The sequence below is a fragment of the Manis pentadactyla genome, chromosome 19 (assembly GCF_030020395.1).
Source record: "Manis pentadactyla isolate mManPen7 chromosome 19, mManPen7.hap1, whole genome shotgun sequence".
Classification (NCBI taxonomy): Eukaryota; Metazoa; Chordata; class Mammalia; order Pholidota; family Manidae; genus Manis; species Manis pentadactyla.
This window is the reverse complement of record NC_080037.1, coordinates 6934442-7076603: the sequence shown is the minus strand read 5'-3', so window position 1 is coordinate 7076603 and position 142162 is coordinate 6934442. Positions and strand designations below refer to the sequence as shown.

Genomic DNA, 142162 nt, shown 5'->3' with positions numbered 1-142162 from the left:
AGAGAAGGCCATTTTATTCTAATTGTATGCGTGAAGAAACTATGAATCATAGGAATGAGATGACTTATAGTGGCAGACCCTGCACTGGAACTGCTCTGTGCTCTAATAGCCCCTTAGACTTTACCCACCACTCATTCCTGCCCTCCACATTGTAATTGTTTGCCTTATCTGCCTATTTCCCCCAAGTGAGTATGGTTTATCTGAAGATAGACAAATGTCTTTCAACTGTATTTTCAACTCATAATGCAGTGGGTGATACAAGCTGTGTTAATGATAAATGAGGACTTTGGTCCAAGGCACTCCACCACAGAACTTGAGAGGATCACTGGGCATTTGGTGTCAGTGGGGGTGGGGGTGGGAGGGTCTGGTCACACCAGGCATAGTCCTAGGCATAACAAAGAGGTGATTTTCCTTCCCAGGGCCCTCTTCCCCAAAGGACATGCTGTGTGATTTGCTGGGCCCAGAGAGAGAATGTGAACTAAGAAAGCATAAAATTTGAAATGCAAAATAGTGATGTGAGATCTCATCATGATTCTCTCATCTCTGCCTACTAGAAGTGATTCAATGAAACCAAGGGCAGTTTCAGGAAAGCACAGCCATACACTCAAAGGCAGCTGATCTGAACAGGTCGTGACAATCAGCGGAGTCCAACCTCATTAACGGTCAGGAGGGGAACCAGGGCCCACAGAGAAAGGGGATGCACGGCCAGCTTCGGGCACCAGGCTGTAGGGTTTCATCATGAAGCTCTGCCTACAGGAGTGCAGACCAGAGCTGTGTCGCACGGACGTCACCAGCTAATGAGATGATACTCTCACTGAGTTGGCGGTTGGTTTCTACAAAGTCTCAAAGTATTCAAATATTCAAGTATGTGCACCTCAGGAACATTTTAACACGAAGTAAAAATTTCAGAGTGAGTTTGAAGGAGCAATCTATTGAATATGTCCAAGTATTTGGTCCAATTGTGATTGAAATACATTAGTGAGAAAGGTATCAAACTGTTCCTGTACTTTTTTAGCTTGAAATTTAAAGTCCTACTACATATTTTAATATATTTTAATGTCATGTTTACTTATTTTACAAGGAAAAAAATTAAATGATAATAGACTACAAAGTTGCATCATAAGAGAAGTGACTGCTACTCCTGCTGTACGGCCACTTTGACATAACGTAGTCTAATTATAGGTCTTGAAAAAGAAAGAGCTATTGAAAAAGCTAATTTACTTCTGATTTGATGAATTGTAACAATACTGCCATGGTTAAACAATCGTTTCTCACTTTGAGATGACTCAGATTTCCTCCTGGAAATATACAAACATTCTGTTCTTTATAAATTTTTTGTCACCCTCCTCTAGTTTTCTGAAACTTCTCTCACATTCTGTGCCATCACTGTACCATCCTAACAGAAGGTGGGGTCCTGAGGTCCTGAGAAATCGCACCCCTTTTCTGCTCTCAATTTTCTTCTTCTAAAAGAAAGAAGAAAATGATGGGTATCACTCATCATTGTTCAAATTTTACTGGTTCAGGACACTTATTCATTCATTCAACACATGTATTGAGGATCTGCTATGTACCAAGCACTATTTTAGTTGTTGGAAATAGAGGGTTAACAAAACAGATAAAGTTCCTTTTCTTATAGTCCTTATATGTCAGTGTGGTAGATCCTATGTCTATAATAATAATAATACATGGCGAGAGAATAGAAAAGATCCGAGTGAGGTTGTATCAAGAGTACAGGAAGCCCTCTCTAATAGGTAACCTCAGGTAAATCTTAAGGAAAAGTGCCAGGCAGATGGATATCTGCGGGAAGAACCTTCCTTGAGTGCAAAGGTCTTGAGTGTGCTTGGGGTACTGAGGAACAGTGAGATATTTAGTGTGACAGATGGGGAAAAGGCTACAGGGAAAGAGTTAGGAGATGACATCAGGAAAGTAGGAAAAAGTTCTCAGGTAGGGTCTTGGAGGCCCTGGAGAGGACTTTCTGTTTTATCCTACATGATATGGGCAACAATGGGCAAACAGAGGAATAACATGATCTCACATATGTGTTAAAACTATCACCCTATTGCCTGTGAAGAACAGATTATAGGAGACCAAGGTAGAAGCAAGAAAAGTAGATAGGTAGCCATGACAACAATGCAAGCAAGAGATGGTAGTGGTGAAGGCTGGTAAGGGTTATAAGAAGCAACCACTTTCTGGGCATTTTCCAGTAAAACCAATAGAATTTGCTGGCAAGTGGATACAAGATACAAAAAAGTGGAGCAAGGATAATTTTAACTATCTGACATGAAAAATTTAAAGGCTAGAGCTACAACTTACTGGGATGAAGAAGAGAGGTGAAGGAGGAGGTCGAGGATAGGGAAGCAGGAGTTTGCTTTGGCACATGTGAAGTTTTAGATGCCTTCAAACGGAGATGCCATGTAGGTGGCTGGATATACAGGAATTCTGGGATTCAGAAATGAGGTCAGAATTGGAAATAAAATTGGGTATTTCAAACCAAGAAACTGAGATCATCTAAGGAATTGGTATAGGTAAATGTTGCTGGTAAGTTCCATATTTCCAAGTCAATTTCTTTGTTTTAACATAGGCTTTCTTTTTCAGTTTCTCTCTCTAGATGTGTCCTGATGGGGTGTCCCCAGGATTTTTCACTGATCTCATTCTGCCCATTCCAGGTCTCTTCCCATCTCAAGAAAGTTTCTCTCCCTATCTTCCCAGAAACCTTAAGCTGGTCATTTCTAGGACAAGGAAAGCCACGACATGGAACTGCTTCAATGAAAATGAAACATTTGCTCCAAAAACACTGCTGGGTCAGTTCCTACAAAACACCTCCTCTCATTTTGTTTGCCAAGAATATCAGGAATCAAAACTACAACATTTCAAAACTGCTGTTTCTATCTTTGCCACCTTTGTACTAGTATGGTCTACAAATGGGAATGACTCATAATGGAATTATCACTGGATTTAGAATCACAACATTTGGGTACCTACTGGCTCTGTTAATAAAATGTTGTTTAACCTTGGGGAAAATATCTCTCTAGTTCTCGATTGAATTAGGTCAAGATTAGTAAATAAGTGTCAACCTATGAAGCAAGTCAGAAAAATATCTTGTGTACACTCTTATTAGTTCTATAACTTGTGTGCAGATTCCTTTGGATTTCCTATGTCAGCAGTGATATAATCTGAAATAATGATAATTTGTCTCTCTTTTGCTAATTCACATACATTTTACTTATTTTTCTAGTCTTATTGCTTTGGCCAAGACACCAGTTAATTAATCAATAGTAGCGGTGACTGAAGAAATTCTTATCTTATTCATGACTTTGATAGTATTGCTCTTAAAGATTCATCATTTAAGTATGTTTGCTGATGTTTCAAGTATTTGCTTACAAATTTTTGAAATTATGAATATTGAATTTTATCTAAGATTTTATTATTCCTTCTGAGATGATCATGTTATTTTGCCTTTTGCTATTTTGTCAATGTGATAGATTATACTGTACATTTTTATAATGTTGGCCCATTCTCATATTCCTGGAATAAGTGATATTTTGTAATGATTTATTTTTAATTTTAGCATGATGGAATTAATTTGTTAATGTTTCATTGGGGATCTTTGCCCACATTAGGATCTTGTTCATAAATGATACTGGTCTATAATTTTCTTTCCTTACATTCACACGATTTGGGTATCAAGGTCCTTTTAGGTGTATATTCATTCCCTCTCCTCATGTATTGTGAGTTTCTGCACCATTTGACATTCAAAGAAATTGTTCTTAATTTTGAGTAAGGCTACATGCTTTAATACATTTGAAAATGTTTTATATAACATTACTCTGCTTTTTATCAAGTCAGATAAAGGAAGTATCCATGTTGGATTTATTTAATCAGTTAACAAGAAGCCCAAGATTTCATGATTATTTCAATGGGGACAGAAAAGAGAAAAGAAGTAAAAACACAAGATCAGACCTCTCATTCCAGAGAAGATGAAATGGCTACATTTCTCTTTATTTTTACTACTGAATACAGGTAAAAACCCTGGATGTTATATATAAAACACAAACACAATAAGATTCTAAAAGGCGGAGGGAAGAAGGCCAGGTAGGGACCTCTGGATCTGAGGAATGGCATGGCAGTTAGTTCTCTGGGTTCCCCTTCTGTCACGTATGTATCTTGGGTTGTGTGTTAGATAAGACTATAACCCAGAAATGCCAATCCCAAGAAAAGCCTGCTGTCTCCTGGCAAAAGACTAGAAAAGAGTCAGCCTACCAAGACAGAAGCCTTTAGACAATAACCACCCTATTCCAGCCAAACAATATTGGAAAATGTGGCACCCACCCCATCATCAAAAGCCAAGTGGAAAGCCTAGAATTCCATTCTATCTTGGCAGTAAGCAAGAACCCCTCCCTGTCCCCACTGGGGTAACATCAGAAGAGGCTGAATGGGAAAACTGATCTTCCCCACCTACTCTGAGGTCATAAGGTCATAAGGTTCTACACTATTTCCTCTTCTTGACTGGGATGGTGTTGAGGAAGGTCAAGTGGAGATTCCAGATTTTCACAACAACCCAGTAGTAATAAGGCCACATCCCCACCACCACAGTGTCAAAAATCACTTATCATACCAAGAACCAGAAAAATATGAACTTGAATGAAAATAAGGCAATCAATAGACACCAAAACCAAGATGGCAGATGCTGGAATTATCTGACAAGGGTTTTAAAGTAGCTATGATGAAAATACTTCAACAAATAATTATGAACACAGTGGAAACAAACAGAAGTTTTAGTTTGTACTTTGAACAAGATTGCCTTGTATTAAGTGCTGAGTTCTAAAGTTTACTTTATCTGACATTAACAGAGCTAATCCAACCTTTTTATGCCTAGTGGCTAAATGATATATATATATTTATCCATCCACTTACTTTCAGCCCAGCTGTATCTTTATAGTTAAAGTACACCTCTTATAGATACCATATAATTTGGTTTTATTTTTTTATCCATTTAAAAAGTCTTTGTTGCTTAAGTGGAGTGTTTAGTTGGTTTATACTCAGTGTAATTATTGACATAGTTGGATTTAAGTCTTCCATTTTATTATGTCTTCTCCTTGCTCATTTTAGTTTCACCATTTCTCCTGTCCTTTCTTTTTAATAATTATTATTATTAGAATATTTTTTAGAATTCCATTTTAGTGTCTCTATTGACCTTTTAACATCACTGTTTGCATTATTTTCTTAGTGGTTTTTTCTTTATTTGCCATTTGGATACCTTTTTTATGAAATATCTATTTGAATCTCTTGTTCATAGGGTTGTCTGCCTAATTCATTTTGATATATCAGACTTATTTATACATTATGGATATAAGACTGTTGTGGAATAAATGATTAAAAGAACCTCTTAATTTTGCTGTAATATACTCTAAGCCTTCATTTCCTCGTCTGTAAGATAGGGTTCCGGTAGTATCTGACTCATAAGGCTGTTATGAGGAATAGGCAAAAGGACGCATATACTCCTGGCACGTAGCAGAGCTCAGTAAATATTATTATCCCCAGTGCCACATTTTTGTCCCGCATCTAATCTATTTCCTCTTTTTCAGATCGCTGAGGTCGTATGGTATTGCAGATAAAGCTGGCCTATGGCCTTGACCAATTTCTAGCCTGTCTGAGCCTGTGATTCCTTATCTGCAAAATGGGGGTTCCATCACCTTTGGGATGCAATTCATTTTTTCCATCCTTTATTGAACACATGTAAAAAGGATGTTTTTCACTGAGAGAGCACATACAAAAAAAATAAGGATGACTCATTTTCACTTGTCAATCACATCACATGGCTCCTCCTACGGCATCCCCAGCTGAGAAAGAAATGTGAGTGTTACCAGAGGGAAGTGAGTCCGTTTAGTGACTGACGTCCACAGAACAACATGCTTGGCCCCTCAGCACACTCCATCCTCATCTTTCTGCTCTACCAGCTCGCAGGTGAGTCCAGCCAGATCCTCGGTTCTCTTGGCTGTCTTGCCCATCTTGAGGTACAGCTCTGGCTCCTGGGTCCACTCTGGGCGTCTGGGTCAACTCAGGAGGCACTGCTACCCCACCTAATATTGCTTTGGGCGTGCTGTTGTCTTGCATCAGAGGGAGAGAAGAACGAATGACTCTGGGGAACGACTCCCCTTCTGACGGTCCCAGGGCAGAAAGCGCTGAGAGAAGTGGTGTGAGGTATCAGAAAAACCTGTTCTAATCTAGATTCTTCCATGAATTAGATTAAGAATGGCATCTTCTCCGGACCTCAGCCCTCCCTCCCTTTGAGGGCAATATTAAAAGTAAAAAGAGATTGTACAAGTGTATATTTACTTATTTACAAACATATACTTTAAATGTTTTATTTAAATGTATTTGTAACATTTGCAAAAATGTATTGTTATATATCTTATATTTATATAAATAGATATGTAGAAGTATATTTAGGAAAATATTTTTAAATGATTATGCATAAAATGATATGATGGGAGGAAACATTTGAATTTTCTCTCTTAACCCGGGCAATCCAGTCACTCTTTACTTAGAAAACCAACTCACATTGTAGGCATTTTATGTTTAAGGCCATGAAGGATTGAGGACTTTTCTGACCCTGTCATAGGGATTCTAATCTTTGAAGACTTTACTTTGGTCAGAGCTCTCAGGAAGGACCACAAGCCCTGTAAGTTACTAATATCTCTCCAGTCGTCAGACTCACAGGGTGTCACCATGAGGTCCCCCTCGGAGGATGTGGCAGAGCTGGATCACTTCTGAGGGCCTCAGCTCTCCCTGAAGGGAACGAAGTGGCTCCCAAGACCAGAGCCAGTCAGCCCTCCCAGGGCTCTCCTCCAGCTACCTGGGTTCTCCAGGTACTCTGCATCAGTGGACTCTCACTTCCTGGAGTTCTTTAGAAATTTGCATTTGAGGGGAGCACCTGGTTCTAAGCAAGTAGTCCTAGAATAGGCTATTACTTTAAAAACCACTCCTTGAACGGAAATGGTGATCAGAAGTAGACCCTGGAGATGGTGAGGTGGGGGAAGACATGACAGGGCTCTTCAGAAGGCCAGGTGTCCACCTGAAACCTGAACTATGGGCCACAGGGCACAAGTGTGTGCCCAGCCCCAGGGAGGCGCGGACAGCCTGTGTGGTACACCTCCCACGGCTGCAAGGAGTCTGAGATTGTCCTAAAGCCTCCAGTGGGCAGGACTGTTGCAGTAGTGCTGGCCCTGGACAAGAACCTGGTTTAACTTAGTAGCTATATTATTGTGGCTAAGTTACTTGGTCTCTGAACCTTCATCTATACAAGTATATAATAGAAAATGAAACCTCACTTGCAGAATTACTGTGGCATTTTAAATTAGGAATCAAATGCAAAGCAGTTATAATAGTGACCACCATTTATTATTCTCCTACTATGTCTAAGGCATATGACGTACAATCTCCTCACAGGTCTCTAAGACAGTTATTATTATTTTCATTTTACTCACAGGAGACAGACTCAGAGGAGGTCAGTGTCTCAGGCAAGATCAGGCAGCCATGAAGAAGTAGAGTAGATACTGAGTTTCGAAAGTTTGGAAAACAGTGCTGTTTTCATCGCACCAAACCTCCGACAACTGTACCTGCCCCTGGGGGAGCCCTCAGGAAATGCGTCTTTAAACTGAATCGTCCCCAGGAGAGCCCCTTGTAGTTCCTTTCATCTCCAGCTATGAAGCCAAGGTGGGGACTGAAAATGCCAGGAAGAGCAGGTCACTCTATTTCCAGGGTGCAGGTGCACCAACGGGGAACTATCCTGGCCCGGTTCAGAGGGGCCAAGGGGCAGCCCTGTAGCCTCAATGTTCCCACCTGGGAAATGGGCACAACAGTCCGTACACCCCCCCAGAGTTTACGATGAAATGATACTGCAGTGTTGACAATTAATAAAGGGAAAACAGAAAAAGTGCGGGAGGATGTGCTGGGGAGGTGCTGAAAAGGACCAGAAGAGATCAGAAGGAGGGAGCCGAGGCGACGGAGCAGAGCCCGGGAGCCCACACAGGGTGGCGCCTTGGCTAAGGTGTCTGGTGAGCTGGGAGGGGTGTGAGCCTCTGCTCCGTGCACATCTTACATGGCACTGATTTTAAATTCTATTTCCAGGGTACATCAGTTAGGGGGAGGTTGGGTAAAGAGCAGTAGTTTCCAAAGTCGGTTTTTTTATTTTTTAAGCTTTTTGTTGTTTCCTTTTATGAAATGAAATCTTACACCGAAACAAACTACACTCTAATGTATAGAGTCGAAGCCTCCCCAGCGGAAGGGGAGTTCCAAAGCCTCTGCTCCATTCCCTCCTTAGACCTTCCTCCAAGCTCCCCAGAAATACACGGAGCCGTGCCACCGACCTCAGGGGTGGAGGGGGCGCAGCCTGGGAAGCCCACCTTAGGAGCCTGCGTCCGAGTCCCGGCCTTCCCCTGACTTGGCGCACGTCACCACAGCCCTCAGCGCGTCCAGTCTCCTCATCCGTGAAACGGGAGTGGACTGAGTCGTTCCTAAGGTTCCTCCCAGCTCTGAGACACTCTGGTCCTTGGTCTCCATGAGGAGCTGGCAGGCCTGTGCATTCTGATGGAGGCGCCCAGAACTGGGGGAGCTGCTCAGGGACCGGGCCGAGGGTGGGCCTTCCACCTCCCCGACCCCGAAGTCTTCGTCCTGGGTCACCATCCCTTGATTCTGGCTGTCCTGATGATGTCCCTTCCTCTTACTTCAGCTCTCTCCCCCACTCAACTCCTGAGCTTGGGGAAACAGGCTATGGAGCGGAGGTGCTCACCCAAAGGAAAAGGGGGTGACAAAGGGGAGAAGTTGTTGTACCTTTCTGTTGGGGAAGGCATCTTACGACTGACTCTCCTGATGCCAAAACGTCTGAGTGTTGGTGGGGGCAGAAGGCAAAGGGTCACCCCCTCCAGAGGCAGGCTGATGAGCTGCTCGCTGCAGTAGGTACCCCCCTGAGCAGTCATTACACATACTACTTTGTTATGAATTAACCAGTGACTGGTCTGTAGGCGTGAGTTCCAGGCCACCTTCTGAGGAACTCACCTTACTGAGAAGCCACCCAAAGAAGTTTTGTGAAATCTCCACTTCTCACTTTCAGCTATCCTTAGAGAAATGAGACCAAAAAAATGAGAAGCTTTTTAAGGTCCGTGTCTTATAACACCAGCGCTCGCCCTTCCCTCCCACCTCCTACCGTCCTGCAGACGCTCTGTACTTCTCAAATCGCTTTCAAATCCATATTTACCCTTCATACCCCACCCCAAAAATCCTGGCAAATAAAGGTTATTATTTTTCTCCAGTGAGAGTTGAAAAGACTGAAACTCAAAGAGGCGAGTGGGGAGGCAGTAGGGGAAAGAACACAGGCCTCTGAGACAAAGGAACTAACTGGTTTCTCATCCCCCTTCTGCCACTTCCCAGTTTGGGCCTGAGAAAGTCACTCGGCATCTTGGAGCCCCAGTGGCTTATCGATAAAGTGGAGCTTCCCTCTATCTCCTGGAGTTGCTTTGAGGATCAAGAAAGATAATGGCCCTTAAACTAGTTTATGAACTAGAGAGTGATACCAAGTGTTCATTGCTGGAGTTGTTATTACAGAAGCACCCCAGACCCTACCACCAGGTGATCTGGAACCTAATGCCTGTAGATCAGTCATTGGCTAATTCAGCAAAATAGTATATCCAGTCACCACCCAGGGGAACATCTCCTTCTGGGGAATTTAAAGTGGAAAATGAAGTGATATTAGTGGTGGAAGTTCAGGGGGTGGGTGTGAGAAAGGGTTGGAGATTTCCTCAAGGAAGGACTCTGAGATAGGATTATGGGTCTTGAATAAGATTCAGATGGGCAGAGAAAAGAATAAAGCACAGACAAAAGCAGAAGTAAATCCTGGGGAGGGGGAGGCCTTGCTGCTTGGCTGCTGGCAGTAAGTGGGTGGCATTCCCAGGCTTCCCATCTTCCCACAGCATCCAACGGTCATCCAGGCCTTGGAACCAAAGTCCTGGGCTTCTCTCAGATGTGATCAACCCCAGTCATGTGACACCCTGGAACTAATTACTATGCCAGAGGAAGACCACCACTTGAACTGGGTGCCTGTCGGCCTTACCCAAGCCACCTGGCTGGCCCACAATGAGGAAGGGATGCAGTGAATACAGAGGAGACAAGTTACAGCATTCACCTAGGGGGAAGGTGGATGAGCCACGGGGCCCCGTCCTTCCATGCCTTGTAGACAGGTGTTAGTAGCCCCTCATTCTCGAAAGTCTGATGATCCCGCAGATCCCGGTAAGCCCTCCCATTGTACTCTCCCCAAATGCCCATCACTTGCCCTTTCATAATACATATAGCTACTTATTTAATGACTATCAATGCCATGAGTGCAAGATCATAACTGTCTTGCTCCCCAGTTATATCCTCAACTCCTAAACAGTGCCTGGCAGGAATATGGAACTATGTAAATTCTTGCCAAAGAAAGGAATGACTGAATGGGAAAAGCGTTACCTACCCAGACATGGCAAGGTAAACCCTATAGGGTCACACGCTGCAGGTGGAGAAGCCTTCACAGGAAAGGGAACTTCAGTTCAGCCTTGGGCAGCGGAGAAGAGAAGTCTGTTTCTGGATCCCTTTTCACAATCACCTGGGAAGAGCAAATGAAACCGGTTAGGATTCACCCTTTGTCCTTTGAAGGCACCTTGAGGAAGTAGCAAGGATCTGCTTTCATCTTTCATGACCCCTCTTCCACCCTAAAGATACAATTAAGACAGGACAATATAGTCCGTCTGGCTTAGGCAATTTGCACTGTGTCATCACCCAATTTCATTCTACCAAGGAACAATGAATTTGGAAACATTTTCTTATAGCTTTACACATTCATACCTCTTGACATTAAGCCTGAGAATATAGCACTACATGTGTGAAGGCGTGAAAAGAGTAACTGATCATGGCCTCAGTGTGCTCATACCTGTTATAGCACCATGGCCACATCTTGATAGTTTGAGCACTTCGTTGAACACCTCCCACAAACCTCAAGTGAAAATGAATCACTCAAAGATGCCCTAAATCTAGAGACTGCACCCGCTTGGGGGCAAGTGATGCCCAATCTTTATTTGACTGCAAAATATTGTTCTCTTCTATCTCTGTTGTTGAAGTAAAAGAATGCATTAATGGATCGATCAGAAATTCAAAATCCAAAAAATTGACTTTGTGACATTTACTGGGACTATTTTGATACCCCTTGAAAGGATCAAAGAGGGAACAACTGAAAAACCATCCTGCCTTAGTATTAAGGAAGCAGGAGAGAAGCTTTTTGAAAAATCAGGTTGCTTAACAGAATGAGTTGATAAAGGCTTGAGGGACCCAAACTATCAGCAACTGATAAAGGGGGAAAATGTTTGAAAACAAGAATCATCTCTTAAAAGGCATTTACCCAGGGAAAGCCAGAAATAGATTCAGCAAAAAAGTTAGTCAAGATCCCATACCTGCAATCAGGGACCTGGTCAACATTTGGTAGCAGCAGATTCCCTGACCCTGGGGCACTGGTAGGGCAGCTCGTGCTTGAGTTAAGGTCACCAGAGACCATGAAGGGGGAATTGGGAATGTGTGAGGCCCAAGGGCTTCAGAGTTGACACCTGAGCCTTTGAGGGGGCTGTGGAAGGGGAGTGAAGGGTAAGGCTGGAGCTGTTGGAGCTGGTACAAATGCCAGGGGGCCTTCAAATCGAGCCATAGTGGAAAGAATCCTGGCCGCAGACTCAAGTAACATTGGGTTAAATCATCAAATCATCACCTGTTAGCTTTGGGCCTTTGCACAAGTTAGATGTTTTTGAATCTCAGTTTTCTCATCAAATCAATAGCTAACAAACTTCTGTTGTGAATATCCAGATAGGAAATATTTGAGGCTTTTCAGGCCGTGTGATCTCTGTCACAACTACTCCACTGAGCAGCAATAGACAATATGTAAAGGAAAGAACATGGCTGTGTCCTACTGAAACTATTTACAAAAACCAGTGGCAGGCCAGATTTGGGCCATGAGCTATAGGTTGTTGATCTCTGTGTAAAAAGATCAAAATTTCTAATTTTCAGGATTGCTTTAAGTATTAGACATGATCTTTACAACAAACGTTTTGGCACAGAATAAGCCCTTGATGCATAGTAACTATAATTACTTGGGACCTCTTGCCAGGACAGCTGAATTTTAATAGGAACTAAAGAAATAAATTTCCAATGAAACAACTTTCAATATCTGGATGCGCCAGTACAGGAACTTGTGTTTTACTGGAAGAGACATGAGTTATATCAGTGCTAGAGTGGTAGAAAATATTATGGTAAGTGATCAAGGTGTGAAACGACAGGCTCTTCTGAAAGTTTGGTCAGTCACATAGGCTCCGAAGGGTTACCCAGGGGTTGGTTGGGTTTCTCTGGGCCTTCCCAGGACCCAAAGGGGGTGAGCAATTGGTAGCAAGGGCAGAGACTCAAGTTGATTTTATGGTTTTCTGTGTCTGCAGGACCAGCAGCATCTGGAGCCCTGAAGGAACTGGTTGGTGCCCTGGGTGGGTCTGTGACCTTCCCCCTGAAGCTCTCAGCAAATCAGATCGATAGCATTGTTTGGATCTTCAACACAACCACGCTTGTCACCATACAGCCAAAAATGCCAGACAAAGAAGACATTATCATTATAACCCAAAATCACAACAAGAAGAGGGTGGAATTTCACAGAGATTACTCCCTGAAGCTCAAAACACTGAAGAAGAGTGACACAGGTCCCTACCGTGTGGAGATATACAGCTCATCTCAGGGTCCTTTCAGCCAGGAGTATAGGCTGCAAGTCTATGGTGAGCAGAATCAGTTCCAAAAGGAACTGATGGATTCCCTGATGATGGAGATGCTCAAATAAAGGCCAGATAGACAATCAGCCAGATGTGGAAGAGGGAACTCCTTCAGGAATGAAGTGAATGGAGCTGAGCTCTGAGGTCCCTCCCTGCTCAGCGATTCTGTTGGAGGCAGTGTGGGGAAGCAGATGGGCTCTACGGCAAGCGCTGATCACACAAGTCAAACACAGTCTTCTCTGCTTCCTAGTTGCATGGCCTTAGGAGTTTCCAGGTCTGTAATGGGGAGGAAAGTGATAGCTACCTTTGAAAGATTATTGGGTATACACGTCAATCATACTCCTTCCCCTACAGTTACCAATCAGTTAAGAAATCTACAGGAAAATCAGAAAGTTCAAATACCTGCCTAATTTTTTTATGGTAGAGTGAGATAGAAGTATTTTCCCCCAAGTCTAAACATTGGAGCCGATTATTGGAAAGATGAACTTAGGAAGCTACTATTCAACCAGCTGCAAGAAGCTGACTCGCTCACTGAGCTGCAAGATCAGGGACCTCCAGGTGGTGCACCTTGACCCAGGTGTGTCCTCCATGTAGACATAGTTGAAGAGAACAGAAGACATGCACTCGGTGGGCAAAGTAGCTGGTGGAGGAGGAAAGGGCAAACCACATGGAACAGCAATCTAGCAGCTCAAAACCATGAATAGATAAATGACGGATGTCAGACTCTTAGCATCTCAGCAACGAGCTAATTGTTTGTCTCTGAAGGAGAAGAGTGGGCACAAGGTAGAGGGGAGGACCAGAATTTTTATCCAATGCTCTTCTCTCCTGGTGGGTAAAGTCAAAGTCTCTTCAAGGGGAATAGGGAGCCTCTAAAAACAATGATGTTAGCCAAACCCAAAATGCATTCAGCATAGTGCTTGCCATATGGCCGTGCTTGGGAAATGGCAACTACACCTTTGTTGCATTATCATTTCTATGACTATTGCTGTTGTTACATAGCTGCGGCGAGCAGACCTACGTAGTTCTCCCAGGTAAGAATGAGAATTCTGCTTCCAATTGCTGCTGCTTCTCTTCTTTGTAGCACCCCAGAGAAATTCAGGTCCAAGGTTTACAAGAGTAACTCAGGAAAAGGAGGGTTACAGCGTAGTTCCCACACTTCCATTTCTCTTTTTACAGAGCACGTGTCAAAGCCCCAAGTCACCATGGGTCTGCAGAACAATGAGAATGGCACCTGTGTGACCAATCTGACATGCTTCATGGAACAGGCAGGAGAGGATGTCACCTACAGCTGGAAGTCCCTGGGGCAGGAATCCAATGAGTCCTATGATGGCTCTACCCTGCCCATATCCTGGAAGCTGGGGAAAAGGGACATGACCTTCATCTGCACGGCCAGGAACCCCATCAGCAGCAATTATTCAAATCCTGTCTCTGTTTGGAAGCTCTGTGAAGGTGACTGTCTCTCTTTTTTCTCCAGGAGCCTCCAGTCACAGGATTTACACCTTCTTCAGCTCCTGGTTCCCATGGGAACAGGCACTGTGTTGAGAACTGGAGGCCACTGGGAAGTCACCAGACTGGGAGGAAGGTGACAGTTGGGTCATTTCCCTTGGTTAACTCTTCTCCCTTCCCTGTGCTTCCATCCATTCTCTCTATATAGGTCCTGCTGGTGTTCCAAATGTCATGGTCTGGAGCCTCCTGGGGGTGTTCTTCCTGCTCGGTGCCCTTGTACTGCTGCCAGCTATTTTGATTATGAGGAGAGGAAAAAGAAAAGGTAGGGAATGTACAAGTTCTGTCTTCACCCTCATTCATGCACTTTCTCCCTCACTTATTCAACAAGCACCTGCTGAACCCTGTGCCAGGTTTGGTGCTAGGCACTAAAGATATAGAAATGAAGACAGCCCACTCTCTGTGCTCAAGGTGAGCACCATCGGCCTGCGCTCCTTGGCTTTGGAGTAAAGAGGGTGCTTGAATCCTTAAGTTCTCCCCTAAGGCTGAGGCCTGTCCCAGTTCCCTCTCCAGTGCCTACCCCACTCCTTCCTACAGAGGGACTTAGTGATGTAGCCCTCCCACTGACCCAGGCCACACTGCTGAGTCCATTCCTCTGACCTGGGAGATGATGACCTCCTAGTGTGAGACCCCACTCACCTGCGCCCTCCAATCAGCCTTCCCAGTCCCCATCCCTGTCAGAACCCCCAATCCAGCCCCCGTCCTCTCCACTGGATGGTCCCAGAGACTTCTCGTTTCTCCTATCTCAGTCTAGGCACATTCCTCCTGGAGAAGCCTGTCTCTGTCTCTCTCCATGCCACACCTCATGCTCTGTGTCCCTTGACCCTGTTGATTTGCCTTCTCAGGTTCCCACTAACACTGTCCCCGTGGGGTGCTGGGGAGGGACCTAATCATCAACTGGGTGTGAACAGTAGATTTTAAGATCTTCCCTCCCACTTAGAAGCACTCTGAAAGCATTTATGACCCTCTCTTCTTACCTCTTTGGCTATCTTGGTCCAGAGACTGGGAAGTGAAGGTACAAGGGTAACTACTTCATTGTGGCATTTCCCTGAGTTTAACACTGGAAGTTCCATGTCCTGGAAAACCCTTTGGTTACAGGAAAACCAGGATTGTTGGTCACCCTTTGTGGGTCATCCAGATGGGGTAGTAGGCCAAGGGGGGTGGTGAGTGGAGAAGGGGCCATCCCTGATTCTCTCTCAACTTGGTTTCAGGGTCCATTGAAGAGAAGAGAATGGGCACTCAACAGGAAATTCCTAACTACTGGCCCCCTTCCAGAGAGATCTCCGAATACTACACAATCAGTCATGCTAACGTGAGTCTTTCCCATCTGTCCTGGGGCCTGATCCTCCTCTCTGAGGGCCTCCCTCTTTTATTTGAGATTTTTCCAGGGATTTGGGCAATATGGGAGATAAGGATGGATAGCCCTGGAACTGAGTGCACCTGTGTCCCCCCAAGTCTCTCTAGATGCTCTCTTGCATAGGAACTGGTGGCCTCTGGAGCACCTGGTTTTGACCCCACCAGGTGCACTCACAGTGTGAGTCACCCCTCCCACCACTGTCACAGCAGCGACTCCACAGGCCCAATTCCTTGTGCACAGGACAACGGGTAGAGAAGTGTGACTTTGACATGATGGTTGAGTTGTGGTGTCAGAAGACTGGCTCCACAGATGCCTCTTCCTCTGAGGTGACCCACAAAGCCATCAGGAGGGAATCAGAGGCCCACACGCAAACCCTCCCAGTGCAGGGGGCCACCAAACAGACCTGAATCAACACAAAGTTAACTCAAAAGAAACTCTTGGAAAAGAAAATCATCAGAATACAGTTTAAAGAAATCCAAGTAACAAGAGACGATTTGGAGACCTAGGTAGACAGCTTCTAAAGGGCCCCTGGGAACAATCACCACAGCCCAGGCTAGACTAGCTCCTTACAGGTCATAGGGCAATTTCCACATTAGCCCTTTTAACAAAGAAATAAAAACACTTTAGAGCTTTAAAATCCCAGTTTTTTCCGCCCAGCTTTGGTGCCTTCCAATCAGGCTGCATCTTCCTGCACTGACCTACAACTTTCCCAAGAGAAGACGTTGCATTTCCTCTTTGGAGTTGGTCTTGTCCTTCCTTCCACACAGGCCAGGTTGCTCTGTGCTTCCCTCAGCCAGGCTTATGTCAAAATTGATCGCTTTATACCATCTGCCTTCTTCTCCTGCTCAAGACACATTTCCAGGAGACCACAGCACTGTCCTGAATGTTCGGGAATAAACTTCATGGACCCAGAATATTTTTCTCCAGCCTGAAAGGAGCTTGGGTAGTTGCTGTCATTGTTGTTTTGTTTTGACCCATCAGTCATTCTCACTGATTTGCTCCAAGGGCCCTTTAGACTGACAGAAATGTTTATTTGCAACATTAGCAATGTACTTTAAATGACCCTGTAATCACCTTAGGAAGTTCATAGCTCATGGGACTGATATATCTTATGTATTTTTTTAGTTCGTTGAAACACAGCACAGTTTACAAGTAATGCAAATGCTTCTTTTTAAAAAAGTTCTTAATAGTTGTAACAGCTGCCACCAAGAGCCCTTCCCACTATCCACCCCTGTGCCAGGACTCTCTCTCCCTCCTTGCCCTCCCCTCCCACAGCTGCTTTCCTTTTCCAGATTCTGGAGGTCTCTTTGGCCTTGTCTATGTGTCCCAGAAGACAGGTGATGATTTCTTTTGTTTGTTTTTTGTTTTTGAACAGAAAGCTATTCCAGAGGAAAATCCAGCAAACACACTTTATTCCACTGTGCAAATACCCAAAAAGGTAAGATGCTTTAGATCTGAGCTTCATCTAAGTTGTCCCATAATTTGTTCTGGTTCAAGCTTAGTTGAAATTTTCCTGGACCCCAGGGATCTCATATTCTGTGATATTCAAGGGTATCCTGGTATGGCCCCATTCCCTTTGCTTAGGGTTACACCAGAATATGGAGCAGAGAGGAGAATTCTGTGTTAGGAGTTGAATGGGAGTACTGTGGAACAAACGGAGCAGGAGAGAGGGTCCCGGAAGCAATCTTCGGGAAAATCAGCAGGATCCTGATTGAGGGCATGGATGGGGAAAGGGTCCCCTGGCTTAGGCTATGTCTGGAGGGGAGGGATGGGGGGAGCAAATCCATCTTGCTTCTGAGCCACCAGTAAACTGGAGGTGGGAGAGATTTCGCCTCTTTTCAATGGTCCGGCTGAAGTACATCTGATTTGCACCCTCCTTCCAGTCAGACTCCTAGTGTAGTTAGCTTTAAAGCTTATCCCCCCACAGCCCCACCTTGGCAGAGCCGTGATCCCTTCCCATCTCCTCTCCGAGCCAGATCAGAAAGGAGGAGGCTGCGTAAAGCAGTGTGCTTAGTAATAGGAAAGGTTGTTCTGATGGATTATTGGAAGGAATTTTTGGAAGGATTATTATTAGGTTCATTCATCATTTAATAAGATAAATGTGGGATAAATGTAACTAACCCTTTAGGAATTATTCTAAGGAATAACTAAACTAAGGAATAATTTCTATAAAGCTGGAATGCTTAAGCAGTGGGTGCAGGCACAGTGGGAAATGTGGGTTGGGTAACCTTATCAGTGACAGGGCTCGGGGATGGTGAGGGTGTCCTGAGGAAGACCTACCTCCAGCGCTCTGCATCTTCTTGTCTGCCTAACAGGTGGAGAAACCCCACTGTCTGCCCTGATCGCCAGACACCCCAAGTCCATTTGCCCATGATCATTACATCTCTCCACCCCTGAAGAGGGCTTATGTGAACCTGAGATGTTAGCTTCTGCTGGCTCAGGAAAGAAAGACAGCCCCAGACCACAGTTTGTAAGCAATAAACAGGTTTTTAACTTTATTTCTCCCCTTGACTGATTTCGGTTTTAGAGATATTTTGCCCCGGGATTTCTTCTCCCCGGACTTACATCTGGCACAGTCGGCAGGATATCTGAACCCAAAATCTGTCATAATGGGTGTGGCCTTTGGGAGGGCTGCCCCTAGAGATGATGGGGAGAAGTGGTGCTCACTCTGAGGGACGTGTGTCTGCACCCTTGTGGCCATGGGGGAGCCACCCCCACTGCTGGCTGTGCCAACGCCAGCCCGTGGCCCAAACCAGAGGCTGCTGCTGCTCCTGCTGCCAGCTGGGGCGCCGCAGGCCAGGGAGGCCAAGGAGAGGCCCTGAGCCTGTGGAAAGGAGTGCCTTGTGTGCTCTCATGGGGACTTACACCGAGTCCAGCAGGAGCATGGGACAATAGCAAGGTGGCCGATAGCCCTCCTCAGGCAGCAGATAGACTATACTGGGCCTCTGCCCATATCAGAAGGGTATCGGTATGCCATGACATGTGTGGACACGGCTACTGGACTATTGGTTGCCTTTCCTGCACATTGTGCAGATCAGCCACCAAGAGGGGCCTAGAGCATCTCTTTGCAGCCTATGGCTGGCCGCAGGTGATTGAGAGCGATCAAGGTACCCACTTTACTGGACATGCATTGCAAGGATGGGTGCAGCAATTAGGAATAAAGTGGAAATTTCATGTACCAAATAATCCCACCAGGGCAGACATGATAAAGAGGTACAACAGTTTGTTGAAATCTGGCCCAAAGTTGGACACCAGTAGTCTAAGGGGCTGGTCAGTTCGCCTATGGACAGGAGCTTTGATCCCTGTGGATATAAGACTGTATATGCAAACCAAAGAAGAGATTGAAGTCAGGATATGGCCAGCAGAGCAACATCCTGCTGCCAGCCCCAACTACATTAAACCCTGCCGACACTGTTGAATGGATGTGGCTCTGGACATTTCGACACATGGAGCAGTGATGGCTGGCACCCTGGGGAAAAGGCCTGGAAGCTGGCCTCTTGTGTAGTCAAGGAATAACAGTAGAGTGGCCCCCAAAGATCACAGTTATTTTCCTCTATACTCCTTGTGGCCTGGATGCACCCCCCTGGCTGTAGCTACCTCATAATGGGTGGAAGGGATGAACTTTGGACTTAATCTGCATAGGACTTTGAACCTAAATGAATCCTCCAGATTGAGGATTATCATGATTTTATTGTTGTTGCTAGTGTATGTCATCAGTCTGATCACAATGCTCCAGTTTTCTTGACCAGGGACCACTGCAGAAGAGGGGAAATGAGTAAATTGTAAGGTGATATTTCTGGAGGAGTAGCCCATAGGTAAAATTGTAATATTTCCAGAATATCTTGCCTGGCTTTAGTGCATCTGCATATCAACTGGCATTCCTCAGGGGTGGAAAGCATAGTTCATCTCCATATCAGTGGGTAATTACCTGGGTGACGGAGGGCTTATCTGAACCTGAGAGGTTAGGGGGAGGGCTGGTTTGCTTCTGCCAGAGCAGAAAAGAGAGATGGCCCTGGACCGCAGTTTGTAAGCAATAAATGGGTTTTAAACTATTTCTCCCTTTGACTGATTTTGGTCTTAGAGGTATTTTGCCCCTGAATTTCCTCTTCTCAGACTTACACATGCTCTCTGCTCTCATGAAATTGGCCCATTGTGAACTATTTCTGTGGGCATTTGCTGCAAGCCTGATCATTCAGATTCCTTCCCCAGAGGGTCAGGGGTGGAGCAAGAGGACTTGGAGGTCAAAGTGCACAAGGAAAGAGGAGCCTAGAAGATTAGGTTTACCTGAATGGAGACTCAGAAGTGTGTTTGGCCCAAAGACAGGGATTATTGCCCCAGCGTCATTTACCCTCATGCCGCAAGTGAGCCCAGGCCTTAAGGCCTGTACGGGAGGCATCTCAATGGAGAAACTGAGCCTGAAGACTCATTTTGAATCTTTCACAGGAGACCTGGAGTCAGGCAGTGGTCACTTGCAACCCTTTAAAGTAGCATGATTCTTTCAACCAATATTTATTGAGAATATCTGCCAGGTCAGCCTGGCAGATCAGACAGACAGGATCCCTGCCCCCATAGAATTCCTCTTCTTTTTTAGGAAGTGAAAACATAGGGAAGAAGAGTGTTGCTTTTAATGTGCTCCTGGACACTACCTTGAATGGAAATGTCTGGAAGGGATCTGATGTCCCAGGTCTGGGGATGTGAAGTGTCAAATGACAAGAGGATGACAGTTTCGTGTGATGTCCTTTATTCAAGGGAAACAGTCCATGGACTGGGGGAGCACAGCGCCTTGCAAACGAGGGAGCACTCTTCCCAAGGGATCTTCGGCAAGAGCCAGTTTTATAGCTGTAACTCTGGGAGTTTCAGTTTGCTGGGCCAAAGCAGGTCCCTCTTGGGCCTAGAAATGCATTTACCACTGGCTTATAGCAGAGAGGGTCAGGAAGAGGGGGGAAGAATGAATTCTGCTTTTTCCCTCTCTTCCAGAAAATGAGAATACAGAAACTGTCATTCAGAAAATGAGAATTCATCCCTCCCACCCCAACCCCAATGTTGAAAGAATTTAAAAACAATGCTTCCTGGGCAAGAACAGGATTGAAAATCATCTTGTCTCAAAAAGGCACTTTGTAATGTACATACGAAAGCATATGCATTATTTTGCCGCACATGGTAGTGAAATTCTGGAAACTACCTAAGAATCTGACCACACAGAAAGATTAAGTGAACACAGACATTGCGAATTACAGATTATAAAGCTAAAAACTGTTATGACATTATTTTTTTTTAATTGATCACACACCTCACTCCCATCCAGAAATTAGGTATAATATCTTTTTTTTTGGTTTCATTAATCTACAATTACATGAGCAACATTATTTTTACTAGACTCTCTCCATCACCAAGTCCCCCCCACATACCCCATTACAGTCACTGTCCATCAGCGTAGTAAGATGCTATAGAGTCACTACTTGTCTTCTCTGTGTTGTACTGCCTTCCCCGTGCCCCCCACGACATTATGTCTGCTAATCGTAATGCCCCTTTTTCCCCCTTATCCCTCCCTTCCCACCCATCCTCCCCAGTCCCTTTCCCTTTGGTAACTGTTAGTCCATTCTTGGGTTCTGTGAGTCTGCGGCTGTTTTGTTGCTTCACTTTTTTCTTTGTTCTTTTACTCCACAGATGAGTGAAGTCGTTTGGTATTTGTCTTTTTCCTCCTGGTTTATTTCACTGAGCATAATACCCTCTAGCTCCATCCATGTTGTTGCAAATGGTAGGATCTGTTTTCTTCTTATGGCTGAATAGTATTCCATTGTGCATATGCACCACATCTTCTTTATCCATTCATCTACTGATGGACACATAGGTTGCTTCCATTTCTTGGCTATTGTCAATAGTGCTGCGATAAACATAGGGGTGCATCTGTCTTTTCCAAACTGGGCTCCTGCATTCTTAGAGTAAATTCCTAGGAGTGGAATTCCTGGGTCAACTGGTATTTCTATTTTTAGTTTTTTGAGGAACATCCATACTGCTTTCCACAATGGTTGAACAAATTTACATTCCCACCAGCAGTGCAGGAGGGTTCCCCTTTCTCCACAACCTCGCCAACATTTGTTGTTGTTTGTCTTTTGGATGGTGGTGATCCTTACTGATGTGAGGTGATATCTCATTGTGGTTTTAATTTGCATTTCTCTGATGACTTGCGATGTGGAGCATCTTTTCATGTGTCTGTTGGCCATCTGAATTTCTTCTTTGGAGAAGTGTCTGTTTAGCTCCTCTGCCCATTTTTTAATTTGATTATTTGCTTTTTGTTTGTTGAGGTGCATCAGCTCTTTATATATTTTAGATGTCAACCCTTTATTGGATCTGTCATTTACAAATAAATTCTCCCATACTGTAGGATGCCTTTTTGTTCTGTTGATGGTGTCCTTTGCTGTACAGAAGCTTTTCAGCTTGATATAGTCCCACTTGTTCATTTTTGCTTTTGTTTCCCTTGCTGGGGGAGATATGTTAATGAAGAAGTTGCCCATGTTTATGGTTATGACATTATTTTAAGCTGACTGTTTTCGAGGAATAGCAGACACAGGAGAAGCTCAAAAAAGCTAGCAGAAGTTATCCTTTTGTAAGGGGCATCTCCTTTTATAAAGGATATCTCCATATATAGGAGCATCCCCATCTCTGTACCAGAAAGAAGCTAACTAAATCACAAGAAACTCTTATCAATGGAGAAGACCCTGGCGTAAATCTAAATAAGAAGCACCCCCTTTACTGTGCTTTTCAAATAGCCTCCCTTAACTGGCTTCCCTATCAAAATTACTTCTTTTGTCTAGCTGAAGATGCTATTTCAGGTGGTATAGGGGGCCACTTTGGGAGTTTTGCTCTGTGTTCCTGGGTCTCTCCCATGTATACAAGAGTTATAGATGTTATTACACTTCCATTTTTTTTTTCTCTTACTAATCTTTTGTTATGGGGAGTGGGTTCTCAGCCACATAACCCAGAAAGTTGGAGGAAAGATGATTTTTCTTCCCCTATAACCTCACAAGTGAAAAAAGTAGAATATAAAATTTAATGTGCTGTATGATTACAACCATGTTCTAAAAACATCCATGCATGAAAAAAATCTAGAAGAAAAAAACATCAAAATATTAACACTGGTTTTCCAGGGGCAGGCAGTATCTTTTGTGACTTAGTTCCCTTCTACCTGTCTTCATTTTCCAGACGTTCTTTAATGAGAAAGTGTGTGTGACATAATGGAAGGGAAGAAGTTCTAAGTGTTCAGCAAGGAAAACAAAGAGGCAGTGCCCACTGTGAGAGGCTGAGGGGAAAGTCTGAGACCCATATGTGGGGTACAGTGGGGGAGGATGGAAAGTGCCTGAGGTGGAAAGAAGCCCCTGGGTGTGATGATCAGAGGAAACGATTGCTCCCCTCTGAGAGGTGATTTGGGGGAGCCTCAGAGTAGGTGGAGATCGGGAGTGGGGAGAGTTGCAACTGCGGGGCTTCAGAATGTATCCGCTCCTCCACCCCCTCTCTTCTCTGAGCCAGCTCAGATGGTGCAATAATTACAATTAGTCCCTCCCTGTCTTTTTAACCAGCAACAAAATTGGGCTCAGGGATACCAGAAGATCTGGAGTCCAGACACTCAATAAGATCCTTCCCACAGGCAGCTGCAGAAAGAGGCTTTATCTCCTTGAGCACAACCAGCAGGTAAAGGAAGCCACCAGTTTGTTAAGGCAGGAAGCCATGTGCAGCCCCCGAGCTGTGTGGTTTGGGGTTTGTGAGCTAATAAATACCAAGTTCTCAAATATAAAAGCCTTGGCGGGAATCGCCACAAATGAAAGAAAAAACGCTTGGCATCACAAATCAAGAGAAATCCAAATCTAAACCACAGTGAGATATCACCTCACACCAGTCAGAGTGGCTAAGATCTCTCTCTATATAATATATATATATATATGCACACAGAAATAATTTGTCTCTTCTTTTCTGTTGAACTGCTTAAGATTGCAAACAGTGGAAATATATGTCAGTGTTTGAAATCCAACAGTTCTAAAGTGAGTAAAGGGTTCCAAACTTGTCAACAAGACAATAACAATTGTTGGTGAGGATGTAGAGAAAAGGGAACCCTTGTGCACTATTGGTGGGAATAGAAATTGGTGCAGCCACCATGGAAAATAGTGTGGAGGTTCCTCAAAAAATTAAAAATAGAAATCCCATACAATCCAGTAATTCCACTTCTGGGCATTTACCTGAGGGAAACAAAGTTACTAATTCTAAAAGATTTATGCACCCCTATGTTTATTGCAGCATTACTTAACAATAGCCGAGATATAGAAGCAACCTAAGTGTCCATCCACAGATGAATGGAACATATATGCAATGGAATAGTACTCAGCCATAAAAAAACACAGTTCTTGCAATTTGCAAAAATATGGATGTACCTAGAAGGTATTTTGCTAAGATAAATAAGTCATACAGAACAAGACAAAACACTAAATGATTTCACTTATATATGGCGTCTAAGAAACAAAACAACAAAAAATAGAAAAAGACTCATCAATACAAAGAACAAACTGGCAGTTGCTGGGGGAGAGGGGGAAAGGGCAAAATAGGAAAAAAAGAAAAAACATATTTACATCAGCCTTTTTAGCTTTATACCACCTCTATGTAGCCAAGAAAATGTGAAACCCCAAGACTGTGTTAAGGTGCTTAATACATTGGAACTGGATTAAGCATCAAGACTGCTAGTGCCCACAGCCCCTGGCAGAAGCAAAGAAAGACCGTTTCTACAAGAAAAGGACATTTTTTTGGCTTCAAGTTTTTCCTACAAATTATTTTTCATAAAAACATTCATCACACAATCAGAGATAACTAGGCACCTGAGGAGGCAAGACACTCGGACCCAGAACCTCCTGCTGGGGACAGCCTGTCATGGACTCTAGTCCAGAGTCGAAATGGCCCCTTTCTCTTTTTTTCGTCCCTAGAAGAGGCAGAGAACTGCAAACCTTCTTCATTCATGTGTCTGTAGAATAATTTTAATTTGGTGCTTTTGATTTTAATTTGATGCTTTGGGTTCTGTCTGGCTACAATCCTAAGGGTACCCTTTACTACAATCTGTCAAGAAGTTAGCCATCAAAAGAGAAGAGTTCTTCAACCATATAATGGTTATCTATGATATTCAATACATATAGAGTATTGAGTGTATCCCAATAATCATTCTAAACACTTTATGTGTGTGTATGTGTGTGGGGGGTGTGGGGGGGCTCCAGTTTCCTGTGTCACTTGTTCTCTGGACCAGACTGAGCCCTAGCCTGACTTCCTACCCAGCCCCACATCCTCTTCTGCTCACACCTTCCCATCACTGTCACATGGCACCAGAGGGCTCAGGAAGGCCCCACTGGAATGGAAGCCTCATAAGGGGAGGGAACTCTAGTCTGTTTGTTCACTCTCTGTCCCCAGAGCCTAGATCAGTGCCAAACTTCTCCTACTTGAACCTTACACACAGAATTTTGGAGGTGGAAGCAACTCTAAGGATCCATTAGTCCAGCGCATCATTTCACACATAAGAGACAGAAACAGAGGGAGAGAAAGCAGTGAAATCAAGGTCACGGTGCAAAGTAGTGACTACAACCAAGTCGCACAGCAGGCGCTGCTGGGTCAGCTCACTACTTCCCCTCCCGCAGCCAGTGGTAAACCATGCACAGATGGTTTTATTTTGTTTCTCAAGAAAATAATAAACCTTATGAAAATATTTGCACATTAAACATCATGAGCACCGGGCAAAACACACAGTATGTCCACTGAGTAAAACTGCCAACTTGTATGTATATCGTGAAGTCATCTGAGGGAAGAATATTGAACTGATATAATCTGGATAAGAGTCTAAAAAGAACAGAAGGAAAAAGGCAAACAGGACTTCTATAGGAGACATATAGTCACCCTAAAATACCCATAAGAATAACGGGAGAGAGTATATAAGTATCCCTAAGTTTTGTGTCCATTTCTGGGCTTCCTTTCCGCTTCAAACTTTTTTTAAGAAGCATCAGCAGAGGTGTAAATGCTCCCCAACTAGACCCTCCTCAGTGTGATGTAGGCAAACAGAAATGGAAGGGTTCCTTTCCCCACAGAGAGTTTAATTCACTCATTCATTCTTTTTTTTCATTGATTCAATCACTCAACAAACATTTAGTGAGCACCTACTATGGACTGTGCCCAAGGGTAAAAGGAGAAGCATGTGTGACTGCTGGGAAAATGGAACTTTCTGACCAGGATTCCTGCCTGGCCTAGTGCCCATTTTGTATATAATAAGAGCCTGTTTGCACATTTATGGAATGTTTACCTGGGATAGAACCACTGGTCAGTCATGGGAGTACCTGCCAGAGGAAGGGTAGAGAGGAAACACCCATTCTTTCCTCTCCCTGTGTTCCTGGTATGTAATTGGTCAGGTGTCCTCCAGTCACCAGGGACCTGCCCACAAAGTGGCTCCCAGAGCGTGGGAGCAGGGAGGTGAAGCATGAAGCTAGGTAGCTGAGGAGGAGAGAGGAAGCCGTGGCGCCCTGGTGGTCCTGGAGAAGTAAGCTCATGATGGGGAGCAAACCTGCAGCTGGCCTGGGAGCACATTCGAGCCAGCCGTGGGTACGGAGTTGTCTGTGACTGCTGTGGGAATAAACGTGTTAAAAACAAAACCAACTTCTTGCCCTTGCCTTAACGCAGTCTCTTCAAATTCAGAGTGAACTTGCCCCAGGCAGGGAACCCCCTCCTCCCAGAGCTACAGTGGCACAGAGACTTGTGTAGCAACTAGGGGGCTTCATGGCTGCACTTCCAGGGGCAGAGAGGAGGCAGGTGGAGAAGCCAGATGGTGGAAATCTGTTTACTTTTCAACTGAGGAAAGCTAAGGGAGCTTCCCCAACAATTTCTGTCTAGTCTGAACTTCCAGTTTGCTCTTTCAAAGGATCGTAGTTAATTTACTTCCAAGGGTCAGCCATTCCCTCCTCTTTCTCCCTATCCTCACCTCTTCCTGCTACACAGGAAGTCCTCTGGAGGCACTGACACCCGATGAACACCCTCTCCCCCAACTTTCTTCAGATAAAGGCCAGAGTTTGAGCCTCTTCTCCTCCAGGGATCTCAGGGCTTTCAGTAACTCAAGACCGTTTCCATCAGGAATTAGCCTCCCATTTGCTCCCCAGCTAAGGTTGGAGGCTGAATGGTGAAGCATTCCATGCCCGCAGAACCCTGGGGACTTCTCCAAGATCTCTAAAACAGCCACTGAACTAATTCAAATGCCACTGCTGAGGAGGAAGAAATCTCCTCTCCCCTTCAAGGTTCTTTGAGCTGGTTCAAGAATCAAACTGACATATGACAGGTTAACAGGAGGAAAAAAAACGAAGTTTAAAGACAGTCAAGGAAAGTGAAGTATATGTGCCATCCTGAGCCAAGGAGAAGGGGGTAGGGGTCTGAGACTTCAAAGGAAAAGGGAAGCAATTCATAGGAATATGAAAAGAGTAAATGTTGGTAAACAAAATACTTGATCACGCAAAACAAAAAACAATGAGGCAGAGAGGAATTTTAACAGTCTTTGTCACATTCTTTCCTTTCATCTAGTTTACATTGTAATATAAGTCTCTACAGTGATAGCTCTCCCCCTGCTGCAGTCCTCCATTAAATTCTCTTTATTCAGTTGTGGGGGCAGGTGGGGCGGGGTGCAGTGTCCAAGTATCTTCCTGAGTCTTTTGCACCTTGATGGTTTTCAGCTCAAAATAATCTGCATGTCACAATGGCACATCTTGGGGCGGCCTGCCCCTGGTCCTTACGCCACATTTCCTCTAATACCCCTCAACAACACACAGGCCTTTCCACCCACTCTAGCAGAATAGCTATGGCACAACTTTCTGTTAAAGTGTTTGATATTTATCATAATATGTATTCACACTTGAGCACCATGGAGTGTTATGATTCTATTTCCTTTTAACAACTCTTTGTTTTTCCTGTAATTGATCATGTCTTTTTTCACTGTAAAACTTATCTCAATAGGGTCAAACATATCAGGCAACCAAGTAATCTAGAAATTCCATTTTTTCTATGCCTCCAGAACTCTGAACTCTGCCTGTAGGCATTCATAATATGTTACCCCCTAAATATGCCACTTTGACATACTGATTATTTGGATTCAAAAGTACTTGAGGAAAAACTGTGCAAAAAGGACACTCTGACCCTCCTTTTTCCCCCTAAAAACAGGAGATAGGTCTTCCATATGCAAGGTACCAGGATGGTGAAAGGCATCTTCATTCACTGTGAGGGAATTTAGGGCTAAGAAGGCTGTATAAACAAACCTTGTTACTTCTTCACCCACTTTCTACCCTAAACCCAAACCCCTTTGTCATGTCAATTCTTCACAAATTGATTGTTTCTCTGTCTAAAAGGTATAAAGGCTGTCTGCTTTGGACACGTCTGTAAGTCACATATTTTGATAAGGCAACCCATGCATATGAAATTAAAACCTTTTTTCTCCTGTCTATATGTCTTATGTCAGTTTACTTATTAGACCGGCCAAAGAACTAGAAGAGAAGAAGGGAAATTTCTCTGCCCTTTTGGGCCCCTTCTGAGCTGGACGCTCTCTGGGTCAGCTGCACAGCTTTCATACTGAGACCTCCAACCCACTAATCTGGAAATCTCTTTCCCTCTCTCTCATTCCTGCAGTCCTTGTCCCACTCTCTCTTAGTTTACTACCTTTACTGTGGTGAAGCCCATCTTCCAGCAGAGACAGTGTGTGGGGGACAACTTTCTGATTCTGGAATAACCAACAGTGCTGATCTTTCCATCTAAGCCTCGATTGTTAGTCTGAATGCTAATTGGTATGATTTACATAGACTTCTGGGCTAAAAGTCATTCTTCAGGATTTGAAGGCATTGCCTCATTGTCTTCTAGAAGAGCTGAAGTTTCACACCACTCTGATACCCAGCTTTCTGTTCATGTTTCTCGTGGGTGTTTTCCAACAACAATGAGCGATTAATTCAGTTCTGAAACTGTTTACCTGGAGATAACGTCAGATCCCACAGGTAAAGGACCAACAAAACGGTTCCCACTTCAGATACCTATTGCAAATCTAGGTTAACTGTGCTTCTAACTGGCTATAAATTGGAGGTTCCCACCACAACACCTTCCTCAGTTTTGATTCATTGCTAGAGTGGCTCACAGAACTCAGAGAAATATTAACTTATGTTTACCAGTTTACTTTAAAGGAGACACTTGAACAACCACATGAAATTACATAGAGTGAGGTTCCTTCCTTTGTCCTAGGAACCAGGAACTGCTGTCCCCATGGAACTGGGGTGCATTGCTCTCCAGGCAAGTGGATGTGTTCACCAGCCTGAAAGCTCATCAAATGTTGTTAAAGAGTTTTTATGAAGCATACTCTGTAGCATGCTCTTCCCCTTTCCAGAGGTCCTTGGGTGGGACTTAAATTTCCAGCCCTGTCATCACTTGGTCTTTCCAGTGACCAGCCCCATCCTGAGACTATCTAAGGACCCCATCTTAAATCACTCATTAGCATAAATTCAGCTGTGCTGAAAAGGAGGCTCTTTGTGAATAACAAAGGCACTCTTAAAACTCCAGAAACTCAGGTTTTAGGAGCTTTGTGCTAGGAACCAGGAACAAAGACCTAATATATTTATTATACCACAGAGACCTATTTTTAGCTCTCTGAGACTTTTGAAAACTTCCTTCTATTCCTAGTCATTTTTCTATTTATGATCTTGACTGGACATGGGTATTTTTTTCACTCATTGTTTTGGAAATTGAAAGGAAGGAGCAACACACAGCAGCAATTCACCGGAGAATTCCGCTTTATTAGGGAAAGGTGCTGGGTTATATAGGAAGGGGCATGAGCTGATTGAGGTGTCACTTCTACGGGGCTGGTGGCTATTGGCTAAGTGCTGGGATTGGGAGGGGGGCGAGGGGTGATTGGGCTTCAGGTGGCGCCGGCGGGAACCGAGGACCCGGAAGAGAAGCAGGAAGTTCGCCATCTTATGGGTGGGGGCCCTTCAGAAATCAGATGGGCTCTTTGAATTTGCATACATGCGTTGTTTAGCTCTTAGAAAAAAATATATTACTTCTTTCTTAAATTTCTCTGCTCTATTTTTTCTATTCTCTCTTTCTAGAATTCATATTTCTAGATGCTGGTCTTCCTAATTTGATCCTTTAACTGTCTTATTTTTTCTCTTTTGTGTTCATCTTTTTGTTTTGTTTAAAGAAAAAAGCCATAAGCCTGTTAGGGAAGTGTTGTGTATTTTCCTCGGTTCTTGTCCCTGCCTCAACAAAGAATTGAAGCAGAATAAAAGTTTCATTTAAAATGCCTTAAAGAGAGAAAAAGTGCAGGCAACCTCAGGGAGGAGAGGTACCCTGAAAGATTGGGAAAAGGTCTTAAGGTAAAGAGGTTAAGCATTAGAAAGTCCAGGTGACCTTGGAGAGAAGTCTGAGGCTGAAAGGTTGAGGGTTCTTCCTTGTAAGGATTTTTCAGGAATGTGACAAAGGGCTAGGGGTGTGGACTTGTTAAGTGGTCCCTGAATATTTAAAATTAACTTAACACAAGAAATTTACTGCTCTGATTTCTCCTGAGATATCAGCTTCTTGGTCTGGGAGCATATCAAACAAGACCACCTGCCTGGCCCCCAAGTCGGCTGAGTTATTGTCTGTTTGCTAAAGAGTAAGTTAAGAATCTTACTTCTTACTTCCTGGGTTTTAAAATGCAGTCTTATCTTTAAGATGGAATCCTTCCTGCTTTTATGATATTATTTATAGCTGGGCCTGCTGGCTAAATTAGTTGCACAGGTTTCATATTACATGATTAAGGCTGAAGGAGAAAAAAGCAGCATATAGGTAAAGTTAAAAAATAAGCTGGGAGGGTGGAGCCAAGATGGCGGCGTGAGTAGAGCAGCGGAAATCTCCTCCCAAAACAACATATATCTATGAACATATAACAAAGACAACCCTTCCTAGAATAAAGACCAGAGGACACAGGACAATATCCAGACCACATCCACACCTGAGAGAACCCAGCGCCTCGCGAAGGGGGTGAGATACAAGCCCCGGCCCCGCGGGAGCCGAGCGCCCCTCCCCCCAGCTCCCGGCGGGAGAAGAGCAGGCAGAGCGGGAGGGAGACGGAGCCCAGGACTGCCGAGCACCCAGCCCCCGCCATCCGGGCCAGAGCGCAGACACAGTGCGTGCGCGGGGCCCTGGATACTAGGGAAACAGGGCAGCAAGAACGGTGAGCGGGTGCCTGAGGCTGGTGCCGGAGAATAAAGAAAAACGAGAGGCCATTTTTTATTTATTTATTTTTATTTATTTTTTTTTTTAATTTTTATTTTATTTATTCATTTTTTTTGGTGGTTGTTGTTTTGTTTCGGCAGGTGCTTTTTGGAAGTCTTAAAGGGGCAGAGCAGGTCACTTAATCCAGAGGTAGGGAATCTGGGATCTCCGGGCACCCTAACCCCTGGGCTGCAGGGAGCAGGGAGGCCCCTTACGGAGATAAATAGCCTCCCAGCAGCTCCTGCTCCAACGCGACTCCACCACTTTGGAGCAGCTGCCCGAGCCAGGCCACGCCCACAGCAACAGCGGAGATTAACTCCATAGCAGCCGGGCAGGAAGCAGAAGCCCTGTCTGCGCGCAGCTGCCCAGCACAAGCCACTAGAGGCCGCTGTTCTCCCAGGAGAGGAGGGCCACAAACCAACAAGAAGGGAAGTTCTTCCAGCCGTCACTCGTCCCAGCTCTGCAAACTATTCCTATCACCATGAAAAGGCAAAGCTACAGGCAGACAAAGATCACAGAGACAACAACAGAGAAGGAGACAGACCTAACCAGTCTTCCTGACAAAGAATTCGAAATAAAAATCACAAACATGCTGACAGAGATGCAGAGAAATATGCAAGAGATAAGGGATGAAGTCCACAGGGAGATCCCAGATCCCAGAAAGGAGATTGCAGAAATGAAACAAACTCTGGAAGGGTTTATAAGTAAAATGGATAGGATGCAAGAGGCCATTGATGGAATTGAAACCAGAGAACAGGAATGCATAGAAGCTGACATAGAGAGAGACAAAAGGATCTCCAGGAATGAAACAATATTAAGAGAACTGTGTGACCAATCCAAAAGGGACAATATCCATATTATAGGGGTACCAGAAGAAGAAGAGAGAGGAAAAGGGATGGAAAGCATCTTGGAAGAAATAATTGCTGAAAACTTCCCCACACTGGGGGAGGAAATAATCGAACAGACCACGGAAATACAGAGAACCCCCAACAGAAAGGATCCAAGGAGGACAACACCAAGACACATAATAATTAAAATGGCAAAGATCAAGGACAAGGAAAGAGTGTTAAAGGCAGCTAGAGAGAAAATGGTCACCTATAAAGGAAAACCCATCAGGCTAACATCAGACTTCTCGACAGAAACCCTACAGGCCAGAAGAGAATGGCATGATATATTTAATGCAATGAAACAGAAGGGCCTTGAACCAAGGATACTGTATCCAGCACGACTATCATTTAAATATGATGGTGGGATTAAACAATTCCCAGACAAACAAAAACTGAGGGAATTTGCTTCCCACAAACCACCTCTACAGGACATCTTACAGGGACTGCTCTAGAAGGAAGCACTCCTAGAAAGAACAGAGAACAAAACACTCAACATATGAAGAATGGAGGAGGAGGAATAAGAAGGGAGAAAAGAAAAGAATCTCCAGACAGTGTATATAACAGCTCAATAAGCGAGCTAAGTGAGGCAGTAAGATACTAAAGAGGCTAACCTTGAACCGTTGGGAACCACGAATTTAAAGCCTGCAATGGCAATAAGTACATATCTTTCAATAGTCACCCTAAATGTTAATGGACTGAATGCACCAAAAGACACAGAGTAATAGAATGGATAAAAAAGCAAGACCCATCTATATTCTGCTTACAAGAAACTCACCTCAAACCCAAAGACATGTACAGACTAAAAGTCAAGGGATGGAAAATATTTCAGGCAAACAACAGCGAGAAGAAAGCAGGGGTTGCAGTACTAATATCAGACAAAATAGACTTCAAAACAAAGAAAGTAACAAGAGATAAAGAAGGGCACTACATAATGATAAAGGGCTCAGTCCAACAAGAGGATATAACCACTCTAAATATATATGCACCCAACACAGGAGCACCAGCATATGTGAAACAAATACTAACAGAACTAAAGGGGGAAATAGACTGCAATGCATTCATTCTAGGAGACTTCAACACACCACTCACCCCAAAGGATAGATCCACCGGGCAGAAAATAAGTAAGGACATGGAAGCACTGAACAACATAGTAGAGCAGATGGACCTAATAGACATCTATAGAACTCTACATCCAAAAGAACCAGGGTATACATTCTTCTCAAGTGCACATGGAACATTCTCCAGAATAGACCACATACTAGCCCACAAAAAGAGCCTCAGCAAAATCCAAAATATTGAAATTCCACCAACCAACTTTTCAGACCACAAAGGTATAAAACTAGAAATAAATTCTACAAAGAAAACAAAAAGGCTCACAAACACATGGAGGCTTAACAACATGCTCCTAAATAATCAATGGATCAACGAACAATTAAAATAGAGATCAAGGAATATATAGAAACAAATGACAATTACACAAAGCCCCAACTTCTGTGGGACGCAGCGAAAGCAGTCTTAAGAGGGAAGTATATAGCAATCCAGGCACACTTGAAGAAACAAGAACAATCCCAAATGAATAGTCTAACATCACAATTATCGAAATTGGAAGAAGAAGAACAAATGAGGCCTAAAGTCAGCAGAAGGAGGGACATAATAAAAGATCAGAGAAGAAATAAACAAAATTGAGAAGAATAAAACAATAGCAAAAATCAATGAAACCAAGAGCTGGTTCTTTGAGAAAATAAACAAAATAGATAAGCCTCTAGCCAAACTTATTAAGAGAAAAAGAGAATCAACACAAATCAACAGAATCACAAATGAGAACGGAAAAATCACGACAGACTCCACAGAAATACAAAGAATTATTAAAGACTGCTGTGAAAACCTATATGCCAACAAGCTAGAAAACCTAGAAGAAATGGACAACTTCCTAGAAAAATACAACCTTCCAAGACTGACCAAGGAAGAAACACAAAAGTTAAACAAACCAATTATGAGCAAAGAAATTGAAATGGTAATCAAAAAACTACCCAAGAACAAAACACCCGGGCCAGACGGATTTACCTCGGAATGTTATCAGACACACAGAGAAGACATAATACCCATTCTCCTTAAAGTTTTCCAAAAAATACAAGAGGAGGGAATACTCCCAAACTCATTCTATGAAGCCAACATGACCCTAATACCAAAACCAGGCAAAGATCCCGCCAAAAAAGAAAATTACAGACCAATATCCCTGATGAATGTAGATGCAAAAATACTTAATAAAATATTAGCAAACCGAATACAAAAGTATATCAAAAGGATCATACACCATGACCAAGTGGGATTCATCCCAGGGATGCAAGGATGGTACAACATTCGAAAGTCCATCAACATCATCCACCACATCAACAAAAAGAAAGACAAAAACCACATGATCATCTCCATAGATGCTGAAAAAGCATTTGACAAAGTTCAACATCCATTCATGATAAAAACTCTCAGCAAAATGGGAATAGAGGGCAAGTACCTCAACATAATAAAGGCCATCTATGATAAACCCACAGCCAACATCATACTGAACAGTGAGAAGCTGGAAGCTTTTCCTCTGAGATAGGGAACTAGACAGTGATGCCCACTCTCCCCACTGCTATTTAATATAGTACTGGAGGTCCTAGCCACGGCAATCAGACAAAACAAAGAAATACATGGAATCCAGATTGGTAAAGAAGAAGTTAAAGTGTCACTATTTGCAAATGACATGATATTGTACATAAAAAACCCTAAAGACTCCACCCCAAAACTACTAGAACTGATATTGGAATACAGCAAAGTTGCAGGATACAAAATTAACACACAGAAATCTGTGGCTTTCCTATACACTAACAATGAACCAATAGAAAGAGAAATCAGGAAAACAATTCCATTCACAATTGCATCAAAAAGAATAAAATACCTAGGAATAAATCTAACCAAAGAAGTGAATGACCTATACTCTGAAAACTACAAGTCACTCTTAGGAGAAATTAAAGGGGACACTAACAGATGGAAACTCATCCCATGCTCGTGGCTAGGAAGAATTAATATCGTCAAAATGGCCATCCTGCCCAAAGCAATATACAGATTTGATGCAATCCCTATCAAATTACCAGCAACATTCTTCAATGAACTGGAACAAATAATTCAAAAATTCATATGGAAACACCAAAGACCCCGAATAGCCAAAGCAATCCTGAGAAAGAAGAATAAAGTAGGGGGGATCTCACTCCCCAACTTCAAGCTCTACTATAAAGCCATAGTAATTAAGACAATTTGGTACTGGCACAAGAACAGAGCCACAGACCAATGGAACAGACTAGAGAATCCAGACATTAACCCAGACATATATGTTCAATTAATATTTGATAAAGGAGCCATGGACATACAATGGCGAAATGACAGTCTCTTCAACAGATGGTGCTGGCAAAACTGGAGAGCTACATGTAGGAGAATGAAACTGGACCATTGTCTAACCCCATATACAAAAGTAAACTCAAAATGTATCAGAGACCTGAATGTAAGTCATGAAACCATTAAACTCTTGGAAAAAAACATAGGCAAAAGCCTCTTGGACATAAACATGAGTGACCTCTTCTTGAACATATCTCCCTGGGCAAGGAAAACAACAGCAAAAATGAACAAGTGGGACTATATTAAGCTGAAAAGCCTCTGTACAGCAAAAGACACCATCAATAGAACAAAAAGGAACCCTACAGTATGGGAGAATATATTTGAAAATGACACATCCGATAAAGGCTTGACATCCAGAATATATAATAAAAGAGCTCACATGCCTCAACAAACAAAAAACAAATAACCCAATTAAAAAATGGGCAGAGGAACTGAACAGACGGTTTTCCAAGAAAGAAATACAGATGGCCAACAGACACATGAAAAGATGCTCCACATCGCTAATCATCAGAGAAATGCAAATTAAAACTACAATGAGGTATCACCTCACACCAGTAAGGATGGCTGCCATCCAAAAGACAAACAACAAAAAATGTTGGCGAGGCTGTGGAGAAAGGGGAACCCTCTACACTGCTGGTGGGAATGTAAGTTAGTTCAACTACTGTGGAAAGCAGTATGGAGGTACATCTGAATGCTCAAAACAGACTTACCATTTGACCCAGGAATTGCACTCCTAGGAATTTACCCTAAAAATGCAGCAATCAAGTTTGAGACCAATGCACCCCTATGTTTATCGCAGCACTATTTACAAAAGCCAAGAATTGGAAGCAACCTAAATGTCCATCGATAGATGAATGGATAAAGAAGATGTGGTACATATACACAATGGAATACTACTCAGCCAAAAGAAAAGGGCAAATCCTACCATTTGCAGCAACGTGAATGGAGCTGGAGGGTATTATGCTCAGTGAAATAAGCCAAGTGGAGAAAGAGAAATACCAAATGATTTCACTCATCTGTGGAGTATAAGAACAAAGGAAAAACTGAAGGAACAAAACAGCAGCAGAACCACAGAACTCAAGAATGGACTAACAGGTACCAAAGGGAAAGGGACTGGGGAGGATGGGTGGGTAGGGAGGGATAAGGGGGGGAGAAAAAAGGGGGTATTAAGATTAGCATGCATGTTGGGGTGGGAGAAAGGGGAGGACTGTACAACACAGAGAAGACAAGTAGTGATTCTACAACATTTTGCTACGCTGATGGACAGTGACTGTAAAGGGGTTTATAGGGGGGACCTGGTATAAGGGAGAGCCTAGTAAACATAATATTCGTCATGTAAGTGTAGATTAATGATACAAAAAAAAAAGGCAGTTCCTGTGTGGAGACCTCCAATGAGTCCTACACAAGGGTATAAAGGGCATATAAAAGTGTAGGCAAAGGGTCTGTTTGTGTTTATACAGAGGATCAAAGCCTAATTGAGCTACCCCGAAAATGAACTAAGATACGATATGAAAAAGAACTTCCAACATCAGCACTCTCTGGAAGACTCATGCCAGAAGATGATCATCAAAAAACCCCAACAAAGATCCACACACTGCTACAGCTGTAGATGCACTCATCCCACCAGCTCCTGGACTTGCCATGGGAATGAAGAAGGAGATAGCTAAGCTGGCCTGTGCATACAGTAAAACAACAAATTTGACTGGATCTATACTGTTGGAACTCAAACAAGAATTAGGAGAACTGCAAATTATAGCTCTCCAAAATCTTACAACTACAGACTATTTACTGTTAAAAGAACATATGGGATGTGAACAGTCCCCAGGAATGGACTGTTTTAATTTGTCTGATTTCTCTCAGACTGTTCAAGTTCAGTTGGACAATATCCACCATATCATAGATAAGTTTTAACAAATGCCTAAGGTGCCTAACTGGTTTTCTTGGTTTCACTGGAGATGGCTCGTAATTACAGGTATGCTTTGGTTACGTAACTGTACTCCTATTATGTTAATGTGTGTGTGCAATTTAATTAGTAGTTTAAAACCTATACATGCTGAAGTTACTCTACAATAAGATAGGTCAAAGAAATAATCAATCTTCCCATGTTTTCTTCTGCCTGCTACTTCTATAGCTTTTCTTTTTCCTTCCTAACTACAACCCTTAAATAGAATTCGTGCCTCATATCGAATTTACTGAGTATCATAATTCTTCCAAGTGGTAAAGATACCTCAAGACAAATGCTGGGCATAGAAGCCTCAGGGCATAAATATGCAAAGAAGTAAAAAGCTAACCTTTTCAAACAATAAGGCTTCTCTCTCACTTACCAACTTAACATCTCCCTGTATGGCCCCGGAAGATGACTGGTTAGCCAGAGACGGGTAAGATTCCTCAAGGGAGGAACAACCTAAGACAGGCACAGTCGCAGGGGGGCCATCAGGTGAGAAAAAGGGGGATCAACAGAGGTGAGGCTTAGAACCTCACCCCCCCCTGTTCTGAGAGAAATCTTCTGCATACATAGATGTTTTATTGCCCTGGTCTAGCTTGGATTAACACATAGTCTACAGGCACACACCTGATCATCTACATTTGCTCTCTTACAACACTAAACTATGTTTTCTACCTTTATCTTGTACCTACCTATCACTTCAGCATTTTATTAAAAATAATAATAATAAAGAGAGAAATGTGGTATCCACATATAAATCAAGTATAAAAATCAAATGAATGAATATTCATATTTGAACTGACTGTTTATAGTTCATAATGCATGAACAAAACCGAAAGCTTCTGTGATGACTGCCCTTGTAATGTTCACCATGTAACTTATTCACTATGTAAGAATTTGTACTCCACGTAAGAACTTTTTCGTTATGCACCAGAAGATTGGAGACTGATGAAAATTAGGCTTGGGGTGGATTAATGATTGTGCATTGAGTATTGACCCCCCTATACAGAATTTTATTGTTGTTAAGAACCATTTGATCAATAAATATGAGAGATGCCCTCACAAAAAAAAAAAAAATATATATATATATATATATATATATATATATATATATAAACACTTCCAATTGTAAAATAAATAAGTAACCGGGATGTAATGTATAGCATAAGGAATATAGTCAAAATATTGTAACAACTTGGTATGGAGATAGCTGGTACCTAGAATTATCATGTATATAAATGTTGAATCACTGTGTTGTACACCTGAAACTAATGTAATACTGTGTGTCAGCTACCCTTCAATAAAAAAAAAAAAAAGAAAAAGAAAAAAGCTGGGCCTGCATGATTAACATCATAAAGACATGGGCTATGCTGAGATACTTTCCTTTATCTGGAGAATATTCAAACATTCCCAGGCCAAGTTGCTCCTGGCCTTTTGAGCTTTAACTGATTAATTCATTAACTCAGGGTCTTTCCTGGCTTTCTAGTTTTAACTGGTTAACATTTTGAGTCTCTTCTAGTGGAGTCTCTTCTAGTGGGCTTTATGGCCTTATTCTCTTTCCGTCCCACTCATATCTGTTTTCCTGCCTAACAAGCCCAAGGAGAAGTCAGGTTCCAAACCAGGGCTTAATGCTTAACCTAACTGCAGTTTCAACTTCCCCCAGAAATGCAGTCTTAGTGTTGGAGGAGGTTGAGTTTATTTTACTTGGTTCTTGTCCCCACAGCAGCAAAGAACTGAAGAGCAGAGACACAGTAGTGAAGCAGAGTAAAAGTTTTATTTGAATGCACTCCAAGGGAGGAGGAGGCAAGAGTCAAGGTAGACAAAAGCAGGTTTACTTGAATAAAGCAGAGAGGAAGGAAAAATAGAGGGAAGAAAGGGAAGCTCACTGAACTGCCACTCAGCCTAAGGGTATAATCCCTGCCAACTCCTGAAGCCAGTGCCACTGGCATCCAGTGTCCACTTGGATCTGCATAGCATGGGAACTAAGTCCCCACCACCCCAGGATTTGGAGAATCTGCAGAGCACTGGATGGAGTGAGATGATGTTCTGAGAACTTCCCAAAGGCAAAAAAAGGAGACTTGCAGGCAAGCTACTAAGGAGCATGATCATACAGCTTCAATTCTGTCCCAGTCACCCAGGCGACAGGAACTTCAAGCCCAAATCAGAGCTCTCAGCAACCCCTCCCTACTTATCTGAAGTAGGACAGGCAGAGTGACACGCTCAAAGAAAGGCGAGTGTGGGCAACCTCAGAGAGGGGGCACACTTAAAGGTCTGGGTCTGGGGTTTTATAGGTTTTTGGGGAATAAGGGTCAGCATAAGGCATGATCTGTGCAGGTGATTCATAATTCCTTTGGAGTTTTGTATTATGAACAGGGTTTTTTAGGTGACTGTTGTTTTGGGACTTTGGTGTTCTTTGTCCACATAGGTTTATTTACATTTCCGAGGCCTGTTTCCTGCCCTGGTTACAAAGTTACTTGATTAGGGGCTGGAGGAAGAGGAAAGAACAGCATATAGATTAAATTAAAGAATAAACTGGGCCCTTTAGCAGGCTAAAGTAAATTTTACAATGGCCTGATCTAATTGATACAATGAAGACAGGGGCTGTGCTCAGATACTTTTCTTTATCTGGGGAATATCTGGACATTCCAAGTTACTCCTGGCCTTTGGAGCTTCAACTGATTAACTCATTAACCCTGTGAGTCCTTTCTGGCCCTCTAGTTTTACCTGGTTAACTCTTTGAGTTCCTTTTAGTGGGCTTTACTGGCCTTATTCTCCCTCTACCTGCTCTTATCTATTTTTCTGCCTAACATTAACAGTCAACCAAGAATTTTCTGGTTAGCACCAATGAAGTAATCTGTCACATGAGCCCTCTCCATTCCCCCACAAAAGACGAGATTGTCTGCATGATAAAAACCCCTACTTTTCCCCTAAGGGAAAGTGACCTTGCCTGAAACAATCCCTTTTTATCTTTTGCTAATAACTTCTTGTGCCAGCCACCCTCCTGTCTATAAAAACCTTCATTTTCTGGACTCCAAGAGCATCTCCCTACTTACTAAATGGAACAGTTCATTAATTGCTTAACAAAACCAATTAGCTCTTCAGATTTACTCAACTGAACTTTTTTAAAATAACCTTTTGCTCTTCTTTCTGAGTTACTCAATTTAAATTTTGAAAATTTTCACTGATTTTTAAAATATTTCTGCTATCACATTTTTAATTTTCTAGATCTCTTATTCTCTATTTTCTCACTTCTCTTACTTGCCATTCTGTCCTGTTTTCAAATGCAGTATCTCCTCAATGTCTCTAAGAATATTAAGTATAAGTTTGGGGGTTTTATTTAACATTTTCTTGTTCCCTGCACTCTCGCTTTTTCCAAGTTCCTTTATTTATGTATTTTTAATGATTTAGTTTTTTTGGAGATTATCTTTCATATTTGAGGCTTTCCTCAAATATCTAGTGATGTCAGTTGTCCATTTATATTTAAGAAAAAAAATCACTAACTGCTTGAGTGAAATTTTTGTGTATAAGGGATAGAGTTTGTCAATCTTGGTTATAAGTGAAATAGGAAACAAAGTAATCAGCTTAAGGTGAATAAGCAGTGGTTGCAAGGTTTCTCTCTTACCTAAACTTTGCTTTGGGTTCAGTTGTTTATATATGTGTAGGGAAAATGAAAGCTCCTATGGCCAGGATCCTCACCTGACCCTAAACTACTTGGTGATGTAATTGCCCTACTGTGTAGGCTAATGCTGACACACCCATTGGCAGTGAGCCCTTACGAGTTACTATATAAAGAGCTCCGCCCATTGCTCTGTGCAGAGGCAGGAAAAGACGGATTATGAATGGCCTAGAGGCAGACTTGACGCCACCACTTGATCTGCCACCCTGAGAATAAAGCTTGGTATAAATCCTTTTACCTCTAACATTCAGTTGTTATTCAGTCTCACTGAAAGTAGAGTGAAAATGCCCAGGGGCAATACCCCTCAGGCAAGACAATATGGCTCAAACTCTTTATCAGCCTACTTGGCATTTCCAAGCAGTTTGATGACAAAACCTCCTATAAGAGGCTTTTTTCTGATTTTAGTCTTCCTTTTGCCAACTGTTGAGCATTCGAAGAAACTTCAGGATAAAGATTCCATTTCCTTCTTCCTTCTATCAAAAGCAGAAAGAAAACACTCACAATGGTATAGGTCCCAGATTTTTAGGAAAGCTCCTGCATATTCTTCAAATCTCAAGAACAAAGGTTCTCCACTCTCATCCCGTTAGTTATGCATTCACTCAAAAAACACTGAAATTTCTACTGTAAAAGCCAAATACTCTATTACCCCCTGGGCTTCCCACTGTGAACACAACAGAAACAGTTCTTAAACTCATGCAGCTGCCTGTATTGTGGGAGAGACAGAAAATAAATAAGTAAAGCAACAAATAAATTTATATTTACAAATAATGCGAATCTGACAAAATTGGACTGGGTGAGATGATTGTGAAAAAGAGGGAAGATCTACTTAAATAAGGTGGTCAAAAGGCTGCTCCAAAGAGATGAAATGTGAGTCGAATCTAGGCCCTCCGAGCCCATTTACTTAAGCGTGTTAACAAAACATTAATAACATGCACAACCCTTAATAACTTTCTTGTGTTTAAATCATTCCATTTTTCCGAAATGAATAAGCCCTCTTTTCTTTCTGAGAAGTTTAAAACGGAATTAAACAAAATATAAACAAATTAAGCAGAAAATACATAGCAGTCTCTTGGTAATTATGAACTCAGTTGGAAAATGAAAGAGGCTTTACGCCTGCATCGGTATCAGGCCCTGTCACTCACACCGGGAGATGCTGGCACCAGTCGCGCTCCATGTACAGCCTTTGTCTCTTGTCTCTTGGGTGCCCACACCCACACCAATCTCCCATTCCTCTTCTTGGTTTCTCCACATATCAAGGTCAAATCTATTCAGTCTACAAAAGGATCCAGAAGAGAAGAAATTCTTTCCTTAGGGAGCAGGGTAGGAAGGAAGCTGGATGAACAGTGATTAGGAATTGGGGTAAAAGAAAGAGAAGAAATGGGAAGATGGGAAAACAGGGGAAGGGACTTTAAAGCAGTTAAGTCAGAGGTGAGGGTCAGTCCAGGGGTCCCTTCAGAAGCGGAAGCTGGGATGGAGCTGGAACGTCCTTCAGGCCCTGTAAGAATAGAAATATGTTAGCATAAGAGTAGCCATTTTAAGGGTCTAGAAGCCGTTTTAAAAACGAGCTGGGTAAGGCCTAGAAAAACAAGTTAATCAATCATAAACACCGGAATAAGGCGGAACCACCCTGACAATTAAAGAATGGTCTTATCCTGCCTAACCCCAGGATGTATATCCGCCCTAACAATTGAAGAATGGTCTTATCCTGCCTAACCCCAGGATGTATATCCGCCCTGACAATTGAAGAATGGTCTTATCCTGCCTAACTCCAGGATGTATGTCTTGCAAGAATAATGTATAGCTATGAGTTAAGTGCTTTGAAAATGCTATATAAACCCTTAGTTCTAAGTGCTCGGGGTCCTTGTTGAAATCCGCTGTGTCGGGCTGACACGTGGACCCCAGCTAGCTGGAATAACAATAAACCTCTTGCTTGTTGCATCGATCTGCCGTGGCCTTCGTCTCCTCACTGGGGGGAAAGCGCAGACCGGAATAAGGCCGTTGGGTCTTACAGCCCGACTGAGAGGGAGGGAGGATATGCTAGTGTCTGAAGTCAGTCACCATGTTGCCTTGCGTCCGGCATAGCCTGCTCCTTAAATACTTGCCGGATCCATATTGGTAACACCTAGTATGTGTATCAGAGAAAGGTAAGAAAGGCCTTTGCTCACGATTCAATGGAGAAGACAGACATATCCCCAAAGGCCATAATAATACAATCCGCTCAGTACTCTTCTCCTAATGTCATTTACAGGGTTAGCTGTAGACCGCGATGACTGTAAGTGATGGGTGAGAGTTTATCCGGACCTCTTCCTCACTGCGTCTTCAATGACTAGAACAGCACAGGGAACCTAAAAAATGCTCTGTAAGCGTGCATTGCTTAAATTAGTGAAGAGGTGCTAAAACAGATGTCCCTTGGACAGTGGGCAGACTTCGTAGTGTTTTAAGCAGAAAGTTGCAAGAGCATTTCCTTCTTTTAGAATAACCCCCTAGCGGCACAGTCAGGAGGGTGGCGGAGGGGCAGGAGTAGTTAGGAGAAGAGGCGAGGAATAAAGGGAAGGTGCAAACGCTGCAGGCAGTGGTGGGGAAGACAAGGGCTCCAAATGACACCAGCTTTCCGCCCTGGGTCACAGAGAGAGGCCTGGGCATTGAGCAGCATGGATCCTGAGAAGGACTGTGGTCCTGGAGAAGAGGTTCCAGGGAAGGGCCGCCCAGGGGTGCGGGAACGGAGGAGTCCCTGAACTTAGCAGTCAGGATGTCACTGGGGACAACCAGCCCAAGGAGGGCGGAACTGGAGACTGGGTCAGTGGAGGAGAGGAGAGACAGGATGTGCTTGGATTAAGGTGGTTTCCTACCAAGGCCTGTGGTGTTTCTACCCTTGCTGCCAGAGGAACACGGCTTCAGCTTCCCTTCAGAGCACCTCTAGGTGGGGGCGGGGCTGGGGGCTCTCTGAGGACACAGCCAAGGAGATAGGGGACCCCTCACCCATGGGCTCTGCAGGACCAAGTGGGGAGGGCGGCAGCACCTTCCCTCAGGGAGTCCCAAGAATGAGCCGAATGCCCTGCCGAGTCTGCAGCAAGCCCAGGCACAGGGGGTCCGGCACTGACAGCAAGAAGGTGGACAGAGGAGGGCGGGTGTGCTGACTCCGGAGCCCCCATCTGCTGCCACCCAGAGACACTCCCTGCTGCAGATAATCCTGTCCTCCTTTTCTTCAGCCACTCCTGGAACCCCGAGGAAGGCCGGCGGGGTGCTGAGCACCTGACAGAGGGTGCCCAGGAGGGAGAGGTCCACGAAGGAAGAGGGTACCTGAGCAGAGGCGCCTGGTGGGATGGGGCCGAGCTCTGGCGAATGGGGTTCCTAACAGGGCAACGGCAGCTGCCGCTCACCCCGGGCCTCCAGGACACACTGAGAGTGGTTCTGAGGTAGTGCAGGGAGGTAGGTCAAGGGTCATGCCACTGTGAAATCTACTTAGCCTGCAAAGAAGGCCTAGGTTGTTCTTTAACTTATGCGCTGTTCTTCCTCTTCTTCCCGCCCCTTCATCGATGAAGCGACTTTGTAACCAGGACAACAGACAGACCTCCAACGTGTAAACAGACCTACATGGGTAAAGAATGCCGAGATCCCGAACAACACAGCCACCTGAATAACCCTAATTCTTATGACAAAACTTCAAAGGAATTATTAACCACCTGTATGCATCTTGCCTTATACCAACCCCTACCCAAAGGCCCTATAAAACCCCAAACCCTAAACCCTTAAGCGCACCTTCCCTCTGAGGTTGCCGAACTGCTGTCTGAATGCTTTCTGATCGTAAAGTCAATCTTTTTCTGTCTCCTTTCTGTTTCCAGCAAGTACGGAAGCAGCTGCGGGAAGCTGAGTGGGCGGGGGCTCGCGCCCTCCCACCGTCAGGGTGACCCCGCAGAACGGCGCTGGTTGATCACGTGGTTTAGCAGCCTGCGCTGAGAAGGTCCCCCGCTCTTACTCTGGGACGTTCTCAGAACATAATCTCATCCCATCCAGTGCCCCAAGGCTCCCCCAAATTCTGCAGTGGTCGGGATTTAATTCCACACAGTGCCGATCAAGTGGACCCTGGACACCAGGGGACCCTGGCTGTAGGAGTCGGCAGGGGCTTCCCCCTACGCTGAGGAGGCGTTCGACGCACCTTCCTTCTCCGCCTCCGTTCTGCTTTGCTCTCTGCTGCCTGCCTGGCTGCGCAAATACACGGTCACTTTTCCTGGCACTACGCAGCTCTGACCCTTGCTGCTCCTCCCGTGTTAATGAATTCCTTTCTTACCCGCACTCCTTTGGCTGTTCTTAAATTCCTTCTCCGTCCGGGTCAAGAGCTCTCCCTCCCTGGTCTGGGTTGAAGTTTCACCCAGCTGGCAGGAGAGACCTCCCCAGGCCAGGCTGCCCAAGCCCGCCAGCAGCCTTGCAAACGTTCCCCGTAGGACACGACCACCCCGGCCGAGGGAGTCCTGGCCACACTGAATAGCCTCGCCAGCCTGTCCCAAGAAGCAGGCCAGGGTGACAAAGCAGGTCCCATCCTTCATGATCTGGGAGCTGGCAGTGGTATTGGGCTCCTGCAGCCTCTCTGTGCCAAGAAGGGCAAGTTCAAGCTCTGAGAAAGCTCTGGTCTGGCCAAGCAGGGGAGAAGAAAGGTCAAAGTTCAGATGTGGGCTCTCTCCCTACTCACCATAGGCACACAGGGTGAAATCCTTGGTGATGCTGATCGGGGGTGTATGCAGAGTTGTCCAGGCTCTGCAGGGGCCTGAGTCCTTCAGCCTCAAGGAGGTGATCTGAAGACAGCAGCCATAGTGGGGGATGCTCAGCCTCTGCTGTAGGGTCCCTGAGTCCCAGAAACCAAGACTGGTTTACTTGCTGGTCCTGGTTGCAAAACAACAATAAGCCCTTGAGAGTGCCAACTTTTCTACCAGGACCTTCAGGGGCAGAGAGGCCAACTCCCCATGGGTGCCAATCACTATCTCCCCCACTGTGTATCCTCCCAGGATTCTTGGCCCTGCAGACAGAGAGGGAAAAACCACAGCTTCGGGGGATCCCTACCCACCCAGGACAGCCCAGGTCCCCCCAAGTACCCCCTGCCCCAAGCCCTCCAGCCTCCCCACTACCTCCAGGGGCCTTCAACCTCTCCCCTGATCACGTGATGCAACCCACCCACCCTGGCTCACCCCCAACTCTCAAGGGTGTTAGCCCCTCTCCCCAAGGCCTGCCGGGGAGCAGGGATCCTTCCTGCACCTTCTACCCCACCCCCAGGGCTGCTGTGCAGGTGTGCCCACTGCCAGGTACCTGCACACAGGAGCAGCACTAAGGCGGGGATGGGGGCTGCTGCTGACTGGGTCCTTCACCACACAGGTCAGGGGCAGAGCACTTTCCCCAGGCCTCAAGCAGACACTGAGATCAAACCCTCCACAGGACACACAGTCCACTCCATGAACACAACACAATACCCAGGGCATCCAGCTGTAGGTCACAATGGCTCCTCTGCTTTCTGGTACTCATGTTAGGATGACGATACAGTGTCCATTTGCAGCAGTCCTGGAGCTCAGTGTGACGTGGGCCGGGCCAGCTGCACTGTATGTGCAAAAGAACAGAGGACTGGACAACTGCTCGGGGCCTCCCCCTCACCAGGCATTGAGGCCAAGACCCCGAAGTACCCTGAATGCACATAACGACCAACAGAGGCAGAATCTGCCCGCATCTATTCTAGTGGTTTAAGGCCATGTCACTTGATACCTCATTTGATTCCCAGAACAGCCCTGTGAAGTAGACAGGGGACGTGTTAAACCTACTCTATTTAACAGGCTCAGAGAGCATAAAGTAACTTTCCCAGAGTCTCATCTATTAAGACCCAAATTCAGTAGATCTGACCCCAAAGTCAGGGTGCTGCCCTTGAGCTGAGCGGATGGAGGCTCTGTACTCACCAGCGTGGAACCGTGTTGTAATCATCTCTTTCCCCAGCAGGGGGCTCTGCAATGCACACTGAGCTCCCAGATGCTGCCCCGGGGGGGCACCGAGGATGATGCTCCTGGGAATACAGGGCCTGAGCCTTTGTGGCTTCTACGGCTCCTCTGCAGCCCCTTCGACCTCCACCCCATTCCCTCTCGGGCCGGGCGCAGGCACCCAGATGCTCTCTCCTTAAGGTATCCCCAGGCCGGAGCCAGGAGAATTTAGGCGTGTTGGCAAGAGCAGCCGCAGACAATAGACAATCAGGACCGGCTCCCCAGATTCAGCCAGCCTCAGTCCTGGGGCCTCTCCAACAGTGGCCTCAGGGGCAGCTCAGCGGTGCAAAGCGGGACCCCCAGCCCTGCATGTCCCCTGGGAGACAGCGAGGGGGCCGTTTCCTCTGCCGGGCAACTCTCTGCAGCCTCCTCCCAGTGCGCCTTCTACAGACCGGGCCCTGGGACCCAAACCCTCCCCCTGACTTCTGTAGACCCTTCCCTCTTCAGCATCCTCTCTAGTTCAAGCACGTAAATACCAGACACCCAGACACCCAGGGAGAAGGGGTGGCTTCAGGGTCCCTGAGTTCCACTCCTGGCTCTTACGCTTTCTAGCTCTGTGTCATTTTCCTCTCTGAGACTTGGTTTCCCAAGTTCCCCAAGCCTATAAATAAAAACCCCTTTCCTACCTGCTGGCAGGGCTGTCACAAGGCTCCTGTGACTTGGGAAGCACCCACTGAAGGATAAAAATCCGGCGCGTTGTCATTGCTGTTGCGGCAGGAGCATCCGCCTGGAGAGGACTCTGGGAGACGCCAGCCCTCCTGGTTAAGCGCAGCCTTCCGTCCTGCCCCAGATCCCCAGCGCCTCTCCACGCTGAGCTTGTCCTGCCAGGTGACCGTCAGCATAGCCAGAGCGACTCTCCCACAACCTCTGGGCCCACACCAGTGAACAACCTGCCCCCAGGCCAAAGGCCCCACCCCGGCGTCCCCACCTCTGTCTGAGAAGCAGGCCTGATTTACGGCAGGAAAGCTTCCTCCGCAGCCACACAAACCTGAACAGGGAGCAGTCCCAGCATCCCCACTAGAAAGTGCCTTCGTCTAATAGGGGTGCTTCCCACCCAAAGCCCCAGGTTCTCCCCCTTCCTTCCATCAGTCAGCTTCCCCGTGTTCATCCTCACTCATCTATACCCTCGGTGTTTCCCACCGTAAGGGAACAGCTCTGTCATGGCCCCCTGGTGACCCTGCCCACAGCTGGGGTCACAGTTAATCTGGGTCTTGGCCACATCCTGAGGGTCCCCCTGCACATGAGAGGGTGGCGGCTGGGAGGCACTAGCCTGAAACCATCTCCCACTCACCTCTGTGGCTCCCCTTGCAGGGGGCATGAGGCAGCTTCTCATGACATGTGGGGCTTCCTGCTCCATCCTCTCAGAACAGAGCTGCAATCTAGAATCTGTTCCTCAGCCACAGGGGTCCCACCACTCACCCTGCAGTCATACTGTGGTCGTACTTTCTGGGGTGTGTAACAAGGGCCCAGGGGCCTGCAACGTCTGGTTACTCCCCTTTTCACTACCTATATGAATAATAAGCTTTCTGAATCTAAGAGTGGTTCCCTGTGTCTTCACCGGCCAAATCGCTCGGGCATTGGCTTTCTTGCTGCTGTGTGTCTGATAGGCACCCCTGTTGTCTTGTTTGTAGTTTCCCCTGCTAAAACAACTTTTTAATTTGTCTAAGGAATCCAATGAAAGCATGCCCGTACATTTGTACAGATGTTATGAAGCTCTTTCCCATGGATTTTATTATCACAAGAAGGTAGTGTCCCTGTTTGTGCAAGGAGAAGCCACACATGTAGGCTGGGGCAAAACTCAGTTCTCAGAGCCTGAAACGGGGGTTCTCTTCCCACTCCAGACCCAGGGCTTCTGCTGCCATAGGTCTGGGCAGGTCCTGGGCCTCAGCCTAGTTCAGGAGATCCTCTGAGCAGCTCTACTTTACCCATGTTTTTACGATGAGCATCTATTAGCCTTGTAGTCAGAAAGAAAATTGTCAACATCACAAAAGGGGAAGCAGGAAAGGCTATAAGAATGCCGGGAGCCCAGGCCCCCAGGTCACCGCCCCCAGGTCCCTCGCCATGAGCTTGCAGTCTGTACTCCCCGGTGTGCGTGATGACGGTGGGCTCCACAGGGCCCTGCTCCCCCCCCGCCGCTCAGGTTGCTGATCTGTAGGGAGCAGCTGGGGCCCACCACACTCACATGACCTCGGTACTGGGTTTCTACCTGGTAACAGGTGTCTGGCCCTCCAGCTTGTACCAAGATTACTGTGGCTATTGTCATGGGGACTGAACAGGGCATCAGAAGATGTTCTCCACCCGCTTGCCAGCCTGTAGCTGCAGGGACAGAGTGAAAGAGCCCCTAGGGTCCCAGCTACCACCACAGGGTCTGGGTCCCCTCTGGAAGCCTCCAGGCCTGCAGACAGAACAGAAGCTGCAGGGGAAGCCTGACCAGGCCAGAGGCTCACAGCCATACCAGTCAGGTATGTGCCTGCTATTCCCATTTTATAAATGAGAAAATAGAGACCCAAAGAGCACAGATCAGAGCCCTTCCCTGCACACCACAGCGGGTCCCTTCAGCATCTACTTAATTAAGTGACACATAAGGAAATAACGAATGACGGCTGTCCTAAGGGTTGTACCTGCCAAGTGGAATGAAGAGGAAGGAGAATTCTTGGGAAGCATCCGTGGGGAGGACCTCTGCTGTTACTCTGAGTCACCCTCCTGCCAATCTGGGCAATAGGACTGGAACTCACTTAGCTCAGCCCCATCCGCAGCAGAAACTCCCTCGTAGCATCACCCTAATTCCTTGTTCAGCCACTTCTGAAACACAGGCCAGCTCCTCAGAGGCCAGCAGGAATGCTGGGAACATATCGTTCTAGAGCAGGTGGGCTAACACTGTGCTGGCCACTCGGCGTCTATGGGTGGTCGGCGGGACCACAGTTGGGATACCAGCCTATAATGCATTTGACCGGAGAGCAAGTGCAAACACCAGAGCACTAGTCAGGCTGCCTGAGTTCAAACCCTTCCTCTACCAGGTACTAGCTGTGCGATCTTAGGCAGGTTACTTAACCTCTCTGAGTCCTGGTTTTCTCACCTGAGAAACAGGAAGGGCCATTTTCTGGAATTTCATGAGGGTTAAATGAGCTAATGCAAGCAAATACCTCACTAGCAGTATTGTCAAAGCTACTTCAAGTCGCTGGAATAAGTTAGTGACTGAAACTCATCTGCATCCTCCCCAAAACCAGGCAGCCCTTGTGTAGACAAGTGCATAAATGCACCCCTTGCAGCAGCACCCACCCCAGGGGGGGTACTTCTGCAGCACCGACCCACAGTCCCCGGAGGTAGAGGATTTGAAACTGACCCAGGTGGGCTGCACAGTTGTTTAGAAAGGACAGGCTGCACACTCAGGGAGGGAGCTGGGTCCTGATTCAAACTGGGACCTAGAAGCACTGGCTACATCGCTGTTTCCTAGGCCAAGTGGTGATGCTCTTTGCCAAAAGTTGAACCAAGAAATCCTGTGACAATAGCTTCAGTGACAGGGGTGGGAGAGCCGTTGCTGTCTGTGGGAATGTGCCTGCCAAATGGGGGGTGGCGCCTCTTCCTGGGCCCACCACGGAATCCACACGATGGCTGACTTCATTTCCCAGAGCCGTTTCTGACTGCGCCCGGGGAATCATGCAAGCTGGCGGGAAGCACGCCCATGCCGGGGGCTGCTGGGACCAGCTGCACCTTCCCCGAGCCAAGCGGGGCCTGGGCCTGACGTCTGTTCTGGAGGAGCTCTTCCTTGACCGAGCAGCCTGGCTGGCCCTGCACCCTCAAGGGTACTAACTCAGCAGGTCTGCTTCCAGCGCCCCTTCCTTCCTGAGCCTTGGCTGCCCTCTGCTCTCCTGGTCCGGCCAGGCCCGCCCCCTGGCTTCCTTCAGCCTGTACTTCTGTGGCCCCTCTAGGTTTAAGCATTTACTTCATTCTGCCTCACAAATACCTGTGCTGTGTGTCTCCCCCCATGGCTCATGAGCACCCCAGGAGAGAAGAAGACGGAAGGAAATTAAGCTCGGAGTAGTGAGTGAAGGAGGGCCAACGGCCTAGTTCTGGGCTAGGTGCAGTGCAGGGGGCAGAGCCTATCGGTCCAGATCCTGTATCTGGATTCAAGGTTGGGGAAAGAGACACAAAAAAGATCAGATCAGGCCATGAACCGCGAATGCCAGACACTGTGCGGAATACATTAAACACACTGTTTCATTTAACCTTCCCAACAGACTTGTAAGATAGGTCTTCTTATCCTGCTTTACAGATGAAGACCATGAGACTCAAAGAGCTTAAGAAACTTACCCAAAGTCACCAGCTGGGAAGCACAGTCCAGATGGAAACCCAGGTTCGTCTGCCCCCAAAGCTGATGCTCTGCTGGCTGCATCGTGCTGCCCACAGGACCTCGAACGCTTAATTCCTCCCCGTAGCCCACCGCACACACAGCACAGGACCTGCACGCAGAGGGTTCAATAGATCTTTCTAGAATAGGACCAAAGAACTGTGAACACTTTTTAAGGCAAGAGCTGTCTTACTCATTCTTTTGCCATATACCTGAAATGCCCCTGTGGACAGGGGCCAACAAGAGCCTGGTCCAGACACCATGGAGAAGAAAAGCTCACAGATGTGCTTGCCCTGTGGCGGGTAGGAAAGTGAGGAGTGGAGCCTCATGGGAATCCAGCCTGTCAGTGTCAATTCTGCGACTTTGGTTGGGGACATTGTAGTTCTCTGAAATATTCCTATGGCTGCTGCATTCCCACGTGAGCCATGTGCCAGAAGATGCCACCTAATCTCTCTGAGCCTCAGTCCATCATTTGTATAAAATGGACATAATACTATCAGACTTATTTATATGTCACAAGATTGTAGTGGGGATCAGATTTCTTTAAGTAAAAGTTCTTTATAAAGTGCCAAGTTTTATGCACATTAACGGATTCATCCGCAGGCCTGCAGGAGGCCCTAAAAATTGAGGGAGGACAGCAATGAAGGCAGGTGACCCTGAGAACCATTGCAAGCTGCATTTCCCCTGAAAGAGAATGAAAGTAAAAGCTGTAAACTCTGGCGACTAAAAGCAGAACCTGGTCTCTCAGCGTGGATTTCTCAAGCACTGTGGTCCCTGGCCTCTGGTCCCCAAGCCTACTCGGACCACCAGGGGGAGGAGGGTGAGCAGGAAGAATCCAGAGGAGCCCAGCGTGCAGGCGGAGGCGCCTGGGAGGGAGTGGAGGGGCTAGAATTTCCCATGACAAGACCCAGAGCAACGACCACTGCGGAGAAAAGCCCATAACACTCAGCGGCCCACTGGCCTGCTTCCCGGCAGCCGGCGGACTGTGCTGTGCATGTGTAAACATCAGCCCGTGGTCACTTCCCGTGTTGAGAGTTCACCAGTTTTAGCACATGTAGCTTTTGAGTCACAGATGTGAAGATGAGGGGACAAAAGAAAGAAGGTGAAAGGCACCAGAGCGAGCTATTTAAAAGCCAAAGCTAACATGTCACAACCTCGCTTGAAACCCTCCCGAGGTCCCCAGTCCTCTCCAATGTAAAGTCCAGGGTCATGGTCCTGATGGACAAGGCCCTTAGTGATCTGCTTGCTTCCTGCCAGCCTCTGGTCTCGTGTTCTGTCACCAAGTCTCACATCTTGGGCTCCAATCAGCACAGACTGTTTCTCAAGTCTCCCCACACACCCCTTGTGATTTCTCACTGTTGTAAATTGCCTTTTGCAGTTCATCTTTCTGGACTGCCTCCGTCCCTGCCACCTGCCTCACCCACCCTTCCCTAACATCCCCTCCATCCCAGCCGAAGGCATCACCGCCCTGGGAAAGGCTTCCCGGAAGCCCCAGGCTAGATAGGAGCCCTCTGCTGGGCCTCTCGGGGGCCCTGTGCTTCCCTCTACTGTAACACTACCCCACTGCCTCATAAATATCTGCTTACCTGCACACTGTCCAGGGGGCAGACTCTTGGCCCCTTGGGGGCAGGATCTTCCTTTTTCATCTTTCCAATTCCCAGGGATTAGTCAGCATCAGCACACAGTAGGGCCTAGTTCCTGCATGCTTGGTGACTGCATGGGCCGACACTGAGTCAGCAGGCAAAGAAGAGTGAGCCCAAGATCCGGATCACAGCCCCGCTGGGGTTTGATGCTGCCTGGGGGCAATGCCCAGTAGGTGGCGATTCTGGAGCCTGGTACCAGCTGGACTCCCAGGACAGCAGGAATTTTCTAGCCATTTGCACTCATCTGCTGGCCTGGTCCAAAGACACTGAGGAACCACAGATGCCAGGGAACCAACCTTCCCCTCCTTGCTTCCCAGCACTAGATGCCTTGGCATCCATGCCCAGTGAGACAATTAGCCCTCCCTGGGAGAGGACAAGGGCTGGGCAAAGACACGACCCTTTTGCCAATTGTATTATATCAAAATTCACATTATTTAAGGTTTTTACTGTATTAGTGTACTGTACTTAAATGATGATACTTCATTTGGATTCTGCATATCAGAAGACCGTATCCATTTGTGTTTGCAACTTCGAAGGTCATTCCGTGGCATTACCCTTGCTAAGCCTCAGTTTTGCCATCTCTAAAATGGAGATAATAGGAGTATCAACCAAAAAGGATTGATCTGAAGATTAAAAGAGTAAACATATGTAAAATTCTGAGCACAGAGCCTCACTCGTAATAATTACTCAGTAATGTTAGTGATTATTTTTATTATTGTCAATATCTTTGCATCCTCCCACATCTTTGTCCTCTCCTCTCACCCTGTTCTCATGCTCTTACCTGGGCTCCTTAATAGCCCCCTTACTGTCTTCTGGGTCCCAGTCTCATCCTTTCCACCCCTCTCCATTCTGCTACCAGAGTAAGCTTTCCAAAAGTTTACCTCTGCTTAAAAACATGGATAAGGGCACACCGCTGCTTAAAAACACCTGCCGGATCCTCATTGCCTTTAGTCCAAAGTCTTAGTCTGTTAAGGCTGCTATAACAAAAATACCATAGACTGGGTAGCTTATCAATGACAGAAATTTATTTGTGACAGTTCTGAAGGCTGGGAAGTGGGAGTCAAAGCACTGGGAGGTTCTGTGTCCAGCAAGAGCCCACTTCCTGTTTCAAAGATGGCCACCTTCGCACATGGCAGAGGGGGTGAGAGAGCTCTCTGGGTTTCTTTTATAAAAGCACTAACCCCTTTTCTGAGGGCCCCACCCTCATGACCGAATCTCCTCTCCAAGGCCTTACCTGCTAACACGAGGAAGCCCTGAACAGACCTGGGGCCTCTACCCAAGCCTGAGCACATGGGAGGAGTCTGGTACCAGGTATGAAAACTCTCTCCAGGACAAGTATGTGCACTGTCACACCACGCGCACACATGCACGGAAACTGTGGTGACTGCTTCCTCTTTCAGCCTGAGAGCTGCAAACATATCCTCATGGCGGGCCCAGAGGGACATGGAGGTGATGGGGTCCTGCGGCCTTTCTGCAATAAGCCACCAGAGAGTCAGCCACATGTATTCTCTCTCTTTCCATGGATGCATCTCCTCTTCCTGCTCATGGGTAAGTGCACACTGCGGTCGCCGCTGCTTGCTCCTGGTGTGCCCCTGAGGCTGGTCACATTTCTTGCAGGTAAAATCAGGAAATTCCACCCCTTGTGGTAATCCTTCTGCAGGTTCCACTGTCTGGAGCTCTAGGGTCGGGGGTGAGTGTGCGCCTAGTCACACACCCTGAGTAGGTGACATTCCAGACTGGTTTCAAATAACTCTGGACTCAGACTACGTCCTTCTCACTCTCGCCTTTTCCTGCTAAGAAATGCCAAGTGATGGGCCGGTTCCCTATGCAACGTGACTAAAACCCAGAGAAATACAGGGAAATTTCCCTGATGACAAGCCACCCCACAACTTCCCTGCGAGGGGGAGAACTGCTGGGCCTGTCCTCTGTGTCCTGCCTTGGCTATACGTACCTGGGCTTCGGGCTTCACCGGGGATTGGACACAGTCTGGTGGCCCCGGGCTAGGTGACCTCTGTCTGCATATTCTTTTCTCCCCACATCCACTTCCCCATCAAGGCCCAAGCCCCGCTAGTTTCTCAGAAACATCTCTGAGCAGCTTGACTTGGGCCCCCTCCGTCCAGCGGGCACAGCGGAGCCCGTACCCGTGGGAGGATCTCAGCCACCTGGAACTGGGGGGGTACTGTGCCCCTGGGATCCTGCTTTCCCCAGAGCCTGAGGAGCGACGGGTGCAGGGAGCTCCAGGGACCTGAGAACAGTGGGGGGGGGGGGGCGGGCAGTGAGGGCAGTTCTAGTAAAACTCCTAGTGTGGGGGAGGGGCTAGGAGAAGCTTAGAGCTACAGGCTCAGCTCGAACCTGACTTCTCTCCCTTTTCAATGGCATCTTTGCTCACCATGAAAGCATAGGAAGCCCCAGAGCTGTTTGTAGCCACACGCAACTCTTAGGGTGTTCCTTGGTTGTGTTCGATAAACCTGAAATTAATACATGTAATGTCATCGGAGCCTCAAATGATCAACACAGAGAGTTTCAAGGCAAAGCAGATCTCCCTGTGGCTCCACCAGTTGGAATAATACCAAACCTCACTGTTTCGGTTGAGCAGGGAGTTTCCTTGGTGCTTTTGTGTCTCCAAGGAGTTGTTTCAGGAAGTAAAAGATAGTAGGGTGAAAAGTTCCCCTGTTTTAGGTTCAGGAACATTTTAAATTAAATCCGTGCTCCATTATTTGCTAGCTGTGTGAGTCTCTATTTCTTAAGCATAGGATGCAATTAGTAAGATATGTCATGCAAGATTCTCCCATAGATGAGAAATGATATGTGTCAAGTGCTTGGCACATAGTGGAAGCCGATTGATGAGAACCACTGTGAAGTGCATTATTCTAAAGCTATTAAAGGTTCGGCAAGTCAGATTCAGGCATCACCATCTGTGAACCCCTTTTTATTATTTGTCCTACAGTGTGGTTCAGAATAAGGTGGCTGATAACTGGGATTCCTGTCACTAGACTGGGAACACTGCAGCCCCACTTGCTGCCACAGGATTTGACCTACAGGAGTCACACCCTGCTCCCCAGGGGCAGACTGCGAGGCTTTGTTGGTCTTTAAAAGAGGAGAGAGGAGGTCAAAACACCATCACAGGCACCCAGCCAAGACCTAGCGCCTTCCGGGCGTCCGGGATAGTGGTGGTCGGCATTCTCGGCCTCCATACTGGGGGGCATCGTGTACAAGGGATCCAGGCTGTGCAACTGACCAACCCTGTATTCTCAGGCAAGTGGCTTACACTCTCTAAATTTCAGCTCCTCGTCTATAAAATGGGCTAGTTATCAGAGAATCTTGGATATTGAATGAGGTGATTTCTGCAGCGTGTCTAGCACCCACCCGGCAGTTGTAAGTGGCAGCTTCCAGTTGGGAAGAGCTGTCTTTAGGCAACTTCAAACAAACATCACACAACTCAGCTTCTGTCTTCTGAGCCTGTCCCCAGAGCCCACATGAACTGACCTTCTCACCACCAGGGTCCCGAGCCACATGTCCTCCCTCCCCACAAGGTCCAGGTGCTCAGCTGACGGAGGCCTGGGCCAATCAGGATGTCTCTTGTGTCTGCAGATTCTGTAACCTCTGGGCTTTCAGAGCCTACCTCAGCCTTTGCCCATCCCTCCAGTCTGTGCTTGGCCTCTCCTCTCTCTAACATTTCCTACTAAGTTTTCCACCCTTACTTCCTGGAGTAGCCTGGGTATTTAGCCCATCTGATTGGGCCTAGAATTTCCAAAGGATTCTCCAGAGCCTCATAGGAGGCGTGGATCCTGGGAATCAAGGCTGGGGTCCCATTGCAGACACCCACAGGAACCCTGTAAGGAAATGAGCTGCATTGGCCAAATGCTGGGCCTCTGGAAGCCTTGGTAACAATGTTTATCAAGGATCTGGTCCTCCCTGAGATGAGGAAATCGGGAGCTGAGTCAATGCTAACTACTATTCCGAGTCCCAAACCTTGTTCCAAAGACAAGAAAACATTTTCCCAGCCAAGCCGAAATCAGTCTGAGATCCCCTGGATGATGAGGAAAAGGTAGCATGAGGTAGAGGTGAGAGTTGCTCCTTTTGTTCTCAAGGTTTTATTATGAAAATTATCAAACACAGAGAACATTTGGAAGAGTTCTGCAGTGAACCCTCAGTATCTCCCACGACTCTACTTGTAGAAGGGAGGGGAGTATAATACTTGCTTTGTCTCGCATCTGCTCCTCTTCTACTCCTCTAGCCGGCCATCAACCTATCCTATTTTTTAAAAGAGGCTCTTTTTTCACTTCACTTGTTCATTATGACTTAGAGCAGCCTGGTTTTGTTTAATCACTGACGTATTTCCAGAGGAAGACGGCCTAGGTGTGAACATCTCCATCTTGTAGATCAGTAAACTGACTCTCAGAGAACTTCATAAATTCACCCAAAGTCCCAAAGCTAATTTCCCTGCTGGAACAGAAACCTAAAAGGTCTGTTTTACTGATTATTTTAGCTACATGTGTGGAAGAGAGTGCTTGGTAAATAAATAAGTGAGTGAATGAGTGAATGCATGAATGAATGGAGTGAGTGAATGACTTTATTAGGCAACAGGTCTAGAGGGAGGAGAGCAGGAATCTCATTTCCTTTCTCAGCACCTGGCACTTACTCTCAGCACATGTTTATTGAATGAATGCATGAATAAAGGCTGGCTTGAGGGTTCAGCTGTCCCTCCAAGTCTTTCTTCTATCTCTGCAGGACTAGGAGCCTCTGGAAAGAACTCAGCCCCTACAGTGGTGACAGGGATTGTAGGAGGTTCAGTGACTCTCTCCCTGAACATTTCAGTAGAAACAGAGATTGAACATATCACCTGGACTTGTTCCCAGAAAGCTCTTGCTTTTGCAAAGCCAGAAGGACTTGCTATCCTTCTGGACAAAAACTACGAGGGCCGACTGAACTGGAGCTGGAGGTACTTGTCTGTCAACAACCTGACCCTGGAAGATGCGGGATCCTACAAAGCCCAGATAAACCAAAATAATTATAAAGTCACCACGTACAAGGAATTCACCCTGAATATCTATGGTTAGTTTCAGAGAACTTCTGTGGGTTTTGATCTTTTATTTTTAAAAGCAGATTTTCTCTCTCTCTCTCTCTCTCCGAATTTATCTCACTAGGACATATAGGACTGTCACATTGGTTATTTTCATCCAATCCCATAAATACAGATGTCAAGAATAGAAAGCACAGCCAAAATGTGCTTAAGAGTCATTGGTATTCTTTTCTGCAACTCTGTTAATATCCTTTACCCATCGGTATTAGCTCGCTAGCCCTGCCATAACAAAACTGCACAGACTGGGTGGCTTAAACAACAGAAATGTGTTTTCTCACCGTTCTAGAGGGAAAAAGTCCCAGACCAAGGCACCAGAAGGTTTGATCTCTCAGCTTGCAAATGGCTGCCTTCTTGATACAGCCTCACATGATCATCCCTTTGCTTTGCTTGTGTCTTAATCTCCTCTTTTTATAAAGATACCACTCATATTGGATTAAGGCCCATTTAACTTGATTATTTCTTTAAAGGATCTGTTTCCAAATACTGCCACTTTCTGAGTACTGGGAAGTAGGACTTCAATCTATAAATTGGGGGAGACATGATTTAGTCCGTAACACTCTGTCCTCTGGACCCCCAAAATTCATGTCCTTCTCACCTGCAAAAAACATTCACTCCATCTCAACAGCCCCAAAAAGTTTTAACCCATTCCATCATCAACAATAAGATAAAAATCTTACCCAAGTATCCTCTGAATCAGATATGGTTGAGACTTGAGGTGTAATTCATCCTGAGGCAAAATTCCTCTCAAGCTGTGAATGTGTGAAACCAGACAAGTTACCTGCTTCCATAATACAGTAGACGACAGACATAAGATGGACATTCACACTCTAAAAAGGAGAAATCAAAAAGAAGAAAGGGGGCATGGGTCCCAGGCAAGTCTGAAACGCACCACGGAAAACTCCATTCGATTTTAAGATTTGACAATAATCCTCTTTGACCCTCTGAGCCCACTAGGTTGGCAGCACTATCCCCTCGGCCCTGGGCAATCACCCTTCCCCACGGAACCAAGGCAAAACCACTCTACCAGCTGCTCCCGCACCTGTTCCCTCTAAGCAGCAGCAGCCCTCTTGACTTCTGAACTGCCCTGGGGTTCATTCTTCCCCTTTCTTGAAGGATAAAGCCTGGTCCCAGTCAGACAGTGCTATTGGCCCATCCTACAGAATCCCAGAAGTCGGACGGCCTTGCTTCACTGCATCCCATCTTTGTCCCTCCGGTCCATGCTGGTAACATTTCTGCTGAGAGGGTTGCTTGGATCCATGGGTCACACTGTAATCTCTTTAGCAAACATTGTTTAGCCATATTCTTAGTATGCTCTCCAGACACGCTTTCTTATCGTTTACAATATGGATAGACTTAGAATTTCCCAAATCTTCTTGTTCTCATTCTTTCCTGCTTAACAATTCCTTCTTCAATGACATTGAATAGCATCTCTCTTCTCTAAGAGAGGATTTTATTACATGTAGGAATGAAAACCCCACACTGCCCTCAACATTTTGCTCAGCAATCTCCTTAGTTAAACACCCAAATTCACCACTTACATGTTCTACTTGCTGCACAATACTAGAATATAAGTGGTTTTTGTCTTTTGCTACTTTATAACAAGTATCACCTTTATCCAACTTCCAATAACATGTTCTTCATCTCCATCCATTATCTCACCAGTAACATCTTTAATGTCCATCTTTTTACAGCACTTCATTCATGATAATATATGTATACTCTAGGTTAACGGACGCCTTCTCTACGGCTCTCCTCTTTTCTTTCTGAGCCCATACCAGAATTCCCTTCATCACCCATAGTCCTATGAACAGTGTCTTGAGGACAACCCAGGCTCTTTCTAACACACACATTAAAACTCTTCCAGCCTCTATCCATTAACCAGTTCCAAAGCCACATCCACCTTTTCAGGTATTTGTTTCAGTAGCATCCCACTTCTGGTACCAAAATCTGTACAGATTTCCTAGGGGTGCCATAACAAAAAGCCACAGGCTGAGTAACTTAAGCAACAGATTTATTTTCTCCCGACTCTGGAGGCTGGTCAAGGTGTCAGCAGGCTTGGTTTCTTCTGAGCCCTCTCTCCCTGGCTTACAGACAGCTGCCTCCTCCCTCCATGTCTTCACATGGCTGTCGCTCTGTCCATGCATCCCTGTCCCCATGTCCTTTTCTTGCAGGGACTCCAGTCATATTGGATTAGGGACCCCATCTCAACGGAATCACTTCCATCTCCAAATATGGTCCTATATCCAACTACAATCACCTTCTGAGACCCTGGGGGTTAGAACTTCAACATATGAACTTGTTGTGTGGGGGGGTACAATTCAACCTATGACACTGTCTTTCTACTAGGTAGTTTGTCCTTTTTGTATTAATTTGTAGGAGGCTCTGTATGTATTAAGGAAATGGAATTCTAAGCAGCTAGTAGAAATAGAATGAATCAGCTCAAAATGTACTGTTTTATTTATACAATTTATATAATTTCCAAGATACATTGTTAAATTTTTTAAGTGTTTCAGGACAGTATGTATAATATCATATATGTATCTATACCTAGAACGTATCTACAAAGATCAAATTCTTAACAGTAATTGTCTCCAGGAACAGTAAATCCTAGGATGAGGAAATAGGTGGCTGGGGCTAGAAAGCTTGCTTTTTCTCCTTATGTGCCCTTTTGTATCTTTTCAGTTTCATGTATTACCTATTCAAAAAAATAACCACTTACACACACACACACACTGAGAATAGGGAAGATGGGACAAAAGGGAAAGGTAGGCCCAGGAGGAAGGTCTGGAAGCACAAGTGGTCTTAAAATCAAATCAAAACTCAATGGCAACTCAAATTCTAAAGGCAGAGCTCCCCACTCCCCGTGTTCGGGGCTGTCCTATTCAACTATTTAATTCACCAAAATTCATGGCTGGCTTTCACGGCCCACAGATGTTCAGACACAGGCATCAGCCCTGTCCCCGCGGAGTTCATCTACTCATTGGGGAGAGTGAGAAGCAATCAGACTATTTTGTCCTGTTGAGTCATGGTGGTAACACCCAGAGAGGGTATTATGGAAGAATAGAGGAGAGGCCCTGCAGGGGGAAGCTAGGAGAAAACACCCCAGAGCAGCTATGCCGGCCCCTCCCTTCCGCCCGCAGCCCCTCTACCACTCACGCCTTCTCTCAGCCCTCTCCTGCTGGGAAAGGCATATGAGTCCTCTCCTCATTGCTACTGTCCCTGCAGAGCAGCTGCAGAAGCCCCGAGTCACCATGAAGTCCGTGAACATGTCTGAGAACGGCACCTGTAACATTACTTTGAATTGCTCCGTGGATGGGATGGGGAAAGGTGTTCTGTACACCTGGACCCTGGGGGACAACCATGCATCTGAGTCCTTTGGGGGCTCCACTCTCACCGTCTCCTGGATGCCCTGTGATCCAGACCTGCTGTACACCTGCACAGCCAGGAACCCAGTCAGCCAGAGCAGCTCCCATCCTGTCCATGTCCAGCAGTTCTGTACAGGTAAATGGTCCACTAAGGCCCCCCAGGGGATTGAGAAACAGTCTGAGCACCAGGGGATTGAGAAACAGTCTGAGCAGCTATGGAGTCTAAAACCCAGGGTCCTGGCAGGACATAGATGGAGGGGGGAAACAAAAAGACAAGCCTGAAGACCCCCTGTTCTCAACCTTCAGGGGCCTGAAAGAGCCCAGCAGGGAACTTGGGAAATCCCAGGGCACTATGGAACTCAGGGGTGGAGTAAGGGAAGGGAAGAGAATACTGATAAAGAGACCCAGATTGTTCTTTGCTTAGACGGAGTTATCCCCTGGAGTCTCCTCAGAAAGGCAGAGAAGGCAGGAGAGGTCTGGGCAGGCAGTAGGCAGAGCCAGATGCATATCTGTCCACGACAAGTTGGCCTTGGGAAAGCACCTGGTCAAGAGGGCCTGTGGGGATCCCGTCCCCTTCAGTCCAGGGAGTAGGTCCAGTGACTGAAGCTGCAATGTCTCATCTCTGACTGCAGATCCAGGAGCCTCCAGAGGAAGACCAATGGGGGAAACGGTGGTGGGGATACTGGGGGAGGCAGTGACACTGCCCCTGGAACATCCATCCAGTCATCCCATAGAGAACGTTGTCTGGATCTTTAACACGTCTATTATCAGCAACAAGCAGGAAGAGGCGGCAACAGCTGATCCACTCATTAAGTCCAAGGATCCCGACAGGAACACGGTGTGGGTCTCCAACCAGGACTACTCCCTGAAAATTGGCCAGACGAAGATGGAGGACGCCGGCCCCTACCACGCCTATGCGTGCTCAAATGCCTCTGGAGTCATCAGCACAAAACATGTCACCCTGCTCATCTACAGTGAGTTTCTGAGCAGCGTGCTGATCAGTAGATTCCTTCCCTGAAAGGTTTCCCCCTTTTGCTGCCTTCTCCACTTCCCTCCTCCCTCAGGCCTCTCCTCCTACCTAAACACCTCAGACCACTAGGACAGCTGTTCAGTTCACACTAATCAATTCACAGGAGTTAAAAATCACAGCCATTGGCTGGGCAAAATCTACTTTCTGAGGTCTCCCTTCCTCTAGGCTTCCGATTAGGCCCCAACCACCCAGCTTTCAGCACCAGCCCTGTCCTCCTGCATTATCAGGTGGGACCAGGAACTTTCCAGCCTGCATTTTTATAGACTATTGTCATTTTGGATAAGAGAAGATCTGGCTGGGGAATCAAATAAGATGGAGGAGAAAGCCTTTAGTGTCCAAAGACCATGTGATTTCCAAGAGGAGGGCTGCTTGGCTCCTCCAAGTGTGAACGACAAGACCCACAGTCCTTAGCCCTGGGCCTCATAGCGGTTTGGCTTGACTGTTTGCGTGTTTTACATTTGCTGCTGCTTCACCTGCACCAGTCAGTCAGGGTCATCATATCCCCTGCCTGGATGTGTTAGTGTCTAAGCACCAGTGGAAAGAGTCGCTGTCCATGGTGCTGTTAAAATATGCAGTAAGTCAGCTAGTCCACATTGACTGCATACTGTAACTTAAATATAAAAGAACCAGTAAGAATAGTATGTAAAAATAATAATAAACTGGGAACAATTTGTATCAGTCTTATATATTTTTTAAAACTGCTAACATTTATTGAGCACTTATTCTGTGTCTGCTGTGCTCGCCTCTCTACATTCCTTACCTTTTTTGTGAGTAAACAAATTAGGTGACGGCCTCTCCAAATGTAAGCCTTGAAGGGCCTTCAGAACACAGGGAAGCATTATTTGTGTTGATCAATTCCTTGTTCTCCACGTCAAAAATCAAAGGCCCAAATGTAACCTCCTAGAGCAATGCCAGCTCAGTAAGTTCAGTAATTGTAGAATGAGTAAATGAAAATGAATGTTTTCTACAATAGCATGGGATTTTAACTGGATGGAACTGTACAGAATGATGTGGTTATCTTTCTGTTTTCACATTTTAATATCTCCTTTGTTTCACACCTGGGCATCAGAGGCCCAAAGGGGTGAAGTGATATGTCTGAGATTTCACAGCTACCAAGGGCACATTCCAAATTGCCTGGAACTCCTGCAGGCCCTTTCCCAGCCCTATTTCCCACTGTCAATACCCAACTTCATGACTGCATTTTGAATGAGTGAGGATGTGGCGAGTGCCCAGTGGGCAGGCATGACTCGATATCAGGTCTGCCCTTCTTCTCTCACAGGGAGGCTGCAGGAGCCGAAAGTCACCTGGAGCCACACCCTCGCTGAGGACGGCAGCTGCAGGGTCACCCTAGTATGCTCAGTGGATGACCCTGGGCACAATGTGACCTACAGGTGGACTTTCCTGCAGAATAGAGCTGTCACATCTCATGAGGGATCTCACCTCACTGTCTTCTGGAGAAGGAATGAAAATCAACCCAACTTCACATGCACTGCCAGCAACCCTGTCAGCAACAGCACCTGGCAGTTTCCTTCTGGGGACATTTGTCCAGGTTGTTCTCCATCTCTGCTCCACCAGACCTCAGGGCCTTGGACTGTTGGTTCCAAGAATTTGCATTCTGAGTGGTTCTTTATGAAGTACAGTGAGGGAGGGTGGCCAAGAGCCCTTTAGAGCAGAACATTCCAATAGAAATATGGTAGCAGTTACATATGTAATTTAAATGTTCTAATAGCCATGTTAGAAAATGAAAAAAGAAACAAGGAAAATTAATTTTAATGATATAGCTTATTTAACCCACTATATCCAAAATATAATCATGCAACACCACAGTTATTCACAGGGAAATTTACATTTGATTTTGTACAAAGTCTGAAATCTGGTATTTCACACTAACAGCACATCTCAATTCAGATGCTAAACTTTCACAGGCAGTACTTGATGTGTATTCAGATTTCATAAAACAGACAGTTGCAAAAATGGATTTACATAGCTGAGTTGTTCCAGCCATACTTATCAGCTTTTCAGTAAAGGAACCAAGTAACCATTTTAAAATTTACATTTAGTTCCTCCATCATACTGGCCACATTTCAAGGGCTACCATACTGGACGGCACAGTATCTGAAGTTTGTAGAGAAGAGTTGATGGGAAGTTGATACAGGAAAGGATGCAGGCCGCAAAGAAACATGGGCTGTGTCTCTGGGAGCTAGAAGGGGCCTGGTAGCTCTTATTAGATGCCAGGCACTCTTCTAAGTCCTCGTGCATGTTAGCACACTCAGCCTGCTCAATAACCCTGTGCAGCGGGTATTCTTATTGTTCCCCATTATATAAAGCAACAGAGAGTCAGGAAGAATAAGGGACTTGCCCAAGGTCACACAGCAAAACAGAGATTGGAACCCTGAATTCTGTGCTCTGCTTCTTCCAAGAGGGAAGTAGAAAAAAAGGAAGATCTACTCAGGATGTGATAATGCTAGATTAGGTTGTGTCTGGCAGATGAAGTTAGAACCCTTTTAAGTAGAAATCTTGACTTTTTCTATCTCAAGCCCCTTAAACCATTTACAGACAGGATGAGTGCAGTGTGATGGATAAGGGAGTTTCAGTACCTGGCAGCCTGCATTCAAATCCCAGCTCAGGTATTTATAACTGTGACACCCAGCAAGCCATAAACCTCTCTACCTAGGGACACTGTCTGCCTTATATACACTGCTGTAACTTCTCACCTAGAACAACGCCTGCTCAGTAAGTACCGTAACTGTCAAATGAATGGATGAAAGGCACATTTTCCGCACTAGCACGGGGTTTTAAGAGGGAAGTAGGATGGCCATTATGCTCTGTCCATTGTTTGCTCTACTCTCCTTTATCATTGTTTATACTAATATCACTCGTTTCCTCTTCAAAGGGCATGAAAGAAGCACGAAGCTTTGGATCGGACTCTCCCTGATGGTCCCCATCCTTCTGTGCTTGGGGATCTTCAGCTGGTGCACTTGGAAGCGAAAAAGACCACGTGGGTTTCTGAGATCAATGGCCCCGGCCAGCACTAGGCCGTTTCCTGGGCCACTTCCCTGGCACCGTCGGAGGCTTCTCTGTCCTCTCACAATCCCCTCCTACCTCTTCTCTCCCAAGACCTCATTTCTTCTCAGAGTGATGGAGGAAGGGGTATTAGTTGGGACTCTTTAGTTACAAATAACTGAAAACCCAAATCAAACCGGCCTAGACGAAAAGGGGGAGGGCATGCAGGGGGCATGATTTATTACTTTGAGATTCACAAAATCAGTCTGTGGGGAAAGCAGAGAAGGAGACGGTCTTAGTGACAAGCATCACCAAAGGCTCAACAGTCACCAGGGCGCCCCACCTCTCATCCCTACGTTTCCTCTGAGCCAGCTTAGTTCTCTCCTACCGCAGCCAGCTGAGGGGCCAGGGTGAGGGTGGGGTACTCACAGCAACTGGTAGCTCCAGACCCAGGCGGACAAGCAGCTCATGGAAGGAAGAGAAGAAGATGCTTCTCCAACTCTGCTTTAAAAACTCTCAGAAACAGATCTGATTGGCCAGGCCTTGGGTCATGTGACTGCCGTTTGAACCAATCACTGTGGCCAAGGGGATGAGCTTCTGTGATTGGCAACTCCCTTTGAATTGGAGTGGAAATGGAGTCGTTTGCAGAAAGAACATGTTGGTTAGAACACATGGGGCCCGTGGAAGATTTACTGTGAGCCGCTAGGCCCCTCCCTGCGGTCCCCACCCCTTCCCATATCAAATTCCCATCAACTTTGGGTCCTCCACACACTCTGGGAACTGCGAGCGAGCAAACCAATCTGACCGGTGGCAGCTACAGAGGGCTTGGAGTCCTCCCTTCCAGCAGGGCGGCAGGAGCTCCAGTGCCCGCTCCTCAGCTGAAGATGAACCCAGACTCCGGCCGCCCTTCCCATGGACCAGTACTCACATCGGGGTTCACCCTCCTCCCTCACGCCTTCCCCTGGCTAGTTCTGGGGGATTGCTCCCCCTCTCCTTTGTCGCCTACAAAATCAGAGACGCCTCTTTCCTCCCAGCCCTGCTGATAAACTTCTCTCCCGCAGGTTTCTCAGGTTCAGCCCCAGCCTTCAGTTCCAGCCCAGCTGAGGCCCCAGCTCACACACCAGGTAACATCCCCGATGATGCCGGCTATGGGGTCGCTGGGCCAGATGGGAGCCCCAAAGCCTGGCCACCCAGTGTGGTCTGCTGACCGGAAGCATAAGCTTCACCTGGGAGCTTGTTAGAAATGCACATCTTGGGCACCATCCCAGAATACTGAATTCTAATCGGCATCTTCACAAGATCCATAGGTGAAGCATATGCCTCTTAACATTTGAGACTTAACATGTGCTAAAGGAAAGTGGTTTGGGGAACAATAGCCACAACCAAGATGGTGGTGAAAGATGCTAACCAGGGCTGAGAGGTGGTCTGTCCTCTGGGGTCTCTAGGCTTTCTCAGGCATTGACCATCATATCATCACTGCATGTGGCCTACAGGGAGGGCAGAGTTGTTTTCTCTTCTCTGAGAATGGAGAAGCAAAGGCCAGATGGAATGGTAAATTTGTGGGAAGACAAAACTAAAAATCAAAATTAAAACCCATGAGGCTGTCTAGGCATCGGTTACCCTAGAGCATGAGGATGTGGTTCTCCAATTTTTGAAAAACTAAGGAATGGGTTCTTCAAACAAAATATTGTGCCACAGCCCAGCAGGCCAAAGCTGTAAAAGCGGCTGGTACTGATGAAGGTGGGTGGGAGAGCTGAGATGCCTGCACCTTTCTCTCCCTCCCACCCCTCCGGGTCCTGAATCACGGCCTTGACCTCTGGAGCTCTGGAGTTCTAAGGAACCCCAAGCTCAGACAAACCCTGCTTGAAAAACCCCTATGTCACAGCGGGGATCCCCCAGGAGATCGAGTAGGAGGAGGGACTGGGTAGGGGGCCAGGGGTTCACATAATCCAACAGTGCAGGCTTCTCTGATGGGAGAGTGTGACCAAGAGAAAGGGGCCAAGAATGAGAACGAGGCTGGGTACGGAGCCGCCCGCCAGCTCCCTCCTCCCAGCCCCAGGGCAGACCCTGGCCTCCCGCAGCCCGTGCCCCTTTCTCCCAGCTCTCTCCTCAGCTCCCCAGGCCTGCTTCTGCAGGCCATCCATTGTCTCCCCACGTCTCTTCTGCCACTGCCAGTGTTCAAGCTGTCGGCAATTTTTGTTTTATTGACTACATGTCTTCTGTTCTCATTGAAGAGTCATATATTCACATAGTATATAACTGAAAAAAAAAATCTCCTTCCCAATCCCAGTCTCCAGGTCTCTCCCCTGCAAGACCTCCATTGTTAAGATCTACATGTGTCTAATTCCTTCCAGAGCCTTCTAATGCATTTACAGGCATCACACTTACTTGTGTGTGTGTATGTCTGTTTAGGTGTTCTTCCTTTAATTACACATATGGGAGTAATCTATAACATTTTTTGGAACTCTGCTTTTTTAACAGTATATCCTAGCAAGATTACCATATATAGATTAAGACTGACTCCCATTCTTTCCATCCTACAGATGTACCTTAATTTTTTTAAGTAGCCTTTTTAACAGACATTCCCATTTCTTGTTACTTCTTCCCTAAAATATTATTATAGTTTCCTAACTGTCTATTCCTTCTCCGGAGTTTCTCCTTTCTAACCTGCCTGCACACCGCTTTGCGAGGCTCAACCCTGACTCCTCTAACACCAATGGCTCCTCGTGGCCTCTGTCTGTTACTCAAAAGGTAATATAACCTAGGGGTCAGCTGTATAAGTTCTGAGGTCAGGCAATCCTGTGTTCAAATCCTAGCTCTTCTCCTTATCAGTGATCTTAGGCAATTCAGTCTCTAAGCCTCCTTATCTTGCAAACTGAAGGCACCAACCTCTCAGAGCTGCTGTGAGGACTGAGAGGTGCAGTGCCCACAGTGCGCCCCCAACAGGTGGCACCTAGTGTTCTGCCTCAGCATTGAGCCAGACCATCCTGTATCTACGTTTTTCCTACACAAAGCCTGTAGGGGGCAGTACTGAGTAGTAGTTCAGTACATCAGGGAACAGATTACCTGCCTTCCAGTCCTCACACTACCTCTAACTTGGGCAAATGCTTAACCTTTATGTGATCCAGTTTCCACATCTGCAAAAAATACATAAAGATGATGACTCTCTATGCTTCTTGGGTTTGCACAGATTAGAGAAATGTGTTCACAGGAAGCATTTAGAACAGTGCCTGACACATGGTAGGCACTTAGTAAATGTAAGTCATTATTACTCTGCGCTCAGATCAGTTGGGCTGCTTGATGTGAGAACGTCTACCAAAGGCAGGTAGACGTCCACCCAGTGCCACACCGGTTGTTCCCAGCAGGCACGCATTCTGATGGTCCTGTGCCCAGGTCACTGCAGTTGCTAAATATTTTGAATATCATCCTTTCCTAAAAGAGAAGGTGCCCCAGGCTTCACACCTGCCTTTGATCATGCTGCTCCCTCCACCAAGAATACTGTCACTCGTCAAAATCCTGCCCCGATGTCAAGACCCACCTCATTTCCTCCACTTTATGAGTTCTTCCCTGCTTCCTAACCAGACACCATCTGCTCTCACTTCTGCACTTTTATACTTTTCCCATGATCTGTGTCAGAGCCGATTTACATTAATTGATTTATGTATGGCTCTGGCCCCCAGCTACACATTGTACTCCTCCAAGACCAGGTCTCATTTATCTTTGTACTTCCCCAGAGAACCCATCCCAGCACTTAGGATGGTTTATCCAGCAGGCTCAGTTCTGCTCACTGAGAGGTGCGAAGTCCACCACACATCATACTCAGTGGTCAATGAATGTTTATCATATGAATGAATGAGCAAATGCATGAAAGGAACGAGGAGGGGGAGTGAAATGGGAGGAGTCAGAGCAGCTTGGAGCCTTGCACAAAGCAACAGAGCAGTGGGGCTTCCACAGTTCCTACCAACCCTGCACAATGTGTTGCAGAGCCCGCTGCTGGCCACCAGCTCTGGGCCATGCACTCCCCAACGTACCAGAAGCTGGATACTCCCCCTCAGCCTGCCAGGCAACAGCCCCAGCCCCGCTCTGACAGCAGCTCTGACAGCGATGAAACAACTGAGGAGGAGGAGGAAGAGGAGGGGAGGACGGAGATGCGTAAGCCCGTCAGTGGCAGAGACCAGGTGTATGACTTGGTCACTCAGGAGGACACAGGACATGACTCGGCCTCTGAGGAGCAAGCAGAGGATGATCTCGCCACTCCGGGAGGCGGGGCATCTGCATCTGCGGGCACAGGGCACACAGTGTATATGCAAGTGAACTTCAACCTGCAGGTGAGCTCATTCAATCAGTACACCTTCCCTTCCCCTCCCACTTCCAGGCCCATCTACCATCCAGGGTACTTAGTTCCTCCAAATGGGTGCTATTATTGGGGAGCAAGAACAACAGCACATGGGCAGAGAACTGTAGCTTTATCCATGTCCTCGAAATGAAGGAATTCATCCTTCAGCTCCCACCCTTGGGCCATGAAAAAGGGAGGTGCTGGGGAACCAGATGCTACTAAGGCAGCTGCTGCCCTCTGTGTGAGTGCAGGACCAACTGTCCCCTCTCCTCAGGGGTTGAGGGAGGAATTCTGGAACTCTGTCATTTGGTGATCATGGATAGTCTGATATTGGTCTGTTTACAGGAAAAGACAGCAGACCCTCAGAATAAAGAAGATACAACCACGATCTACTGCTCCATACAGAAACCTCAGAAGGTGAGAACTACTTTCTCTTTCTCCTAACTCCTAGATTTCCGTGGATGGGAGAGACGCTAAAGTTCCACCCACTGTGCACCGCCCCCGCAACACATTCCAAGGTCAACAAAAAAGCTTAAACAAATGATCCTGATTTACACGTGTGCAGCCAAAGGCTGAACATTTCTAATGGATTTAATAATATCTTATATTGATTAGTCTTAACACTGACCAAAATGAGAGATTGTCAGCCCAAATATTTTTATGGTGTATGTCTATTTCCAAATCTATCTCTAACCCTAATCCTAATCAATCCAAAATGATAACTTCCCAAATACTGGAAATCACCCAACAGTCCAATGTCAAGAATTTTGGGGAAATGTGCAATGAGAAATGACACATTCATTTTCTTATAGTGTTAAAAGTTCCTTTAAGGGTAGGATTTACCATGAAATAATAATAACAAAAAAAAACTTTTGTATAAAGTTTTACAGTTTATGAAACATTAACAAACATTCTTGCCTGATCCTATAAACACCTCTACAAATGTGTCATCATCCATGAAAGAAAAGGAGCGACACACAGCAGCAATTCGCCGGAGAATTCCGCTTTATTAGGGAAAGGTGCTGGGTTATATAGGAAGGGGCATGGGGTGATTGAGGCGTCACTTCTACGGGGCTGGTGGCTATTGGCTAGGTGCTGGGATTAGGGGGGCGAGGGGTGATTGGGCTTCAGGTGGCGCCGGCGGGAACCGAGGACCCGGAAGAGAAGCAGGAGGTTCGCCATCTTATGGGTGGGGGCCCTTCATTCCCCCCTTTCTCCTCTATGGGGTTGTGGACGTTGCTTTCTCTCTGACTGCTTCCTGCTGAACGGGGGCGGAGAAGGGAGTGAGGGCTCGAGGACTGGGGGGAAAGGGTTGATAGGACTCCCCACAGTAAGGACGAGTAGATGTGGGCTTCTTCGGGTTGGAAATCAGTGAAGGTTCCCTGTAACCATAGGTCGAGGACTTGTTGATTCCAATGGTGCCAAGAGGATACGGGTGCCAGAAGCCAGGCGTCTGCGGCCATTGTTTCCAGGAACGGTTTCCAGGGAGAGAGGGGTCCATCTCAGCGTGTGGTTGGGAGGTTACGTGAGGGTGAGGGATCTTCTGTGGCTAAAAGCTGGTAGTTCCTGAGTAAAAGCTGGTTGAAAGTTTGATTAGAGATTTTACCAACTTGGGATTTGATAAACTTTACTATACAAGGTAAGAAGAGGCAGGCGAGAAGAATGATTATTATAGGGCCTGCAATGGGCCACAGCCAGGTGAGGAAGGGGTTTGTTAGTATTGAAGAGAATGGGTTGGAATTGGAAGCAGAGTGGAGGCTGGAGGCAAGGTCGGTGAGTTTGGTAATGTCAGTTTCTACAATGCCGGATTCGTTGATGTAATAGCAGCACTCCTCCCGAAGGAAGACGCAGGTGCCGCCCTTCTCGGCTGTAAGCAGATCTAAGGCCCGCCGGTTTTGAAGGGTGACCTTAGCTAGCGAAGTGACCTGTCTTTGGAGAGAGACCAGGGAATCGGCAGTGGACATCAGGGCTCCCTCAAGTTTGGCGTTGAGATCTTTAATTGCCCATAGAGAGTGACCCAAGGCCCCTCCCGAAAACCCTGCCCCAATGGCTGAGGTGGTCAAAGAGATACCGACCAAGATGGGAAGGAAAGCAGCCCTTTTTGTGCACGAGGGCAAGAGAGGTTGGAGCTCAAGAAATTCTGCCATGCTGTAAAGTGTAAGCTGTGGGATTAGGGTGACGAGAATGCAGGGTATATTGGAGGTGGGAGGCAGTGAGTTAAAAAGACTGCCATTGCACCAAAAGAAGTGACCTGGTTGCATAAAAGCCTTAGAGCCAGAGGTAGGGGTGTAGATAGACAGTGAAGTGCACTGGAGGGGGGAGGGGTTGGGCCTACACAGTGGTAGATGGTGAGATTATCTGTGTATTCTGGTTCCTATAGAGGTATGTCTGCCAGGGGACGGAAGGGTTGTCCTTCTGCATGGAAGGAGTAGTTGGAAATATTAAGGGGCACGGCGGCTAGCAGTGGGCACTGTAGTGATGTGCACAAGAAACAATTGGCAGTGTTGAGGGTGTGGATGAGAAAGATGGTGGTGTCTTGAATGAGCTGTAACCAAGAGTAGGAGCGGGGGTAAGAAGATGAAGAGGCACCGTCAAGAGTTTGGACAATAACTTTTTCGGAATGTCCGATGTCTGATGCAACTTGAGAGATCTGGGAATGAGAGGGAACATACTCTCGAGAGATATGAAGGGTACCATGGGGGGGTCGAGGACCCCCCCATAGTAAACCGAGGCTGTGACTCCGGTGGCCCATCGAGAGTTCCAGGGATCTGGGATTGATAAGGAGAATGAGCTGTTGGGATATTTTATGAAACGGTTGGAGGAGTAATACTGTGGGTACCGGGAGTTACCCATGTAGTGAATGATGCAAGACCTGTAGGGACATCCCCCGTAGGTGTCTGGCCATCGCCTGCAATAGGCTTGTTTTTTGGTCATAGAGGAAGCAGAGGTAGGGAGAATAAAGGTAGCTGCTAGTGAGCACTTCGGTGGAGGGAGGAAAGTGGAGGTATAAAGGCTCGGAGCAGCCTTTCAGAGGGCAGTCTGATGTGGCAATGAGGGCAGTAACTTTTGTTTGATGCTGTGTGTAAGTCTGTCTGACTTTGAATCGCCATAAAAGGAGGCTGGGGTGGCGGGGAAGACAATAGGAATGAGGAAAAAAAGCGAGAGAGCAGTAAAGGAGGAAAAAGTCATGATTCGGGTATGGATGGCAAAGGGGGTGAACGGGAGATGCGGAGTTTCAAGGGATCAGAGGGATGAGGCGTGGTAGAGTAGACAGCGTCTTGGGCTATATCTGAAGGACTCTGGGTTGTGACCGATGGGTCTTGGGTGTCCAGAGAAGGTGGGTCCTGGTGTTTGGTTTCAACCTGGAGATATGAATCCAAGGGGTGACAGAGTTATCAGGCAGTAAGAGCTTGGCAGCCGAGGGGGTGCAGAAAATAACTGGGTGTGGACATTCCCATTTTGGGGTGAGAGAGGGCCGATCCTCTGGCAGCTTATAAAACACTACTTGGCTGGGCTGTAAGACAGGAGGGTTTTGGGAGGCGGATGGATCAGGAAGGAGCCAATCCTGATATTTCCACAATTCGGTGTGGAGGAGAGAGAGAGTAGCGGAAGGGCCATATTGGGAGGAATCGGTCCTTTGTGGGAAGGGAGCCCTGGGGGTAGAATTGGGCGGCCGTCCATGATCTCAAAGGGTGACAAGAAGGAAGGTCTTTGGGAGCGCCCGAATGCGGAGTAGAGCTAAGGGAAGTAAGCGAACCCAGTCAAGGTGTAGTTCTAGAGATAGTTTGGTCAGGATATCTTTTAGAGTCCTATTGGCTCTTTCTACTTTTCCCAAAGCCTGTGGTCGATAAGGACAGTGTAGATGCCAGGGGAGTGAGAGCGACTTGGAGAGGTTCTGAATGATTTAGGCAGTGAACTCAGGGCCGTTATCTGATTGGAGGGAAGTGAGCATCCCGAACCTAGGAAAGATCTGGGTGAGGAGGATAGAGGCAACTGCGGACGCTCGTTTGTTAGTGGTGGGGAAAGCCTCGACCCATCCTGAAAATATATCTACTAACACGAGTAGGTATCTGGTACGCCGTACAGGAGGCATGTTAGTGAAATCCATTTGCCAATCTGCGGCAGGGACATTACCCCGTGCTTGAATAAGCCGGGAAGGGTCGTACCCCGTGCTTGAATGAGCCGGGAAGGGTCGGGCCTTGAGGGGGGTATTAGGGTTAGTGCGTTGGCAAATGGTGCACCTGCGGGTGATTTGGTCAAGTAGGGTTTTGTCTTCAGGAGAGAGAGGAAAAAAAAATTGTAAAAAATGGATTAAGGATTGGGGGCTAGGATGGAACAGATCATGTAAGAGGCGGAAGAGAGACTCTCTGTCCTGGGAACAGAGGGTGTCTTGTGATAAGGCTAAAACCGCAAGGGCAGACGGATCGCTGTCTGGTGCTTCTTCTGATAGGACAATCGACCGGGCTACTCTGTCAGCTTTATTGTTACCTCTTGTAATGGGGGAGTCATCCTTTTGATGTGATTTGCAGTGGACTATGCCCAGTCGGTGTGGGAGTTGTGAAGCCTCTAGAAGTTTAGTAATTAAGGCTGAATTAGTGATGGAATTTCCTTTTGTGGTGAGGAGGCCTCGTTCTTTCCATACTGCCGCGTGAGACAAGAGAATGTGGAATACTTATTTGGAGTCAGTGTACAGTGTGAGAGACGTGTCCTGGGCCAGAGTGCAAGCTCTGGTGGCTACAGTGAGTTCGGCCTGTTGATTGGTTGTACCGGGGGGTAGGGCTCGTGCCTCGATGACGTCTTCGAGGGAGACTACTGCGTATCCTGTGTAATGGGTGCCCTCATGTTTAAAGGAGGACCCATCAGTAAACCAGATGAGGTCGGAGTGTGAGAGGGCTCCTTCGGAGATCGTGGAGGGGCAAGGAAGGAGGTTGTGAAGGGCTTCCAGGCAATCACGCGAGGGAGTATGAGGAGAGTAGGGTAGAGGAAGAAGAGTGGCCGGATTCAGGGGCGGGCAGGGGAGGAAAGAAATGTCTTGATTTTGGAGGAAAGAGGACAGTAAGGTCAGGAGTCTGGAGGGAGGGAGAGTCTGTAAACTTTTGTAGGTTAAGAGGTATTTTAGGTGATGTGGCGGCAGAATGGTAAGGGGCGCCCCGAATGTCAGTTTATGAGCTTCCTTCTGCAGGAGCTGTCCAGCGGCTAATGCCCGTAGGCAGGGGGCCCATCCCTGAACTGTGGGGTCTAATTGCTTGGAAAGATAAGCTACTGGGGTAAAGGATGGGCCATAATATTGGCTTAGGACTCCTAGAGCTTGACTGGACCTCTCATGAATGTATAATGAGAAGGGCTCCGACAAATCAGGAAGATGGGGAGCTGGGGCTTCCACAGGGCACGACGGAGCTTAATGAAGGACTATCGGGGTGAGGAGGATAATGGTTCTTCAGGGGGGGCCCTTGCTGAGGTCGTATAGGGGTCTTGCCAACAGGGAGAAGTTAGGGATCCACGCTCTAAAATACCCAGCCAGGCCTAGAAAGGAAAGGATTTCTGTCTTGGTTTTGGGAACGGGCAGGTCAGAGAGGAGCCGTTTTCTGTCTAAGGTAATGGACTTTCTTTGTTGAGATAGAAGAAATCGGAGGTAAGTGACAGAAGGGGAAGAGATTTGAGCTTTGACAGGGGATACCCGGTAACCTCTGGAAGCTAGAAGGTTAAGTAGGGAGGCAGTGTCAAGTTGAGACTGTTCCCACGAGGGACTGCTGAGTAGAAGATAGTCCACATATTGTAATAAGGTGGACTCGGAGTGATCATGATGAAACTGTTTGAGGTCCTGAGCTAGGACCTGTCCAAAAATATTGGGACTATCTCAGGAGCCTTGTGGCTAAACTGTCCAAGTGAGTTGTTCAGAATGTCTTGTGTATGGGTCCGTCCAGGTGAAGGCAAAAAAATATTGGGAGGAGGGGTCCAGGGGGATAGAAAAAAATGCATCCTTGAGTTCTAGGACTGAGAAGTGGGAGGCCAAGGCAAGGATCTGCGATAAAAGGGTGTATGAATTTGGGACTAAGGGATGGATAGGGACGATGGCCATGTTGATGAGGTGAAGCTCTTGGACAAGACGGAAAGATCCATTGGTTTTTTTTAACAGCTAATATGGGGTATTAAATGGGGAGTGAGTGGGTCTGAGGTAATTTTTGTTTAAAAGATCTTGAATGATGGGTTGAAGGCCTATGAGGGCTGAAGTGGTCAGGGGGTATTGGGCCTGACAGATATACTGAGAGGGGTCACGTAATTTGATAGAGCAGGAGGACATAGAGCCATGGAGGGGCTTGTAATGCCCCAAACTTTGGGATTTACAGGAAGTATGAGGGCAGAACTGGAGCTTTCATTGGGTACAGGGGTGTCGTCGGCTATGAGGGCCATTAGAAAGGGAGTACTGGGGGCTGTGGGAGTGGATATAGTTATGGAAACATGGAGGAGAGAAAGGATGTCCCGCCCTAGTAAGGGGATGGGACACTGGGGCATAACCAGGAAGGAGTGGGAGAAAGGTATGGAATTGTCCTGGATTGTACATAAAAGTGGGGTTTTTTTTTAACAGCTAATATGGGGGTAATAAATGGGGAGTGAGTGGGTCTGAGGTAATTTTTGTTTAAAAGATCTTGAATGATGGGTAGAAGGCCTATGAGGGCTGAAGTGGTTAGGGGGTATTGGGCCTGACATATATACTGAGAGGGGTCACGTAATTTGATAGAGGCAGGAGGACATAGAGCCACATTTTAACGGGAAAATCTGTTTACCTCCTACCCCGACTATAGGAGTAATGGCAGGCGTGGTAGGGCCCCAGTATTCCCACAAGACTGAGAAGGTGGCTCCTGTATCTAGGAGGAAGGAGATGGGGCGACCGTCTACTATTAAGGTAACCCTGGGCTCCTGGTTGGTGATGGAAATGGTCGGGCGAGGAGCCCCCGAGCCCCGTCAATCTTCCTCTGCCAGCCCCACTATGGTGAGCTTAGGATGGGGGTTGTTTGTCCAGCCTCCCCTTCGGGTGGCTGGGCAATCAGACCCCCAGTGGCCCTTTTTGTGGCATCTGGGGCATGGGGTGGTATGAGATCTGGGGGAGGGGCATGCCCTTGACCAATGTCCTTCTTGTCCGCACTTGAAACAAGCTCCGGGGGGGCCTGTCTGTAGAGGGGCGCCCAGGTTGTGGTTTTATCAGCTGGGCCAGCATTTGGAAATTGGCCTGATCAGCCTTTTGTTTACGGCGTTCTTTCTCCTCATCCCGGTTATGTAAGACTTTAAAGGCCACTGTTAGGATCTCAGTCTGTGGGGTAGCGGGGCCCTGTTCTAACGTTTTGAGTTTAGCTTTAATGTCGGGGTAGCTTTGAGCCAGGAAGTATGTCATAAGGACGTGTCTCCCGTCAGGCGTTTCTGGGTCCAGGCTGGTAACTGTAATAGGGCTTGAGTGAGTCTGTCTAAGAACTCGGAGGGAGCTTCCTCTCTCCTTTGAATTATGTCTTGGAGCTTTTAAAAATTGACTACTTTACGAGCTGCCTTTTCAGACCTGCTATTAAGCAGGAGGCGAAAATATCTCGAGAGCGGAGACCCACGGCGGTGTTATAATCCCAGTGTGGGTCTTGTTCGGGGACAGCGGTGGGGCCAGGGCGATAGGTGGGGTCAGTCCTATTTCGAAATCAGTGGATTTCAGTGGCGTGCATTTGGGCAAAGTCCCAAACTCGTCTACGCTCTTCAGGAAGGAGGGTATTGGCCAGGAGCATGAAAATGTCATGATGTGTGAGGCTGTATGACTGGAGGGTCCATTGAAACTCCCTGATATATGTCATGGGATCAGTGGAAAAGGAACCTAGGCGTTTCTCAAGTTGGGCTAAATCTCCTAAGGAGAAATGGACGTGAACGCGCACGATGCCTTCGGATCCTGCTACCTCACAGAGGGGGGCGATAATTTTGGGAGGCCCTCGGGACCGAGTCTGAGGGGAACTGAAGGGTTCTGGCTCAGTCTGTGGGGGAGAAACAGGTGATGGGGGCAAAGATGGGGGAGGCTCCTGGGACTTAGTTGGAGGGGGGCTGAAAGGCTCAGGCTTGATCTGCAGGGGGGTGAGGTGGGGGAGGACATGGTGGTGGAGGAAGGGAGAGGGGCTGTGGTAGGAGAGGAGGGGGAAGGGAGTGAATGGGAGGCTTCTGCGGGGGAGGAGGTGGAGGCGGCAGTGACGGCGGATGAGGGCGGAGGGGTTGTAGGAGTGGGAGGGGCTGAAGGGGGAAGCCTGTATGGCAGAGGTTCGTCGGCTGGGTCAAAGGTAATGGAGGAGGGACTGGGAGTGTGTGGAGGGGAGGGAGACGGCTTGCAGGCTAGGAGAACTTGGGGCGGGGAACAGGTGGTGCAGAGGCTGGGATTTTGAGCTAGGAGGCGAAAAGCCTCGATATAGGGAATCTCCTTCCATTTTTTCAGGCGCTGGCAGTAGTTAAAGAGATCGCGAGTGATGTTAGGATCAAGAGCTCCCCCTGCCGGCCGTTGGTTGTTATTGTCTAGGGGGCATGTCGGCCAATCTTGGCAGCAGTATTTACGGGGAAGTTTTGGTTTTATATCAGGCGTCAGGGAGAGGGTGGCTAGATGCTTGAGCAGGCATTCAAGAGGTGAGCTTCCAGGGAGGGATGAGGAGGCTCCCATGGCTAAAGGACAGAGAAGGAGACACACAGGGGAAGACGAACGGAGACCCTCGGACTGGGAGCAGACGGCAAGGAGACAAAGGGCGTCCCCGGTGATCCTGGGTGGTCTGCGGAAACTCGTATACGAGTCGGTTTCTTAGGAAGTGTGGGTCGTCACCCAGACTTCTCCAGGAAGGCAGAGTGCCGGGGTCACGAGGAACCTAGTACTAGGAATTTTCAGCGGAAGGAACAGAAGGAGGGGGGAGGGGAAGGGAGCGTTCTCATCCGCAAAGGAGTCACCTCGTTTATGGCTGTTGCAGGGGGGCCTGAGGGTCTGCTGCAGCCGTGAAGGCCTAAGGCAGGGAGAGTTCCCTCCTCGTCCCCGAGCGTCAGGGCCTTGCCGGATGATCACGGTCAATGGCGCTGCAATAGCTCGTGGAAGAGTGGCCCGTTCCCGGGGAAAACTTATGCAAAGGCCAAAGAGGAGTGGTGAGTGTGATGAGCAGCACTGGAAAAAGAGGACAAGGGCAAGCTGCTGCTGGTGTCGGGGGAAGACGGGGCCCAGTTGGGGTGTCCCGTCTCCTGGGTTTCGGCACCAATGAAAGGAAAGGAGCGACACACAGCAGCAATTCACCGGAGAATTCCGCTTTATTAGGGAAAGGTGCTGGGGTATATAGGAAGGGGCTGGGGTGATTGTGGTGTCACTTCTACGGAGCTGGTGGCTATTGACTAGGTGCTGGGATTAGGGGGGCGAGGGGTGATTGGGCTTCAGGTGGCACTGGCGGGAACCGAGGACCCGGAAGAGAAGCAGGAGGTTCGCCATCTTATGGGTAGGGGCCCTTCAATCCACATTTTATTTTATTTTATTTTATTTTATTTTTTAATTGAAGGGTAGTTGACACACAGTATTACATTAGTTTCAGGTGTACAACACAGTGATTCAACATTTATATACATGATAATTCTAGGTACCAGCTATCACCATACCAGGTTGTTACAATATTTTCACTATATTCCTTATGCCATACATTACATCCCAGTTACTTATTTATTTTACAATTTCAATCCACATTTTAAAGACAAAGATGATGAGATTCAGAGTTCATTTTGCCTAAGATCACATAGGTAGTAGTTGAAGTTTCAATATTAAGAACCATAAGGAGTTTTAAAATAATCCTGAACAACCATGACCTGAATCTGACTGTCCACTCCACTTTCCCTTTCCTGAAAATATTGGGTCCATACATACTTTCATTTTCACATGTTACCCAGAATTCCCTCCCTGTAAATGTTCAAACAAGATTTAAAGAGAAAAAGAAAAAGCTCTCAAAGTCTTTCTGTGATGTTATTTGTCTGTGACTGATGAATCAATCAGTAGATATTTATTGAGCAGCTTTTGTTTGCCCAGAAATTGGCTGAGTGCCATGGGCATTCAGATATGTTTAAGACACTGTCCTTGGGCTTGAAAACTTGTTTTCCTACCTGTCTTTTAGTGGAAGGAGAGTGGAGCTGATGCAGCCACCTTCAAGGGGAATGGAAATGCCCTGCATGGCTGCTTATTATGTGTGCGATTTCCAGGGGTTTTTCAGACACCGGAAGTGGGAGAAATCACTGCGCTTGTGTAGATGGGCAGCTCAGTTCAACAATCATCTTCCTCATGTGCCATTTCCAGAGCGAGGCCAGATGCTTAGCCTGCTAGGGACTTCACCCTTGGCCTTGAGACCAAATCTGTTCTGTCCGCCCCACTCCCAAAGCTGTTTTCCACTCTCACCTGGCCCCTTGTGTTTGGGCCAATCACGGTCAATCTTAAAATCATGGACATCAGTCTCTGCGTGGAGTTTCCGAACGGTCATGTGTCACTGGTCTGGTCAGTCCTGCATGGCTCCCACACTACCCTGGGGACTTCAGGTCCTCGCAGCCACCCTCACCCACAGAGTAAGAGAATTCAGTGCATTTCTTCAGCCAAGGTCTTGGCAGAATTTATTCATTGACTTCACAATTTTTAGGACCAGGAATTCTGGTTCTGGGTCCCCTAAGGCCATTTTGCCCACTTGCCCAGGAAACTCTCAAACCTGCTTTAATTATGACTTTCTGACACATGTCTCTGCATAATACACAAAGCTTCATGCTGTTCCCAAACTAGTGCTGGTACCCGGCCTTCCCTCCTCTGTTCTCCAGAGCCTTCCTTGAACACTGAGACAAGGGGTCCTCAGAACCTTTGGAACATGAAGGTCTGATGGTCTGGGCCAGTACTTTAGAACTTAACCTCCACCATCTGAATTATCTTTCTGTAAAGGTTTGTCTCAGCTAGGGCAGAGATTGGGATCATAGTAGCTCCTTGAGAGCAAGGCCTTTTATTGTCATTTTTGAATCCCCTCAATTTGCTGCTTTAAACTTCCTTATATCTGGAATACAGACTCTCACCCACTTACCAGGAGAGTCTCTGTAAATGCTCATCATCAGCTTGGTTGACGGCTCCATTATGACCTGACATCTATAGGATGTACCAGTCTTAGCCTCACCTCACCTTCCTCTCTCTCTCCCCAGCACAGGCCAAAGGAAACCGGAGCCTTCCAGGCTTTAGTAACCATATTCTTTTGTGTCTTTTGGCCCATAGATAGTGCGACCACCACAACAGAATGATCCTGAGTCTCCTGAAATCCCTACCTACGAAAATTTCACCTGAAAAGAAGAGCAGGAGGGACAGGGGCAGCTGGACCTTCGCACCATCTTCTAAATCATTGCTAAAATAAATCCAACACTGACTGACAGATCTATGTAAACTCTGCCACTGCAGTATTTTCTTTTAAGTAAAAGGAAATAACTTAAATGTCCATATAGTAGGAGTCTGCTTAAATACTCCACAGTGTACCCATGCAATAGCAAACCCTGTCACATTTGTAAAGAAAGGGGAGACTGTTCTGTGCTAATAGGGAATGAGCTCTAAGATACATTGTTAAGTGGAAAGAACAAAGTCCAGGACAGTGTGTATCACATGCTACCAGGTGGATAAAAAAGAAATGCATATCTGGGTATAGAAATGGTCTGAAAGAAAATCCAAAAAAATGTACCAGGGGCTGCCTCTGGAGAGGGAACTGGGTTTTTTTTTAGTGTATACTTTTTGTACTGCTGGATTTTTTAACCATATGTATGCATTACTCTTCTGATACACATCTTTAGTGGTTAAAACTCTCCCATATGCTTCCCATATTTACCCAAAAGAATTTTCTTCTTTACTGTCAGGTCTGGATGCAGCCATCTGGATGCAGTATCTCTCCTCTCTCCTAAACTGTGGCCTCAGCCCTGTCCCCCGACCTGTAAGTTGCACCACCCTTGGCTTATATTCATGACATTCCAGTGTACAATTGTGTGACATGCTCCTTGCAGCCCGTGTATGTCCTTTAATATGGTGCTTCTGCTGTTGCGTGCTCCTGCACACAGTCGGTGGAGTTATATGTCTTCTGTGGCCTGCAGAAGACATATACTCCCAGGGGCCAGGCAGTGCTTCATAGACAGCAGGAGCTTGATTGTTGCTTGTTCACTGGCTGGTCATTGCAGGAATGATTATTTTTGTAAGGCATTATTGCAGCATCCCAACAAAGCCACATAATACGATACTGTTGTATGTTATTACACTCCAGAACAGCGCATCTCAAAAGCCCTAGGCCTTTAAGGCCTCTTGCTCCTTAAATAAATCTGGCAAGCTCATGATCTACACAACTCAAATCACATGAAAGGCCAACTGCAGGCAATGGTCAGTGTCTCTGGTGTCCACCCGGACTGCTGCAATGCCATCATTTCCGGCTCCCTCGCTCACGAAATCCCTTGACTCTACAGCTCAGCTCCCATATGCCTCAGGCCTGCCAGACTCCTTTTGCACATATTTTCCTGGTTTTTTACCCTTGACGTTCTCTCCAGGCTGTGGTCTGTCCACACTTGTCTCCAGGAGAAAGCCAGCCTACCAGCCTCACAGCCCAGAGGAGGGAGGGATGAGGCGGGGCTTGAGCAAATGCAAGTTGTGGCTACTTCCCATTAGACTGAATGCCCCGGAAACTGGGCATCCTGGAAATCTGCTGTTCCAGGATGAACAAGACGGGGAGACACTGACAGCTCACCAGGAGGCAGACCCCTTTCCAGCAGGAATTAAACAGATATGCATTTATTGATGGACACCAATGCCCTTTGGCTGCTATAGAGAGGAAAAGTGCAGAATACAAAGAAGACACATAAACTGAATTCAGGAAAGAAATTTAGATAGACTCTGAATAACACCACAGTTTTATATTAAATTTGTACGTTAAATACCAAGTTCCACGTGGTACTATCCTCTGTTGGGGTCTCTGGACAGGGCCTCCTTCGGCCGTCCCCCGTCCCTTTCCTGGGCTCAGCCAGTCGCAGCCCTGGTCCCCACAGCTCTCGGGGAGGGTCCAGCCTGAAGACACGGGGGCCCAGCATAGTGTCTGCTTCCCCGCCGCCCAGTGTCTGAGGCCTCCCTCTGACAGGAGCCATGGGGAATGCTCATCAGAACTCAGAACTTATGTAGCAGATCGTTTCCAACTGTGAAAAATTTGAAGAAGCCAAAAGGGATTTCAGATCATGTGTTTTTGTAAATCGAACAACATGCTTTAGACAAAGCTGGGCTCACCGCCCGACTCCCAGCGCAGCACCGGCTCACGGTGGGTTTTCCACGCGGGGATGGGCATGCCTGTGCCGTACACTCCCGCTCCTGCCCGCTCACCCTTGCGGTCAACAGGCGGAGGTACAGATTCACTGCAGTGGGAGAGGAGGCTCCTTCCTCTGTGTTTGAGTAAAGCCCAGGCTGGCCCCTGGGAGGGCCTGCCAGCCGCTCACCACCCACCCTCGTGGAGTGGGGCTTCTTCTCCTTCTCTGAGCCAGCAGGAACCCTCCTTCCTCTTTGGAAGACGGGCCTGGGCAAGGAGAGGACCTAGAAATGGGCTCATCCCAATTAGAGAAGAGGGGAGATGGGTAATAGACAGAGAACCAGTGGACCGGAATCTTGATGCTAATAACAGCAACACCCGATGTCCTCACAGCACTTGACAGATTCCCAGGGCTTGGACTCGCTGTATAGTCTTTTGTAAACTGTCCAAACCCTCTCCATTCTTATCTGGTCTGCCGATTGAGGGAGATTATATCACAGCCTTGCTTTCACAATGGCTGTTAGAAATCATCTTCAAAACAAAATACAGGCCAAGGACAAACTCCCGTATCCTCTCCAGACTAGGAACCATTCCATAGACACTCGTGTGGCACCATGCATCGCTCTGATTCCCCAGCCGGTGCTGGGCTGTGAGAGCTGAGGAGGACTGTGACCACTAGGAATACACGTAAAAGCTCTCCAGCTCCTTGCAGCTCAGCCGCACAGGGTTCTGGGCTCTGGGCTCCCTCCTCCCAACCTGCAGAAGAAAAGGAGAACCTCAGACCCTCCCACTAAGAGATCCTCACAACAACCCTCATGATCACTATCCCCGTTTTAGATTGAGGCTTTGAGTGGGGAAACAAGGAACTTGGGGTCAACAGCCAGTATGAACTAAAGGGTTTGATCCAGTTCTTCTGGCGCCAATTCCAGTGTGTTTTTTTTAACCACACCATGCTTCCTCATGACCCCGTGGATAGCCTTGGCCCACATGGTGTCCTCCGCAACCCCAGACTAAATGTGGTTAAATGTGGGACAACAGCTGAAGTGCCAGAAATCCCGGCAGGCACATATCCACCCTCTTCCTGTGACCAGTGGCAGCATCGTTACTGGACAGCAGGGGGAAGTGTGGGTGTAGCAGGAGGCTAATGAATGGGGGTGCTCCTCATGCTTTAATTTCTCTGGGTATAAATGGGAAGTATAATTATACCCACCACACAGCATTTTGTGAGGATTGAATGAGATAATTCACAGGAAGCCACTAGGCAGGCTCCCATATACATCATAAGCCCCCAGTAAATGTTGAGTCCCTACTTTCCATTCCCTAAAGGCCTGATGGGAATCCATTAGGCTGGTGCAGCTGCCACCTTTTTACATTATCCAGTTCAGACCAGCTTAAGATCACCTATACCCCAGGAAGATTCCCAATTACTTGCTAATGAAGAAGATCATGTAGATTTCACTTACCCTCCCTTCTCTGCCCTCCACCCCTCACCCACACACACCCTTGAAAGGTGAGATGTCCAGCATGTAGCCCACAGCTGGGGGACCAGCCTGGGGACAGTCCAATTTAAAATCCCAATAAGAGTCAAACCCCATCACACAGTATGATGACCTTGGGTTAAACCTCACCCTCCTTGGACTTCAGTTTCTTCATTTCTAAAGTGAAGATCTGGATTAGAAGACCTCTAAAATCCCCACCCCTCTGACACTGCATGCATGACTTTTTCACAAATGTAGGACTTCAGAGGTCTGCCGTGGGCACAAAATCCACTCTGCAACAGACTCTTACCTCATCATACACAGTGTTGTTGAGGGAAGACCCATGGCTCTTCTTCTTGGTTCCAGACTGGAAATTCATAGGACAAAGAGTGCTTAGCTTCAGGTTAGTAAATGATGTGAGAGGCCCCAAAAGATTCAGGGCCCAGAAATTCCCTAAGTCCCCCAGCCAGAAGTGCATAGAGCCTCCTACCCCCGGAATAAACAATGGTGTTTATGGTTCCAGAGAAGATACAATACATACTTGCTTATGCTATGGTATTTCTGAACCAAAGTCAGAGTTTAGTATCCCACTCCCACATGCCCCTCCCACCCACACATGCCAGGGCACACACACCCATACACAGAGCCTTCAGACAAACCTTATTCAAATGCTGTCTCAAACCTTCTATCCCTCCAATGCATACAACCCTAGTGTAAATACTTCTGGCACACAAGTAGGTACCACGCCCAGCCCATACCCCGATGTGGTGAAACCCTGGAATTCAGAAGCATTTCCAGTAGGAAACTGAGTTTTCATAACATAATACCAAAGCACATATTCATGGTACCTGTGACCATCTGTACTTCCATGTATTGTAGCAGGTAATGTAAATATAAATACCTCTCATGGTGGAATCCAAGTTGTTGAATCACTTATTGGAATGAAAAATCTGAAAATCTGTCCAAAACCTCTCCCCAGTTTGATAGAAACACATGATCCCTGACCTGTATGTGCTCAACACTTCCACAGTTTGTCAGATTCCCAGTTTCCCATACTAACACGGTAAGGTTATGGCTTCACTCTGTGACTCCAGCCTTGGGAATGCCATTTGGGGTTGGTTACTATGCGGTGGGGTGCCATCCTGCCCACCTCCCTCCCACCCAAAGGGTGGGCACCAGCTTACCCAGCTCTGTGGTTCCAGGTACAAAAGAGCCGTGAGTCCAGCCTGGAGCAGGATTCCAGGGGACCATGAAGGTTGCCACGAGAGGCCTCCCCAAAGGGTGACTGGCCAGAGCGTTTGTCTGGTTCCCTCAAAGTCAACATCCTGTCTCCCTAGATTCTGTCTACTCCTCCAGCTCCAGGCGCTATGCCCCTGTCTGGGAAATTCTCCCATACCTCGCACTGTAGCTTCGGCTGGTCGGCTAAGACTCTATGGTCCCTCTGCACAAAGCACCTCTTTTCTGCCTCCCACAGAAACTCCTAGAGACTCCTTTAATCCACTATCTAGTCTCAGAGCTGTTCTTTCTCCAAATGGAACCAGAAGGCATTTCTACTTGGTCCATTAGCATTTAAATGCAGTCATTTAACACAAGCTGCTCAGATACACCAGTAGACAAAATCCTCGAAAGTGCTGGTGCGCTCACAGGGCAAACACGCGCCTGCAGGTGCCCAGGGGCTGGAAACCCACATCTGCATCAATAGCGCCCCCTGGAGGAGCGGACTCACCTTTCGGGAAGGCTGGACTAGTGAATACAGCGTGGTTTCTTGTGATGTGGAAGCAGAAGGCTAATGGAAAAAGAAATAAAATCATTTCAGATGCATAGATCCAGCACAGCTCCAGGTCATCTCTCCCATCCCTCCCCGCCAGCCTTGCCAGGACAGAAGAAGCCTTAGGTGTTAGTGGAAGGAGCACTGGACCAGTCGGGAGGTCAGGCAACCGAGTGCCGCTCTGCCAGCAGAGAGCCGCTGTTGGTTGGGCCCTGGTTTAGTGCTTACGTCCTGACACTTGGAACGCCCTACACGATAGGAAAGATCATAATCCACCACATTGTACAGATGAGCAAATAGCCTCGGCCAAGGTGTTCACAGTAGAGTGGGATTTAAACCCCAGGACTTACAGGGCGCCTTCCTCCACCCCTCACTGCCTCCTTCCTTCTCTGGACCTGACCCGGGTGTCCTCGATGGCAGTGCTCCCGGGTCCTCTGGAAAGGCACTCCGGAGGAGAAAGCTCATTCTCACTCAAGTCTCAGTCCAAGAGGAGCTCTCCCCTGCCATGTATTCAAATTCCTCTTGTTGGAGTTCAGTGTGACTAAAGCCAGACAACTGGCAGGGATCAACCACTCTTACAGCCGTCAAACAGCTTTAGCCCTCTGTTAGGGAACCGCATTATCTTAAGGCGAACAGGAGGACGCGACCCCCAACCCGGGAATTCTGCAGTGGCTCTGAGCAGGTGGGCGTCTCCCTCCCTTCCGTCCCGTCTCCTTCATCTTTCCCCCTCTTTTCCTCTCCCCTTCATTGCCTACCCTTCCCCTCTTCCCCTCCTGCCCTTTCTCCTCTTCCTCCTTTTCTTGATCTTTCTCTGAAACTTATCACCATTCCCCAAGGATTCTCTCAGCCACCAAACTGAAGAAGTTGCTACTTCAGGTATGAATTTGTTTTAAGTCATTTTTATCAGAAATTTTTCATCACTGGTCACCCAGTGGGCGGTGTTTCCCTTGAGAAGACGACCCGGTCTGGGTTGTCAGTAACGTCATCTTAGCTGTCACTATTAGAGGATGCTTCTCTAACGTATGGGTGACTTTCCAGAATTCCAGAATGTTAGAGACGAGGTTGGGGAAGGTGGAGCGGAGACTCAAGCATTCGGTTCAGCTTTGCCACTACCCAGCTAGATGGCCTTGAGCCCATGAGTTAATCTCTGATCAGTTTCCTCATCTGCAAAGTGGGGTTTGTATTAGACCTACTTCATGAGGCCATTTTGTGAAATTCATTAAGAAAGGAGGCACCGTTCAGTACTTAATAAATGTTATCGTTAAGTCATAATACGATAAAAGAGAACAACACGGACCCAGGCTTTCCTGAAAACAGGCACAATAAGGAGTGGAGAGAAAAAGTACAAGGGCTCCAAGACTTGGAAGCAGCAAGGAGGGAAAAGAGGAGTCCAGGCCCCTGATAAGCTTCCTCCACCTACTGACTTCATCTGGGCCACACCTGCTGCCCAGGCATGGAAGAAAGAAGTGTGTCCACATCAGCCTTTCCAGCTCTGCTCAGCTCCGTCAAGAGACTCCAGAAATACACCGAACTTTTCAAACAACTCAGTTCAGCTGAAGCCAAGCCATCTTCTAGACCCCAGGAGTACTGAGGTTTTAGTCTGTCACTCAAGGGTGTAAGGGCATTAGGAAGCCCCACAGACACGTACGGATGGATGTGAGAAACCGGAGTGGTACCTGGGACTGGATCATGGAGTAGATGGTGGTACCTTCTCCAGGGGAATTCTGCTTCTGCCTCTGCACAAGAAATAATGAAGGGACGTGTGGTGACGTGAGCAGACAGCCACCCTGTCAGAGTTGCACCAAGTGCAGAAAGACAGCACAAAGAAGAGGGGCTCCCAGAGTCCAGGGAGGGAGGCAGTCATTGGCCGCCCCAGGATGGGGGCGCTGTGGGAAGGGAGACTCCCAGTGGGACAGCGAGAGTCTGAAGCAAGGAACCACCCAGGTGTGAAGGGACAGCACAAGTGGTCCTGCCCACGGAGGCTCCTGTCACCTTCTTGACTTGGGCAGCTCAGAAACCTGCCTTTACTGGCTACCTTCCTGACTAAACTTACCACATAACCACCGATGATGTGCTGAGCTCTGAGTAGGGCTCTGATCTCAGCCGTACCTCAGGACACTAAAATTCAGAGGCTTTAACCGTTTTGAAGACCAAGCACATTAAAGCTTCCTCTCTAGATCCAGCTTTGTGGCTGGCTTGCCCTCGGCCTCAAGCCAGTCCCCTGGGCAGCTACAGAGCCAGATGGAGCCCTGGACACATGGCCGAAAGCCGGGGCACACACACTCCCTGCTTTCCTCTTGCCCCACAGGAAATCGGGGTTCGGGGTTGCTCATGCTGTTCATTCCCTGAGCACATATCGTAAGGTCCAGCCCTGCAGGGAGACCAGCAGTCATGAGACAAGGTACAAGCCTGCTCCCCAGAAGCAGGGAGAGGCCAGGAGGAGCAGAGAAACACCAGCTGTCCTTGGAGGCTACAGAGTCATGGGCATCTGGCAGGAAATGGGGGGTTTGTTGTTTTTCTCTTCTGCCCGGACCTGAGGGAAGTGTTTCCAGAAAAGTCTGGGGCCCCAGAATGAGGCCACATGAAGACTGAGATTTAAGCCTTCAAAGGCAACATTGCAGATACTGCAGGGAGAGGCCGGGGAGGGAGGCCGGGGAGGGAGGAGCCGAGTCAGTGGCAGGCCTGAGGCCCCAGGAGGTTTTTTCTGGAGTTATTTTCCTCTGTATTCGCCTTCGTGTGCCTATCCAAAGTAATCTTCATTCTGTGGGCTTGGGGAGGCCATGGTTAGCGGGTGTTTGGGCATCGGTGGCTCCAGGCAGGTGCTCTTGTTCTCAGCGTGGTCGTAACAGGAGAAGCAAAGCCTTTTCTTGTTTCTCACACCCCGACATTCCGCTGCCGAGGCGAGGAAACAAGCTAGGGGAGCTCGATTCCCGAGGAGCCCAGACCTGAGGGAAGCCGCCTCTCTGCAAGGCCTCCCAGGGCCTCGCGCACAGAAGGCGGAAGGGCCCCCACCCCGACTCTGGCCCCGCCCACTCAGGCCGAGCCCCGGGAATAAGGGTGGGAAGAGGGCCGTTCCTCTTCCTGCCATGAGCCCAGCTGGACCCTGTCTACGCCCTGGGCCTGTGCCGGCGGAGCAGCAGGGCCGCCCTTCCGCTGTCTGCAGTCCGCTGCTCTTCCTCGGCCCTGGGGGCCCCACTGAGCTGGCCGCTGCTGCACAGCCCGGCCGGGAGCTTCGCACACCGGCCCATCTGCTTCCTGCTAACCTGGTTATTGTCTCTAGCATCTCAGCCAGACCCAGGCCTCTTCTTCCCAAGGCACTGTGAGCACAGAGCAGCGTACATTGTGGCTGGTCAGCCTGGCACCCTCCCCAGCCTGGGCAACGGTCAAGGGGCCCATAAAAGTGAGCCTGGGCTTGCAGGGATGTGGGAATTTGTGGTTGGACACAACACGCAAGAAAGTTGGACCCTTCCTGGGGGCTGGCCCAGCGGGTAAGGACCCTGGGTGCCACCTGGGGAGGCAGGAGCAGCATGCCCTATGCACTACGCCATGGCCTCTGCTGTGCTTCATCCCTTCCCAGCAGGGGCAGCTCTGCACCAAGATGCCCTCTGCCTCCTGTCATCTCCTTGGCTCCCTTGTTTTCCTCTTTTCCTTCTTGGCCAGAGCTGGGAGATTGATGGAGAAAAGATAGATGGGCAGGCTGAGGATCCTCCTGAGGACAACTGTCTGGTTCTCTTTGTCCCCCTGCTCCTGATGGCCATCCTCCCAAGGGCGTCTTCCGCACTAACTGAGAGAAACCCCGGCCCCTAGGGTGCCTTACTTGATTTCTCCTGATTTGTGGGTTGTTGACATCTTCATAAATTGTCAGAAGTTCCTCCGGGCTGGTCTCTGTGAGGGGAAAGAAGCACAGCGGAGAGCTGCAGAGACCTCCAGGGGCTTCTGGTCCTGGAGTCCCACCTTCATCCCACATGGCCAAGACCTTGAGAAATGTTCTAGAAAGGAGGCAAGTTAGTGCTCTTCCCACGATACCCAAAGAGCTCAGGGCACCTACCACCACGGACACACCTACTCATCAAGCCAGACGGTCCCCCACCAAATCAGCCACCTGCAGGGAAATCTGCACATTGGGGACCAGACTGCAAGCCTCCCAGGGCCGCCCCAGAAGGCAGGACTGGAAGAAAGGGCTCAGCAGCCACTGCCTCCCCTCCAGACCATGCAGGTGCATCCCAGCGCTCCCCAGGAGAGGCAGGGGCCATGCCCCCAGGCACATGCCACTGGGGGTGTTAAGCAGGCAGCAGCACCTGCTAGGGACCCCACTTACCTGACTTCTCCCTCTTCCTCCTCCGCACACAAAAGCAGGTGAGGGTGCCCAGGAACAGTGAGACTAGGAGAATCACGACCGTCACCAAAAAGGGCAGAAAGCCCAATTCTGAGGGACATGGAAGGCAGGAGGCCTGAGCTCTCGCCTTCTCTCTGCTCCCTCCCCACCTGTCTCCCGTAGGGGCTGCCTCAAAACCCACACTCCTCTCCTGGGTGGCTGGGCTCCCCATGCCCTACGCACTCACCTCAAGGTGGCCTCTCTGCTCAATTGGGTGACCTCCCCTGAGTGATGCTAAGAGCGTGGATACTAATATCTGACAGGTCTGGCTCAGATTCTAATTCTATAAACTCTGGGCCCTTGGGTAACTTCCTTAATCTCTCTGAGCCTGTGTTCACTTACAAAAATGAGATAATGTTATCTACACATGGGGGTTTAAGTACCTAATTTAACCTATGTTATGTAACAAATGTTACATCCACCAATTTTTTCATTTTTTACTCAACAAACATTTATTGCACACCGACTATGTGGGAGGCAAGTCTTCCTTTCCAGCTTCCTGCTATTCCTGCCTCCGGCTGGCCTTCCTCATCTGAACTTCTGCATTTCACATTTGTGACCTGCCTGTGGCCTGACATATAAGCCGGCAAGTCAAGAAGGGAAAGGAATTAAGCGATCCGGGTGCCCGCTGACTAGGCGCTTTACAGATATTATCTCATTTTATCTTAACGAGAATTCTGTGAGGTCCTTTATTATTAACATCCCCAGTTTACCCAAGAGAAAAATCAGAGCTCACCGAAGTTAATGAATCTGCCTGAGGTCACAGAGCTAGTGAGAGGTGAAGCCATGGGTGACACTGTTCGCTTCTTTCTCACCCATGAGGACTTAGTTTTGTTAGCCCTGTTTGGCTGTAAGTTCTTTAAGAACGGGAACAACAGTTGTTTTTTTTCCCTGTAATGCCCATGCTGATGCCACATTAAATTATTTGTTTACCTAATAAAAATTGGTGTGAACTTAACTCAGGGTAACTCTCAGAATGACCATGAGCAATAAACTCTTTCGGGCAGCCTGGTTTCAGCCTGATGCTCCCGCGACACTGTTGTGTCTTGTAGGGGAACCATATCGCTTGTGGGAGTTACCACTCAGGAGGGGAAGCAGGCCTCTATCAGTCTCTCAAAGGAAGAAAATAACGATCAGCAGACGGGGCTGGGCAGTGACTCACTAAGCATTCCAGGAATAATCTTGCATCTCCTAGAAGGAGATTCTTGATGGGGATAAAATTCTTCCTAGACTAAAACAGGCCTGCCTTATAGGAACCGTGTGCTCAGAGGCCAGGGCCACCCCGGGGAAGGGCTGCAGGGCACAGGGTGGGGGAGGCAGCCAAGAGATCTCCTGCCCGAGTCTTCTTGCACATGAGCCTGCATGCGAGGTCTAACTCCTGCCCCTGTTATAACCCAAAGTGCTCCACTCACTCTGGTGGCCAGTCAGACAGCCTGGGGTGAGCGTGAGGGTGTTGTCTGCCCAGCTGACAGGGTTGCTGACATTGCAGGCATATGTGTGCGAGCTGTTGACATCAATCTGCACTTCCAGTCTGGTGAGGTTCCTCGATGTCCGGATCAGCTCACTCCCTCTGTACCAAGCATAACTCACATCACCACCTCTGGAGACCAAGCAGGACAGAGTCACCTGGCACTTCCCCGTGTCCAGGGCCTTCCACTGCCCCAACACACGGGGCTCCTCGACATGATCTGGAAGCAGAGATTCTGATCAGACAGGCACTGGATATTCAAGCCCTGTGTGAGTCAGAGGGGCAGGGTGAGCTTTCCTGAGGACTCACCAAATACAGAAACCTGGAACTTGCACTGTGACACGTGCCCAGATTGATTGGTGAGCTCCAGGAAGTAGAGGCCGCTGTCCTGATGCTGAGCTGCATCGATGTGAAGAGTTAAGTCCTGGATAGAAAATCTGAGTCTATTGTTGAAATGATTCAAAGTCCGATTTTCGTACTTCATACCCAAAGTATTCTTCCAAGTCAGTATCACATAACACTTTGAATTTGAGGGCCATTGCACCTTCCACCGAACAGAGTATGCTTCTATCCTTACGGTGCTGGAGGGCCGTAAGCAGACAGATGCTCCTGAGAGTCTAACCACATGGTGGGCAGAATCTTGGGATTCTAGAAAAGAGAACCCAGGCTGGAGGTGGCAGAAAGAGTGTCAGGCCCAGTGCAGTAAGTGAACAACAGTGGAAGTTCCTGTGACTATTTTTAGCAGGGAAGCTTTGTGGCATGGCCAGTCGATGCAAGAAATAAACATGTCTGTCTGGGTGGGATGGAGAGGATCAGGGAGAGATTGGAAAAAAGAATAGGAGATGGGGATAGTTATACAAACAAATCTGTTAAAATGGAGGACACTAAGAGGACAGCAATGGAGAGAAAGGGTGTCCATATGCATTATAAATGCCCTCACTCCCAACCACACCTTCACTCTGGCATTTCCTCAAGAGACTGAGTAAATTATTAAAGAACTTGTAATTACTGTTTGGTTGATAGAATGTGTTTCTTTGATCTTGACATTCCTAAGAGTAGAACACAGGGGGTTCCTACTCATATTCCCACGACTTGAACTGGCCCTGCCCATTACCAAACCAAAAGCAGAGGCTGTGTTATACATCTCTGTGTCTTCGTCTCCCGTGGTCATTGCACTGTATACAAGAACCATCCAACCTACCAAGCTTTGCATAAAGATCCTGAGAGCAAAGGTCACTGGAAAAATAATTATGAAGCCTACAAAAAGGACACACCCTGTCATCCCAAATTATTCAGTCTTTACTGAGTTTACATTGTAACTGGGGCCCTGAAGAGTCAGGGCCTTTTCATGTGTGAGACTTGGTTCCAGAGTTCAGGGAATTTGTGATTTAGGAACAGAACATACTTTGCTTCCACAGCATACATCTAAAGGTTGGAATAAACAACCCAAAATGTTCTAATTCTGATCATGAAAGACCAGATGAAGACTTGCTAACCAACGCCCCCTGAGAATAGCAAGAAAAAAATAAGCAGAATATAAAAGCATGTTGTCAAAGGCAAAAGACAGCTAAAAGTGCAGTGAGACATTATGGCCAAGACCTAGAAGAAGGAAACTAAGAAAGTGAGGCCAGCATTTCTGAATATTATTCCTTGAAGGACTCTGATTGCATAAAAAAGCAGCTGAATGGCTGAGAAATTGAGCAGAGTTTACAATAAACTCAAGGAACTAAAAGAACATGGAGTTCAGGGACCTTCTTTTAGGAAGTATGGATACCTAACATCCCTCAGACTTAGGATTGATAGCATGAGGTGTTACACACTAAGAATAAGAGTGAACAAGAAATAGATCAGCTTTCACAGGAACTGAAGCCTATTTTTGAATGATCTCAATCCTCAGTTGGATTAAAGTGATCTAGAATTTCTAGTATTTTTAACATGGCTGCCTATTAGAAACAAATATAAATTATTCCTAGATGAAAACAACATTAACTGGAGCATTGAATTATTTCTAAAACTTTTCGCAAAGTGTCCAAAATGAAACAAAAAAAAAATTAACAGGTGTAAGAAGAGGAAACATGCCCCCCCAAAAAATAGGCAATAGAAACAGACACAAGGGGCATCTGAGTCCACATTGTAACTGGGGCCCTGAAGAGTCAAGGCCTTTTCATGTGTGAGACATGGTTCCTGAGTTGAGGGAATTTGTGATTTGGGAACAGAACACATTTTGTTATCAAAAAGAGTTATCAATCATAAACTTTAAAGTAATTATGTTCTATACATTCAAGGAAATTAAATATAGTTTTGAGAAGTTCATCAGAGAGCTACTATAATAGAATGCTGAAATGGCCTTGCCCCTTGCAATGTGACTTTGCAGCTCTTCTCATCATCAGCAGATTGGGTTCACTTCCCCATCTCCTGTAAGTGGGCTGGTCTTCTGAATAAAATGTAGCAAAAATGTTGTTGTGTAATTTCTAAGCCTAGATCTGAAGAAGAATTGCGCATTCTACTTGTTCCCTTAGAATCTTGTCCAGCTGACATGTAAACAAGTCTAAGATAGCCTACCAGAGGATGAGAGATCACATGGAGAAAAGGTAAACCAACACAGCTGAGGCCATCCTAGATCAGCCATCCCCAGCCCACCTGGCAGCTGACCGTACATGTATGAGTTATGCAAGTTGAAGCTAAAAGAATGGCCAAGCTGAGCCCAGCCCAAATTGCCAACTAGCAGATTCATTGACTAACTAGGTGGTGGTTGTTTTAAACTACTAAGTTTTGGGGTGGTTCATTCTGCAGCTACAGTAACCTGAAGCCTAGATTTTTAAAAGTATAATTGGACAGCCAAGAAAGGAGAGAGAGATAATGCAAAAGAGATATTGGATGATAATTTTTCAAAATGAACTAAAGTCATTGTAAAATGTGCTACAAATCTGAAGCAAGAGTAAAACAAAAGAAAAAATTCATACACATCAAAAAAAACTTATTCAAACCAAAGGACAAAGAGAAAAATCTTTCAAAAAGCAGAGGGGAAAATAATTCCCTTCACAAAAGAAACAATTTACAGCTGACATTTCAATATAAAAGATAAAAAACAGGAGACAATGGGATAATGTCTTCAAAGTGCTGAAATAAATAACTGCCAAGCTGGAATTTTATACCAGTGAAAAGATATCTCAATAATAAAAAAGAAATAAAGGCATTTTTAGAAAAACAAAAATTGAGAGAACTTGTCTCAAATAGAACTAGAGTAAGGAAAACACCAAGGGATACTCTTCAATAGAGAAAATAATCCAAAATGGGAACTCAGAGATAAGAATAGATGACAAACAATAGAAACAGTAAATATGTAATTCCATGTAAATGAATATTGACTGTTTAAAGATATAATAATGTCTTGCAGAGTTAAAATATTGAATTAAAGTAAAAATATAATTTAATTCAGAAGTGGGCAAAGAAAATTAAAATGTCTAGTCCAGAAAGTGACAAAAAGTGCTATTTTATATTCACCTTTGATAAATCAAGAACACATGCTCTAATCTCTAGACTAATCACTAAATGAATAGTGAAATAATGTAAAATGGTAAAGTTAAAACATAATGTGGAGAAGAAATAAAGAAATAACTATAATCAATCCAAAAGAAGGAAATAAAGGATAGAAAAAGAAACATAGAAAAACATAGAACAGGCAGGGCCATAGAAAGTAAATAGTAATATGGTGGATTTAATTCCAAAAAAGTAAAGGGATGGAAAAGATATTACATGGAAATAATAGGGGGAAAAAAACAGGAGTAGCAGTACTTATATCAGGCAAAATTGATTTCAAAACAAAGAAACAAGAGACGAAGAAGGACATTACATAATGATAAAGGAATCAGTCTAACAAGAGGATATAACCATTATAAATATCTATGTACCCAAAATAGGAGCACCTAAATATGTAAAACAAATACTAGCAGAATTAAAGGAGGAAATAGATTGCAACACATTCATTTCAGAAGACTTTAACACACCACTCCCATCAATAGACAGGTCAACCAGACAGAAAATAAATAAGGAAACAGAGGCACTGAACAATACATTACATCAAATGGACTTAACAGATACCTTCAGAACACTCCACCCAAAAGCAGCAGGATGATACACATTCTTATCAAGTGTACATGGAATGTTCTCCAGAATAGATCACAAGAAGAGCCTCAATAAATTCAAAAATATTGAAATTGTATCAAACATCTTCTCAGACCACAATGGTATAAAACTAGAAATAAATTACACAAAGAAAACAAAAAGACTTAAAAACACATGGATGCCAAACAACATGCTTTTAAATAATCAATGTATCAATTAAAAAATTAAGACAGAATCAAGCAATACATGGAGACAAATGAAAACAAAAACACAACAACCCAAAATCTGTGGGACACAGCAAAGGCAGTTCTAAGAGGAAAGTACATAGCAATACAGGCTTACCTCAAGAAACAAGATCAGTCCCAAATAAACAGTCTAAAATCACAATTAAAGAAACTAGAAAAAGAAGAACAAATGAAACCCAAAGTCAGTAGAAGGAGGGACATAATAAAGATCAGAGCAGAAATAAATAAAATAGAGAAGAATGAAGCAATAGAAAAAAATCAATGAAACCAGGAGCTGGTCCTTTGAGAAAATAAACAAAATAGATAAACCACTAGCCAGACTTATCAAGAAAAAAAAAAAGTGTACACACATAAACAGTATCAGTAACAAAGAAGGAATAATCACAATGGATACTGCAGAAATACAAAGAATTATTAGAGAATACCATGAAAAATTATATGTCAGTAAATTGGACAACTTAAAAGAAATGGACAACTTCCTATAAAAATACAACCTTCTAAGACTGACCCAGGAAGAAACAGAAAATCTGAAGAGATCAATTGCCAACAATGAAATTAAATCAGTAATCAAAAAACTCCCCCGAAACAAAACTCCAAGTCCAGATGGCTTCACAGCCAAATTCTACCAAACACTTAAAGAAGAGCTAATACCCATTCCTTCTAAAGCATTCCAAAAAGTAGAAGAGGAGAGAATACTTCCAAACTCATTCTATGAGGCCAGCATCACTCTAATACCAAAACCAGACAAAGACACCACAAAAAAAGAAAACTACAAACCAATATCCCTGATGAACATAGATGCAAAAATTCTCAACAAAATATTAGCAAACCAAATCCAAAAATACATCAAAAAGATCAGCCATCATAACCAAGTGGGATTTAGTCCAGGGATGCAAGGATGGTACAATATTCTTAAATCCATCAATATCATACAGCACATTAACAAAAAGAAGGATAAAAACCACATGATCATCTCAACAGATGCTGAAAAACCATTTGACAAAATTCAACATCCATTCATGATAAAAACTCTCAACAAAATGGGTATAGAGGGCAAGTACCTCAACATAATAAAGGCCATATACAACAAACCCACAGCCAACATCATACTGAAGAGTGAAAAGCCAAAAGCTTTTCCTCTAAGATCAGGAACAAGACAAGAAGGCCCACTATCACCACTCTTATTCAACATAGTACTGGAGATCCTAGCCACAGCAATCAAACAACACAAAGAGAAAAAAGGCATCCAAATTGTTAAGGAAGAAATTGAACTCTCACTATTTGCAGATGACATGATATGATACATATCATGAAACCCCAAGAAATCCACCAAAACACTACTAGAACTAATAACTGAATTCAACAAAGTTGCAAGATACAAAATTAATACACAGAAATCTGTTGCATTCCTATATACTAACAACAAACTAGCAGAAAGAGAAATCAGGAAAACAACCCCATTTACAATTGAATCAAAAAGAATAAAATACATAAGAAAAAACCTAATCAAGGAGGTAAAAGACCTATACTCTGAAAACTACAAGACGCTCATGAGAAAAATTTTAAAAGACACCAAAAAATGGAAATCTATCCCATGCTCATAGGTAGAAAAAATTAATATTGTCAAAATGGCCACCCTGCCCAAGGAAATGTACAGATTCAATGCAATCCCTATGAAAATTATTCAATGAGCTAAAACAAATAGTTCTAAAATTCATATGGAACCACAAAAGACTCCAAATAGCCAAAGAAATCCTGAGAAAAAAGATTTATGCTCCCTAACCTAAAGCCATACTACAAAGCTACAGTAATCCAATTTGGTACTGGCACAAGAACAGACCTGTTGATCAGTGGAACAGAATAGAGCACCCAGATATAAACCCACCCATCTATGGTCAATTGACATATGATAAAAGAGCCATGAATAGGAAGTAACAGCCTCTTCAACAACTGGTATTGGCAAAACTGGACAGCTACATGAAAGAGAATGAAACTAGATTGCTGTCTATCTCCAGAGACAAAAGTAAACTCAAAATGAATCAAAGACCTGAATGTAAGTCATGAAACTGTAAAACTCTTAGAAGAAAACAAAGGAAAAAATCTCTTGAATATAAACATGAGCAACTTTTTCCTGAACATATCTCTTCAGGCAAGGGAAACAAAATAAAAAATGAACAAGTGGGACTACATCAAACTAAAAGGCTTCTGTACAGCGAAGGACACCAATCAGCAGAACAAAAAGGCATCCTACAGTTTGGGAGAATATATTTGTAAACAACTCATCTGATAAGGCGTTAACATCCAAAATATATGAAGAACTCATACACTTCAACACCCAAAAAGCAAAATAACCTGATCAAGAAATGGGCAGAGGACCTGAACAGACACTTCTCCAAAGAAGAAATACACATGGCCAACAGGCACATGAAAAGACACTCCACATTGCTAATCCTCAGGAAAATGCAAATTAAAACCACAATGAGATATCATGGCACACCAGTTAGGAAGACCACTATCTAAAAGACAAGAAATAACAAATTCTGGTGAGGATGTGGAGAAATGAGAACCCTCCTACACTGTTGGTGGGATTGAAAATTGGTACAACTGCTGTGGAAAGCAGTATGGAGGTTCCTCAAAAAACTAAAAATAGAAATACCATTTGACCCAGGAATTCCACTCCTAGGAATTTATCTGAAGAAAATAAAATCCCTGATTTGAAAAGATATATGCACCGCTATGTTTATCGCCACACTGTTTGCAATAGCCAAGATATGGAAGCAACCTAAGTGTCCATCAGCAGATGAATGGATAAAGAAGAGGTGGTACCTATACACAATGGAATATTATTCAGCCATAAGAAGAAAACAAATCCTACCTACCATTTGCAACAACATGGATGGAGCTAGAGGGTATTATGCTCAGTGAAATAAGCCAGGGGGGAAAGACAAGTACCAAATGATTTCGCTCATTGTGGAGTATAACTACAAAGCAAAACTGAAGGAACAAAACAGCAGCACACTCACAGACTCCAAGAGGGTACTAGTGGTTACCAAAAGGAAGGGGTTGGGGAGGATGGGTGGATGGAGGGAGCAGGGAATTAAGGGGTATTATAATTAGCACACATAATGTAGGAGGGGCACAGGGAAGGCAATATAGCACAGGGAAGACAAATAGTGACTCTATAGCATCTCACTACACTGATAGACAATGACTGCAATGGGGTGGAGGGGTGGACTTGCTAATATGGGTGAATGTTGTAACCACAATGTTGCTCATGTGAAACCTTCAAAAGATATCTTAATAAAAATAAAATAAAATAAGGAAAAGAGATCTTGCCATTTACAGCAACATGGATGGATCTAGAAGATACAATGCTCAGTGAAATAAGCCAGGTGTAGAAAGACAAATACCATATGATTTCACTTATTTGTGGAATACAAAAACAAAGCAAAACATAAGGAATAAAACAGCATTAGACTCACAGACACTGAGAAGTGACTGGTTACCATGGGGGAGGGGAGTGGGCAGAGGCAGGAGGAAGGGGAAGGGGGAGGGGGAGGGGGAGTGCTGAACCACTGTCATGAACATTTGATAAAAAAAAAGTCAAAAAGTCAAAGTGGAAACTTACAAAAATGACCTTCAGTTATTGTACTTTCCAGCTCCAGAATTTCTTTTTCATATGTGGTTCTTTTTTATAATTTATACCAGTTTATTAATGTTCTCTATTTGTTGAGACATTCTCCTGGCTTCCTTTGGATCTTTGTCTATAGTTTCCTTTCGCCTTGAGCATATTTAAGACAGTTGATTTAAAGTTTTGGTCTAGTAAACCCAATGTCTATGCTTCTTCAGCAGCAGTTTCTCCATTAATTTATTTTTCCCTCTGTAAGTAGGCCACACTTTATTTTCTTAATATATTTTTCTCTATTTAGTTTGTTAGTCTTTTGCTTAGGATTTTTGCACCCATGTTTTTGAGCAGCCCCTTTAATTTTAAGACATGAATGCAGGTTTTGGTGTCAAGGTTATTTTACCCTAATAAAGAAAATTTGGAGGTATGATCTGTTTCTATCTCTAAAAGCATTGGAGTAAGATTGTGTAAGCATTTCTGTAAGATTTCTTTTTAAATATTTGGTAGAATCAATCAGTGAAGTCAACTGGGTATGGAGTTTACTTTGTGAGAAGGCTTTTCAGTATAGATTCAATTTACTAAATAGTATATTTAAAAAGAAATAAAACCCTTAGAAATTCCTAGGTCAGAGAACTGATATGATCTTTTGTTCTACTGAGGTGACCCTCGGTGCCTCCTGGCTGGGGGCTGGCCACCAGAAAGGCCAAGGCATGATTAGAAGTTTGGGATTTTCAGCGCGGTCGCCCATCCTCCCGAGAGGGGAGAGGCACTGGAAATGGAGTTAATGATGGATTGTGCCTACATGATGAGGCCTCCATAAAATCCCAAAAGTACAGGGTATGGAGAGCTTCCAAGTGGTTGAACACACCCCTCTGGAGGACAACATGCCCCAGCTCTAGGAGGACAGATGATCCTGAGCCAGGGACCCCCCAGACGTAACCCTATGCCCTTCACCTGGTTGCTCATCTGTATCCTTCATCATATCCTTTAACAAACTGGTAAACATAAATGTGTCTCTGAGTTCTGTGAGATGCTTTAGCACATTAGTAGCACCTGAGGAGGGGGTCGTAGGAGGGGGTTTATAGCTAATTGGTCAGAGGTACAGGTGACAATCTAGGCATTCGATTGGCATCTGAAGAATGAGAGGCAGGGGGGCAGTTGGGATGGGGGGTACAGTCTTGGGGGACTGAGCCCTTAACCTGTGGGATCCGTTGCTATCTCTGGGCAGATAGTGGCAGCATTGAGTTAAACTGTAGATGCAGCTGGTGTTAAACAGTATTGCTTGGTGTGGAGGAAAAGCCCACACATTTGGTGACCAGAAGCGACAGAAGTAAGGTGTTCTGTGTGAGTAGGAGAGGAGACCATAGGAAAGAAAGACAGAAGAGGGGACAACTGGGAATTTTCCCAACACAGTTTAAATGTGAGGAAAATGATCTAAAGGCAGAAAGGGGGCAGTTGAAGAAAGATCAGAGATGTCACTGTGGGCCTAGTGGCCCTGGACGGACTCCTGGATGAAGCAGTGAGGTCCAGAGCACATGAGGAAGGACTGGCGATGAAAGGAGGCGAGCACCCCGGCACGGATCAGAGGCAAACGTGCTCGCATGTGGGGTGGATGAGGGGGCTGACCTTGGGGAATCCCTTCCCGGTGTCTCCGAGACTGGGGAGTTGTCGGCAGAGTTGGTGGGGTCCCTAACTGGTGTCTCTGTTCCCTCGGAGAAGGAGGGTGCAGGCTGACAGAGGCCACGATGGTGGAACAAGACCTTGAGGAAACAGTGAAGGTGTGGAATCACCTCTGGGGAATGGGAGAAGTGGTGCATCAGACACAGGCTTCCCAGGCCCCTGGGGGCCCTGCTGAGAGTGCCGGCTCTGAATCTGTAGTTGCTCTTCGTTGCTGAATTTTCTTGGGCAGCCCTCATCTGTGTGGCGTAGGAGGAGGAGGCCGGTGGGAGTGAGGCTGGCCAGGGAGGGGTCGGGGCAGGGGCGAGGCTGTGGGGTAGACACGGCGGAGAGGTGAGCAGGCGTTGTGACCATATAGGAAGACCTCAGCCCGGTCCTGACGGGCATGCATTGCCACATGGAGAGACAAGAAATGCCAGTGTGCAAAGCTAGTTCAACACAGTTCTGACATGCTCGGAGAGAGCTGGAGGAGGCCCTGACAAAGAGCTCTGGATGGTTCAGAGAGGAGTGGCCACAACAGGTTTCGGTGGTCAGGGGAGGCCCCAGGGCCCCTGCCTCTACTGCCTCTGCTGCTCAGCGGCTTTGGGGCCCCTCTTCCGGTGCTTAACGACAAACAGGGTAAATGGATAATTCTGCAGAGAGAGGGCAGGGGGCAGGAGATCAAGTCCACTGCCTCCTCAGGAAGAAATGGCAGGCAGCATGCAGGGTGCTCAGGGAGACCATCTGACCATGCACTGAGTTCCACTCAGGCCCGAGCTTGTGTGCAAAGCCACAGTGTCCGCAGTCAGCCCAGCCTCCTCGGACCTGGGCCTGCGGGTGGAGGAGGGGGAGGCCTGAGCGCCCAGGAGGTGGGGCAGGGGAAAGTCTCAGAGCAGCACCACTTCCTCCGGCCAACAAAAGGATGTTGAGGTTTTTCTCAGCTTGGGGTCGTGCCACTAGGCCTCAGGCGCTGGCAGGAGGAACCGCTGCTGGGGACTGCGCGCAGAGAGCACCTGGAGACCTCGGAAGCGCCGGGGCAGGGCCAGCCCTGCTGAAGGCGACGTCTTAAAGTAGAAGGAGGCCGCTGCATGCCCACCTCCCACCTCATCTCCTCTCCTCCTCCCTGCTCGGCCCACCCGTGGAGATTTCATACTGACCATACTGACCCCTCAGAAAGTGCACCCCCTTACCTCTGTCAGACTTACCCAGCCCACGTCCCACTGCTCGTCCCGGTTAACAGAAGCATCTCATCCCCAACACCATCTTTCTCCAAGGTAACAAGTGATTTGCTTTTCATGTTCTCCCTGCTTCTGTTCAGGCTGTTCCCTCTGCTCTTGTCCTTCTACCTTACTCCTGTCTTCTGAACTCTTGCTCATCCTTCAAGGCTGCGTCCCACTGTCCCCACCTAGAAGGAGCTCCTGTCTATGCTAAATGTACCTTGCCTGCCAGTGACACGGCATTTTCTGTCTTCCCTTATCATTGAGATTGTACAGGGCTATTTTCCTCTATCTATCTGAAAGATTCTTAAGGATTGAATCAACCCCTGTTTCATGTTTCCCTCACAAAATCTTGCATTTCTGGAAACACAGTAAGAGCTTACCGAAACATTCAATCGATTAATTAATTAGTTAAATTCAAGAATGCACCTCAGTTAACTCCCAGAATAACTCTAATATAGAAATATGCAGAATGCATAGGGAAGCCACAGAAACATGGGTCCCTCCACTTTGGTCTTCACCTTGCAGGCTCCACACCCTTGCGCTTTTGTTCCCCATTGTTGGGCCCTCAGAACAAAAAAGCACGGAGCTCCCTCATGCACTGCTTGCTCTGTCCATCTGGAAACCAGTGTGTCAGCAGCTGCTAATTAATTAATCAAGCAGCTAATTAACTAGCAGATTGATAATTAATTAATCAAGAAAGAATTGCTGAATAGTCTCTCATCCTTACCCTGATTACAAAACAAAGTGAAATATATACCCTGACTCTGAAGTGCTGAAAAACATGAGTTTTGATTTGGGGGGACTTGTTAAAACTTGACACTTTTCTAAGCAATTTATATACTCTCATCTAAACCTTACATATCTCTACAAAACAGACACCACAGTTGACATCATTTTATGGATGAAAAACCGAGAAACCAAAGGTTAGTTAACTTCCTCAAGACTATGTGGTAGCCCGCGGTTTGAAATCTACATAGAGTCACTCTAAGGATAGCTGGGCCTTCGTCTTCATGAACAAACCTATGAGGTACATACACATACTAAATGATTCTACCCCTAGAGAGGTACCCAACAGACATGCAGAAACAAAAAGCATGTACAAAAGGCTCACAGCAGCATTATTACAATAGGAGGGGGGAAAAAACAACCTGGAAAAACCCCAAAGGTTCTCAATAGAAAGAATGGATGAATAAATCCATATACTGTGAAATACTATACAGCCATGAAAACAATCAACTCCAAGGAACAACCTGGATAATTTCATCAGATGTTGAGCAAAAGAAGCCTGACACAGAGCACATACCATATGATTCCATTTACATACAGGTGAAACTAACCTATGATGTTGGAAGTCAGAACAGTTGCATTTGCAAAAAAGGGAAGAGGTAAGAGATGGGAGAAAATCTGTGGTAGATAGAAGGGCATATTCATTTAACAACAACTCATTGAGATGGACCTTGATAATTGTGTGCACTTTTGTGTACTTGTGTCACACTTTCATGCGAAGGTTTGTTCATGAAGATGATGGCCCAGCTATCCCTAGAATGACTTCTACAGAACTGGTTCCCTCCAGGAAGGTGCTGGAGACACGAGATCTCTGGCCTGTGCTCACTACTTCACCATTCACACTTTGTTTGAGAGAGGTACAGTGAGGAAGAGAGGAGCAAAAATTACTCCAGCCTTCTTAGAACTTGCCTGGATCCCAGCCAGAGCAATTGCCATCAGAGACTTCTCCCTGAGAAGTGAAAGTTCAGCATAATCTACACAGCCAGCAACCCTCAGAACTACTCCATTGGATGCTGCTCCTGCCCTTTCTCGTCCAGCACATCTCACCCCTGGCCCCACAGCATTCCCAGCCTCCAGCGTGTCCCTTGGGGTTTTTGCAGAATGCACAGTCAAAGCCCGAAGTTAGGGTCCACAGCGAACTTCAGGGCTGAGGCCCACTTCTGTGGGCAGTGATTTGAAGGTTCCTGCTCCCCAACACATCTGACCCCAAAACCATCCCAATCTCCTGCTTAGATGCCTGAAAATAATTCATTTAATCATTCATATAACATGTTTTGAGCACCTGCTACATTGGGCACCCTGTTGTTCACAGATCACAGATGTGATTATATATTGATTCATGTGATAGACGTAGGCTCCCTGATCGAAGGGGCTGTGTACTTGTTCACCACCAAATCCTCAGCCCAAGGCCCGGTTCAGAGCTGCTCAGAACATACCCTGGAAGGGTGGGAATAGAGGGGATGATGTTTTTGTGAAGACAATTAGAATATTTTACAAGATGATGCAACAATATGATTGAATGTCTTGAATATGTGTTCCTTTAAGTTAAAAATGTTGATGTCTCCCTAAGGTCATGGTTAGGATGATGAGAAATTCTCAGGAAAGGGTACCAACATTAAAGCTTTATCATCTTATCAAGGATTCTCTAAATCTCTTTCCATTGAATTAATTAATCAACAAAGAATTGCTGTATAGTCTCTCATCCTGACCCTGATTACAAAACTAAGCGAAATATATACCCTGTCTCTGAAGTGCTGAAAAACATGAGTTTTGATTTGGGGGGACTTGTTAAAACTTGACACTTTTCTAAGCAGTTTATATACTCTCATCTAAACCTTACATATCTCTACAAAACAGACACCACAGTTGACATCATTTGATGGACGAAAAACCGAGCAACCAGAGGTTAGTTAACTTCCTCAAGACCATGTGGTAGCCATCGGTTTGAAATCTACAACTTCTCCCACTGAAACTCGCTGGTAGACAAATAAATGCTCCCTTTATTCCATGGATTATTTAAAGTCCTCATTCATTCATTCATTCAATTTTTATTGAGGGTCATTTGTTCTAGATCCTGAAGATACAGCAGTGAAGAAAACTGGAAAAATCCCTGGCCCCAGGAATCTATCATTCTAGTGAAGTAAGAGGAGCCTGGGAGACAGAAAATAAAACAAATAAGTAAACAGTATAGTATGTAAAAAAGAAAATTAAATAGAGGATCTAAGGAGCTGCAGGGTGGCCAGATTGACATTTTTAGTGAGAAAGACATCACTGAGAAGGCGGTATTTAAGCAGAATCCTGAGGAGTTGAGGGAACAAGCCATCTGGCGAGGAGCGGAGCAGCATTCGAGGTGGGAAGACTGAATGCAAAGCCCTGAAGCGGAACGTGCCCCAGGGCCACGTCGATGTGGCTGAAGGGCAGTGAGCAAGAGGAGAGATGGATGAGAGGTGGTCAGGAGGCCCCATCACGCAGGCCGTGGTAACATGGACGTGTGAAGCCAGGTGCTTGGAAGACTTCTGCAAAGCTCAAGAGTGCTATGAGCTTCTTACATATGTATTATTCATATGAAACTCTCCAGTAAACCAAGTTTTTGAAAGGATGTTACACTGTCATCATGTCTCTTGATGGGATGCCCCAAGAAAGACACATCATTTCTGTGATTCGCCTGACAAAAATGTGTGACCTGAATCATACGGGGGAACAGCCAACAAGCCCAGATTAAGGAGTGCTCCACAAAACAACTGACTTGTACCCCAAAAATGCCAGTGTCATGAAAGATGAAGAAAGAATGGGGATAGTTGTATATTAAAGATGCCCTAGGAGACACAATGACTGAATGCAACACACAATCCAGACTGGGCGGAAATGCCATAAAGCACAACTGGGACAACTGATAACATTAGAATATGGACTATATATTGGACTGTATCAATGTTAAATTTACCAAATTTGATTGATAGGCTATGATGTCATATGGGAATGTCCTTCTTAGAAGACATATCCTAAAATATGTAGGAGCCAAGGGGCATTATCTCTGCAACTTACTGTTAAATGGTTCAGCAAAAATTATCATTATGAATGCATTTATATGCACATACATATACATGGAGAGAAAGCAAATGTGTTAAGCTGTTAACAACTGGTGGATCTCGAAAAAGGAAAGACAAGAGTTCTCCGTACTATGCTTGCAACTTCTCTGCAACTCTGAAATTATTTCAGACTGAACAGTTTAAAAATGGAAACAGATAAGCCAGCCATTTCACTCAGCTTGCAGCAGGCCCGCTCCACAGACACAGGGCAGAGCAAGGCGCCAGGGAAGTTCCCTGAGACCCGGGCCCATCCCTCTCCATGCCCAGCTTCCCCAGGGTGGCTGCGGCATGGCTGGGCCCAGAGAGCGCACTGAAGCCCTGGGCGCCACCCTCCTGTCACCCTGCCTCAGGATCTCAGCCTCAGCCTCGCCTTCTGTCACTCTCATCCCCAAAGCCAGGCACCGAATCCGTCAGCCTGACCTCGGCTTTCTGAGATGCTGTCGGCTCCTTAGGCCACATTCCATCTCATCTCTCTCCCTGGGATCCTGGGTCCCTGGTCCCAGACCCCAGATGGCTCTCTCTGCTCCCTGTTCCTCCCCCTGCTCTGCCGCCCTCTGCCTGAGTTCGCTACAAATGCTGAGGCCACCAGAGCCTCGATTGCAGCTTCTTGAAGGACTCAGGAGGGCCCAGGGGCTCCGCCACTGAGCCAGCGGGCTCCCAACAGGCCCCGGACAAGCGAGACCCAAAACCTCAGTTCCTCCCTTTGCATCCAGAGCGTGCCCTCCTCTCACTCCACCACCAACCACAGCAGTCTGCAAAGAGCCACTGATCTAAAATGCAGGCTCCAAGCCTCCAAGCACCCTAGACTCCAGGGTTAGAGAAAGAGGGGGCGCAGCCTTCAGGGGAGAGCCCCCAAGTAAACAGTAGGCGGCTCAGTGCCCAGCTGACGGTTCTCATTTGCTGTGCAGCTTCCTAATACCGGCCCCTTCACCCCACTTCCCCAGCCCCTGCCCCAAGCCAGCATTTCCCCAGTAACGCTCAGGCTCCCCTGGCCTCTGGGCTGCCGGAGGAGTTGAAGGATGAGGGACCAGGCCTGGCGGGGAAAGCCTCCGTCCTGGCCAGTGGCCCCACCCTCCCGCAGCCTTGGCAACTCAGCTTGCTGGCCACAAGGAACAGTTTGCCGATCTCTGAACTCCAAAATCACCCAACTTCCCTGAGAAACCCAAGCCCGGGGACCACTTCTCTCTGCTGGTAATCACACCCGATTAGAGGATATTTCCTTTGTCCTGACAGCCGGCAGGGAGGAGACTCTCTCCCCACTTTACAGAAAGGTCAATGAAGGTCAATGGAAAGGAATCTCCTTGCCCTCGGCTGCCTGGACTGCTGACGGCACGGCCAGATGCAGTGCACAAGGCTGTCCCAACCCCCTGTCAGCCCGTCCTGGGTGACCTAGCCTGCCCAGAGAGTCAGGAGCGCAGGGACAATGCAGGTGGCACAACCCAGAGCCTCTGGGCTCTGATCTCCCCTAGTGCATGCCAGCCCCCACCCCCGCCAGGCTGGGCCTCCTTACCTTGGCCCCGATGCCCCTGCAGGAGCAGGAGGAGCGTGAGGGCAAGAGCCGGCCACGGCATCCCCAGGGGCAGCGGGCTCAGGCCGGCAGCGCCCCCCCACCAGCTGCTGTGCTGTGCACAGGCTCCGCAGCGCCAGGCAGCAGGAGGGCAACGGGGAGCAGAACTGCCGCACTGGCTGTCTGGCCACAGTGTCCTCAACTGGGGGCTTTTCTCATCAGCTGAGAGTAACAAGGCCGTTCAGAAAGCCCCAGTCCCTGGACCTGGGCTGACAGTTCCCACAAGCTGAACTTGCAGTTTGCCTCAAGTGGGCGGGTGCTTGGGGTTCACAGTGAGTCACAAAACCAGCCTCAAAATAGAGTCCATCTCTCTGCCCCGGGCCGGCAGATGCCCAAGATAGTTCTCCATTCTCTCCATCCTACTGGCGATACGGAAAAACCTACATGGGGACCAACAGTCATTATCCTAGACTGTCCCATCCCAACAGACATTGTGAAGGTGGAGGGGAGAGGGTTGGGGCAGGTGTGAGACGAGAGGCACAACCCTCGATTAGGGGCTGAAATGTTGAAAGAGAGGAGTGAGGGGCACTTGAGAAATCTCACAGAACAGGGCATTTCTGCAAAGTGACAGCCAAGTCGAAGCACATGCAGTGTTTTCCTAAGCATTTGCTTTTGCTCCGGTTTTCTCTGTGCCTCTGTGTTCACCCCTCCCTGTTTTTCTACTTTCTTGTAGCTCTCCCTCTCTCTTCCCCTGCCTTTTCCCGCCCAGACTGGATGCAGACCCACTTTTGCTGTCCCCCCTCACACTTCAATTCCACCCTCCAGAAAGTCCAGGCAGCCTCGGGCCTCCTCGCGCCCCCCTGGAAGGAAGAGGCAGAGCAGTCACCCTGCACGGCCCCACCCTCCACCCCCACGCCACCCCACCTTGTCCCTCTGCTCTGGGGCCACTCCACAGGGTTCCACGGCGGCTTGTTCTTCTGCTTCCCCTTAGCAGCCAGTGCTTTCAGTTCCCTTCCGGCCAGTCCTTCTCTTTTTCCACCGTCTGATCCTTTTCCAGTCACCCTGTCTGAGGCTGGGCTGAGGGGCCGCCGACCCAGCCTGGCTGCCCAGTGGTGTTCTGGGCAAAGCAGAGGGGCTGGAGACAAAGTCTCAGATTTGTATTCTCATACAGCAGTTTTCAACCTTTGTGATCCTGGCCAAGTTACTTCCTCAGGCTGTTGGGGCAGCAATACTGACACCTGCTTCTCAGGCGGTAGTTTTCAGAACCAAATTACAAACTGCACCCAAGAGGATGCATGTATAAAACTCCAGACAGAGGTGAGGTTTCATCTTGTTTTTTTAAATGCAGCCCTGCATGGCTTTTTTCCAGTTGGTCTAATGGAACTGAATGTCCATTAGTCACTGTCTCTGAACATCCTGTCCTGTGTAATAACCACTACGGGTTCTCCATGCACCACCGCTCCCTGACCTGTCAGAATTTTGGAGCCCCACATTCCCCGGGTTCTCCCCAGATGGTTGTCCTCCCAGCTGTTATCCTTAGAACTCTGCAGGATGTCAGTAATGGCATGGTTGCAGTCCCAGTAACTAGCATTATAGTCACCTCTTGTCAGGCTGGGTGGTAGGTAATGATGAGGCCAAGGGAGAAAGGCCGGGCCCTGCCATCTAAGAAAAAGGTTGGAGCCTGCAGGGAAGGAAACCAGAGGGAAAGGAGTATGTTGAGCTGAAAGGTGGTGAGGGAAGGAAATGCAGGAAGAAGCTTCATGACTCCAGGGGAGAACGGAGCCGGGGGTTTGTACTGGATATGGGACCATGGAGCAAGGCCCTCTGGGGCTTAGAGAAAGATCTAGTGTTTACCTGGACTGTTATGGGAAAAGATATGAATTAAAAAACTAAGTCCTCATTACACACAGACATTTCACATTAATTATCTCAATGCTCACAACAACTTTGAAAGATAAGTACCATTAATATCCCCACTTGTCAGATGAGAAAACAGAGTTTCAGGTAGAGCTCAGATTTGAACCCTCGACTGAGTTCAAAGCCTGAGCACTGAATCATTAACTATGCAAACAACTGACCACATCAAAGGAATTTCTTGAAAATAAGAACAACTTTTATATATTCCTACTGAGAGAGGCAGGAGAAAGGAAGGGGAAAATAGAAGCCAGAGCTCTGGAGGGGTCCATCATTTTGCAGGCTTCTGGAGGGGCTCCCTAAATGCAATGGGCCTGTGGCGTCAATAATCAAGAGCAATGACTCCTGCTGCTCTAGGTCCTGTCTCTCAGCTTTGCTGAGAATCTCCACCAGAACCATGGAAAACGCCTTGGGGCCTGTGGAAACAATGCAAGAAACTCAGACGCAGGGATGTCAGCAAAGCTGGTGGGTGTTCCAGGCTCGTTTCCTGAGGCCCCAGCTCCGTAAACAGGATGCCAGGCTGAGATGCAAAATGAAACCATCCCGTGGGCATCAAGGAGATCCAGCGATACTACCTCCAGTGAGCACTTTAGGAGCTCCGGGTCCAGGAGGCAGCTGGACCATAAATCATCTCCTGAAACTCCATGTCAATGAGTGATTAAAAAAAAAAAACAATATATCTTTCATCAGCAAATGTCTGAGTAATCTGTGAACATCCTTGCCTGCCTACAGGGTCATCCTGGAGAATGTCAAGGAAGAATCAGAAAGTGTGTTCAAAGACCACCAACGATCAGCCAATGAGATGGGAAATTCTGCTCTGGGACATCAGGAAAAAAGAAAAGATTCTCATTTGAAACTGGATGAGGAAAATAAAGCAGTAGACACTAAATGACAATTCACTGCCTTTATTTCCCAACAATCTGGATGTTGTCTGAGTTCCTGTTGGCATGAAACCATGACCAGGCTTTTAAGAAGCACAGCCATTATCCTAGTCTTGTCTGTCTCTTTTTCAGAAAGGCTAAAAAATTGTTTCCCCTCCTATGTGTATTTATCTCCCTTGGGCTTTCACTTTTCAGAAGAGAATCAGCCAGTGATTGCTTATTCACTGGCTGTGATAACTTTTGGGTTGAGGCTAAATGGGAGGAATATCATACATAAGGAAGATGGGAATATTTAATTACCTTGCAGTTAGTTGCATAAGGCAGTTCACTGATGCATTTCTCCTGCGGTTTGGGAAAAAACTCTTGTCATTCATTTCCCATGTAGAAACATCCCCAAAGGAAACATTCCCTTAAGGAAACCTTTTAAAATAATACACAAGACAACAAATAACCTGGGGAACCCACAGCTGAGCTAAAGGACCCAGGAGCCAGAATGTGCATCAAGTCTCACCTCAGACTTCCTCCACAGTAAGGACCTGGCTATTCAAACTGCAGCCTGCAGAAACAGCTCCCACATGGTGGAGAATTGGAGGCCATCTCCCTGACACTAATAGCATGGTCTGGGGAGGGGGAACCAATCTCTGCTTTCCTGCACCGGAACAAGATGTTTCTACATGGGAAATAAATGGGGTTTTCCCAAATTGCAGGAGAAATGCATCAATGAACTGCCTTATGCAATTGCAAGATAATCAAATATATATTTGTCTTATACATTAGTAGCTTTTAATATAGAGAGTATAAATCTGAATCTGATCTAGTATCAAATTATGTACAGAGATTTTTATATTTCACATATTAATACATCAGTGTTTTGTCAAGAAGAAAAAAGAAAACATAGTGACTTCTAGGTGCCCTGCCACCTGGTTTGTGGGTTATACCTAATTTGTAAATTATAAATATAGAAGATCAAAATTGAGGCTTTAAGTGATAAGGTAATTTGTGCAAGCCAGAGCTCCCTTTAATTTTTTAACTTGGGCCACTTTGGTACATCTGAAAATACGTGCACTTGATCCACGTTTGGCAGTGTAATCAGAAACTTTAAACCAAGTTAATTTACAGTTTGAATGATGTGAAAGTTCTCAACTGACCACAGATGAAATCATTTTGACATGGAGAAACTTCATTCCGGAGGATTTTATCCCATCCCACACCTCTGTCTGTCCGTCATGTATAACCCACATTGGTGCTGGAGTTGCCCTGAGTCTGTGTCCAGCGTATTGACCGCACAGTTGCACGTGGCCGCATACCTACTCACTAGACCGCAGAAGATGAAGAGCCTAGATTGGATTTCCCCTTCCCCTAGAGTTCTCCTTCTCCTTCCCCCCTCTCTGCCCGCTCCCACTCCCTACAGGACGCTCTTCAGGCAAACTCTCTGAGTCCTTCTGGCAGCCCCCTGCCCACTGCCTCCTTCCCATATCCGAGTGCTTCCCCCTCGGGAGGAAGAGGCTTGGGGAGGCACAGGCTTTGACCTCCCCTTGCTCCACTCTTTTCCCTGAGATGTCTTTCCCATCCCCCATCCCAGACAGTATGATTCAGCACAAACACAGGCAGGCAGATACACCATTAAACGTCTCTAAGTACACCAGCTTCACTCCTCACTGATGCTTTCGAAGCGAACTTTCAGATTTTAAGTCCTTAGCAGAGACTTCTGTGGTCCTGTGTTTTCATTCTAATAACTCTTCCAGGCCTATGTTAAAGGTCAGCTTCTGGGTCTTGGACCCAGAAATTGTACTCCCATTCCCTCCCTCAAGTCTGGAAAAATACCATTTTATTTTTCACGTCTTGCCCCTTTATCATTTTTTAAATGCACTGGCTACTCCTGCCCTGCTCTCCCTTTTGCTCTTGGTTCATCAGATCTTTAAAATGTTGTCTTTGGGGGATCCCTCCTACACTGTTGGTGGAAATGTAAATTGGTGCAGCCACTATGGCAAGCAGTATGGAGGTTTCTTAAAACACTGAAAATAGATTTCTAAAACAAAACTAGTTTTCTCAAAAAACTAAATACCTTATGATCCAGCAATTCTACTCTGGGAATTTATCTAAAGAAAAAAATAAATAAATAACCTGAAAAGATATATGCACTCTTATATTTATCATAACATAAATTACAATAGCCAAAATATGGAAGCATCCTAAATGTCGACCCAGAGATGAATGGATCCAGAAGACATGGAATATACATACATACAATGGAATATTACTCAGTCATAAAGAAAATGAAATCTTGCCAATTGCAGCAATGGGCCTAGAGGGTATTATGCTGAGTGAAATAAGCCAGAGAAAGACAAATGCTACGTGATTGCACTTACAGTGGATTCTAAAAAACAAAACAAAAAACAGAAATAGACTCAGACACAGAGCTCAGTGGTGGTTACCTTAGAGGAGAGGGGTGAAGGGATGGGTACAACTGGTGAAGGCAAAAAATATCAGTGAGAATCTTCGCTATCTTGATCTGCAATGGTTACATACATGTATACACAGATCAAAATTCACCAAGCTATACACTAAGATCAGTGCATTTTCCTATATGTACATCAATTAAAAAATTAAAAAATAATTGCTTTTTTCCTGGTTACAGTCCAGTTGCAGATTCTGCATGCACATTATTTTTCTTAGCATGAAAGCTCTTGTCTTATGTACTTTGATATACATATATACACACACACACACATACAACATACATTTATCTTTCCAAAGCAGTCTTCTAAGAGCTTGTTTTTATTACTAAAAACCTTCCACTCCACCTGATGGAAGAAAAACAAGTTGGAATTCCACCAGCCTGAACTTTTAGATGCTGTCAATGAAATAACACGATCAATATGCTGTGCTGAATGAAAGACGGTGGAATTTCCTGTTTCTCTATCATTTCAGCCATTAGTGACTCTCTGAGACTTGGTTATATATTTTCCTCACAAAGAGTGAAAGCTATTGGGTTCTGCCCAGAGGAAGCAGTTATTAAACAATAAGTCTCCATTCACCCCTTCCCCTGGTCTGGCAACCACCATTCTACTTGCACAGAATAATTTTTTCCCTCCTTTTACTTTCTACCTCTTTGTGTGTCTGGATCTAACATGAGTATCTTGTAGACAGCATATAGTTGGGGCTTTTTTTTTTTAATTCATTCTGCCAATCTCTGTGTTTTGATCAGAGAATTTAACCATTTGCATTTAAAATAATTATGAGAGACTTACTTCTGTCATCCTGCTTTGTTTTCTGTGTGCCTTACAGACTTTTTTGTCCCTTATTTCCTGCATTTCTCTCTTCTTTTGCATTTATTTTTTTATGCTGAATCATTTCAGTTCTTTGCTCCTTTTCTGTTGTGTATATACTATGGCTAATTTCTTTGCAGTTACCATGGGGATTACACTTAGCCTCCCACATTACAACATTCTAAATTGAATTTATTCCAGCTTAGCTTCAGTAACATACAAGCCTCTGCTCCTTCACAGCTCCAGCCCCAACACCTTCAGTGTTTGATGTCACAAAATTACACGTCTCACATCATGCGTCAAAAAACATAGTAATAATGTTTTCATGCATTCATCTCTTAAATTAGATAATGAACAAAATGCATTCATAGTGTTTGAATAATCTGCTTACATATATGTCTCCCTGCCATCCCCCTGGCTTCCCCCTCTCTCCACTAAACTCTACGAGTCAAGGAACATGTTTTAGTTTACAGCTGCTTCCAAGTTTACCACAATGCGTGACACAGTGGTTCTTCAGCGAAAGTTTCCCAAGACTTCTTTTTAATGAATAAGTGAAACTTAATTGAAGTAGGCTTTTCAAAACCCCCAAGAAGACAACATAATAGTAGTTAACATGTACCGAGCAGTTACTACAAAGCAGGTATTCGTTTAAGGGTTGTGTGTGTTCTTTCGTTTCATTTTTATGAAAACCACATGTGAGGACTTTACTATTCTTATCTGTATTTTATTATTATCTGTATTCAGTTAAAGAAACTGAGACTCTGGTATATGAATACTCTCCTAGGGTCAGATGAACTTAGGGAACCAGGATTTGGACTAATTCCACTGAATTCCAGAGCTCTGACCTTTAACCCCTTCAGTCTACAGATGTGGGGCTCAGTGCAAACAGGGAAAAGTAAAAACTTCCCCAACTCAGAGATCTCTGTGGTCGCTCCAGGACGGAAGAGAAAAGAATCATGGTCAGGCTGCCCTCTCTGAGAGCTTCTCTTTAGCATCTTTTCTGGAATTGAGCCATTTCTCTGGGCTTCCACGGCACCTCTGGAAATCCCCATCTGGGCACTTATCACCTTGCACCAAAACAGCCTGTTGGGCTTTACCACCCGCAGCTTTTGAATGGGGTTCCCACGTCTTCTCTACCACCGCGTCCCCAGCGCGTAGCCCGGGAACCAGCACGCACCCCGTAGTACCGCTGGAATGGATGCGTGAAGGGATCCGGGGAAAGAGAAAGTGTTCTCGCCTCCCCCGCCGGTCTGCGCCCTCCCACACAGGTGGCGGGCTGCACGCAGGGGAACAGCGACCAGAAGTGAAATTCTAATCAGGTTCCCTGTCATCTTCTCCAGCTGGAGGAAGGGCAGCCGAGAGCGATGAGTCGGGGAGACGCCTGTGTTTGGGGACAAAGGGTAAAGGAACCAGTGGGAAATAATCGACTCTTGGTGTCGGGGAACTGGAAGAGCTTGTTACCAGCTTTGCATCCCGGAGGAAAACACTGCCCGTCTAAGACGCGGTCCTGGGTCAGGCCTGGTGCCATCCACTCCTGTCTGTATGGGTAACACGTGGGGGACAGTGGGACCACTGGCTCCTTTGGAATAAGCACCTGAAGATGGGAGCCCAGGAGTGTCATCAAGGCCTGCCAGCCCCGTCGGAGAAGGACGCCCTGACAGTTCAGCTAGAATATACCAGATACGGGCCCTGGGAGTGTCTCTTTCCTTCTTCAGTAGCCCCACCTCCCAAAGTGACCTCTTTTCTTCATTAGGATCTTCAGGTAAGGAGGCACATTGATCGGTCCATGTGAGTGAATTAGGAAGGATTAGGATAAAATGCTTTCCCCCTGCCCTTTGTCCCTCTGGCTATTGCAAGATCTACCTGGAAGGTGGGTGGAGGGTGGCATGTTCCTCTGTCAGGATTCCTAGGTCCTCGCACTCCAAGCACAAAAGTGGTTAAAGCAGAATCAACCAGAACAATAGGCATTCGTTTGAACTGTCCTACAGTGCTTCACCCTCAGCAGGAAAAGAATTCACAGAAGCACCAAGCCTTGGATAGATGTGATGCATTCTCCTCTCTTCTGCCATTAACCTCCTGGTCACCAGGGGAGCTGGTCTCCATCCTTGGGACCTCACGGCTGGGAGAAGAGGTCTGGGACCCCTACCACGAAGATCTCACCAGTAGAACAGAAGCCTGGCCACCTCAGTTCCTCCTGGCTATTGCTGAAACTAGCTGAAGTTCCGTATCTATTCCAATCAAAACCAGAGAGATCCCCACATGGCAAGGGACTGGATTCCGGGGAGAATCCAGCACAGACGCCGTGCTGGGAAACAAGGAGAAGAAGGCATGGTAGCGAGGGAGCTGCTGGTCAGGCCAGTGGCTCCTTTGTGGCCAGATCCAGTGGCATCTGCTCCTGAGCAGACTTGCCTGGGCTGTGTGGATCTGTTCCTCACATTGAAAATGTCACTTCCTTTAGCTTTCCTGACATCATTGTCTTCTGACTTCCCCTGGACTTCTCTGCACGTTCATTCCCAGGTTCCTAGGCTACACTCTTCCTTCATGATTCTGCCCACCAGGAGAGGAGGCATCGCCCTCTCCCGTACAGATTGCCCTTGGCTTCAGCTGCTCATAATATCCTGAGGGCCCCCAACTCTCTCTCTCCAGAAGCTTCTGGGGCTGAAGACCCCACAGTCCACCTGCCACCTAGATGTCTACACAGGCACCCTGAGCTCCACAGGACAAAAGAGCTAATTCTGTGCCTTCGTGGACCCCAAGCCACTTTGTCATCCAGACATCCTGACTTGGGAAATGACAATTGGGCACCCAAATGAACCATAAAGTTTTTCCGAACTTCCCTTCCTACCTTGTGTGTTCCAGGGGTCATAAATTTCAAGCCTTTGGACTTGATCAGCACGGCGGTCCATCCCCCAGGGCACTACCCTCATTGGGTCTGCATCTGGGCCGTCGGGCCTTCCTCAATACTGGTCTCTTTGTCCCTCGTCTCTCCCCACGAAAATCTGTCACCACTGTGCTACCAGCCTGATCCTTGTAGAACACAAAGATGACGAGGTCTGTCTTCCCTTTCGAATGTTTGAATGGTCCCATCACCCACAACACAAGGTCCCTACCACTGGCACGAGGTAAATGTCCTCCACAGTGAGGATCCTGCTCCTGGGTCCAGCATCGACTCCTGCACCTCCCCAACACACCCCGTGCCCCAAAATTACAGAACAGCTTGCCGCTCCCTTCACGTGACAGGCTCCTCTCAAACATCCATGCTTCTCACTCGCTATTCACTCAGCCTGAAGTGCACTTAGACACCATGAACTTCTATACATCTCTCAAGACCCAGCTCAGAAGTTACCTTTCCTTCAGTCACCACCCCTGATGCCCCAGCTGAGTTAGGGGCTCATGGAGCCCCTCACAAATATTCCTATATATCTTGGGACCATCAGATTATACTGACGTGTTTGTGTGACTGTCCTGCTGGACGCTGAGCAGGGAACATGCCACAGCATAGGTGCTGACTACACCCCTTGTCCGGCCACACAGGCACGGGCCACACGATGGCACACATGCTCTGGGCCGTGGCCAGAAGGAGCCACAGGTGCCAGGTAATCCCAAAGAGAAGGAATGCCCAGTGACCTGCCCCTTGATGCCCTCACACTCCTCATTCTCCCTTCAGATTCCAGGTCCTCCCTGACAGCAAATCTGCCTAATCCAGCCTGGGAAAGGGACAAGCTGATGGCAGAGGATAGAAGAGAAGATAGCTTCCTCAGGGCCACCTGCCAGCAGCTAAGGACACTTGTCTCGGGCTGCTAATTTGGAGAGGGTTGGGTTTTGAGTGGACAGGTGCACCCTTGACAGCTCTAAATCTGGGCAGCCTGTGGGTCCCCCTGTCACCCTGCCTCTGGCCAGACCCCTGAGAGACAGGAAAACAACAGGGATGTCGCGATCCCTAGCCGGGAGGGAACATCAGGTTGCTGCAGGTGAGAGGTGAGCCCACTTGCCCTGGGAGTCAGCCAGAGAGGGTGCCCCAGGCGCCGAGGGGTGGCCTGCGTGAGGGTCCAGCTGGGTGTCCAGGATTCTCCCGGGAACCCCCAGAAGTGTGCATCTTGGCCAGGGCTGGGGAGGCCAAGTTTCACTCTGAGAAGCTGAGCCTCAGATGGAGAATGACCACACCTTATGTCTCTCACGCAGTTTTCAGTTCCAAACAGCTTGCACAGGATGTTTCTGCGCACAAGCCTCACCCACCTCCAGAGAAATGAGCGTTTTACTCCTGGGGCTAAGCACCCAGCAATGGTGCTTTCGAAGCCCCAGCCCTTGCAGTCTGATCTTTAAAGGCAGAGGATGTGTGGACCAGGACAGAGGGTCCCACAGCTGTGGCCGCTGAGACTCAGGAAGGGGTGAGGAAAGGTCACATTCCCACACGCACACACACCGCACTCACACACACATGCTGACGGCCTTACGCATGCGCCCTCTTGTTCCCCACGAGGACTCATGTGCTCCGTTACACGCAGGGACTCTCACTCCAGCACATGAGGCGCTGGCTGCTTTCTCATTATTAAACACCCAGAACTGTACAAATCCCCAGTGAATCCCTCTGAAAACAAGAGGCAGAAAACAGCATTCAAGGAAGATGCTAGAAATAGCCTCCCTAGACAAGCAGCCCAGCCCCCCAAACTGCACTGGCGGAGACCAGCACCTCTGTGGACAAGTGAGGCTGGTGCACCTCAGCCCCAAACTCTGCCAAGAGGGTCCTTTACCCAACCCAGAGCCCAAGATCCTCGGAGAGGGCTCCTCCCCGTCAAAAGCTTGCAGGAAGATGACCACTGAGCGCCTCAGAGCCCAGCACGGCGCAGGCAGCCCTCCGCGCTCTCTTCCTGTTCACACTCTTCTTGTTCTCCTCTAAAGTTTCAAACAGCGTTGACTTTTGTCTCATAGGCTCAGCCTCTCTGAAGGATATTATGCTGGCAACTTCAGAATCACGGAAAATAAACTCACAGTCACCTCTCAGTACAGAAATAAAACCACATCAGCATTGTGTTAGCTGTTTCTGCCCTGTGCACACGAACCTGGCCTGGTCCTAACACGTTACGGAGGGGCTGACAGTGAGGTTGTCAGGAGGAAAGAATCTGGGGCCACATTTCCCCAGCCCAGATGCTGCCTCTCCTGCATGTGCCCTGTGACTCCAGCAAGCTTTTGAACCTCACAGTGCTTGAGAGTTTTGATCCATAGAACAGAGTTGATAAGGGTTTAGACCTCAAGGGCAGCCATGCAGTTAAGTGGGACAATACACGTTAACATTCCCGGGAGAGAACCAGGCAGTAGTAAGTGAAAATAATGTCACCTATCATATCTTAATTTTCACCATTCCTACTAAGAGTTCAAAGGAGCATCAGAGACTCAATCTGGCCTGGCAGCGAATAATAAGATGCTGTCTCCTGGGCCGCACCACACTCCTGGCCCACAGGGGTGGGCAGGCCATTGTCAGCCCCACACTTGCCTTCTCCATATCTCACTGGGAATTTCCACAAGGAACAGAAAGGAATCGCTGAGGAGCAACAATAGCTTCACCTCTCTCAAAGATGCTGCCGTTTGTAGACGGGGAACAATGCTTTCTCAGTAACCAAGATTATTTCAAAACCAGTCAAAATAAGAATCTTTCCTTTTGCTGATGACAGTCAGGAGCTGAGTGTCTTGGACAGGACAGGCCTCAGGACACTGGCTCGCTCTGTCTCTCTCGTCTCATCCCTGAGTGTCCCCAGAGGCACTGGACTCTCCCCAGGTTCAGAAGATCATGTCTTGTAACTGAGGCAGACCATTGCATTATCAAAGCTTCCAGGGAAATTCCCCAAAGTGTAAGCATTGGATTATCACATGGCCCAGCAATCGCATCCCTAGGTTATACCCAAAGGAATCAAAAGCAAAGACTCAATACTTGTACAACAATGTCCATTGTAGCATTATTCGCAAAAGCCAAAAGGTGAAAACAACCCGCGTCCATCAGCTGATGAACAAATAAGCAACATGTGGCAAATGCATGCAGTGGATAAAAAGGGAGAAGTTCCGACATGCGAGCACACGGATAAGCCTTGAAAACATAATGCTGAGCGAAGTAAGTCAGGCACAAGAGGGCAAATACTAGGTGATTCCATTTACATGCAGAACCTAGAATAGGCATATTCATAGAGACAGAAACTAGAATAAAGGCTACCATGGCTGGGGGAGGGGAGGCTTGCAGAGTTATTGCTTAACGAGCTCAAAGTTTCTGTTTGTAGTGATGAATATTCTGGAAAGAAACAGTGGTGATGGTTGCACAACACTGTGAGGGTAATTAATACCACTGAATTGTACACTTAAAAATTATTAAAATGGCAAGTTCATGTTACATATATTTTACCATAATTTTTTTTTTAAACCCTGATTGTCCTGGCCGGGCTCTGTTCAGTGCCTCAGCATCACCGCTCGCACTACGGTGCCTGTCTTTGATTTCCTTGCAGCTTCTGGGTAGAGATGGAGTCAGAAAAACAGGCCCATTTCCTGGGTGGAGCAGCGACCACAGCTACCAAATATGCAGAGCTGGTTTGGTACAAAACCCAGCCTTCCCTGGCTGTGAGTCCCTGCCCAGCTCCGCCAGCAGCAAAGCCTGGGTCGTAAGACCCTGAAATTCCTAGCATGGCATCCACGCAGCCTGTCCCCCATTGCATCCAGCACAGGCTCCTCCCCGCCTCCCTGCACACCACTGCAGGCTGGCCCCAGACCCCGGGAGTCAAAGAAATTAAACATCCCCCAAGAGCTTAACTTTAGTGGGAGTTGCTGACAAGTCAACAGAAAAATCATTTTGAGGAGAATAAATGTTAGGAGAAAGATAAGCCCTGGAGAGCTAAAGAAAGACTTGGAGGTAAGACTGGAGAATGGAGAGGTCAGCCCGGAGGCAGGGGGTAATCTAGGGAAAGGGCGGCGGTCGTAGGTGGTGGAAGGCTTCCCAGTCCCAGTGACACCTTAGCTTACTCTGAGTGAATAAACATCACTTCATCAGGAGGAAGAAGAGAGAATTCAAGGCAGGAAGAAAAGCATGCCCCACGGCGTGGAGGAAAGAAATAACATGTAGCCCAGCCTGTTGTGGAAATGTTAAGTGGTTTGAAGTGGCTAAAATATACAGTGTGAGGTAGGGAGTGGTGCACCTATGAGAGGCCAGCAGAGGCATAGAATGAAGAATCACATATACGGGTCTAAACTTCAAGAGTCTGTAGACATCATGAAAGTCTAGAAGAATGGGAAAAATCCCAAGCTTTGAAATCAGAGGTATTCAGTTGTAAGTAGCTCAACACTTACTGGTTTGAGGGCCCCTGGAATCGTGCTTCACACATCTGACCCTCAGGCTCCTCATACCTAAACTGAAGCTGGTAAACATGATTCTGTGAGCATGATTTTCTTTTTTAAAAAATAACTAACAATGAAGAAAAAACATCAATTGTAAAAGCTCTTGTTATTCTTGTTGTGGGGAGGAAGACGGTGAAGAGAGCCTTCCTGGGAGCAAAACAGATCAAGCAACTCCTTCTGGAAATCCCAGGCCAAGGCCACTGAAGTAGGGAGTGGCTGGAAGGGGACACAGCTCTTCCCCAGCCTCCTCAAGGTCACCCACAGGCACAGAGCCTGGACCCAGGACGTGCCTCCGCCAACCTGCTACAGGCCAGATCCCACCAGACGCCAGAGACCAGCACTCGGCCAGCATCTCAAGTCTGCAGTAGTACGTGGCCGCTGTGCGTCTCAAGACATCCATCCCCCTGGCCCGGGAGAGAGGAGAACCCTGGGAGCAGCCCCACCGGCTCTGTTCTTGGGCACTTAGACGTCAGCCGGGACCGCTGCTCCTTGCGCTGTGACGCGCCTGCACTGCCCTCTGGTGGCCAAAATGAGAAGCAGCAGGAAGCTGGCAAATGCATGCAGTGCAGATAAAAAGGGCGAAGTTCTGACACGCTACCACACGGATAAGCCTTGAAAACATAATGCTGAGCGAAATAAGTCAGGCACAAGAGGGAAAATACTGGGTGATTCCATTTATACACAGAACCTAGAATAGGCATATTCATAGAGACAGAAAGTAGAATAGAGGTTACCATGGCTGGGGGAGGGGAGGCTTATGGGGCCACCGTAAGCAAAGCACAAGGTGACTGTGGTCTTGACCAACGTTTTTCTCTGTCCTCACCGCCAACCCCTACCCAGTCCTACAAAGACTCAAAGGCCAAGGGCCCTTTCCCTAAACTCCCAAATCTCTGAGCTGGAATCAGGGCTCCTCCACTCACAGACCTTGTCTGAGTCTCAGCAGCTCTTCCCTACCACAGAGAGCCTGCTGGTCCCCTTCACACTGGGGCAGGAGCGGGGAGCTGCCAGCTGCGTTCTTGCCTCGGCTTACATCTGTCCTCCCACAGCTGTTCTCTTCCCTCCAGGGTGTGCAGGACCAGATCTGGGCCCACCCCTGTCGTGGGCAAAGCACCAGGGCAAGGCAGGTGTGCAGACTGCTCCTGAAGGTTCTGGATCATAAAGCGAAATTACCTCACAGCCCAGAAAAGAAGTAAAAATGGGATACTAGACATCTCCGCCCTCATGTTCCTCAGCATCCCTCCTACCTGCTGATTTTCCTCCTCAGAAGTGTGACCCTGCCTCTGGCTTCCACAGTCTCCCACGTCAACGCACTGCCGGCTTCCCGTGTTGTCTGACCCAGTGCAGGCTGACTTCTTTGGGAAGCACCTCCTGTCCAGGTGGGGCTCTCACAACCAAACATGCCCATTTAACTTTTCCTGACCAAGAGTTTACCACTGTCCTCTAGGACATGCTCTACGTAAGAGCATTTACTACCTTCTGAGCCAGGCTGTGGTAACAAATGCCAAGATATAAAGATGAACGCAACCTGGTTTCTACATTAAAGAGACTCACCTGTCATTTCTTAAAATCTCATCTTCTAGCTTCAATGCATTGTCTGACTGAGTTAAAATGAAGCAAATCTCCAGGCTCTGCTTCAACATCTTGCACTATGTTAATAGTAGTCAGGAATCTTTTAATTATAAGTAATATATATCTACCTCAAATCACCATAAGCAAAAATGGCGGATTTATTAGCTACGTAACTGGGAGTTCTGGGGGTGGAGTCAAGGGCCTGACAGGATGAGGAGGGGCTCGGATGAGGTGCTCAGACCCCTCTCTCTTGCCGCTTCTGTTTCTTACATTCATTCTTCACTTCTGTAGACAGACTGTCCCCAGTGGTAGGGAAACTGGACCCTTCACTGGTCCCTTCACTGTATGCAGAGGGGCACAGATGCGAGACTAGAGTGGGGCGCCTAAAGCATAGGACCCTGAGCAGGAGCCCCCTCTTGTCTGGGCCTAAGAAGGGAACTAACCATCAGTTTGATCTGTGTTAGAAGACTCAGGTTCAAATCCTGCTGAGTCTCCCTTCTAAATACCATGGAAAGCCTTACACCACCCCCTCCTGTCAGTGCCCTTCCTTTCCTCCACAGGTGTGGATTCCAGAAACATCTGTACCTCGAACTACTTTTTGGTGTCTACAACCAGAGACACCAACATGGAACACCAGCCTCTGTTTTAAAATACAGGTTTCACATTCTTTAGGCACGGCAAGGCCCATGGAGCAGGAAACAACTCTCACTGAAAAAACAGTTACACTCACAGTTCCCAGAGGAGGGGTTACGCCATACCACTGGGGCTGGGGCTGATGCAGTGAAGAGCCAGGTCAGCCAGGAGCAGAGGGAGTGAGGGGGACACAGGGGCAAGAGGCTTCACTGCAGTTTCCACAGGAAGGAGCAGGCAAAGCATGATATGTAGGTTTATGGTTGGCTAGTCTGAATAATTTCAGTGGACCCCGGAGCAGAGGGGCTGCCCCTGGTTGTCTGGTGTGTGGCCTTGGCCAATTAGGGCAGGTGGACAGTGGCATGGCGAATAAAGCCCAACACACAGGTGGTTGGGGGTAGGGGTTCTGGGTCGGTTGGTTTGCATATGACAGGCATGCTCTCAGGCCAGCTGTTTGCTATTTCTAGGAATCAGCCAACCCTGGGAGGGGCAGTCCCTTCGGAGTAAGCAAGGTCCCAGGAATCAAAGCATCAGAAAATTAAAAGAATGCACTCTTGTGCAGTCATTTTAAATCCAGCTCCATGGAGTGCTCTGCCCCCTGCTGGTGGCTGGACCCAGACTGAGCACCAGCACTGCCACAGGGAGGACTCGAACAAGTAGTGACACAGAAGAATTCGCAGAGGGATCCAAGAGCACCATAAGCAAGAATCAGCAGGATGACAGTAAAATGTTTATTGGAGACTTGAGCTGGGGTGCAAGCGGGAAAGATCTGACTGAATATTTGTCTCGATTTGGGGAAGTTGTAGATTGCACAATTAGAACAGACCCAGTCACTAGAAAGAAGATCAAGAGGATTTTTGGATTTGTGCTCTTCAAAGATGATGCTAGTGTAAAGTTTTGGAAGCAAAAGTGGATAACAAATTGACAGACCCAAAGAGGCCAAAGCTCTCAAAGGGAAGGAACTTTCCAAAAGACTTAAGAGTGGAGTAAGCCCAGACACTTCTGGACAGCAAATTAAAGAACATTATGGAGCCTTTGGAGAGGTTGAAAATATTGAACACCCACGGATACAAACACAAATAGTAGGAGAGAATTTCTTTTGATCACATACATCTGAGCCAGTAAAGAAATTGTTAGAAAGCAAACGTGATCAGATTGGTTCTGGGAAGAGTGAAATGAAAGGTGCACGACCTAAAAAGATGTACAGGCAGAACAGCAAACAAGGAGAAAGAGGTGCTGCAGCTGGAGACAAGGTGGTACTAGGGTCATGGCTAAGGTCAGGGTGAAACCTGGAAACAATGATTTAATAACAATTATGATCAAGGATATGGAAATTATAACAGTGCCTATGGTGGTATTGCTATGGGAACTATGGATTTGGACTGGGATAGGCAGACCACGATGGTTAACATCTCACAATCACCAAAACAATTTTCTGCCATAATAAAGAGGGGCACTGGAGAAATCAGGAGATGTCAAGGTAATCTACCTTGCCAGATGACATTGAAGATGGGTCTTCTGCAGATTTAAGATTATTTTGTAAGACTTTCTTGCATACAAGACACAGCTGTGTCCTGCTGATCTAGCTGCCAATTAGTTTTGTTTCACTTTATCCTTTGCTCTCTGTGTTACAACTCTAGGAGGATTTGTGTTTACACAAAATTTATTTGCATGCTTTCATGTTACATCTCCAATAAGTGCTTTCTTCTGTAAAAAAAGAAAACAGATGGCTAGTACAGCCCCATACCCATAGACTGAAATAGGTGCACCTTAAATACACTTTGATCATAAGATATATTAAACTGCATTCTAAAAATTGGTTTCCACCTATTAGACTTAGTTCTTGTGGGTAGAGGTTCTATCTCATCCATCTCTGTATTCTCAGCTCGTAGTCAGGGTCTCACCTAGAGCTTCCCAGCTTGTATATCTCAGCACTTTGTATGGCTTAAGGGGATGCTGATGGTTGTAAATTTTGTAATTTTGTAAAATTTTTAGAGCAATACAAAACCATGTTTTCACAACCATTTAAATTCTTACTTCAGCTAAAATTATATTTGTTTAAGCCATTATTTGTTTGGCTCCCTCTTGTGCTCCCTAAAGTCAGTTGTTATTACGTTAGCAAAAGACTTTGGGCATAACGCCCTCCGCCAAAGAGTGATCTCCATTGGCTACACCAGGGAGCACTCCTCACCCCAGGAACACCATCCAATTATTATCCTTTTCTGTGGACCAGGATGCAAAGGTATGGAAGCACTGGCCTATCAGATTCAAAAACAGGTTTTGAATTAAATAAGATTGCATGAATGAATTGAATAAAATCAAAGCACTTGCTTTGTCTCTTAATACCTGCAAATCACCAGCCTCTACAAACCTTTGATATTCCAGATTCAAAGAGAGAACAATACCCATCTTGTAGGATTTTAAGGATGAATAAGGAACTATCTAGGTGAAGATTTAGCTATAACATATTACACAAAGTTAACTGTTACCAGCTTAGGCATTAACAACTACACTACCACTTCCCAAACTGATCACTCTTTCCTCAACCTCAGGTCTCTGCCATATACCCTGCTCTCTCAGCAAATTATTCTTCAAAACACCTTTTTTTTGTCTTTTCCAAAATCACTCTCCACATTAAAAGCCTTTGCCAACTCCCTTTGCCTACTCAGTTAACCCTAAACTCAAGCCACAAGGACCTTCAGCCACCAGGCGGCAACTCTCTCCGATCTCTATGAACCCTGTGACCTGGGGGCTGGTGGGAGAGAGGCCAGTCTGTCAGTTACATGGTTGTTGGACAGCTGCTTCTGGGGAGGTCTCTCCCTGAGTGCTGGGTAAAACCTCAACCTGGAATGGGGAGGGTTCTTGACTCTGAACTAGAATTTTTATTCTCGAACAGGTCGGACCAGTGTAGGTAGGGAAGGAATTAATTAAAACAAGAGTAGCAGTGAGTGACTGTAGCCATTCAGTCAGCAGAGAGCAAGGAAGAACAGAGGGAGGAAAGGGAAGTTCACTGAACTGCTGCTCAGCATGGGGCAGATCCACTGCCAACTCATGAATCCAGAATCACCTAGCGTCCAGTGTCTGCACAGCACATTCAGGAACTGAGTCCCTACCACCCCAGGACTTGGGGGAGCCACAGAGCACTAAATGGAATGAGATTATGTTCTGAAAACTTCCCAAAGCAAAGAAAGGAGGTTTTCAGGCAAGCTACTGAAGAGCATGATACAGCTGCAGTCCCGTCCTGGTCACCCAGGTGACAGAATTTGCAAGCCCAAATCACACTTGTCAGTAGCCGCTCCCTACTTATCTGGAGCAGAACAGAGACAGAGTGGAGACTTGTGCTTAAGTCTGGAAAATAGATTGAAATAGCAGTGACAAAGACACTTACCACTGGAAGAGCACAAAGACAAAATGCAGTAAGTTGAATAGTGAGGCTTTATTTTAAAAGTACACACTCAAAGAAAGAGGAGTGTGGGCAATCTCAGAGAGGAGGCTCAATTAAAGGTTTGGGGTTTGGGATTTTATAGGGCCTTTTGGGTAGGGGTCAGCGTAAGGCATGATGTATATATATGATTCATAATTCCTCTGAAGTTTTGTCTTAAGAATAGGGTTATTTAGGTGACTGTTGGTCCAGATCTCGGCATTCTTTACCCACATAGGTTCATTTCCACTTCCAAGGTCTATCTCCTGTCCTGGTTACAAAGTTACTTAATTGATTAAGGGGCTGGAGGAAGAGGGAAAACAACCTATAGGCCAAGTTGAGGAAAAAACTGTGCCTTTTCTGCAGGCTAAGTAGATTTTACAGTGGCATGACCCTTGTCCCATTTCCCCGCCCTACCTGATTATGTGAATTATATCCCAATAAAGCTGTTTTTTAAAAATGAAGGTAATTGATATGACCTCAGAACTCTTAACAAAAATTATCCAAAACTCTAAAACAAGGCAAAGGATGACTGCATATCCTTTCAATGTCATACAGAAACATGGTCTAAGAAGTTCACCCAAGGATTATCTAATTCTGTAGTTCTGGGCTGTCCAATACTATAACCACCAGTTAAGGTGTCTATTGAGCACAACCAAATGCTTAATTTTATTTAATTTTAACTAACTAAACTTTAAATTTAAAAATTGGTATTCTTCAGTCATTGGGAAAGTTTTAGCTATGCTTTTAGATATGTTTGAAACTACTTCTACAACTGTAAACCCTACAAAATCTACGTGCAGATCAATGATTTCTGACAAAAATTTAGCATACTAATTGAGCTGAGCTATGAGTGTTAACACACTGGATTTTGAAGACTTAGCAAGAAAAAAATTAAATTTTTATGTTGGCTACATGTTGATATGATGGTTCGGCTGCACACCCATACATATATTAAAGTTAATTGCACCTTTTTCTTTTTATTTTTTTTAATAGGGTTAGTGGGACATTTTTAATTGTATATGTGGCTTGCATTATGTCTTTGTGGGACTCTGCTGCTCCACGTACGGTATGTCTTGTTTGATTTGCTATCTACCATTGGACTGTAACTCTGAAGTTACATGTTAACTTGTATATGTTTGCCCAGTAGAAACACACGATTGAAAACTACCCTTAAGTTTGATTGCCCAGTTTGTCTCTAACTTGGTAAATTATTCTAGCATGCTCTTCCTGACCATGTAAATCTCTATTCTGCAAACGCTCTTTAAATCAGCTTTACTTTCTGCCAGTTCTCTTATTAATAAATTCGATAGACCTTTGACACACATTCACTTTGTGAGAAGCACACTCACTGGTCCAAACTCAGTAAGTGGACACGGAGACAAAGAGAACAGCGGAGCGAGGCTTTATTGACAGTCTTGCAAGACCGGGTGTCTGGGAAGCAGGCACACCTGGGGCAGTTGGGGCAAATAATTTTTTCCTGAGCACGCAAGTCCCTCCCCTGGTTCCTCATTGGCTGAGTACTACAGGGTCAGTACTAACCCCAGACATCGCCTAAGCAAGTTATATCCATATTAGGCTTTCCCTTACATTTGTCTTAATTTTGTTGGCAGGTTTTTAATTTTTTTCTTTTTTTCCCAAGCAGGTACAGCCTGCTCCTTATCAATTCCCCACACAAACTCCCACTCTCAGCCTGGGCAACTTCTGGCATATTTTTCACCACATGGCCCTTTGTTAATACCTTACTGTTAAAATGTTTAAACCTCCCAATAAAAATAAATCACATTTAGGTTTTATGCTTTTTCTAACAACTTTATAGTTGTATGTGTCATATTTTTAACTTATTTTAAATTATGTTTTGACAGAGACACTGGCACAGTCCTGCATAATCAGATCACTTCTTTAACATAAAAATTATAATATATACTTCAAATAAAATTTCTAAAAGAAAAAACAATTCATAACCTTGCTACCCTAAGAAAATTGCTTTATTCATTCTTTACTATCATAAAATTCTTTACAATTTTTGCCTACATGACAGTTTTTCATGTAGATGTAAACATACAGTGAATGCTATTTTGTATCCTCAATGCATATGTGCAAAATTCATAAACATTTTTTCGTGTTCCTACACGTTCTGCATAATTATCATTTTTAATAGCTGCATGATAGTTCATTGGCCTTTGCGCTTTAACTTAACAATTTGCTTATTGTTGAGAATTTGGTTTCTTTCCAATTGTTTAGTCTTACAAATCATGCTACAATGAACATCTTTTCACATATATATGTTTACGACCTCCCACTTCTGTTTAATTATTTCCTTAGGGCAGATTCCCATGAGAGGGATTACTGAACTTCAGGGTGTGAACAATTTTATGGCCATTGAAATAAGTTGCATAATGCACCCAAAAACGGTTGTAACCGTTTATATCACCACCAACAGTCCATTCATGCACCAGTTTTCCAGAAGGTCCCTGCCTTGGTGAAAGAGTGCATTTTTGTTTCCTTTTCAGCTTTTGCTATAAATTAATACAAGTAAAATAAGCCCTCGATTTAAATGCTGCTCTGTAATTTCCTGTTTTCTTTGCGGTGTGGCCGAAAGAAAAATAGGCACCCTGGGGCACCTATCACCAGAATGATTCCTACAGTGAAACAGCCACAGAGCCCACGTAGGGGAGAAAATTTTGCCACCCGGAGATATGCCTCAGGCATATTGATTATTTTAAGGTGATTACTTTAAAAACGCAGACACAAGAGATGCTTTGAAAACCAACAAGTTACACTTTTGTAAGAGACATTTACATACATGTGAGAAATCTCCATTTGTAAGGGTGTCTCACAGCCATCCCTGGAAGATGGGGGGATGACTCTAAGTCTGTAGAAGCTCTTACCAATGGAAAAGGCAACAGCTTCAGTCTGCATAACAACCCCACCCGTGTTTACTGTGCTTTTCTTGGTCACCTCCCATAGCCGACTCCCCACCAGCAACATTCTTTTAGTCTTCAGCGGAAGTTGATATTTAACGTGCTGGCTTCAGCCGTTCGAGGGGAGGGAGTAACTCAGTTTTCCTGGGTCTCTCGCATGTATACAGGAGGTATACACGTTAATGAGCTTCTGTTTGGTTTTTCCCTATTAGGCTGTCTCATGTCAATTTGATGTTTAGACCAGCTGTAACCTTGAAAGGTAGAGGAAAATATTTCCTGCACAACACCCGCAACTGTTGAGACCAACCTCGTGTATATGAGCTGCAGAAATTTCGATGGGAAGCAAATCTGTATAGTTGATACAGGGCAGGGACCTGAGACAAGCATCATGAGTAATTTTCCAAACACCTGGGATATAAATAGTATAACAGGAGGGATTCCATCTTAAGGCTAAGATTGTATTTTAAAAACCAGGAAGTTAGGAGGTAAGATTCCTAACACATTCTTTAGCAAACAGACAATAATTCAGCCCACCTAGCGGGCAGGGCTGGCGGTCTTGTATATTTGCAGACAGAAGCTACTATCCTGAGGAGAAACTAGGTCAGTAAATTTCTCGTGTTAAGTTTATTTTGCCAAATTAGCTGGAAGACTGATAATAGAGAGGAGACGTGGTGTCTCTCACCAGAGATAAGAATCTTGAGACCACTTGACAAGTTTATACCCCCTGGCCCTTTGAAAAAGCCTTAAGAGAACCCCAAACCTTTCAATGCGCCTCCTGTCTGAGGACACCTGCACTTTTTCTCACTTTAAGTGCGTACCTTTAAATAGAGCTTTCCCGGTGCTCAGCCTTACTGAGTTTTGCCTCCCTGCGCTTTTCCAGTGGTAAGCGTCTTTGTTTCTTTGCCATTTCAATTTCTAAGTCTTCGCTTAGTCTCCGCTCTACTCCCGATAAGTAGCGAGAGGCTGCTGAGAGCTCAGATTTGGTCAAGTTCCCCGTCGCCTGGGTGACCCGGAGGGACCTGCAGCTGCAGGAGCCTGCCCGCACACCTCCCTTCTTTGGGAAGTTCTCAGGACATAATCTCACTCCATCCCGCGCTCCGCGGCTCCACCAAATCCTGCGGTGGTAGGGGCTAGCTGGTCCACCGGACCCCTGGTGACCCTGGCTTCAGGGGCTGGTGAGAGAGCCCTAAGCCAGGAAGTTCAGCAAGCTCCCGCCCTCTCCCTCTGCACGTTCCTGCCCTCAGCTGCCTGCAAGGCCGCTGCCATTCATTACTACTCTCGCTCTTCCTTCTTTACCTACACTCTTTGACCTGCTCGAGAAGTCTTTCTCCTTCAGAGTCAAGAACTCTCCCCCGACCAGGGTCAAGTTTCACCTGGTGCCCAGGGAGAGACCTCCCAGACGCAGATGCCCAGCAACATAGCTGTAGAGAAATGTTCAAGACCCAGGAGGTCTCCAAAATGCAGGACCTGGGCACCAGAGTCGGCAAAGTCAGACTGAGTCATGAATAAAACTGTCAAGGATGAATGGAAACATGGAATAACGCCTAGATTATTTTTCCTGCAGAAGTTAGGAATGTGCTCAATAGGCATTGTCCTTAAATACAGCTGTGTTCGCTTGCTGGCGCTGCCCTAACAAAATCCCACAGACTGAGGCACTTAAAACAACAGAAACTATTTTCTCACGGTTCTGGAGGCTATAAGGGCAAGTCAAAGTGTGGGCAGGTTTGATTTGTACGGAGGCCTCTCTCCTTAGCCTCCAACCGGCATCCCTGGGTCTGTATTTCCGTCCTAATCTCGGTTGTCATATTGGATTAGGGTCCTTCCTAATGACGTCATTTCCCCTGAATTAACTCTGTTAAGGACCTATCTCCATACATATTCTAAGGGCTGAGGGGCTAGAACTTCAATTTACAGACTGGATGGGGTAGGGGTGATAGAATCCGGACCTGAGTACCACCTTTCAAATAAGCCCACCCACCACCACAGAGAGATCTAGGTGTCATCTTCCCTAGGCTACAGCCATCCTCCAGAGGACATGTCAGCAAGTCACAAGCCCACCTTTCCCCTGACCCCTCCCCTCAAAACGACCGCCAGAAACCCTGGCCATAAAAAGCCTCTTGACCTATTAGAGACCCCTTTCCTTTGTTCTGCTGGCCAGGGCAGAGGGGTCCCTCTCAGGTTCAGCAATAAACCTGCTTGGACTGTTGAGTTCACACCCCTTTCAGGGGGGACACACGATTCAGCCCATACCAGTAGAGTTAGCAGTAATACCTGTTAAAATTTTGTAGACATAAAAATTGTTAAGGTTAAAAGGCCCCTGGGGTGATCGTATTGAGAAAGTCACAATCCAAATAAGAACAAAATAATTATTTTTTAAATCCCTCTTTACACTGTATCCCAAAAGACACAGAAAGGGGATAAATCCTTAATCTCAGTAACTCGTCTTAGACCCCGTTCTCCCATCGGCTCTCTCAGCCTGCGGAAAATGCCCTCTGACCCGAGCTGTCGGGCCGGCTTCCCTGCCCGACTCCTTGTAACGCATTTAGCAAACTGCCCCGGAGGTACCTGACCCTCGCCTGCCCAACCTGCCAGGTCGGCCCTCCCAGCAATTCTGCATCACAAAAGTTTCAGAACCGGTCGGCCAGGATTTACACTCCCGTGACAGGATGTGGGATGGAGGGCGGGACAGGTGTCAGAAACGCTGCAGGAAATCAGGCTGCGAAGACTGCTTAGGCGCCCGGAGGAGCGAGTGGGTTCCGCGCTGACACGCCCGCCACCTCCGGAGCCGCCGGGGACCCCCATGCGCTTCCCCGCCCACCGCCTCTGCCCCAGCGGCGATTCCTGCCCCGGACTCGGGCGCCCGTCCTCCCACGAAACCCGGAACCGCGCCCTCTTAGGACCACAGGGCCTGCAAATTAATCCTCTCCCAGATTATTGTTGTGGCCCCACGGGGGGAAAAGGAGGACGGGCAAACACGAGGTGTCCCCCTTGGCCTCGTGCGCAGCGACAGGGGGCTCAGGGCCAGTTCCTACTTGGCCTCAGTGGAGGTAAATTAAGAGACGCAGTCTCCGGCCCGAGCCCTCGGCTTGGCCCCAGTGGGGTCTGGAGAGCTCCCTTGTGACCCCCGCAGGGACCTCACCTGCTATGTTCATCTTTGGGGGTTTGAGTCAGGCCCTCAGACACACACACACACACACACACACACAAGGGTGGTCTCAAGCTGTTGTTGAAAAGACCGTTTTGCATAGTGATTCCAGGTTGTGGGATTCTATCCTTTTATTCTTTGAGGTATTTTCAATTGGAGGCAATTGATAGACATGTACTTTATGACTTACGTACATTTTATGACTTCCTCTTCCCTCCCCCAAAATTAGTTTTGCCTCCATTTCAACATTCTTTTACTTCCCATGTAAATTTTTCTCTATTCACATTTGAAGAAGTTATAATATCTGCCTGATTCTCCATGAGAACAGTAAAATCTTTACTGAGATCATTTTTATTTCTATGAAATTCATGATTATGCATTTTTCCAAAATTTATCTTTTAACAATGGTTAGAGGCAGATTTACTGTACTGTGAAAGTAGCTTAAGTTTCATCCATCTTCCAAGGCCCTGTATCTAATTAGTATTCTTCTTCAAGGAGACCCCCAAATTGTGTGAACTTCAGACCCACCTAATCTACATCTACCTGAGCTGACTACCAGCTCCTTCAGCCCCCAACAGAGAGTTGACAGATTTTAAGATAAAATCATGACTCCCCAAGAAATACAGAATACATGCTAACAGTTACTTAGCTCAATTAATCCTGTAGAGCAAAAATGTTATTTCTGGAATTCTCTGCTTAGTTTCTGCAGAGGTAATCAATTATACCTAACAGACACAATTAATTTGCACTTCTATGAACAGGGATCTATTGTACCACCACCAGGCTTCCACCAGTTAACTTGATTCTTTACAGTATTGCAAAATAGTCAAAGACAATGAAGAACACAAACCCCTATATAGAGTCAGAAAACTCCAAGGAGGGTCCTCTAGACTAGGTAAACCCTGGTATTCTATTGAAAGGGGAGTCGGTATTTACCCATTTCACAAATTTTCCTTAACTAACAGCAGGAATTTGGGTAGCAAAGAGTCACACGTTGTTTGTTATTTCCTAAGTGTGCGGTTTCCCACCAAGCTTCCCAAGCCCTGTTCCCCTGCATCTAGATGGCCCTCAATTTGTGGAAATCTGTCCCAAGGTAACCAAAACAGTGCTTGCATTTGGCTGGTTGCATTTGGCAAGCTGTGAACTGGGCCCATAAATCACTATCACTGTCCACCTGCCATACACTCGTCCTAGGGCACTGAGACAATGCTGTCCAGAAGTGCCGGGTAATGAACTCCTTACCAACCTCTGGTGGGAGGCATGGAGCGCCCCCAACCTCCAGCATCATTAGCTGGAGATGTACTTAAGGCTTGTATTAATGGCTTGGGCATTTCAGGGAGTTACTCAGTTTTCCTGTGTATCTCCTGTGTGTGGAGGAGGTATACATGTTACTAAGATTGTTTTTCTCCTGTTAGTCTTTTTTTACAGGGGCAACTCAGCAAAGAACCTAGACAAGGGAAAATTATTTTTCCTCCCCTATCCAGGGTTTCTAATTTTTGTCAATCTGATAGCTGATACTGAAGGGTCCCCACTCATAAGATGGCGAACTTCCTGCTTCTCTTCTGGGACCTCGGTTCCCGCCGGCGCCACCTGAAGCCCAATCACCCCTCACCCCCGTAATCCCAGCACCTAGCCAATAGCCACCAGCCCCGTAGAAGTGACACCTCAATCAACTCATGCCCCTTCCTATATAACCCAGCACCTTTCCCCAATAAAGCGGAATTCTCCGGTGAATTGCTGCTGTGTGTCGCTCCCTTCCTTTCATTGGTGCCAAAACCTGGGAGACGGGACACCCCAACTGGGCCCCGTCTTCCCCTGACACCAGCAGCAGCTTGCCCTCGTCCTCTTTTTCCGGCGCTGGCTCCTCACACTCACCACTCCTCTCTGGCCTTTGGGTAAGTTTTCCCCTGGAGCAGGTCACTCTTCCCCGAGCTATCGCAGCGCCATTGACCGTGATCGCCAGCAAGGCCCTGATGCTCGGGGACAAGGAGGGAACTCTCCCCGCCTTAGGCCTTCACGGCTGCGGCGGACCCCCAGGCCCTCCTCCAACAGCCATAAACGGGGTGACTCCTTTGCAGATGAGAACGCTCCCTTCCCCTCCCCCCTCCTTCTGTTCCTTCCGCCGAAAATTCCTAGCACTAGGTTCCTCGTGACCCCGGCACTCTGCCTTCCTAGAGAAGCCTGGGTGATGACCACACTTCCTAAGAAACCGACTCGTATACGAGTTTCCGCAGAGCACCCAGGATCACCGGGGACGCCCTTTGTCTCCTTGCCGTCTGCTCCCAGTCCGAGGGTCTCCGTTCGTCTTCCCCTGTTTGTCTCCCTCTCTGTCCTTTAGCCACGGGAGCCTCCTCATCCCTCCCTGGAAGCTCACCTCTTGAATGCCTGCTCAAGCATCTAGCCACCCTCTCCCTGACGCCTGATATAAAACCAAAACTTCCCCGTAAATACTGCTCCCAAGATTGGCCCACATGCCCCCTAGACAATAACAACCAATGGCCGGCAGGGGGAGCTCTTGATCCTAACATCACTCGCGATCTCTTTAACTACTGCCAGTGCCTGAAAAGATGGAAGGAGATTCCCTATATCGAGGCTTTCCGCCTCCTCCTCCCCCCGCCTCCCCCCAAGTTCTCCCAGCCTGCGAGCCGTCTCCCCCGCAGAAGCCTCCCGCCCACTCCCTTCCCCCTCCTCTCCTACCACAGCCCCTCCCCCTTCCTCCCCCACCATCTCCTCCCCCACCTCACCCCCCTGCAGATCAAGCCTGAGCCTTTCAGCCCCCCTCCAGCTAAGTCCCAGGAGCCTCCCCCATCTTTGCCCCCATCACCTGTTTCTCCCCCACAGACTGAGCCAGAACCCTTCAGTCCCCCTCAGACTCGGTCCCGAGGGCCTCCCAAAATTATCGCCCCCCTCTGGGAGGTAGCAGGATCCGAAGGCATTGTGCGCGTTCACGTCCATTTCTCCTTAGGAGATTTAGCCCAACTTGAGAAACGCCTAGGTTCCTTTTCCACTGATCCCACGACATATATCAGGGAGTTTCAATGGACCCTCCAGTCATACAGCCTCACACATCATGACATTTTCATGCTCCTGGCCAATACCCTCCTTCCTGAAGAGCGTAGACGAGTTTGGGACTTTGCCCAAATGCACGCCACTGAAATCCACTGATTTCGAAATAGGACTGACCCCACCTATCGCCCTGGCCCCACCGCTGTCCCCGAACAAGACCCACACTGGGATTATAACACCGCCGTGGGTCTCCGCTCTCGAGATATTTTCGCCTCCTGCTTAATAGCAGGTCTGAAAAGGCAGCTCGTAAAGTAGTCAATTTTTAAAAGCTCCAAGACATAATTCAAAGGAGAGAGGAAGCTCCCTCCGAGTTCTTAGACAGACTCACTCAAGCCCTATTACAGTTACCAGCCTGGACCCAGAAACGCCTGACGGGAGACACGTCCTTATGACATACTTCCTGGCTCAAAGCTACCCCGACATTAAAGCTAAACTCAAAACGTTAGAACAGGGCCCTGCTACCCCACAGACTGAGATCCTAACAGTGGCCTTTAAAGTCTTACATAACCGGGATGAGGAGAAAGAACGCCGTAAACAAAAGGCTGATCAGGCCAATTTCCAAATGCTGCCCAGCTGATAAAACCACAACCTGGGCGCCCCTCTACAAACAAGCCCCCCCCAGGAGCTTGTTTCAAGTGCGGACAAGAAGGACATTGGTCAAGGGCATGCCCCTCCCCCAGATCTCATACCACCCCATGCCCCGGATGCCACAAAAAGGGCCACTGGGGGTCTGACTGCCCAGCCACCCGAAGGGGAGGCTGGACGAACAACCCCCATCCTAGGCCCGCCGTAGTGGGGCTGGCAGAGGAAGATTGACGGGGCCCGGGGGCTTCCCGCCCGACCATTTCCATCACCAAACAGGAGCCCAGGGTTACTTTAATAGTAGACGGTCGCCCCACCTCCTTCCTCCTAGACACAGGACCCACCTTCTCGGTCCTGTGGGAATACTGGGGCCCTACCACGCCTGCCATTACTCCTATAGTCGGGGTAGGAGGTAAACAGATTTTCCCATTAAACCCCCCCCCGTTTATGCACAATCCAGGACAATCCCATACCTTTCTCCCACTCCTTCCTGGTTATGCCCCAGTGTCCCATCCCCTTACTAGGACGGGACATCCTTTCTCTCCTCCATGTTTCCATAACTATATCCACTCCCACAACCCCAGTACACCCTTTCTAATGGCCCTCATAGCCGACGACGCCCCTCTACCCAATGAAAGCTCCAGTTCTGCCCTCATACACCCTGTAAATCCCAAAGTTTGGGACATTACAAGCCCCTCCGTGGCTCTATGTCCTCCTGCCTCTATCAAATTATGTGACCCCTCTCAGTATATCTGTCAGGCCCAATACCCCCTAACCACTTCAGCCCTCATAGGCCTCCAACCCATCATTCAAGATCTTTTAAACAAAAATTACCTCAGACCCACTCACTCCCCGTTTAATACCCCCATATTAGCTGTTAAAAAAACCAACGGATCTTTCTGCCTCGTCCAAGACCTTCACCTCATCAACATGGCCATCATCCCTATCCATCCCTTAGTCCCAAATCCATACACCCTTTTATCGCGGATCCCTGCCTCGGCCTCTCATTTCTCAGTCCTAGATCTCAAGGATGCATTTTTTTCTATCCCTCTGGACCCCTCCTCCCAAGATTTTTTTGCCTTCACCTGGACGGACCCATACACAAGACATTCTGAACAACTCACTTGGACAGTTTTGCCACAAGGCTCCTGAGATAGTCCCCATATTTTTGGACAGGTCCTAGCTCAGGACCTCAAACAGTTTCATCATGATCACTCCGAGTCCACCTTATTACAATATGTGGATGATCTTCTACTCAGCAGTCCCTCGTGGGAACAGTCTCAACTTGACACTGCCTCCCTACTTAACCTTCTAGCTTCCAGAGGTTACCGGGTATCCCCCATCAAAGCTCAAATCTCTTCCCCTTCTGTCACTTACCTCCGATTTCTTCTATCTCAACAAAGAAAGTCCATTACCTTAGACAGAAAACGGCTCCTCTCTGACCTGCCCATTCCCAAAACCAAGACAGAAATCCTTTCCTTTCTAGGCCTGGCTGGGTATTTTAGAGCATGGATCCTTAACTTCTCCCTGTTGGCAAGACCCCTATACGACCTCAGCAAGGGCCCCCCTGAAGAACCATTATCCTCCTCACCCCGACACTCCTTCATTAAGCTCCGTCGAGCCCTTGTGGAAGCCCCAGCTCTCCATCTTCCTGATCTGTCGAAGCCCTTCTCATTATACATTCATGAGAGGTCCAGTCAAGCTCTAGGAGTCCTAAGCCAACATTATGGCCCATCCTTTGCCCCAGTAGCTTATCTTTCCAAGCAATCAGACCCCACAGTTCGGGGATGGGCCCCCTGCCTACGGGCATTAGCCGCTGGACAGCTCTTGCAGAAGGAAGCTCATAAACTGACATTCGGGGCGCCCCTTACCATTCTGCCCCCACATCACCTAAAAGACCTCTTAACCTACAAAAGTTTACAGACTCTCCCTCCCTCCAGACTCCTGACCTTACTGTCCTCTTTCCTCCAAAATCCCGTTCACCCCCTTTGCCATCCATACCCGAATCATGACTTTTTCCTCCTTTACTGCTCCCTCGCTCTCTCTCGCTTTTTTTCCTCATTCCTATTGTCTTCCCCGCCACCCCAGCCTCCTTTTATGGCGATTCAAAGTCAGACAGACTTACACACAGCATCAAACAAAAATTACTGCCCTCATTGCCACATCAGACTGCCCTCTGCAAGGCTGCTCCAAGCCTTTATACCTCCACTTTCCTCCCTCCCCCGAAGTGCTCACTAGCAGCTACCTTTATTCTCCCTGCCTCTGCTCCCTCTATGACCAAAAACAAGCCTGTTGCAGGCGATGGCCAGACACCTACAGGGATGTCCCTACTGGTCTTGCGCCATTCACTACATGGGTAACTCCCGGTACCCACAGTATTACTCCTCCAACCCATTCTCTTCAATACTAACAAACCTCTTCCTTACCTGGCTTTGGCCCATTGCAGGCCCTATAATAATCATTCTCCTCGCCTGTCTCTTCTTGCCTTGTAAAGTTTATCAAATCCCAAGTCGGTAAAATCTCTAATCCAACTTTCAACCAGCTTTTACTCAGGAACTACCAGCTTTTAGCCACAGAAGATCCCTCACCCTCACGTAACCTTCTCACCACACGCTGAGATGGACCCCTCTCTCCGCTGGAAACTGTTCCTGGAAACAATGGCCGCAGACGCCTGGCTCCTGATACCTGTATCCTCTTGGCACCATTGGAATCAATAAGTCCTCGACCTATGGTTACAGGGAACCTTCACTGATTTCCAACCTGAAGATGCCCACATCTACTCGTCCTTACTGTGGGGAGTCCTATCAACCCTTTCCTCCCAGTCCTCAAGCCCTCACTCCCTTCTCCACCCCCGTTCAGCAGGAAGCAATCAGAAAGAAAGCAACGTCCACAACCCCATAGAGGAGAAAGGGGGGGAATGAAGGGCCCCCACTCATAAGATGGCGAACTTCCTGCTTCTCTTCCAGGTCCTCGGTTCCCACCGGCGCCACCTGAAGCCCAATCACCCCTCGCCCCCCTAATCCCAGCACCCAGCCAATAGCCACCAGCCCTGTAGAAGTAACACCTCAATCACCCCATGCCCCTTCCTATATAACCCAGCACCTTTCCCCAATAAAGCGGAATTCTCCGGTGAATTGCTGCTGTGTGTCGCTCCCTTCCTTTCAGATACTATTTTTAAACCCTCATACCTAACTCCCTCCCACAAATCCTGCCTATAACAAAGCATTGTTGGGGAGGAAGAAATTTCCTTTACCCTTGGAGGTTCTTCTAGCTGGTCTAAGAATCAGATTGACATGAGACAGATTAACAGGAGAAAAAAAACAGTTTAATTATGTGTGTTCAGGGAAGCCATAGGCATGAGTTTCAAAGGGAGTCAGGGAGAATGAGGTCTGTATGTCATTCTGAACCAAGGAGAGGGAAGTAGGGGTCTGAGACTTCAAAGAAAAGGGGAGACAACTCACAGAAATACGAAAAGAGTAAATGTTTGATAAGTGAAATACTTGATGGGCCGCACAGAAACTATGAAGGGGCAAAAAGAGGAATTTTAACAGACTTACCCACATCTCTCCCTATTACACCTAGTTTACACTATAATATAGCTATCTAAGGTGTAGCTCCTGGAGTAGTTCCTCCAAATTATTTTCATGCAGTTGGGAGTGGGCGGTCAAAGTTTCCTTCTGAGTCTTTTGGGCGTTGATCATTTTCAGCTCAAAATAATCTGCATGTCATAATGACACGTCTTGGGGCAGCCTGCCCGCGGGTCTCCACAACGTTGTTGGGAAAAATTGCCTTGCCAGAGGGGGGTCTAGCGCCACCTGGTGGTATCATATCTAGTTGCAGCTATTTCTATTTCTATTTCTATTTCACAGCTATATGTGCCTTTGCACTTTACTTTTCCTTACCTATTAAATGTCCTACTTTTCTAATGAAGAAAACCTGCATCCTTTCCTTTGGGCTGAAACATGTGCCACACAACAAACTTCCTGAGTTACATGCTAAAATAATCCACACCCACAGTTTACCATCTACATTTGTGACTTTACAATGTGAAGGTCTCTTATTCATGAATTTCCCAAAAAGCCTTCTGGAGTTTTGTACAGAGTGACAAAGCTGGGGTGATTCAGGGAAGCTTTCCAATAGCTGTTTTCCATACAGATAATGATGTTTCTGTAACCATGGCTGAGGCAGGGAAGTGAGTGGTCTTTACACCTCGAGCTCTGGAGCTCTCTGCCTGGGCTGGCATTCTGGCTCCAGCACTCACAGCTTCGTGACCTTAGGCAAGGCACTTAACCTCTTCCTGCCTAAATTCTTCATCTGAAAATGGGGATAATAAATAGTACCTTCCACTTAGGTGTGGGGATTAAATGAGTGCATGCATTTGAAGCATTTAGAACAATGCCTAGCACAAATGAAGCCCAAGTCCTAACCACTCCTTCGCATTATCCCGTGTGTATGTGCAATGCACATATTAATAAACTTGTTTCTCTCTTCTTAATCGTCTTTTGTCAGTATAATTTACAGGGCCCCAACTGGAGAAGGAGGAGGTGACAAATCAAAAACTCTAGAGACCTCTGAAATAAAAGGGTTTGTTGAACCATTACAGATGCTAATGAGAAAAAGGACTGAGTCCTGGGACAGAAAGTTTCTTTTCACGGGCAGCAAAGCAAAGCCAGGTAACAGAAACAACTCGTCCACCAGACTCAAGAAAAAGGGAACATTTATAAGGGGTCTCAAGGAAAGTAAGTTATTTAAGTTTACATTGGCTATAGATAAGGAAGGCAGGCTAAGGGGATAAGTGGTTAGTCCACAGAGAAGGCTCATGAATTGATTGTTGGCTGATGGTCAGGGACTTATTCATATGTAAGAGGGATGCAGTGGTTCTGGGGATCTTCTAGATCACTGCTGAATTGCCTTCATTTAGGAACATGGAGTCTGTGCTTAGCTATGGCCCAAGGCTATTGACTGATTAATTTCCCCTGTCTCTCTCCCCTGTTCTCCAGCCCTTATTCACTT

General features: G+C 46.7%; 4 protein-coding genes and 1 pseudogene across 10 annotated transcripts; 3 read left to right on the top strand and 2 right to left on the bottom strand.

Annotated features, from left to right (window-relative positions):
• The first annotated feature begins 5827 nt into the window (after positions 1-5827).
• Positions 5828-18152, top strand: SLAMF7 (SLAM family member 7). Its single transcript, XM_036922743.2, has 7 exons — positions 5828-5964; positions 12501-12827; positions 13998-14270; positions 14476-14589; positions 15536-15636; positions 17057-17119; positions 17997-18152. The coding sequence occupies exons 1-7, from the start codon at positions 5910-5912 to the stop codon at positions 18021-18023; spliced, it is 960 nt and encodes a 319-aa protein (XP_036778638.2). The 5' UTR covers positions 5828-5909; the 3' UTR covers positions 18024-18152.
• A 25729-nt stretch (positions 18153-43881) lies between these two features.
• LOC130681717 (uncharacterized) lies at positions 43882-50904 on the bottom strand. The gene is given in 7 exon segments (XM_057495171.1): positions 43882-44339; positions 45195-45491; positions 45594-45696; positions 46195-46489; positions 48960-49203; positions 49206-49312; positions 50882-50904. Coding segments are annotated over 7 exon segments (1527 nt in total).
• Positions 50905-53849: 2945 nt separating this feature from the next.
• Positions 53850-81204, top strand: LY9 (lymphocyte antigen 9). The gene is made up of 10 exons (XM_036922748.2): positions 53850-54456; positions 57640-57963; positions 61217-61492; positions 61989-62330; positions 63666-63935; positions 65280-65384; positions 66451-66513; positions 69374-69717; positions 70071-70142; positions 80992-81204. Exons 1-10 carry the CDS (start codon positions 54222-54224, stop codon positions 81058-81060), a joined length of 2100 nt encoding a protein of 699 aa, XP_036778643.2. The 5' UTR covers positions 53850-54221; the 3' UTR covers positions 81061-81204.
• A 1763-nt stretch (positions 81205-82967) lies between these two features.
• On the bottom strand, positions 82968-122260 carry CD244 (CD244 molecule). Of its 7 annotated transcripts, none has more exons than XM_036922752.2 (9): positions 121765-122256; positions 92434-92772; positions 92069-92344; positions 90600-90662; positions 90099-90166; positions 87958-88017; positions 86240-86299; positions 84824-84880; positions 82968-83791 (listed from the first exon to the last, which is right to left on the bottom strand). In XM_036922752.2, exons 1-9 carry the CDS (start codon positions 121841-121843, stop codon positions 83711-83713), a joined length of 1083 nt encoding a protein of 360 aa, XP_036778647.2. In that variant the 5' UTR covers positions 121844-122256; the 3' UTR covers positions 82968-83710. The 7 variants fall into 7 exon arrangements, with proteins under 7 accessions (XP_036778647.2, XP_036778648.2, XP_036778644.2 ...); XM_036922753.2 differs by having other exon boundaries at positions 87930-88017; positions 90600-90707; positions 121765-122255; XM_036922749.2 differs by having other exon boundaries at positions 90600-90707; positions 121765-122251.
• A 2157-nt stretch (positions 122261-124417) lies between these two features.
• LOC118930889 (heterogeneous nuclear ribonucleoprotein D-like) lies at positions 124418-125919 on the top strand (annotated as a pseudogene).
• The last annotated feature ends 16243 nt before the right edge of the window (positions 125920-142162 follow it).

Bases quoted from the DNA above. Each gene is read 5' to 3' on its own strand.
- SLAMF7 (XM_036922743.2), top strand. From the start codon at position 5,910: ATGCTTGGCCCCTCAGCACACTCCATCCTCATCTTTCTGCTCTACCAG. The intron at 5,965-12,500 runs GTGAGTCCAGCC...CTGTGTCTGCAG, and splicing joins TCTGCTCTACCAGCTCGCAG to GACCAGCAGCATCTGGAGCC. The intron at 14,590-15,535 runs GTAGGGAATGTA...ACTTGGTTTCAG, and splicing joins GAGGAGAGGAAAAAGAAAAG to GGTCCATTGAAGAGAAGAGA.
- LY9 (XM_036922748.2), top strand. From the start codon at position 54,222: ATGAAAACTCTCTCCAGGACAAGTATGTGCACTGTCACACCACGCGCA. The intron at 69,718-70,070 runs GTGAGCTCATTC...GTCTGTTTACAG, and splicing joins AAGTGAACTTCAACCTGCAG to GAAAAGACAGCAGACCCTCA. The intron at 70,143-80,991 runs GTGAGAACTACT...TTTGGCCCATAG, and splicing joins CCATACAGAAACCTCAGAAG to ATAGTGCGACCACCACAACA.
- CD244 (XM_036922749.2), bottom strand. From the start codon at position 121,843: ATGTTTACCAGCTTCAGTTTAGGTATGAGGAGCCTGAGGGTCAGATGT. The intron at 92,345-92,433 runs GTGAGTCCTCAG...CTCTGCTTCCAG, and splicing joins GTTCCAGGTTTCTGTATTTG to ATCATGTCGAGGAGCCCCGT. The intron at 83,792-84,823 runs GTAAGAGTCTGT...TTTCTTCTGCAG, and splicing joins ACAACACTGTGTATGATGAG to GTTGGGAGGAGGGAGCCCAG.